Source organism: Sparus aurata, chromosome 2 (genome assembly GCF_900880675.1).
Source record: "Sparus aurata chromosome 2, fSpaAur1.1, whole genome shotgun sequence".
In the NCBI taxonomy this organism is placed as follows: domain Eukaryota; kingdom Metazoa; phylum Chordata; class Actinopteri; order Spariformes; family Sparidae; genus Sparus; species Sparus aurata.
Window position 1 is genome coordinate 11,251,289 of NC_044188.1, and position 106,597 is coordinate 11,357,885.

Here is a 106,597-nt window from a genome sequence, read left to right on the forward strand (position 1 = left end):
GCCTCTCAGAGGTTCGAGGGCTCGGCGGCTTCAGAGAGCGCGCTGGAGCAGGCTGCGAAGGAGGAGAGCGGGTAGAGACGCCCGCCTGCTGCCCCCTCCAGTCCGCTCTTTCAAGACTCATCAGCGTCTGCGTCGGAGGTACCTGTCAACTGTACAACATCTGGTGAAGCAGCTGTGTTTTTTTTTTTTTTATTTGTAGCCGCTGCTGGGAGGAAGAAGGGAGACCGACATACAGTACTACAGTATGTGAACAATGAAACAGTTTGCATGAGGCATTCAGAGGTGGCTTCAGGCTGCTGGTCTTGTCCTTCCTCATTAATGCGTTCTTTTTTTTTTTTTTTTCTTTATGGGAATCAAACTAATCACCTGTCGCCGTGTCTACTGTGTAAAATCATTCATGTGAAATTCTTGATTTTTTAAGCCTTCTGTTGGTTACACTCTAACGCTTTTTCTGGATAAATTGATTTCTAATCTCTTAACGCAATTAACGCAACTGAATATCATGAATTGTCAACAAAAAAATGTATCTTCAACATTCCACCTTAAATGAATGCATTCCTAACACTGTTGTAAGGTCAAGAAATCTGAGATAACTTTGCACTGCTATATCTTGCTGAACACATTTCTCTCTTTGTGTTTTCTCTCTGTTTGCACAACAAACAAAAAAAGAATTGGTGGAAAACTGGAATCTTTTTCCTTTTTTTGAGCGAGAGGACTTGAGTATTATCCCACACTTTTTTCCTTTTCTTTATTTTACCTGTAAATAAGACCAGCTAAAACCTTTAATCCTGTCCTCTGGTCCAGTGTGTGTGTGTGTGTGTGTGTGTGTGTGTGTGTGTACATTGATTATACAGTACACAGTGCCACAAAATGACCTTTCATGTTCATATGCTTTACCTCAGCATTCCAGTATTGTTAGGAAAGAGTGTTGTACTACGGTCTGATAGTATGGAGTCTTCTGTATCCTCTTTATTAGAGACTTGAAATTTGTGCCTACGTGTATCAAGCAAATGAGATCCTCCTGCCTCTAACATAATTTTAGTCTTTTAACCAGAGAAAAGTTACATTAGAACTATCTATCTTTTGCAAAATGTTAATCAATTCTTCCTTGTCCCCGAAAAGTTAAATAAATTGATGCCAAATGGATAAAAAAAAAAGGAAAACTCAGTCTTGTTGTGTTGGTTGTATTTGTAGAAGTGATTGTTTGTGGCGGACATGATAAACCTGAAAAGACAGGGTGGACAAAATAATGAAAACACCACATGAAAACACATAGCCATTTAACACAATGCGGCAGCTTTGTAGAGCAGCAACAATTTGTCATTTACTTTCCAACTATTAAATTATTTGCTATTTTAACTAGCGATTAATCAGTTTGAGTCATTTTTTAAACAGAATTCTCTGAATCTAGCTTCTTAAATGTGAATATGTTTTGGTTTCTTTACTCCTCTGACAGTAAAGTTAATATATTTGGGTTGTGGACAAAACAAGATGTTTGAAGATGTAATCTTTGGCTTTGGGAAACACTGATCAACATTGTAAAGAGCAAAAAACAAATTTATTATATATATATATAAACAAAATAATCAACAAGAGAAATTGAAAATGAAAATAATGGTTGCAACCCCTGAGGTTTGAACAAGTACTGTAGTCCCTATTTATTGAAATATTAATGAAATATATCTAGATCCTCAAGAGTATCAAAGGGCAAAAGGATCTTATTTCAGTATGCCAGAAAAAGTGTTATTTCTAAATACCTAGTATGTCAAATGTAGTGTTCCAAAAATACCAGCAGTTCTCCAGGGTGCGACTATTTTTGTTGCACATGCACCCCAGAATCTGTCAAGTGTGACTTAACATTTAACATTTTCATTGGTCGCACCATTGCACCTCTCATTCATGTGGTCAGATAAAAACAATATTTTGAACAAAACAAAAACCAGCAAATGTTTGCCTTTGAACAAATTTCATTTCTGTTCACAATCATTTGCAAAACGCGTTAAGAAATTAAACCTATGTGAAATAGAAAGCCGCACCAGTATAAACCATTAGTCTGCTCTTCTTTTTATTCTGACTCTCAATCCCCTCTGCAGCAGAAGACTCGTCACATCGAGTGAGCTGCAGAGAGCACAGACACATTACAGCCCATTAGGTACATTCCAGATCACATCACAATCCAAATGGCCATCCTCTGGACTTGCAGACTGTGACCTTGTGGACTTCGGTCGTACAAACTGTGACGTGTTCACTGTCATCACGTCAAATCTGTGAGGGCTGGATAGCGCAAGGCTAATATAAAGCTACTGATAGACGGGCCTGAAGAGCACAATAATGAAATGCATTTTATTACCTCTAGAGCAGGGCTGCCCACAGCTGGTACACGAGATGTTTCCAGTGAAAGAAAACAAATACTGATTAAAGGGATTATATGAATATGTGGTAAAAATGATCTTCAAATATGTAGAGTCCTTAATTATTACCAGTTATTTTTTTTATAATCTGAACACGTCTTTGAGCAGGATGTGAATCAATCATGGAAACTGCTTGAAAATATAAGGAGTTAAGGAGTATTAACTTGGCATTATTTGTTTTTAAGTCATAAACATAGGAGAGAAAATAATTAAGCTAAGATGTAAGAAATTGATTGCCAGATTTTGTTTTTACTTCTCTCAAGGCTTCCTCAAAGTACATTTAGCATCTGGACAAAACAACAGATGTTTGCTTCTGGACTGTGGTCCACTATTAAGATGGCTAATATGTCGATATTTCAGTATGGTGGTGTGGGAGAGTATTGGTTTTTAGTCTACACGATTCAATTAATGTTTAATAAAGTTACATCCATATTTCTATTCATTGTGGGTAATTAAATCAGTTAAGTCTTGTGAGGTCTGCACCCCAAGCGGACCTGTAGAAAATGAGCTTGAGGCTCCTTGTGGACCAGATGAGTTGTGGGTCCATGAGTTTTTGCACCTTAATTTCGCACTATGGTCTACGATGTATGTGTTATGACAAGTTTTATGTCCCAATTGTAGGCATGTGGCGTGCAACAGTACGTACTTTGTGAGGTCCGCTGTGCTATGATTGCTTCCTCCTGCATCAAACTTGTGCTTAGATGACTAATTATTTATTTAGTTCTATAACAAATCAAAGAGTTTTTTACTTTTTATCTTCCCAGTCACTCCCTCATCACAGGACAGCGGTGAACCTCGTTAAGAAAATATATAGATTGCAAAAATGTCATTTGTATCTGGAGAAATTCACATCAGGTGGCCGTTGCTCATTGTGAAGTATGCACTCTCTTGCTGCTACACACAAATTACAAATTGAATGATGGCATTAAAACTAGCTATCCTGAGGGCAAAGAGCAGCTCCCGTCAACATAACACATGCTTTTGTATCTCTGCAGTTTGAGGGTTTTGTATGGAGTGGCTGAAGTTGTCCTGTACCATTTAGAGGTGCAGATTAAAAACTGGAAGCGGGTCATGACTTATCAAAAATACATTTATTAATACTTAAGAACAAGAGAAGAACACTCCAGCACTGTAAATGAGGCTGCTGCTTCTTGATTTCACTGTGTCAACAAGCATCAGCTGGTCCACAGTCCTCACAAAGGCTCTTTATCCTCCAGACTGAGGACAAAGTCAAACTCCTCTGCAGAGAAAAAAGCACAACAACAACAACAACAAGCTTAACCCATTTGTGCCCAGATTTTTTCCAGATTTGTAAGGCATATCATTTTATCAGTTGAGTCCCTCTGAATCATGTTATGTATTTATTTTTTCCATTTTGTACTTAGTTTTGAAGAAAATAGCATTTTTATGACTGGCAACAATTGTTGCCAGTGGGCACACAGCTTGTCACTAGGTCACATGTCACGTAATAATTACATAGAAATAATAATAATAATAATAATAATAATATAGTAATAACAAAATAATAATATAGTCATAATGAATAATAACAAAAAGATGGAGGGGGGTGGGGGTTGTAAAACAAAAAATATATATATAAAACTGTACATGGATACCAATGGATATTACCATCCCAGGAAGGTAGCTAATGATCATGGTTCAAACCTTGGTTCCCCCTGTATAAAATTCAAAACAAACAATTTGAACTAGTTTCTTTATTTAAAATAACCTTTTTATCAGATATACATCTCAGCAGTGGCGTGTACAGACTTTTCAAAGAGCAGGGGCGAAAATACAGCGCGTTCTCGCCACTGAAGAGGGCACTTTGGCGTGCGTTTTGGCTCCCAAGAGGGCACTTTTGCCCGCATTCTTGCCACCCAAGAGGGCAGTTTATCATGTTTTAACCAGCCAAGGGGGCAGTTTATTGTGTTTTGCCAAGCAAGAGGACACTTTAGCATGCGTTTTGGCTCCCAAGAGGTCACTTTAGTGCTTGTTTTGGCTCCCAAGAGGACACTTTAGTGTGCGTATTGGCTCCCAAGAGGGCACTTTTGCCCGCATTCTTGCCACCCAAGAGGGCAGTTTATCATGTTTTAACCAGCCAAGGGGGCAGTTTATTGTGTTTTGCCAAGCAAGAGGACACTTTAGCATGCGTTTTGGCTCCCAAGAGGACACTTTAGCATGCGTTTTGGCTCCCAAGAGGTCACTTTAGTGCTTGTTTTGGCTCCCAAGAGGACACTTTAGTGTGCGTTTTTGCTCCCAAGAGGGCAGTTTAGCGCACATTTTTGCCACCTAAGAGGGCAGTTTATCATGTTTAAACCAGCCAAGGTGGCAGTTTAGTGTGTTTTGCCTAGCAAGAGGGCACTTTAGCATGCGTTTTGGCTCCCAAGAGGTCACTTTAGTGCTCGTTTTGGCTCCCAAGAGGGCACTTTAGCGTGCGTTTTGGCTCCCAAAAGGGCACTTTAGCACGCGTTTTTCAACAATTGGGCCACGAGGGGGTGGCGACCGCCTAAAAATCCTATAGACACATGCCTTGAATACCTGTGAATTTATTTAGCTAGGAAGAGTATTCCAAGAGGACTAAAATGAGCCGTTGTACATCATTCTTCAATTTGAAATAAGTTAATTATGAGCAATCCTACAGACAGTGTTTTCCTTTAGTTAGCGACAAGCTATGTGCCCACTGGCAACTTTTGTTGCCACTCACAGAAATAAGCCCATGAACAAAAAAATATTCATCCCAGGTAAAATTTTTTGGGGGAGGGTTACTCTAGAGACTTAAATGATTAAATAATTATAAACATGTTTGGGGGGAAAATCATAAGAAATTTATGAAAATTGCCTCTTTCCAGGAGGATTTGCATCACCCATGTCTTCAGTCAGAAGTAGCAGGAAGCAGATGATGTCATGTGATAGGAAGCACTTGGAAACAATTTTTTATAAAACAAAACTTTTGTCTAAGTTGTCTACTAGCATATAAGTGGAAAAAGTTGAATAAGTACCTTTGAGATTTTTTATTATGAGTAGAAAATGACAGTGATACACTTCCGCAACAATTGTTGCCAGTGGGGCAAAACGGGTTAATACTGAAAAGAGACTCAACAGACTCACAGAAACATGCTCCTCTGGCTGAACTCACCATCTGTTAACGGTTGCACGGACAGTCTGGCCCTTGTGAAAAGGGCCATGTCCTTCAGAGGCCCGCCTTTGGAGCGATGCTGCAGGTGGTACTTTTTCAGCTCGGACAGCGGAATAAAACGCTTCAGCATCCTCTGATACTGCACGTCCACCTGAGAGAGAAGAAAACATCAGCCTTCGTGCTTTAATGTCAGTAATTGTTCTTATGAATCTCTGAACTGGCTTACCATGCTCCACTTGGGGTTGTCTGGTTTACTGCTCGGATCGAAATGGACATCCTTCTTGTCGAACTGAGTGTGGTCCACGTACGCTTCCTTCACAATCTGGGGGGGAAAAAAGGGGGAAATTGAGCTGGATATCAGTCCTGTCTGCAGCTCTGTTGAAATCATTAGAAATCATTAGACAGACAGTGTTGGGCTTACTTTCATGACTCCTGCAACACCCGGTTCCTTGCAGTTGCTGTGGTAAAAGAAAGCCAACTGCCCTTCTTTCATCATTCTCATGAAGTTGCGCGCCTGGAGATGATAGATAATTCAGAGGAACATTCCCACAGAGAGAAGAGAATCTGCACAAGGCTGCTGACACAAAGCCTTCTCAGAGAGCAGTGCCACGCTGGTTGTCCTTGTTTTAGGCATTCTGATTAGGTGTGTGGCTCTACCTGATAATTGCGGACGCCGTCCCAGCAGTCCGTCTGATCAGGCAGAGCCTTCAGATCCTCGATCCCGAACTGCCAAACATGAACCACACGCGTCAGACAGATGAGCACAGCCCACTCACATTTTTCCATTTTTAACAACAGGCTTTGCTGATGAGGCGGCCGCTGATCTGTACCTTCATGTCGATGCCGTTCTCAAAGCGGCTCTCCGGCTCCGACTTCATCAGCCAGCGACTGTACTGTGGAGGATCCGCTGATTCCGAGCTCTCCTTAGTTGCCCCCTTCGCTTTCCTTTTACCGCCGGCTGTTACTTTTGCAGAAGAGACTGCGTCACCGTCGTCATCTTTGCCTGTGTTGTTGAGGGAACGATTCGTCACTCGTTACAGTGCAACACACCAGACAAGAGGTTTTACCGTGTGATTTAATTTGCTTACCTGAGTTAGCAGCCTTCTTACTCACTCTGACTCTTTTCATTGGTGGCATCTCTCACAGACTGTAAAGACACAAGACATTACAAACCTTGAGACGATATCGAATTGTCTCTTTATGTGCATTACATTATTGGGAGCAATACTACAAATTAATGAACAGGTCTAATTTTGTCAATGAAATGACATACAGGCTTTTCCTCAAGGATATGGAGAAACTGCACAGCTGGAAGAAGTAGACAAACCCCTGTGTCATCATATTAACTGTAATTTTTCTAACAAGCTTGCCTGCACGATTCTAAACAAAAAGAATTCAGCTTCTTTTGCATTTTAGCCCACACTGTCCCATGTGGCTATCATGATTTGTGGCATCTGAGAGTTTGTAGAACAAACTTAAACCGTCCAAACAGTGTGAGGCTGCAGCATAGTGTAGAGTAACTTCATCAAGGACACAGCCTCTGCTTTTAAAAGCACAATATAAGTAAAGATAATTGATTAATGTTTTTGTGGCACGATTTGTTAACAGTTACCTCACTAAATATCTGTCAAACACTGAAGATGACTCTCCACAATCAGGCAGGACACAAGCTCTCCGCTTTATTCGTATTTTGAAAAAAGTAGCCAACCCGACATAAATGAGCAGTCAGCTGTTTGGCTGACAGCTGGCACGTATGGAAGTCTCTGGACATACTTTGAGTCATGAGGTCTTTTTTTTGGATAAGACAAAAACAAGGGAAACTCGTGTTTGATGATCTTGGCTTTAAACAGTTTCTCAATTAATTTCCCCAGAAATGGTCTAATAACTTCCAATTACTTTTATTATCTGCATTTATAATCTGTGTTTTTATCTCAATAAAAAAACTGACAAATGTACTTATTGTAAATCGCTTCGGACAAAAGTGTCTGCTAAATGCCCCAAATTGTTACAACTCTATTTGACATGAAAAAAATATAAGGACAGAGTGTAAGCGCTGTAAACTTTCCTGTGGACAGAAATGAGAGACTATGTACAGTCATCTGTCAATTTATCAGTTGCTATTTTAAACTAACACAGTCAGCAGCCCTTCAATTAAACCTCACAATATGTGGTTAGAACGTGAAGTTTTTGGTTGGGGTGTTCATACGACTTTATGGTTATTTTGGAGGGCGTACTTTGTAATGGTGTGTTATTTTTTATTGAATATATAACATTTTAATCTTCACAAGAAGATGTGTTGCAGGACTGTTTGGGCACCTAATTATATAATACAACTATAAATATCTACTATATGTTAAAAGGGGCACTATGTAGTTTTGGACAAGAAATTATAATATTTACAATATAAATTAGGTAATAACTCAAACTCTGAGATGTCATTTTTTCTTAACTGATAAATAAGGAAAACAAGGTCCGCAGAACACTGTTTGATGCTAGAAAGGTGGCACATATACGTTTGTTTGTAAACGTAAAAAAAAGCCATCACTTGAAACTGGAGGAGCATGCCTCTTCCTGATCATCAGTCATGGATCACAGAGATTAGTTCAGAGCTTTAATGACTCTGCACAAATCTGGACAACACGTGGAAACTGAACGTGCCTTCACGTTAAAGTCAGACGAATTATAAAGCAGTTGTGGTCAGCAGATAACCTCTAAACACTTATAAATCATACCTGTCGGTGATCAGGGTTTCAGGTGGGCAGTCAGCCGTACAAACCCGCGGAAAATACCCACAACACGTGACGTCGACAAACGTATAGGTGCGCTTGCTATACTCACCAGCCGCTCCCGTTTGTCTTCTAACGGCTACTTCTCCGATGGTAACGTCACACTAGCCCCGCTTCAGAGAGTCCGGGATGATCCCACAGAAAAACTCAGGGGAGCTGCTCTTTAACTGTGGTGGGGGCGATTAACACGACGTACGTTTATCCAAAGAACCCCCCTAGTTTTCCCTGTAAACTCGAAAAACAATGGTTAAAAACACTTCCTATAGTGCATAAATCTCGATTGCGCCACATTGTAGTGAGCTCATTATTGCTCCCTGTGGTTGGAGGGCAGAAAACACCTTGTGTGTTTTTGTTTGTTTTTTTCATTTTAAATGAACGTTTTTGGAAGACAATCAAATGTACAAACCCATCAGACGTGTACTACATATAATGGAATAGAAAAATAAGACAATATAATGAATACTGACTGCAAATTTTCTCTGCTTGGGGTTTTAAAAAGATAATAATTTTAAAAAGGAAGAAGACATAAAAAAAGACAAAACAACACATCATTCCTCTTTAAAAATAGCTTTGCTTTCAGTTGTGTTACTCTTTTTAGTGTCAATAAGTTGTAATACATTCTTTAAATTCGCACAGGAAACCTATAAAGTGAGGGGGAATTGAGAGTGAGAGAACAAAAATAATTATTTTCGCCCAACTTTGATAAATAAAAAAATGCACTTTACATAAGTAGTAAAAAATAATTATTATTGTTCTCTGGTAAGGATTTTGATAAAGTATTCCTCGAAAAGTACACAGTAAAAGTACTTCATATTATGCATGTAAGTAGTCTAGGAAGTACTTAGTTCAGCAGTATATGAATCTTGGACTACTTAGACTACTTTTTTATTCCACATCAAAGTTGGAATTGATGCATTCAGGGGCGCTCTCAGACAATGGGAGATGGGATTAGTCAAACCTGGGGGGACTGTGTCAAGCAGGCGCCACCAACTGGACATTAGGGTCGATGCACTTTCCTTTGTTAGTGCAATTTAGGCCGCTCTCATGTCAGAGCCATGTGCCGGTCCCAACAAAAACATAATGTGATGAAATATTAGAAACATTTTCTTTTTTATGGCTGATCAGAATATGACGTCACCGACCTCCTCATGCAATTCGCAGGGATCGTGACTGACTCAGAATCAGAACTCCTTTATTGGTCCTGCAAACAGGGATATTGGTGTGTCCCAGCAGTCTAAGGACAGTTCATTTTAACAATAAACAATAATAATAGTACTAAATTAAAAGGTAAGAAATAGATTCCTATATACATAATATGTACAAGTGCCCCATCCCTTTCTGTGACATCACCCCTATGAAGTCATCATTCACATTTCATTTCATCCATTTTATGTTAAAAGTACAGAACTGAAATCAATAACACTTCAGCTGAGGTGTCCAATTGACTTGAATTCACCCAATTACAATATTAAAGTAATGTAACTTGATTACATTCCCTTATCTCGTATTGGAATAATAAAAAATAAAGACCAGAGAAATGAAATATCAATAAAAAAAAGCGACTTTTTCTTATCCTCTTGACAATTGTATATCTGAGTTGGTTCTATTGATTTTTATTTTATTTTTATTTTAGTCTCTTTTAACAAGACAGAATGCAGTAAAGGATCCCAGATCGGCACTTGAACCCAGAGCGAAGGCAAAACTCCATTGACAGGACGCCTGCTCTACAAACTGAGCTGAATAGCTTACAATGATGTGATCACTCTCTGGTTATATCAGTGTAAACCACGCAAAATAAATCCCGCCAACATATTATCTGACGAATGCAGATGGTGCGCTCCAAAAATGGGCTGTCTCGCTCATTTCCCGCATGAAATTAGTGCATTTCCCTCCAAAACTTTAGATGCCTAGATGAGTCACTGACAGATCTTCACTCTGATCCAAGTAGCTCTTCTCTGAAGACACGAACATGGTCAGTAAACTGTTCTGTACTAATCTGCTTTATGTGTACAGTTACCTGCTTAGTACAGGTGTATTCATGTCTATGTGGGAGGTGTACAGATCAGTTATTACTTAACGATCTCAGGTAATAAGCCCAGGTGATGTTCCTTCATATATCAGCGAGCTCCACATAGTACCTTCATGTTTTCTAAGCCCATTTTGTTCTACGTATGTGCGGGTTAAAAGGGAGCCAGCCTCCCTCTCATGTCGGTGAAATTTGTTTTTGCCTCAAATCTTTCTGAAATAACCCTAAATAAGAGAAGATGTCTCATTCAACTGTTAAGTGTTGAAGTAAATTCAGGTGGAACATAATCCTCTATAACTACATCTAATTAAATCTGTGATGGAAGTTGTGTTTTGCTCGGTGCACCAAACCTCCATTATGATTTTGCTCATTTTAGCTCTGCAGTGTTTATTAGCACAGTTCATTAAACATTGGTCACTTTCTCAAAACACGTCGGTAGTTTTGGTAAAATTGGCATGACACTTGTTTGAAATGTATGTTTTCTTTAGAACAACATGAAATCTGGTTAGCTTAGGTTTGCTGGTCAGTTTAAGTGAGTGGTTATGTTATGTTATGTTATGTTAGCTAGCTGACTTTAAAGTTGTTGGAGATGCACTGCATGGTTTGGAAAACACTAGCAGCGGCTCAGCTGCCATTATTATTAACGGGTAAGGACATATTAACCGGGTACTGACACTATAACGAGCTTATAAAGACCTCTGAGTCTTTTCATCTCTGTTTTTACAGACAGGTTTGCATGTTAGCTAAAGTGCGTGTCTGTTGGAGAGTGTTAGCAGAAGCCACTACAGTGTCACTGTTGGGACACTAGTCTCTCTCCCTATTTCCTGATTGTCTTTAACAAAAACTAATTAAAAAGGCAAAGAAATTTGCAAACAAGCACTGTACAAGTTACTTCAATGGGAAATAAAAGATGGAAGTAAAAGGAAGTATTTTAAATTCGTTTTACTAAGTGCTATTTTGTAGGCAACTGGACTTCAGAATCAGAATCAGAATCAGAATTCCTTTAATGTCCCGTAGACCGGGAAATTTGTATGTTGCAACAGCAGAATATTACAAGACAGAGAAATAGAAAAATAGACAAAAAAAAAATATTAAAAGTAAAGAGAAAATAGAATAGAATCGACAAATGTACATATTTACATGGATAGTGCAAAAATGCAAAAATAAAAATGCAAAAATAAGCAACAAGTTTTTATATACAGATTTTAAATAAAGGTAATAAATATGGGTGATGAAATGAGTTTGAACAGACTTATTGCACGGTGCAGAGTATGGGGTGAGGTCTATATGGAGCAGTGCAGGTTGTAAAGTCTGACAGCAGCAGGAAGGAAGGACCTGCGATACCTCTCCTTCACACACTTGGGGTGTATCAGTCTGTTGCTGAAGGAGCTGCCCAGTGCTGTGAGAGTGACCTGCAGGGGATGGGACTCCTGCACCAGCAGCGATGACAGCTTGTTCATCATCCTGCTCTCTCCCACCACCTGCACTGAGTCAAGAGGGCATCCCAGGATGGAGCTGGCCTTCTTGATAAGTTTATCAAGTCTCCTCCTGTCTGCTGCTGATTGTTTCAGTTCAACATGTTAAATGGGTTTTGATTACTAAGACGAAATATAAATGGTATGTCTGTTTAGAATGCCTGCATTTATTTGATCTCATTTATATATATTATATAAATAATATAATTATATTTTATTTAACCTGTATATCTACATTGTTCAGCCACAATATTAAAACAACTGCCAAGTGAAAGTGAGCATTGATCATCTTGTTACAATCAAATGTTCTGATGGGAAACTTTGAGTTCTGTCATTGCTGTGGAGCCTCTTTGACAAACACCACCCACCCAAACACCGTTCAGACCAACTACAGCCCCTCATGGCAAAGAACCCAAAGTGTCAAACTGGCCTCCTCATTCTCCAGATCCCAATCCAGTTGAGCATCTATGGGATGTGCCAGAACCAACTCCCATCCATGTTGGGGCCCCAATGGCTCATTCTTGGCTCAGACTGCATCCAGCGGAAGCTCAGTTGGATTGAGAACTGGGGAATCTGGAGGCCAGATTGACACCTTGAGCTCTTTCCCACATTCCTCGGGTCATTTCTGAGCAGTTTTTGCAGTGTTGCAGGCGCGTTGTCCTGCTGGAGGGTGTACTCGGTCTGCAGCTGTGTTTGGGTGACTGGTGTTTGTCAAAGAGACATCCACATGAGTGCTAGGACTCATGGTTTCACAGCAAAACATGGCATTGGAACACAATGATGAATGTTATTTATTTCACCTGTCACTGGTTCTAATGCTGTGGCTGTCAGTGTATACACATGTTAAATGCTTTTACAGATACACTCAAAACCTCCACAAATAAACACACAACTTCCACAAATATACACAAAATAACCATAAATACGCACAAAAACTCCAGAAATTCACAAAAAACTTCCATAAATATCCACATTTAACCACTGGTTAAATAAAGACCAGAGAAATGAAATATCAATAAAAAAAAGCGACTTTTTCTTATCCTCTTGACAATTGTATATCTGAGTTGGTTCTATTGATTTTTATTTTATTTTTATTTTAGTCTCTTTTAACAAGACAGAATGCAGTAAAGGATCCCAGATCGGCACTTGAACCCAGAGCGAAGGCAAAACTCCATTGACAGGACGCCTGCTCTACAAACTGAGCTGAATAGCTTACAATGATGTGATCACTCTCTGGTTATATCAGTGTAAACCACGCAAAATAAATCCCGCCAACATATTATCTGACGAATGCAGATGGTGCGCTCCAAAAATGGGCTGTCTCGCTCATTTCCCGCATGAAATTAGTGCATTTCCCTCCAAAACTTTAGATGCCTAGATGAGTCACTGACAGATCTTCACTCTGATCCAAGTAGCTCTTCTCTGAAGACACGAACATGGTCAGTAAACTGTTCTGTACTAATCTGCTTTATGTGTACAGTTACCTGCTTAGTACAGGTGTATTCATGTCTATGTGGGAGGTGTACAGATCAGTTATTACTTAACGATCTCAGGTAATAAGCCCAGGTGATGTTCCTTCATATATCAGCGAGCTCCACATAGTACCTTCATGTTTTCTAAGCCCATTTTGTTCTACGTATGTGCGGGTTAAAAGGGAGCCAGCCTCCCTCTCATGTCGGTGAAATTTGTTTTTGCCTCAAATCTTTCTGAAATAACCCTAAATAAGAGAAGATGTCTCATTCAACTGTTAAGTGTTGAAGTAAATTCAGGTGGAACATAATCCTCTATAACTACATCTAATTAAATCTGTGATGGAAGTTGTGTTTTGCTCGGTGCACCAAACCTCCATTATGATTTTGCTCATTTTAGCTCTGCAGTGTTTATTAGCACAGTTCATTAAACATTGGTCACTTTCTCAAAACACGTCGGTAGTTTTGGTAAAATTGGCATGACACTTGTTTGAAATGTATGTTTTCTTTAGAACAACATGAAATCTGGTTAGCTTAGGTTTGCTGGTCAGTTTAAGTGAGTGGTTATGTTATGTTATGTTATGTTAGCTAGCTGACTTTAAAGTTGTTGGAGATGCACTGCATGGTTTGGAAAACACTAGCAGCGGCTCAGCTGCCATTATTATTAACGGGTAAGGACATATTAACCGGGTACTGACACTATAACGAGCTTATAAAGACCTCTGAGTCTTTTCATCTCTGTTTTTACAGACAGGTTTGCATGTTAGCTAAAGTGCGTGTCTGTTGGAGAGTGTTAGCAGAAGCCACTACAGTGTCACTGTTGGGACACTAGTCTCTCTCCCTATTTCCTGATTGTCTTTAACAAAAACTAATTAAAAAGGCAAAGAAATTTGCAAACAAGCACTGTACAAGTTACTTCAATGGGAAATAAAAGATGGAAGTAAAAGGAGTATTTTAAATTCGTTTTACTAAGTGCTATTTTGTAGGCAACTGGACTTCAGAATCAGAATCAGAATCAGAATTCCTTTAATGTCCCGTAGACCGGGAAATTTGTATGTTGCAACAGCAGAATATTACAAGACAGAGAAATAGAAAAATAGACAAAAAAAAAATATTTAAAAGTAAAGAGAAAATAGAATAGAATCGACAAATGTACATATTTACATGGATAGTGCAAAAATGCAAAAATAAAAAATGCAAAAATAAGCAACAAGTTTTTATATACAGATTTTAAATAAAGGTAATAAATATGGGTGATGAAATGAGTTTGAACAGATTTATTGCACGGTGCAGAGTATGGGGTGAGGTCTATATGGAGCAGTGCAGGTTGTAAAGTCTGACAGCAGCAGGAAGGAAGGACCTGCGATACCTCTCCTTCACACACTTGGGGTGTATCAGTCTGTTGCTGAAGGAGCTGCCCAGTGCTGTGAGAGTGACCTGCAGGGGATGGGACTCCTGCACCAGCAGCGATGACAGCTTGTTCATCATCCTGCTCTCTCCCACCACCTGCACTGAGTCAAGAGGGCATCCCAGGATGGAGCTGGCCTTCTTGATAAGTTTATCAAGTCTCCTCCTGTCTGCTGCTGATTGTTTCAGTTCAACATGTTAAATGGGTTTTGATTACTAAGACGAAATATAAATGGTATGTCTGTTTAGAATGCCTGCATTTATTTGATCTCATTTATATATATTATATAAATAATATAATTATATTTTATTTAACCTGTATATCTACATTGTTCAGCCACAATATTAAAACAACTGCCAAGTGAAAGTGAGCATTGATCATCTTGTTACAATCAAATGTTCTGATGGGAAACTTTGAGTTCTGTCATTGCTGTGGAGCCTCTTTGACAAACACCACCCACCCAAACACCGTTCAGACCAACTACAGCCCCTCATGGCAAAGAACCCAAAGTGTCAAACTGGCCTCCTCATTCTCCAGATCCCAATCCAGTTGAGCATCTATGGGATGTGCCAGAACCAACTCCCATCCATGTTGGGGCCCCAATGGCTCATTCTTGGCTCAGACTGCATCCAGCGGAAGCTCAGTTGGATTGAGAACTGGGGAATCTGGAGGCCAGATTGACACCTTGAGCTCTTTCCCACATTCCTCGGGTCATTTCTGAGCAGTTTTTGCAGTGTTGCAGGCGCGTTGTCCTGCTGGAGGGTGTACTCGGTCTGCAGCTGTGTTTGGGTGACTGGTGTTTGTCAAAGAGACATCCACATGAGTGCTAGGACTCATGGTTTCACAGCAAAACATGGCATTGGAACACAATGATGAATGTTATTTATTTCACCTGTCACTGGTTCTAATGCTGTGGCTGTCAGTGTATACACATGTTAAATGCTTTTACAGATACACTCAAAACCTCCACAAATAAACACACAACTTCCACAAATATACACAAAATAACCATAAATACGCACAAAAACTCCAGAAATTCACAAAAAACTTCCATAAATATCCACAAAACCTCCACAATGACACACAAAACCTCTACAATGACACACAAAACCTCTACAATGACACAGAAAATCTCTACAAACCTCCACAAATTCAATAAAAACTTCCACAAATACACACAAAACCTCCACAAATACACAAAAACCTCCACAAATATACACAAAATCTCCAAATATGCACAAAATCTCAACAAATACACAAAATCTCCACAAATATACTCAAACTTACCACTGCTCTTCTTTCTCATCTTGCAGGTGATGGACGGTTCAAAGGCAAATCATCAGGACGAATAAGACGAGCCAAACATTGGATACGAGCCGCCGCAGGAGCCTGAAGGAAAAGTGTGAGTATCTTTCACCTGCACTTTACGAGGGGGATCAAACCTGGCTGATAAATCTGATGGTCAGTGTTCGTTTCTCCAGAACAAGAGCAGCCAGGAGCTGAAAGTGTGGGCAGAGGAACAGGCTGCTGAGGACGAGTTGGACAACGGTTTCCTGAACTGAATCCTGATTACCCGTAATCAAGTTTTGTGGACTGACATTGTGTATGTTTGGTGCACGGCCCAGGACAGGAAGGCTCTGCAGCGGGTGATTCATCCATCCACAGAGCATCAGTGAAAGTGGAGAGGTGAGGTGTCTGCTCAGAGCTCAAAGAATACTGAAAGAGACTAAAACCAGAAGTAACCGCTGACGTAGCTTCTGTCCTCAGGCTGTGAGACTCCTGAACATCCTCAACAAAATAGACTGCTTTGGTTTCTGTCCGTCTGTGATGTAGTGTTACGACCCCTGAGGTCGTATAAACATTTCTGTATGCGCTTGTCTCTCCTCCTTGCCTGAGTGTGTGTGTGGGATGGTTGCAGGTGTGTTTGTGACTGCAGGTGGTCCAGGGAGCTGATGGATTGCTGCCTTGATGCCAGGAGTTTAAGGATCAGCTCCTCCCAGTTCCTCTGTTGTCCCAGACTGTCAGCTTGGTTGATTGTGTACAAGATGTGTGTTTTGAATAAAACCATTTAAAAATGCTTTGTTGCTGGTGGTGCTTAGGTGACAGGAAGAGGGGAGTCTCATTTTCATGTTGGTCCAGGGTTTCCCCTTGGCCCTGGTTGTAACAGTAGCATTAAATGAGTCAAACGTATTTTATAAGCCTGGTGTTGTCAAATGTTTTCTATCAGATCAGTAGGAAATGTTGTGCACAACAGACTCACACTCTCGGCTGTATAGACTTCAAACACAAGAGCGCCACCAACCCTCAGAAGCTCCTGTGTTAAATTACAAACTTAATTTCAGGAGGAGAACAAACAGTAAAAGTTTTCATCATTTCCAATCCACATCAATGCATTCAGAATCTCCTGTCGCTCACAATGTAACATTTTGGCAATAAGTGTTTTTAAAACGAGCAGGAGGTATTTCCTTTAATTAAGCAAACTCACAAACATTATTTCATTCATCAAAGCAGAAACTCCTGTCAAATATTAATGTTCCCCATCTTTGTTTTTAATAAGTATTTTGTAGTTAATGAGTACGACTGAGGGTCGGTCTAATGTCCATGGACATGTTTGTTGGACATTTTGTCCCTCTCTCTCTCACAGACCAACTGCAAGTGTCATGGAAAATAGTAATAAAGCATTTAACTAATTGTACAACAAATGTCGGCATTAATAGATTATTTATTAGTCAAAAATAAACTAAATTACAAAGTCTAATATCGTTATTTAAGGATTTTGACAAAGTATTACTCGAAAAGTACACAGTAAAAGTACTTATATTATGCATGCAAGTATAGGAACTACTATGTTCAGTAGTGTATGAATCTTGGACTGCTTATGGAAAATGCGTTTTTTATTTAGTAATTCTCAGTAATGTTCAAGTTTTTTCAGAGATGAGTTTTTTCGGACAGTTTAATATTAATAGTAAGTTTGCTATTTATGTTCTAAAACCAAACGTTACTTTTTGTAAGTGTTTTTAGTGTGTATGTTCAGAACCTGGTGGCTTATGTTATGTTGGTAATTATCATTTTTGTGCTGATTTATACTTTAACCACTGGTGAGGTAGCTGTTACATTTCCTGACACCAGCTGTTTTATCTGCACTCTGCTGGAGTGACTTTCTTCATTCTGTATTTGTCACATCATGTCATCGTGTGTAACCACTTCATCCCTTTTTTGTTGCTAGAGCCAATCCCAGCTGTCTCTGGGCGAAGGCAGGGTTCACCCTGTACAAGTCGCCAGCTCATATAAGGTTTAAGTATCGGACAAAATGCACGCTGATATGGGTATATCTGTGATATATCTGTGGAATTTAGATGGTTAATAATTCCAAGGGGTCATGTAAGTTAAAATGACCCTGCTTGTAGTGTGTTGTGAGAAACATGGGAAAACTCTGCCTGAATCAACTCAGTCCACTACATACAATTTAAAGGTGTATTTACTCATTATTTTAATACAGATATAGAAAGACATTGTAGTAGGTAGAGAAGGAAGATAACTGGATAAAATGGAATTGTAGAATTAGGTGTACAGGTGTGTCGGGGCAGGGTGGTGCTCCCATTGGGCCATCCCCCCTGTTAAACATTAATATATTAAATATATCACCTACTGCTTAGGGCAATAAACAGGACAGAACACACTTCCTGCTAAATGATGGTTGATGAGAACGTGGTGTAATCTCCTTCAATGGCCACACGGGGCAGCAATGAGACCATTAAGCACTCAGCGTCGACTCAGCTCGAACTACATTTCCCAGCAGCACCAGCGGCTCGGTGACATAACTCAACACTGTGGAGGTAAACATGGCGGCGCTCGGACCTTTAGGAAGAATAGCCAGATTCGGTTCCAGCATCTGCAGGAACCATCGTTTAATTTACAACCGGAGCCCACAGAGACGAGGGATAGCTTCATGCATCGACCGTAAGTCACAGAAAACGTCAACAGTTAGCGTCAAGTTAATTTAACGGTATTTAACGGCCGTGTGTTATAACATCTGAACTGCACAGGTAATAACTTTGTCAAGCTAACAGAGAGGTGTTGACAATCAGCTTTAATCTCCCCAGCATTCAAACCAGCAGTGTTTTGACCTTAATTACAACCCTTTCACTGCTTTTCAAAAAAATTATTTAGATGTCCTAGCTTAGCTGTCATTGGCTAGTTTTGTTCCTCCTGCTCCTCCAGTCATGAGGCGGAGGCAGCCACACTCCCCTCCCTAACACCGCCCCTCCTCTCAGGCAGGTTGTCTGATGTAACTGGGAATTTTAGAAAGTCTGAGTGGGGTTATTTCATACCTTAATTATTTATTGTCTACAGTCTGGATGCTTTCCCTCAGCTTGCTTGTTTCCTGCTTCAAAGTATCTATCAGTTTTGGAAATACGTAAAGACATGTGTCACCTTCAGGATGTCTCATTGTGAACTGATTCATATTTGCAATCAGTCATTCATATCACACCTTCATCTGTGCCTGGTTGCATATCATTTAATCCGTGTGTGTGTGTTTTTCTTTTTGTCGACAGCTTCTCACGGGCTCACGGATGAACAGAAGGAATTTCAAAAAGTGGCCTTTGACTTCGCCACCAATGAAATGGCTCCACACATGGCAGAGTGGGACCAAAAGGTATGTTTGAGCAGATATTGTAAGTAAGACTTTGTCAAAACTGAAGACTAAGGTTTCATAATGTTTGGCCAGAATATCCCCCCTCTAAACGCAGTAATCCTTTCTAATAAAGCGTACCCGAGTAGGCAGATTCCCTGCTGAGGTGAATAAAGTCACACATCTTAAAGTGAAACTACAATTATGTGCATTTCTGCACCTTCACCATCCCTAAATGTGAAGTACCTGTCTGTCTTGGCGGATTTTCTTTCACAGTCCTAAACATTGTCAGGTCTGATGCACATAAGATTATGCTTTGTCTAACTTGCTTATAGTTTAACATCTTTTTCCCCTCCCTAGGAAATGTTTCCCGTAGAGACCATGCGAAAGGCAGCGGAGTTGGGGTTCGGTGGGATTTATGTTCAGCCTGACGTCGGAGGGTCGGGTCTCTCCCGGCTGGACACGTCGGTCATCTTTGAGGCTTTGTCCACTGGATGTGTCAGCACCACAGCTTACATCAGCATCCACAAGTACGAAACACTCACGTGGCAAAAATGGCATGTTCATTTGAATAAAACACGATGAAAAGATTAGTTATTAGGCTGTTTTTGTGAGTCAAGTGGATGGATTTTTTTTTTTAAAGAAAATTGAAAATCACTTTAGGTTGGCTGTTCAGGTTCGTTTAGAAAATCAGGCAGTGGCACAAGTAATTAAATTAGCCATCATTTTGTGAGGCTTTTAGAACACAATTAGTGACATCTTCAAAGTCCAACATTTTTGACAATTCATCATTACTTGAACTATTTTCATTGATTAATCTCCCAAGATCCTTTTGGTACCTTCCTTCTTTGATCTTGTTAAAATTGTGAACACCGACCACTTTAACGGGGTACTATAATGATAGCCATGACATATATTTTCTCAATTTCCAATTAATTTGCGTTATTCTTCTCTCTTTGCAGCATGTGTGCCTGGATGATCGACACCTTTGGTAATGCTGAGCAGAGAGAGAAGTTCTGTCCCATCCTCTGTTCGATGGAAAAGTTTGCTTCCTATTGTCTCACTGAACCAGGTCAGTCTTTCATTTGCAATACATTTTATTTTCTTTTACAGATAAATACATTTTTGTTGGTTATGTAAGCAATTTATCTTACACCCATGCTGTTGCTCTGTACATGTCTGGACTTAAGCTGAGGATCAACCGCATTGTTGACATGTGATCTTTGATTTCAATGTAGGCAGCGGGAGTGATGCTGCTTCCCTTCTGACCACTGCACAGCTGAAGGGCGACCATTACATCTTGAATGGTTCAAAGGTAAATTCACACCTGTCTCTACTCACTGTGTAACTGCTAAACGTCTCTTAAACAATGAGCCAGAAACATGTCTGATCTCTTCTTGGCTTTTAAGGCCTTCATCAGTGGAGGAGGAGACACCGACATCTATGTTGTCATGTGCAGAACTGGGGGAAAAGGCCCAAAAGGCATCTCCTGTTTGGTGGTGGAGAAAGAAACCCCAGGCCTCAGTTTTGGCAAGAAGGAAAAGAAGGTAGAGTCTCTCGCTGTTGGATTTATTCAACTTGCTGTGTAGGCAGTGTTTGCAGGTCACCACTAGATGGCAGAATCGAGCCACAGTCACTCAGCTGTTTCTCAATCTCTCCTCCAGGTGGGTTGGAACTCTCAGCCGACCAGGGCGGTGATATTTGAGGATTGTGCCGTTCCAGTGGCCAATCGGCTCGGTGCAGAAGGGCAAGGATTCGGTATCGCCATGAGGGGCCTGAATGGAGGCAGGATTAATATTGGTGAGGAGGAAAAACACTACTAAAGGAGTTACACCACTATTGTAAAACAGGCAATGACAGAGATATTTAATGTATTCTCACAGCTAGAGAGCTTATTTGGAATCACCCATTTTAATGGAAATTATGTGGTCAAAATACAGACTTTGTTTACATGTCAGTGAGCAGAATTATTAGAAAATTAAGTGAAGTGAACTTCATAAGCAGCAGCAAAAACAACCTCTTTCAATTCAGGACATTCAAAGGGTTTTGCTGCTACAGTCTTATTCAGTCTGGCCTGTTCAGAAGCTTATGATGCTAATATTAGGAAATTTAATTGCTGAATAATTGTCATTAGAGTCAGTTCAGCAGTGTGACTGTTTTCTCTTGTAGTGTGCTGCTTTTCTACTTCTGACTGACCGTTTGAACATTGGCTAATGTCAGTGATGAAATGTAACGAAGTACATTATTTTACTCAAGTACTGTACTAGTATTTTTAGGTATTTGTACTTGAGCATTTCCGCCTTCTGCTACTTTGTACATCCACTCTATTACATTCTGGGGGGAAATATTGGACTTTTAACTACCCTCCATTTACATGTACACGACTATAACCATAGATGCAGTTAATTTACAGATTGCATGCTGCACCAGAGCCAAAATTTAAATTGATTTATTTCATCTGTAACCGATTCAAATGTTTTATATATATATATATATGTATACTGATTTGAAAAAAAAAGAAAAATGAACCTTGCATACAGTATGTGTACATGCTTGAAAATATATGTATAATTTTACAGAATTACATTTAGTTTCAAATACTTTTACTTAAAATACTGTTGTATGAGTGACTTTCACTTTCACCAAAATAATATTTTAACATCATAATTTTACTTTTTCTAAAGTATGACTTCTGGGTAGTTTTTACAACGCTGGCTGTTATTAGTTACTTATTTTTAAGTCACATTTTTTATGTAAACGCTGCCGACAGCATCCTGTTCTCTGGGGGCGGCTCATGCCTGCGTACAACTAGCGAGGGATCATCTGTTGGTGCGAAAGCAGTTTGGAGAGACGCTCTCCAACAACCAGGTAGGTGGCTTTTTATTTTTAACAGTATTTTCATGCAAGGATCCAGGTATTTAAATGATGGTCCTGCCAGTGAAAAAGTTATCTTGAATTTCTTCTCACCCTGTCTTTGTTGTGTGAAGTTTCTTCAGTTCAAACTGGCAGAAATGGCCACCAGGTTGGTTGCATCTCGCCTTCTGGTGCGCGAGGCGGCGACGGCGCTGCAGGAGAACCGGTCTGATGCGGTTTCTCTCTGCTCCATGGCCAAGCTCTTTGTCACAGACGAGTGCTTTGATGTGAGTAATACTCAATAAAATAGTGTTACTGATTTTCAACAAAATGTTTTCAGTTTTTCACCAATGTTGCCTGTTTTTATTCAGATCTGCAACCAGGCTCTTCAGATGCACGGTGGCTACGGTTACCTCAAAGACTATGCAGTGCAGCAGTTTGTCCGGGACATCAGAGTACATCAGATCCTAGAGGGTGAGCTTAGATAACAGTGACCTTATTTTGTATATTTTTTTAATAACTGATTTGAATATGATTAATTTCCTTATATTCAAGAGGGTCGTCATGCTATGGCTTTGTTTTTTTGCTTTCCCTGAAGGCACAAACGAGGTGATGAGGATGATCATTTCCAGAAATCTGCTGACAGAGTCGTGATAAATCTTTTCCGCTGGATCTTCAATGACGTCAGTAGTGACCATTTTTTTATGGTCTTCATCTCTGGTTTGTTACTGTGTGACTGGGTTCCTTAAATGCCCTCTGCATCATAGGTCTTCTAAAGGTCATCATAGGATCTGGGGTATCCACGAAGAAAAAAAAACATTTTTTCTAGGATAATTTTGGGTCACTGGTTCACTGGTGGCAAGGCTTTAGGAAAGGCGATGTGATTCATCAGTCTGTTGTCAAACTCTCGTCAGAGCGAAATGTCTCAGTGACAAGTGCACACATTCACAAGAAAATGTGTTGTTAAAAAACGATTAACCCGACAAATATTGACTGAATTTCAGGCTACTCTTTGGGATAAATGCTAATAAAGAATGTCATAATGCTGACATTTGGTATTCAGCTCAAAGCACAGCTGAATGTAAGTATAATAAAAGTAGACAAAGCACATTTTATTTAAGTACAAAATGCAGCTGATGAGTGCTGACCATGTCTGTCAAAATCTAACAATGTTCACAAGCTATATGTCAGCCTTGAGTTGTATCTTAGCAACTGCACACAGGATCAAGAGTCTACAGCCGTATTAGCAACACTTAAAGGCTATGTGTAGGCACAATGGTGCATTGAGTGATATGGTTACATGCTGATGTTTAGCATCTTAGATCAGCTTGTTAGCATGTCAACATTTGCCCATTAGCACAAGCGCTAAATGACGAGTCAAAGGATCATCCAGTTATTACAATTTTAGAGGCATAAACCTGTGTATCAAATTTAAGGGCGACACAGCCAATAGTTGTCGAGATATTTCAGTCTGGACAAAAGTGTTGAACCAACTGATCTACCAACAATTTAATCCCTAGAGTCGTGCTGCTAGCATAGAACAAAACATCTTTTGATTTTGCCAACTACAAATCACAACATCTCTCTTGATTATGCCTCCAAAAGTTTTGTTTCCAGTGAAGCTGCTAGTGTGGACATAGATTTAGTTTTGTTTTTCTATGAAAAGCTGCTCTGTAAAACAGTTTCCATTTGTGAAAAGAGGTCTGGCTTATTTCTTCCACATTATTTTTAAATCATTTAACACTAGTGTTATTAAAACGGTATGGTCATTCTACTGTATATCACACATCTGTATCAACATCTGTCCTTGAAGTGGCCTTTTAGATCTAATTTATCCTCATGGTTACTGTATTGTACTGTATTGTTAACCTTTTGTGTGCATTACATAGTTGGTATAGTTTTGGGTTGAAAATGTCACTTTACTGATCACACTCCAAATAAAAGCATTTTTTTTTGCATTCTATGGTGAGCCATTATTTACGTTACATAGGAATTGTTCGCAGGAGAAATTAGTTTTAGAGCAGTCTCGCTAAAACCAAACACTTCCAGAACACTTTTATTGAAAAAAAATCAACAATCAAAAACTGCATTAAAAGTGCTACATGTAGCCCGTCAGCATGGACACATCACCGCCACATCGTCTGCAGTATGCTTACAGGAAAACAAACAAGACCATCAACGACCCAACTCAGCTGACGGCTTCATATGTTTGCAGTAATTATATCATACAAAAGCACCTGTGAACAAAATAGTCAAAAACCATCAACTTCCACAATGCTGTACTCACTATTTTAGTTACATTCCATCTACCATAACAGGCAATAAACTCAAAGTACGTTCTCTGAGCAGACGTCAGCGCCATGAAACCATACTGACGCTGCTCCAGTAGGTTAAATAAAAAAAAAAAACCCAAAAAACAAAACCCCTCACGTGAACACAAGTACATGTGGGTCAAACAAAGCGAGACAGTTGAAAGATAAAATACCTGAATTGTGACTTTGCTGGCTTTTTGCTCTGAACTAGTGCGTCGAGCCTGAGAGAAGTGACTGAACAGTGAACCTCACACAGCCGCCAGCAGTGAAATACAAATGAAATTATAAAAAATTGTTTATATCTGCTTTATTCATATATTATACAAACGCAGTGAAAACACTATTTTTGCAAGAACTGCAAAACTCTACGCAAACCGAACTGTTCATTATGATTTACAGTGTCCAAACACACTGCATTAAAGGGACAGTTCACCCCAAAAACAATAATGTACACATTTTTTCCTCTTACCTGTGGCGCTATTTATCCAACTGGATTATTTTGGCATGAGTCGCAGAGTTTTGGAGATATTTGCAGTAGAGATGTCTTCCTTCTCTGGAATATAATGGAGCTAGATGACGTTCAACAGCAATGACCCGATTACTAAAGATAATCCACAGACCTCGTTGTGAACAGTTTCATGTAGGAACAATTTTCTTTCTGCAAGGTTTCATCACACATAGACTTCACTTGGAGTTATTCTTAGGTCCCAATTTAGAATTTCTTACCTTTTTATCCATCCACTAATGTTACAACTCAGCTGAAGAGGACGTCATCAATCCTCTCGTCCATGTGTTGCAAAAAGTACCCAAAAGTCATAATTGAGTAAAATTCAAGCTATCGTGTTGAAATGTTATTTTGGTAGTGAAGCTATGAACGGATCTGACATTTGTAATGTTTTTGTAATCAGATTATCATTAATAATAATGATTAAAAATTGTGCTGTAAATTGTGAACTAACACTGGGGCTGATACCGTAGGAAGAAAATAGCTCTAACATGAAACTGCTTCCAACAAGGTCTGTTGATTTTCTTGAGTAAGTGGGTCATGATTTCTGGAGACAGACGTGGCTTATAGTGCTCAAAGCGTCAAAACAATGCATTTGCAAGAACTCGAGCCATCTAGTGCCATATTGTTCCATCATATTCAGGTGAAGGCAGACATCTGCACTGCATATTCAGAAAACTCTGCACAGCTTGCACCAAAACTCTCTAGATGGATAAATAGCACAAAAAGGGAAAACTATATCTTTGATTTTGGGGTGAACTATCCCTTTAACTCTCTTGAAATGATTGGCGTTATATGTATCCAGCTTAGAAATCTTAACACTATTAGATACCATTTTGTTCTTATTAGAGGCGTGTAAATAAAAATATATTTCTCTGTGGTGAGCCAGAACGCAGTGTACAAAAAGAAACTAACACTGAGTCAATTTAACAAACAGGAGGGAGAGCTTTTGTGCAAACGTAGCACAAAACCACCTGTGAGACGACATTTCCTCCCCTCACAGCCTCTCGAGTCTTTGTGGAGAAAGTGCTTTTTCCATTTTAAAGGCATACTTTCTCTCCATCCATCACCACTGTCCTCTTACTCCCCCGCTGAAGCTGCTACACCAGCGAGCCGGCTTGGCTTTGAGCAGGCACCATCACGGCCACAGCTCCCATGCGTGTCAGGGTGGAGGAGCTCATTTGTGGGGACACAGTGAGTGGAGGTGGCACCTGAGGCTGAGCGCCCGCAGTCCTGCTGGGGATGGCGATCACAGGGCTCCTCAGAACCTGTGGCGGACCCCCGTTTGTAGTGGGGGGACGTTTGAGTTTGCGCGACGGGGTGCCTCCCATGTTGTAACCAGGAAGTCCCTGCAGCGTGCTGGCTTCTCCCGGTCGCAGCTGGTAGGCATTGATGACCGAGCTGTCTGAAGCCGATGTGGGGGAGTAAGGGTAGCTGAAGTTCGGCTGGTGGGGGTCTCGGGGGCGAGGACTGGTGGCTATGGAGGACAGCGTGCCGTTCTTGGACACGATGTCTGAGCCGGTGTTACTCTTTGCCCATGACACTCGCTTCGGTGCCTGAGCGTCCTCCCTACGGCACAAAGACAGAAGCAGAGGAAACAAAAACTCATTCATGAAAATGATGACAAAAAAGAAAAGGGGGAAATCTTTGAATCTCTTGAATACAAGTTTTAGGCACCAGTGACTTTAGGAATAAGCATTTCATAATTATTCTTATCAGATCAATATAATTCTTTAATACAGAGGCACACACTGTCGGTTTGATTTATTAATAAAATGCGAGGAGACGACGTGCATGCTCATCCTACTTATTTGTGAGTTCAATGGATCAATGCTTCTGTCTGGCGGTGCCTTGAATAAATTCAACATGACTGCAGTGAGTCGAACCAGTTACTCTCTTTGTGTTCGCCTCAAAACACAAATTCAAGTAAAGTACAAGTACATCTAAAGTACATCTTTTTTCACAACTGCATACACATCACATGTGATAGCTGTCATAGTCTGGGTGCAGGTTATTACTTCAAAGCCTCTTCCAACACACATTTTACACTTTATAAGTTACACCTGAACAATCGAATGAAATTTGATACAACAGTTTTGCAATTAAATCTCCTTTAATTAAACCTGCACTGTGTCTTAAAGGAGTTCATTAAAATATGTACACTCAAAATTCAGTGGGTTTTCTAATATTCTGCTCCCTTCATGTATTTAAAAAGGAAAACAAAAACTTAGAAACACCTTTCAGTATAATGTAATCTAGTACAACACCACCTTTATAAAGAGAACTATTATGCTTTTTCCTTACTTTCCTTTCCTTCAGTGTTTAATATCAGTTATTGTGCATGTAAAAGGTCTTTAAAGTTAAAAAGGTAAATGTCCACACCAACTGAAGCGCCTCTCTCCCACAGAAAACTGCTCCTGAAACACCTCGTCAGTAGTCCCGCCTTTAATTCTGTGACTTTGTGACATCACACTACGTCACCATGTCCTCCATTTGCATAATTTATGTCTCGTGTCTACTTGGGCATGTCAGAACTGATTTAGCACAACTGCTCTGTTGCTGAAAGTAGTTATGGCTCAGGCATGTGTGAGCTGACCAATCAGAGCACACTGATTATTCAGGAGGCGGGGCCTTAAACAGACAGACTCCAAAACAGAGCGTTTCAGGCAGAGGGGGAATTCAGAGCTGCAGCATTGGACAGTATGAGGAAACTGATGTGTTTTTTGAGCATTAAAGCATGTAAACCTATTCTAGTAGTGACCCCAAATAGAATTGTAAATCAGCAGAATATGTCCCCTTTGAATACGACCTTTATAATTTCAACAACAGACTGAACATTACAAACATAAAGGCAGACGTCATGACAGGTGTACCTAATAAAGTGGCCACTGAATACAGAGCAAAAACTCACTTGATCTCGTTGGCTATCTCCTCCTCAGTGTCCCGTCTCCTCCTCAGTATGAATATGAGGAAGAGCACCATGGCCACCAGCCCCACTATGGACCCCAGTGTGGCTGCTGCGATTATGCCTGCGTTGGAAGCTGGGAAACAGATCGCACATCAGTATTTATACTTTATGAGAGTCAGAGCGGTGTTATCTAAAAAAAGCAGTGGAGTGAAAATACAGTTTCTATTGTGTACGTACAGGTGATGACCTCCAGGTTAATGGAGCAGCTGTCGGAGCCGGCCGTGTTGCTGGCTCGGCAGATGTACTTCCCTGACATGCTTTTAGTGAGGTTGCTCAGCCTGAGGGTGCCGTGTCGCTCATCTGCAGAACAACCACACAGTTACACTCACAACACAATCATATATTTATGTGACCTGGGCAACTAGCCTAGAAAACTATACAGGTCCATATTAAATTACTGTCCCATCACACATGAGGAGATTATACAGTCAAGTCATATTATAACGTCATGCAGGAAGGAACTGTATGGACATTTCTATCGGGGATTGAAGGAAGTTCCACCAGTATTTAAGCACTTCTACAGATATTTTTGAGTTCAGCCAGTTTTGTCAGATTTTACACTTGGAGTTGCATATTTCTGTACGCTGGTGTGTTTGTTAAAGGAAGCTTAAATTATGCACTCTGTAAAATACAGTGACACAGAAAGCGTCTCACTACGAACTGATTCCTGACTCCTGATGTTTTTGGAGGGAATTGTTTTCCTTTACAGGTATAAAGCTGTGTGCTGTATCACAGATTCATCCGTATCATGATATCGTGTTACTATGAGCAGCATATCATGGTGGTGTTGAATCATTATATACCGATTCCCACCCTTAATCCAGAATTTAATCCACAACTGGCCCGTGTCCAGTACAGTTTATGGATTCCACGGCACATGATTCTGCAGTCATGCTTCATAATGTTTGTCAGCAATTTTAGTTTTTTTATATTTCCACACGGCAAGGTCGAGACACAGCAACGTCTTCCGTGCATTAACACCCGGGCATCTCCATTCAACACAATCTGTTCCTCCTGGCACATCTGGCTTTCAAATGCTGTGTTGTTGCAAACATAGGCTGCAGAGAAATAAACAAGCTTCATGAGGGATTTATCACAACAAATCCCCTGAAATCCAATCGGAGACGTCATATCCCAGCATGTCTTCATCTGATGTGGTTTTGCTTTCGTGGGGATCGTAAGTAAAATGAAAGCGGGCGTGTTGGCGCCTGTTTTGTGGAATCACCCTCCTTAAGAGTCGTTTCCGATTGGGAGGGTGTCCTTGTAAGTCTCGGCGCGCACGTGCCGCTCTGTGCATCGAGTCGGTTTTCAAGAGAAAAGTAATGCAACCCAGGGACACATCCAAATCTTCCCAGATGAGAAGTTAAGGTTCGCTTTAGGTCAGCAAGCGACATATTAATGTAAGAGACCTGAAAATCCTTCACAATCATTGTGTCCAAGCAGCTGCCTTCATCCCAAAGTTGGGGGGAGCGTAGCCTGGACCAAGCTTTGTGTTCGCACCATCTGCTACTGCACCACCAGGAGGGAGGTTAAAGAAGGTACAGGTGCACACAAACCATTAAGCCTGGAACTACAGTAAATCCATAACTTTCTGTTATAATCAAGAAGTACTTGTCTCTGTCGGTCTGCTAATCATTTTTTTGTCTTGTGAACACATGTGATCACACAATTTAAAATATCTTAAAATCACTTATGATCTGTTAGTGAAACCAGCTGTTTTTACTCACATCTTTTAAGATTTTAACGTCATTAGTAACCTGTGAACCAGAATATTAAAATCATGCTCAACATATCAAAATAAAAGCAGGTGCCAAAAAAAAAAAGAAAAAGAAAAGAAAAGAAGCAGATGGGTGTGATATCCACCTGTCTCTCTGATTATTTAATCCCTGGGCTTTGAAAACCAGCTGTGAAGAACCAAACCCAATTGTGGCAGATTAGCAGAACATCAGCTGACTCTGAGCTTTGAGCTGGGAGGGATATCTGACGTTACAGTATAGGAGCCGCCTCGTACCAAGACAGGAGCATTACTCATATCACCCTGTCATCACTGCAAGGTCAATGAGCAGCGTTTGTCAAAGCTTTGACACATGACACGTGATTAATGTAAATCAGCAGCATTTTTATATGGAGCTTACGGTGTCGTTTTTCCTCCACACATGACATCATCCCAAGCTACAGGAGATTGTTTTTCATAATTCATGTATATGAAAAGAAACGCACACATTCACGTGTCAAGAGGATATTTTTTTAATAGCCCATCAATTACTGCAATTGACTCTTTATCATTAATTTCATTTTACAAGGGTAAAACAACATTTCTACTCAAATCTACATTGTAGTGGACGCAGTGCTTTAGGTAACACAAATAAACATGACTGTACAGGATCTATATATTCACTCACTACTCTATTCATCTATTCATTCATGCCACTGTTTCGTAATTTAGCTAAAACCACTTGTGGAGTAAGGCTGCAAATAATGATTAAACCTTGGCTATACCAAAAAAGATGATATCAAAAGGTTAGATCAACTTGTTTTGGCAGACAAATTGTCAAAAACGTAAATAGTTTTTAGTTTACAATGTTATAAAAACAGATTAAAGGAGCAAATTCTTAAATTTGAGAAGCTGGATCAAAAAACATGCATAACCTAAAATGAAAGCATAACCTGTAAAGCTGGACAGTATAGCCATTTGATGTTAATTAGTTATTTCTGAGCTGGTACCCATTAGGCTTTACTAGCTAATTTAGCTCGGATAATTGGGCTAAAACCTGTTAAATCCTCTGCTTTTGTATACATTTGAAAGAAAAAAAAGATTATACATATTTTTTATCTTTTTTAATGAGTTTGGCTAGTTAGGGAGCTATCTTTGGACAGAGCGAAGCTAGCTGTTTCGGCCCACTAACTGGCGAGCTAACCGGTTCCTCACATATAGCCATGCTAGTTCATGGCTCCATTTTATATTTACTGCAGTGGACATACATGAAAGTGGTTATCCTTCTAAATTTGATAACTCACAGAAAGGAATACATATAATTTTAAAGAAAGATACCTTTGAATTATTTTCTGTCGACTGACTAAGATCCTAATCGTACCTGTATGCTACTATGGAGGCGTATAAGTAAACACCAGTCATGGCCTCAGCAGCCTACAGACTAACACAGCTTTAAAGACTTTTAGTAGAACATGCTTACTGAGGGTCTAAATAGGCTTAGACTGTCACACACAATGAACAGATGAATGAACGCAATGGGATGACAACTAAATGTAACACAGCATAAATACTACAAAGATTTAAAGATCAAATTCAACCCGTTTTTTTTAGGACATGAAAATATCACATATATTCCAATGTTAAACAGCTGGTCATTATCCAGTATGATTACAGTGATTCTTTCACTGTCCACATTTTTTTTTCCCAAATGTGAACTTTTCAGATTGAGTGGGATTACCACCTGGTTGGACGCTTTACGCTATAAGCCTTTATTTTAATTTTTTGTCTTTTTCCCGATGGTAATCATCTCTAAAACATAATCCTATAATCATTCTGACAAATTGGGTTGATTTTTTTTTTTTTCCTTTAAAGCTTTTGCACAGCTTACGGCTCTAATACTAAGGAGTGACTCCAGAAACTAGGGTGGGATGGAGGACGTTAAAGGGAAAAATATATGAGTGAAAACCTCTTACCCATGAAGCCAAGGACAAGCATGGGCTGAGGGCAAGATCTCCATTCTGGGGTTTTTTTTTTTTTTGAAAAAAAAAAAAAAATAAAAGATGGCAGAGAGAGTGTGAACATGAATGAGGAGATGCAGACTGATGGAGGGGGATGGGCGGGGGGTGTGAGGGAGTGAGATGCGCCGCACTCTCAGTCCCAAATCCAACTTATGCCTCTTAGAGGGGTTGATCAAGTAATGACATGGGGCTTGTTAGATTAGGTAGCAAGTCGACAGGAAATGAGGAGTGCTGAGAGAGGATCAGCAGAGAGAGAGAAAACAGACAGAGAGAGAGAGAGATTGCTGAAAGAGATAAGCAGTGACGGCAGAGTAAAGTTCATGTGTCACAGAGAGCGAGAACATACATTAGCGCAGTGGGATGTAAAGTGTGGTTTGCGCGTACGCATGTGATGTAGGATGAGTGTGCGTACTGCGCAGCGACACCCCGGGTCAGCCCACAATCAGAGGGAGTAGTTTTCATTTCATGAATCTGAGGACTTTTCTGCTCTAAAGAGATGAGGGCCAAAGATCGAATCAGCCTAAGTCCCGCTGATCAGAAACATATGGTGTTTGGTGATGGTGCCGCACAGACTGAAAACAAATATCTACTCAGTAATGCAACAATAGCAGCACACTGCATGTGCATTTTTTTTTTTTTTTTTTTTAATCTCTCTGCTTTGAGACGAGTGTGGTGTGGTTTGAGTCATCTCAATCAGTAAAGAGGATTTCACACTTGTTAGCTTGTTGCTGCATGTTGTGGGGATGACCCAGCATCTTTCTCTGAGTTGCATCTGGAGCATCTATCAGTTAAGTAAAGCCCATACAGGCTTGTGTGTGATACTGTGTGTGACCTGACGACATGGGCAGCGCCTAATCTCCACTCGAGGTGTTAGAGTCAACCGGAGGGCGCGTGACATCTAGACCTGCACATTACCAGGATTACAGATCATTTCATCTTGCAGGTTCACTTCAGTTGCATATAAATCTTAACAGGGAAATCAGGCAGGCGGATGTTGACCGTACTTAAGGCAAACATTTCTCTCATCTCTTCAATTCCAAAACTAATAATATTAAACAAAATTAATGTTCTTCAACCCAAAGTAAGTACATTAATTCAAAAATTGCCATAAAGTCTTGTTTCTATCTTGATAGACCCCTGATATGTTATGATGGATTAATGTTCGATTAATATCCTTGTTTAGGAGGATATCAAACAAAAATATAGACAAAAAAAAAAAAGAGACATGCAAGGAAGATGAAACTATCTTTTTCAGTTGAGTAGTTTCTGCACGCTTCCTCTCAGGCTGCCCAACACCTCGAGAGCCTTCACCAATAAGAGAAGTCAACCTGTATTTAGCCTGAAGGGCGAAACCCCGGGACATCAATCTGGACGGCGCTCCATCAATGCTGTCTGCTCATTATGCTTAATTGCTGTGAGTGTGCAGTAATGAGGAGACTCAGAGGAGCCTGTTAACAAGCGGTCAACTGTTTCCTCCGACAGCAAATATTAAGAAAAGATGTTAGCCTGTAAGATTTGTTAACCGTGTAGCTAGTATTGGAATTTACACCCTCCCTTGTTGAAATACTCACTCTGCATTGGGGAGAAGAAGACCTCAGACAGGGGAGCAGCCTTGGTCCATTTGTACTGAGGGATGGGTTTCCCGTGTCTGGACTTGCAGCTCAGAGTCACGTTGCCCTTCACTACTGGGTTCCCTGTCATGGTGCATATTGGTGGAGAGGGAGGGACTGCAGAGACAGACAGACCGTTAACACATGTCAGATAAGAATACATGGTCAGTGACCTTCTGTTGAACTTGTACGTCAGGCCTTAATCCACTGAAAACAAAGTGGAGATTTCACCGGACAGTGGTCATATTACATACTAATAAGAAAAATATCTCACTCCCTGCGGTTTCCATCTGCTGCTGGAGGATGATATGTGACCTCTGAGCTCAGCCAATCCTTCAGCAGCAGATGAGTCCTCGCTCACACATGATTTTTTACCCGACCGATCTGATCCGAACCTGATACGAAACGTGTTCACAGCTGCAAAAAATATTCAAATCCGGGGAAAAGATACGAGACGGTCCTGATTACATCTAACCTTTGAAGTTCCTCGGCTGCCACGGTTCATTACCTTTGACATTAAGGCGTATGTCTCCGGAAATGGCGGGAGCTCCAGAGATGATGACAATGCAGACGTAGAGTCCGGAGTCAGACTCCTGGGTGTTGTTGATGTAGATGGAGAGGTTGGCTGAGGGCATGGCCACGCTAAAGCCCACTCTTTTGGTGAACTCGTTCTGGCCGTACCCGATCTGACCTGAGCTGTAGTTTATCACCTGAGCAGAGAAAACACATTCATAGAAACACTGGATTTAACTTAAAAAAACACACAATTAGGTCATTTTTGAGTCATATTCAACATATATTTAAAATAAGGCACTAAAGAGACTTTTCTCTCTGCTCTAGTTGAATTTTTTTTCTTTAATTTGTACTCACTGCAGCCGTGTAAAGATGTGCAGATTAACCATATAACAGAAAATCACCGCCCTTCATCAAGATTATCCTGTCATGTACAGATGGTGGATGTTGAATTTTAGGCTGATTTCCTGTCTGAGTTAAGCTCGCAGGCATCGACACTGAAACTGTTTAGATTATATTAATCATGTAAAGACCCTACACATTCACACACACGGTCCAGTTCAGTTCGTGCTACACACAGGAGGTGCAGCAAAAAAGTGGAGATGAAATGTCATTAGCGGCGTCCTTTCGCTAATGACGTCCGTCCGTCCCTTCCTTCCGCTATGCGTTACACATCAGCACCGGTGTCGGAAATAATCCTAATCTCTCCAGATCATCCTCTTCACCTCACATGTATCACTAGATGGGTTCCTCAGGACATGACAGTGTCATGGAATATACTGAAATAGTAAATACGCTCACTTAATCCAGCATAGATTCAGAGGTGAGGGAGGTCATGTATATCAAAAGAAATTGCCGTTCTTTTTAAAGGACCAGTTCGCCAAAAAATGAAAATTCAGTCATCTCATTCCTCTCATGCAGATGGAACGTCAGGGGGAAGTTTTGTAGTCGACTTAACATTTCTGGAGCTTTACAGCAAAACAGTGTTACAGAATTCTTATAAACAACTGAAGTAGATGGAGACTTGTTTTTAAAAACAATTTTTCAGATCAGTTTGAGATCCCAAGGCTTCCGCCGACTTTGAGCTCTTCTTTTTCATGATTTAAAACAAGTCCCCATCTACTTCAGTTGTCAAGGAAAACACTGTAACGTTGTTTTGCTGTGAAGCTCCAGAAATGTTTTATGGATTATGAAACTTCACCCAATTTTCAGCATGTAGGTGAGGAGATAATTGATGAATTTGTGTCTTTTGGGTCCATTTTTCTTTTAAAGAATTTATATTGTTCTGAAAAGTTCACTTGAAAAGGTCTTCTGTATCCTGTCGGTATGCAGTCAGCAGCTTTTTTAATTATTCTCTTTTCTGTCAATTATATCTTCAATTACTCTATCAATAAAATGAAGGAAAAATGCTGTTCACATATTCTTGAAACCAAACATAACATCTACAAAAGACTTGTCTTGTCTCAACCATCAGTTTAAACTCAAAAATATATTAAAATAAAATAACAAAAAGCAGTGAAAAGCAGCAAATATCCTCATTGGAAATAGAGCTGCGCAGTATATTGTTTGTGTATCGCCATCGCGATGTATGCGTGTGCAATAGTCACATCGCAGAGCCTGCGATGTAGGACGCAAATGAATTTATCTAATTTCAAAGGAACCTGATACACACTGTGCATGCAGACTCTGCATGCACAGCGATCCACCAATCACATTAGTTCTTATTCAGTGTGCCGAAGCAGACCAGCCCCTGCACATGGAGTGAGTCGCTGGTAACAACATTGAAAAATGAGCAACAACAAGAGAAAACTGCGAAAACGAAGACTTAGTGCCAAAAAGAAAAGCAACGTCAGTTATCTGGAGTTATTTCGGCTACAAGAAGGATGATGTTGACCAAACAGATGTTCTGTGCCACAAGAGAGGTAACACAACTAATTTGCATTTACTTCGGTACCACACAGCATAGTCCTGCACGGGTCTTTGCAATCCCGCACCCGCCCGCATCCGCCATACTTAAAACTTCATCCGACCCGTTTTCTGACAGTCGCACAAATTACATTCCGCACCCGAGCTGACACGCCATAAATTGATACCAACGCCCGACCTGCACCCGAAGGACGGACGCAAGTTTTTAAAATGAAAGTAAGCTAGCGTGGGGAATGGGAGTTCTGGGAGGGCGCAAGCACGCATGAATGAGCTCATATGATTATCATTTTGAAATGCAGGTATATTTTTGTAGATGTGTCGCTAATAATCTCCAGGCGTCCGACCCTGTCGTCTAAAACTAAAAGCAGATTTCAGTCGTTAAATAACCTATTTATCACTCATTGTTAGTTACTTAATCTAATTATGAAGCTAGAATGTTCCATTTTAAGATGGAGAGCTCAAAAGGTTAAAAGTTTTGTTTATTGTCATTCAATTCACGAATGATAGAACGAAACATGTACTCAGGTCCCAGCACAATAAAAGCAAACAATGAAAGATAACAATGAGAATCTCTCTAAACACAGACAAGAAGCCATACTCATAACATTGACAATAAGAGGTGAGATCAGTGCAGGTTAATTATCCACAAGATAGCAGCAGTGCAGCATAACATAAAGTGCTATTCAGGTCAGCTGATGAAAATTCCTGTATTTTTTCACATCGCAATATATATCGCAGGGTTAAAAAAATCGCAATGTAAGTTTTTTCCAATATTGCGCAGCCCTAATTGGAAAGACTATTTTTTTGCATTTTTGCTTGAAAAACGACTTAAACCATGCATTATTTCAGCTCTGCTATTGATTTGTAGGTATAACACTTTGACTACAGTCATAGGAGGATCAGTAAACACAGTGTAACTGATTTTAATCTCTATAAACAGGCTCTCCTTCTTCTAGTGCACCAGAGGTCAGAGCAGCTGTACAGCAGCTCGACGAACATTTATGTTGTGACTTTCTCACCGGCTTGGTTCCATTTCCAAAGAACTGCCAGGTGACAGAGTTTTTGGAAATGTCTGCGGTGGGGCTGTACCAGGCCTGTAACACCGCCATTTGGCCCTTCACCACCTCCATCTCTCCTCTGGGGATCTCCACCGCCTGGGTGTCACCTGGAACAACAACACAGAGCGAAACAAACAGTTAATCACAACTTCAGTGAGGGAGAAGAAGCTGTTTGTGTGATTGGGTGAAATAAATTCTTTGTAGTGTTTTCATCCTGTGTCACGTTTGTGTTGATCTGTATTTCAATTTTTTTTTGCAGGACTGCCACTTCTGATTATTTTAACCTTTAATTATTCTGTTGATTATTTTCTCAATTAATCCTTTGGTCCATAGAATGTCAGAAAATAGTGAAACATGTGACATCTTCAAACATCTTGTCTGGTTCCGACAACAGTCCAAAACCAAGACATATTCAGTTAACAGTGATATAAAACAGAAAGAAGCAGCAATTCCTCAGCGTTTGAGGAGCTGAAACGAGGGAAAGTTTGGTCACTGTGCTTGAATGGTAAACTTTTTTTTTTCCTGTTAATCAAATAATCACTTGATCGATTTATTAACTGTTTTCATGCATTTTATTCTGTGAATATTTAGACAAATGTGTTATGCGTATGTTTTTTCAGATTAAAGTCAAATTATATACACTCTATCGCCAAAAGTATTGACTCACCCATCCAAATAATTGAAATCAGGTATTCCAATCACTTCCATGGCCACATGTGTATAAAAGCAAGCACCTGGGCATGCAGACTGTTTCTACAAACATTTGTGAAAGAATGGGTCGCTCTCAGGAGCTCAGTGAAATCCAGCATGGTACTGTGATAGGATGCCATCTGTGCAACAAGTCCAGTAGTGAAATATCCTCGCTCCTAAATATTCCACAGTCAACTGTCAGTGGTATCATAACAAAGTGGAAGTGATTGGGAATGACAGCAACACAGCCACGAAGTGGTAGGCCACGTAAAATGACGGAGTGGGGTCAGCGGATGCTGAGGCGCATAGTGCACAGAGGTCGCCAACTTTCTGCAGAGTCAATCACTACAGACCTCCAAACTTCATGTGGCCTTCAGATTAGCTCAAGAACAGTGAGTAGAGAGCTTCATGGAATGGGATTCTATGGTTGAGCAGCTGCATCCAAGCCATATATCAGCAAGTGAAATGCAAAGCGTCAGATGCAGTGGTGTCAAGCACGCCTCTTCTCCATCTGGCAATCTGATGGACGAGTCTGGGTTTGGCGGTTGCCAGGAGAACGGTACTTGTCTGACTGCACTGTGCCAAGTGTAAAGTTTGGTGGAGGGGGGATTATGTTGTGGGGTTGTTTTTCAGGAGCTGGGCTTGGCCCCTTAGTTCCAGTGAAAGGAACTCTGAATGCTTCAGCATACCAAGAGATGTTGGACAATTCCATGCTCCCAACTTTGTGGGAACAGTTTGGGGATGCCCCTTCCTGTTCCGACATGACCAGTGCACAAAGCAAGGTCCATATGGATGAGAGAGCTTGGTGTGGATGAACTTGACTGGCCTGCACAGAGTCCTGACCTCAACCCGATAGAACACCTTTGGGATGAATTAGAGCGGAGACTGAGAGCCAGGCCTTCCTGTCCAACATCAGTGTGTGACCTCATAAATGAGCTGAAGCTGTTATAGCTGCAAAGGGTGGACCAACATCATATTAAACCCTACGGATTAAGAATGGGATGTCACTTAAGTTCATATGCGAGTCAAGGTAGGTGAGCGAATACTTTTGGCAATATAGTGTATATTTAACCCTTATCAAAAGCAACATTATTTAGAAATTGCCATTTTGTTCAATTTGGCAAAATTGACATTTTGCGAAACACTCTTATACTCTTGTTGGCCAACAGTTTAATGAGAAGACCACGCTCATGTCTGTCCAATAAATATATATCCAGAAGCCAGTTAGCATAGCTTAGCATAAAGACTGGAAACAGGGGGAAACAGCTAGCCTGGCTCAGTTAAAGTCATAGCGCGACCGTCACTGGTTTGTAACAATATTTGAAAGTTTAGCGAATTTGATATATTAGCCAACAATAACAGATAGTGATTGATGTGGAGTTGAAGAGTAATTATTAAAAAAAATATCTAAAGCAACATTATGTAGAAATTGGCATTTTGTGCAATTTGGCACCCCCCAGAGTTTCTGAGTGCAACACCAATGTTATAAATAAAATCCCAGGTCTGTAACAGTTTGTCAGACATAATGTAGGTGCTGACTACAAACCTCATGACATCAACACAATGTTATGTGTTAAAAACTGTTAAAGAAAACATGTGTCTAATGCTGTGATCCGACCCTCTCACTGAAGTTACATAGCGCAGAAGCAAATAACTACAACATAAATACACTACAAAACCTAATCAACATGAATCCCATGGAGGATGACCGTGCTGTCAATATACATGTCTGTCATTTAGATGGAACATAAAAAGTAGAAACACAGTAGAAATATACTGGACGCTTTGAGTTGGGTAAGAATGACCCAGAAAACATTTCCAGTGGATTCCGTCATCCAGTTAGATTCCAATACTGTGATATCAGCCGATTTAATCTGTTGTGCTCCTTGATAATCACCAACGACCTCAGGAGGCAGTCAATCCTAAACACCGTCTTCGTGTGTGTGTGTGTGTGTGTGTGTGTGTGTGTGTGTGTGTGTGTGTGCGTATGTGTGTGTGTGTGTGTTGTTCTTTTGGCTTCTATACATTCAGCAGCCTGAACTGAGGGAAGTCAAATGTGTAGAGACACGTGCTTCTGTTGCTATACTGTAAACTGAAGAGGGTTAAAATAAACTCTGCTGCATATGAACTAAAATGAATGATCACATTATAAAGTAGGTTACACAGCTGAAACAAACAGCGCTGGTTTTAGATGTGTATTCATGCAATTTATAGATAATGCAGTGGGCTTTTGAATGACTCATTCAGCTGTATCTGTAGGAAAATTGTCTAAAACCATTGTTTTTAATAATGTGCATGTCTCATGAACTTCCATATGTAGTCCTGTACTTGATAATGATCCTATGACAACTTTTTACTAAGATTCACACACATTCCCTGACAGACGGAGCATGAATAAAGAGACATATTTCGGTTGAAAAGCCACGAAAAAGTATGACGATTCAGTTTACAGAAAAGCTTCTTTCTCAATCAAAGCTGGACACAAGAAAGCAAAAACCAAACATATGAACTCATGGTTATGTCCATCTTTGAGCAAATCTCAACACGAGTAAGGTGCACGGATTACGAAGAGATAACCTGCATTATCAGGGATTCAAGGATTTTGTTGTTCTACAGACACAAATATCAACGATGTACAAAGGAAACAGCTGATGATATTTTCCTATATGGAAATGAACAAGAAGAGTAAGGATTGAATGGTAGAAGACGAGATATTAAAGGAAAACACTGTAGGATGAACAACTCACAGGGTGCCCAGTCACCCGAACCGGACAGCTGAAGCTGGATCAACTGATCCGAGCAGTCGGTGTCCACTCGTGTCTCCAGCTTGAAGTTTGGTTAAAAAATACTCACAAGGAAAAAAGTCTTCTAGCCACTAAATCCCTCAAACTGTGAAAAGTGCCTCTCATAAACTCAGATGGATAGACAGCGTGGATAGAGAGCGTTACGATCCGTAGACCGGGCAGCTGCAATCTCCACATCTGTTCAGCCGGGCACGCCTTCTCCTTGTTCTGACTGACAGCATGTAGCAGCAGGAGAATTAGTTGATTGGTGGTGGTGGTGGGGCCGGGTGGGTGGGTGTATACAGATGAGGAGGAGGAAAGTGTGTGTATGTATGTGTGTGTGTGTGTGTGTGTGTGTGTGTGTGTGTGTGTGTGTGTGTGTGTGTGTGTGTCAGTGTGTGTTTGTGAGATAGAGATTTGAGAAGGCAGAAAGCACAAGAGAAATAGAGACAGAATTAGTTTTGGGGAATTTTAGCTTTTGCAGCCGTGCTTCCTTATTCCTCTCGGGACAATGTGACCCCAACGCTGAGGCTCTCCTGTGCCTTAATTTCTGAATCTCTGAATCTGGTAAGTCCTGCTGACTAATCCCCAAACAATCCCGGGTTCAATCCTCTCACCTCACGTGAGGGCTCAGCTGGACATGGATATGATACAACACATGGTCACTTTACCCACCAACGCTGCCATCCACAACATCACCGACATCGACATCAACGCACGCTTAGCAGACCGCTTCACTTAACATTTGATCGTTAATGTCATGCGATCTCTGCTGAGGCTGTTCCGGGATTCTACATGTCATGGGTTTAAAATGTTTAACATGCGAGATGCCCGAGGGAACATTTGAAGGCACAAAACTAGAAAAGGAGCACGAAGACCTTGACTTGACAAGAAAACATTTCCAAGTATGATGCTTCGATTCTTTGAAGAAGATCTCTCCACACCCACATGTGTAAAAAGTGGAACTCATGTCACAACACTGCCAATTGCTCTGATGCAAAAAAACGGCTACTAAATATATTTCTTGTAGAGGGATCCCACATTGCAAGCAGTGTCTGAAAGTGATGCTGCTTTCTTCCAAAACAAGAAGCGCATAGAATTGAACCGATCTTCAGGGGATAACCCCGAAAAATCAGGGCTACCCCTGCTCCACAGCAGTGCCAGGACTGTGCAGTGACAAGATGGTGAGCTTTTCGTTTTTTTTAGGATTGTGAATCATCAGATTCTGGACCCGGGATAGCCCTGTGAAACTTCAACTATCTAGCATTTTGGCTTTTTGTCGGTCATTTTGTACCATCAGGTTTATACAAAAAATGCAACAGAAAATGCACACGAGCAGGTCGGTGACTTAACATAAGTCCAAACCTAAACAATACAAACTCCAAAAGTCAAAAGGCAAGCGAACAAAATGGCAGGCGGCCAAAAACACAAGAATTTGGCAGGGGCAGAGTACAAACCCAAAAAGCAGTGGAAGAACACAGGAGACACAGGGCTCACCTGGGGAAGTGGAAACAGGAACTTAGGTGCTTGACAATAACAGTTTATGTGACTAAGAGTAAGAGAGAAACTCTGGGTTGAACCGACAGGGAACAATTAACAAATGAACCACAGGTGAGCAGGAGAAAAGCACAAAGGGAGGAAGTGAAAAGCAATACATGACACATGAGGGGAGAACTTCAAAATAAAACAGGAAATGACAAAACTCAAACCAAATGGAAGGGTTAGGGTGGGAATCTTCACTGGCCACATGATTCGATTACGACTCAGCTGTCAACCATTCCAAAGCAGAATGATTCTTGATGCATCTCAATTATTGTTTTAAATTGTTTTAAATCACTTGCTGCTGATATCTGCCACCCCTCCTACATTACGGTGGCCAAATGTCTGCCCACAATTCAAAGCCAGCGATGGTGCGACATACCTTTACAACTTTACGACTAGCCAGAAAGACAACAATCAACGTCTGCATCGATACAGAATCTTCCCATCGGCATCACACTTCTAGTATCAAGTCAGTATTGGTATTATTTCATGACAGTCTTCTTGAATTTTCACAGCGATCCATCCCACAGTTGTCGAGACGTTTGACTCTGGACGACAAACATTGACCTCATGGCGGTACGGGGAAAGTCAGAGGTTCACCACAGTCAATAGGCTTGATCCTCTCCAAAGCAATCCATCGGATGGTTTGTTGAGATATTTCAGTAGAATCATCTCCACCACGTGAAAAGCCGTCATGTGTATTATGTGACATGAATGCAAAAACCTTCCCCCGTCTAATCTCTAGGCATCTCTTCATATCCAGTTTTTGCAGCAAAGCCTTCTACTAGACATTTTAATATCTTTATCATCACATCAGCCTGTTTCTGATTCGTAGCATACAGCTCGGACCACACAGAGGAATTCTGGGATTTTTTTTCTGAATTCGAAGCATAGTTTTCCCCTCACAAATCCCGTTAGTGCTCCAATTTCATTTCCATCAGCTATTGCCTCTGCCGTTGCACCGGCCGATGGAGCGACGTGTCTGCGGTGTAACAATTATATAACCGCATTGAGTAAAAGGTCTTGCCGGGGATGAGGCTGTCATTGTGTCTACACGGAGTACGCTGGAAATCTCTCTCCTCGGATAATGCAATGAAGTACGATGCATGCTGATTAATATACGTTGTGGAGACACAATCAGAGAGGATCAGGTTTTCTGTAGGTTGATGAGACTATGCTGCCGCTCCTTCTTCACAGTAATACTGAATGACAGCACATGATGAAGCAGGATAATGCCCCCTGGTCTCCTCACTCCAGACTATTCTTGTGCTTCTTTGAGCAGGTTTATCCTCAGAACTGTGTCATTCAATTGTTTATTAAATGAAGGAAAATCTTCACTAATCCGTGGCTGTCTCCATCTGGGACGTGTGTGTTTGACCGCAGACGCAGACAGACAGTTTCGAGATGTGGATATTGGAATGAAGTCAGCTTAAACCCTTCAAAACTGGAGGAAAGAAGCTGCCAATAAAGGGGACGCAGATATGACACTATGCAGCCTCAGTAAACTGTGTCCTAATTACGCTTCGCCAACGGCCATCAATTCAGCCACGCTTTGTATCTGCTAATTGGATTCCTCTCTTTAAAATAAACAATGTTTTTTTCTTCTTTTTTTTCCCTGTGGGGCATCCCGGCTTTGAGATATTGGTGAAGTCTCAGCAGCAAACAGCAGTCCAGACGGCACAGAACGATCAGAGAAGAGTCAACCCCGTCAGGCGTGTGCCGGGGCACAATTAAGAGATCAGATGTGAGTTGTGCTGCAGTACTGCCGGTCGTCCACAGGGGGCAGCACATTCACATGATACAGGAGTTCATTTGATTACATACAGAAACAACTGTGGGAATCATCACCTCACCACAAATCAGTTGGATCTCTGAATAAATCAAGTGTAAACTGAAGCAGTAAGCTCTATTAGAAGCAGATCGAGCGGGTGTATCCAAAAATAAACAGCTGTCTCGTTTATTGCTGAAATATTTGTAATTTGCATGTCTAACAAGGCGTCCCAACCCAATTCTGCCGTGCGTCGCTGCGATCAAATGAAGGATAAAAAAGTCGGTCCCTCTCTCAAAGCCCTGAGGGAGCCACGTAGGCCCTGTGTGAAGATAAACTGATCCTCTTTAACCAGCCCCACTCTATCTGCCCGAGTAATCTCTGCTTCCACCCATGTCTTTCTCTCATGAGAGTCCCTCTCTGGAGCTAAAGCTTTAGCTGAGGCTCAGATTTACTCTCCATTTACACCTCTCCACCCCTCCCTTCTTCTACGTCCATACGACAGGGTGGGCTCCGGCCTGCTGCCTTAAAAATCAACTGATAATCTGAAGCGGAAAGCAGCGACAAAACGGGTCGAGAGGTCCTGACAGCAGGTTAGAATAGAGGGTGGGATGTACTTTTTATTTTCCAAAAGATGCTTTCTGAAGTTAAAAATAATATTTCATGGTTGTCATACCTCTTTATACCTTTGTTTCAGACTATTTTAACGCGTCATTTTCAGTCACCTGCCATGAAATTCACATGGTACACTTTATAAAAATGTTACCCAAATTGGAGCAGCAGCTGATACTTCCATTTTCCTCATGCAAGTATGAATCTGTTGTAGAACTGCAGTGATTAGTTGTCAACTATTGACTTAACCACCAGCTACTCCGATAATCCATGAATCGGTTTAAGTAAATTCTTCAAAAACAGGCAAAATTCTCTTGTTTCAGCCTCTTAAATGTGAATATTTGCTGGTTCTTTTTCTCCTCCATGACAGTAAACTGAATGTCGGACAAAACAAGACATTAGAAGACGTATTCTTTGGATTTGTGTCATTGTTTGGTCTGAAAAAATGTCAGAAAATTGTGAAAAAATGTTCATTAGTGTTTCCCAGTTTCCTGTAGCCAAATGTCACCTCATCAGATTGTTCATTTTCTAACACAAACTTCTGTAAAAAGCCCCAAAAAAGGGTTATTTGCACCCATCTAAACTAAGAGAAGGGTCAAATTAATATATTTGTGAGAGAGTTTGAATCAATTATCAACACTTTTGTTAATCAATCATCTCTCCTGAGAATAACTTGGCCAGTACTGAACGAAATGACATCCCAAATGTCTCTTTAGGCATCGACGTTTGCCGCTTGACGTCCCCACGAAGAAGCATCAACTTGACACAACAGGGAATGAAGAGCGAGGAGAGAGGCGGAGGTAGACTCAGAGCCTACAGGTGGATGCTGGAGAAGAGGTGGGACTGTTGAAATGCTTAAAAGAAATCAGTCGATGAAGATCTTTCTCTTCTGATTAAAATGTCTTCCCGAAAACTACACAGTGCTCCTTTAATCTGCTGATCATTTCACGATTGATCATTTAGTTTGTAAAATGTAAGTTGTGAAAAATGCTCATCACAATATCCCAGAGGGCCAAAGCGACGTCTTCAGATGGCTTCTTTTGTCCAACCGACCGTCCAAAACCCCCCAAACTTCTCATTTACTCATAAATAACAAAGAAAAGCAGCTCAATAATACATTTAAGAAGCTGGATGTTTGACAGTTTTGCATTAAAAAATGACTGAAACAATTAATATTTTATCAAAATAGTTGGCGATTAATTATCGATCGACTTATCGCTGGAGCTCTAATGGTCACCCTGACATTATATTTTATAAAGATATAATAATTTTTTCTGACATTAGCAGAGGCGCTCTATATTTCAGGTGTGTCTCCTCCACCCTGACTTTGCAACATTTCCAGCCATATCCAGTTTCGACCTGAGATACAACATCAAGATAAACTGGATGGTCTGTCAAACCTATGCTGCATCGCTCATTGAAGAAGATCAGTTTCCCGTTCAGTAACACAGCCGACGTGCAGGAAAACAGTGCTCGTCTGATCTCTGCAGCATGTTTTGTCTGCGCCGAGCCGAGATCTGTGTCAGAGCAGCGAAAGAAAAACAGAGTCTCAAAATGACCCCGTGCGAGAACAGACAACACAATGATAAATTATTTAAGGGACAGATTTCTCTTTCCTCATTATAATCGTTCGTTAGCCGAGCTTGGTGAGGAAACCTGTGTGACCTTGACTTTTTTACCTCTGCGAACGGATTTAACAAGTGAAGAGCTGATGTTACAGATCCAGCTGATGTCAAACGAGGATAGAAAAACGAACAAAGATTACGTCTGAGCCAAAGACAAAAAAAGAAAACGGGGTTATTTGCTGACTTTTTTGACAGACAGGACGGGGAAGGAATGTAGGACAACAAAATAGCCTTGTTGGTGTAAAACTGCCTATTGGACTGACCCCACAGGCTTCAAACAGATGGTGCTTCAATAATAAATATTTGGGGAAGGCTCCTTTAAATTGGATTACATTAGTGTAATCTCTGCAGCTATTTTAAACCATTTTGAGTGTGCTATCTCATCACAGTAGCTTTAATCCCTCTTAACTTTTTGATTGTGTTTAAATTGATTCTCCTCGCACACATGGCTCCAGACTCCCACAGCCTCCCGCTGGTTCTCACTGCAGACTCACATGCGCACATCACATGCACATGTAAGGTCGGCCAATGGAAGCAAACGTACACACCAAATCGGACCTAAATATTATTTATGGTTTTACAGTATCACCTTGGGGTCGCTGACACAGATGTAACCAGCCCACTCCTGACAGGACTAGTTCACTGGAGGATTTTCGTCCTCACTGATTTATGTACAAGAACTTAGTTCAGGACTGCAAAAACCTTTTTGGAGGTGGGTCGGTGAGGAGTAAAAGCGTAAAATGGATAAAAGTGATTTAGAGCAGCAGCCACAAGTTCACAAGCTTCTAAATCTGTCTTCATGACATACATGTTAAGCAACCCTGAGTTTCCTGGGGAAGCGATTATTGGTGATATTTCTGGTGCTTGGCAGAACGAGCGCGAGTTTATAAAAAGCATCATAATAGCTGATGCACCAGCAGCAATGTCAAGGGTTTAGAGGGGTTAGGTAAGTAGGCTAAGCAATAATAACAGCGTTAGTATATCCACTGGATGAAGTCGCAATCGCTCCGGCTAAGTGACAGCACGCACCAGAAGATGCGCACATAATTCATGCAACACGTCACAGGGGGCCAGGAGTGAGGAGGACACTAACATTAGTTGTTTTCTTAATTCAGTGTAAACACTTTAAGGGGCTCTATGTAACAATTTGGGGCATTTTAAATGTATTCATCGTTTTTCAGTGGATTGTAACGTGAGGTGAAAGATGAGACCATCTCCCTCTCCCTCAACTGCCACACAGGAGGTGACAGAGCATCTTTGAATAAATGTTCACAAGAGACATTTGTTACTTATTTGTATCAGTTACTTAAATACGTATTATTGCATTAATGCTTAATTATGTAGTCACCGATGTTAATAGCAGAGTTAGATAAATCATTTAAGCATCGTCCAAACGCAGCCAAACCTATTTAATTAGACATATGAAACCCCAAATATTGTCTCAGAACAGACGAGCTGCACTCATTATTCTTTTTTTTTTTACCATTTGGGGGCAGCGCAGCAAGCTATAAACATAAAAGTGACCTTTTATCAGCTTATAAAGTTTATATGTTCAGTTAAGTTGTTACAATCCTAAATCCAAAAAAAGTCAGGATGCATAAATGAAAATTAAATTGCATTCCTTTTTTGGACCTGTTTTCATTTGAATACATTACAAAGACAAGATATTTAATGTTCAAATCATAAAATGTTTTGTTGTTTCCTTCCTGTAAATATACACAGCAACATGCGAAATAGGAAAAACCACAGCGTTGTTCTAGCAAACAGTTGTTAATGACAAACATCCAGCAGACACGCAGCAACAATAACATTCATTTAGAGGCTTGTTTGTGACAACCAATGTCTCAAAATCTCTTTTAGCTCGATTTGTTGGTCTGGAACAACTCTTTGGGGAAATATCTGACTTTTCACATTGGCTACATGCTCCACTATATTCACTATTTAGTAGTATATAGTATTTAGTAGCACAGAGTAGTAGTGGATGTATCAGAACACAAAACTATGTGAATAAGAGCTGTTAGAGTGACACAAAACACTAAATAATAGGCTCTGTAAAGCGAGAAAAGCTGTTTGAAAGCTGGATAATCATTCTCTCTTATACAGCTGGTTGTGATCCACTGCTAATATAAAAATACTGATCATAGCCTCTTGAAAGACAGACAAAAAACCTGTTGTACTTGTCGTGCACGAGGGTCAGACTGGTACGGACCCATGCAGGAAGAATCATAATTGTATAAATACAATGCAGAAACACTTTATTACCCCACCGACGATTCATTTCCTCACTGCCTCGGATGCTGCGGCCGTGTTATTACATCGTTTCTAGCAGGATTTCATTCGAACGTTCAATCATTGTTAAAAAAAAGAGGCTCCCCTGTAATTACTCACTGCTCAAACTATTGATTACCTTAATTTCCTGAACATTAAATCATCAGCAACACGATTACTATCAACACTACTGTGTGTTTTGTGTGAGCACACCGCAGCTGAACAACCCTGTGAACCTCCGCACGCGCCTGCCCGCTCGTCCTCCCACTCTCCTTTCACTGTTTACTTACATGCATGATTATGCAGTTAAAGCACCAGAGGCATGCATGCCTTACATGTCTCCTTATAGCTCTGACATCCAACACGTTTAGCCACAATGCCCTCTGAACTAAAAGAGTCGGGCGAAAGGGGAAACAGAGAAATGGGTTCCTATAGTTGGCGAGGGAGGGCAGGAGGGAGGGAGGGAGGGAGCAGGCTGAAGCTTTGATCACATGCAAATACCTCACTCACAGGGGATATAGGTGTTTACGTGGGAAAACAAAGGCGCTCATTGTAGATTCGTGGATAAGTTAGGGGAAAGGTTTACATTTGTGCGGGAGCGAAGGGGAATTCATTGAATTCAACTCTATAGAAGAACAGGTGCAGCAACAACAAGATACTGGTGTGTTTTCTTGTGCCCGTTGGTGACTTTGACTCTGCCTTCTTGGATGCCAGCGGCCTTTTCAGCCCAGCTGTCCATCACAAGTTCCCACAGTGCCCCACTGGATAACTCTTGGGTCCTGGTGGCAGGGAATGAAAGGCAGGCTCAGAGCTAATATGGGTCTGCAACCACAACAGATCCCAAAACCACCCTGCCGCCCCTCACACCGTCCCAGGTCTTTGAAGAAGATATTTATAAACCATTAGTGTGGCAGCGGGGCGAGGGGTTGGCTGTTTTATCTCCCAGATCTGTCATGTGTTACCAGGCACGAGGCGAGCTGTGCTGACAGAGTGACAGAGCGAGAGGGGGCTGATAGGGCTGCTGCTGCACAAGTTCGTGGTCGAATGCGGCGGCCTCGCCACTTCACCGCCCGTGGGACGCGGGGAGGGCCTAATGCAGTGAGACTGTAATTAAGAAGTTGAGTGATCTGATTTCAGATTTCCTCCGAGCCTCTCATCAGGGAGGAATTACAGGCTTATAATCCGCATGCAACATCAGATATTTCAGTGCCACCCAAGTTCATCATGGGAGAGGTGTAGGGTACGAATAATTTCAACGCAACATCTGGAGAGACACTTCCCTCTCTCTCTCTCTCTTTTCTCTCTCTCGCTCTCTCTTATGTGTTTGTAAGTTTAACGAGAAGACCATGCTCATGTCTGTCCAATGAATTTCAAAGCCAGAGGCCAGCTAGCATAGCTTAGCATAAAGACTGGAAACAGGGGGAAACAGCTAGCCTGGCTCAGTCAAAGTCAAAGCCTGACCGAAACTGGATTGGAGTGAAATTGATACATTTGGTATCAAACAGTAACAGATGATGGTTGATTTGGGCCTGTATATTAATTTCCTGAAATAATTATCTAAAGCAACATTGTGTAGAAATTGGCATTTTGTGCGATTTGACGCCCCCCCAACAGTTTCTGAGTGCAACTACACTGTGGTGTACAAATACAGATCCCAGGTCTGTACCAGTTTGTCAGACGTCAAGGAGGTGGTGACTACAAACTAAACTCATGACGTCACAACAATGTTAAGTGTTGAAACTTGTGTGTTGAAGTAGAAATCTTTGTGAAGCTGTGATCCGACCCTCTCACTGAAGTTACACAGTGCAGAAACGAGTGAGAGACACTCCATTCACCCTGATACAAGACACTGAACAGTCAACATGAGGTGGCGGTGATATTTTAAAGGTGAAAAAGTTACATAATGTTGCTTCAAAGACTTCCTTTGCTGCAATTTCTACCAGTTTAGATTCACACCAATACCAATTACAGCTGCAATTAGTCATTGTTTCGTGTAATCTGATGATTATTTTCAAGACTAACTGAATAATCATTAAGTCTATAAACTGACCTAAAAAAAAACAGTCTCTAAGTGACATCTTCAAATTATTTCTCTTCCAAAACCCAAAGATTTATCATTTACTGTGATAAATGACATAGAAAAGCAGCAAATCTCACATTTCAGAAGCTGGAACCAGAAAATGTTTGTCGATTTGGCACTTTCATACAGCTTAAACAAACAAGACATTACATGTTAATTAGTGAGCTTTAGAGGGGCTGCAGGGCTGATTTTGTTACCACTGACTGGACAGAGTCAGAGTGGCTGTTTGAGTCTCTAACCTTCTCCAGGCTGCAGCTTTACATTCACCCGAGAGAGCTGTGTCAATCCTCTGCTCTGACTCTTCTCAGAAAGTGAATAAGCCGGGCCATTAACAGGAAAAGAGCAGGACTGACTTCAACTCTCACCGGGCACTCTGAGGTTAAGTCTCGGATCCATGTGTGAAATCAAAGCAGGGAGAGTATCATCAGTTCCCACAGCCAGAGCTGCTCCTAAACCGCAGGAATAGATTTTATAAAGTGGATTCCAATCCATAGAGCTGACTGTGAGGCCACTGATCAATATGACCCAGCAGGGGGTCTCTTTATGGATTGGGCCGTCTGTTTGTGGAAAACACACAATGAAATGAAAAACCTACGTGATATTTTGCCAAGTTAAGAAAATGTTATGGGGGCAGCACAACGATCTGTGAACACAACATTTCACCGCTCATACAGTTAAATTATAATTCCAGCAGTTTAACAGATTAAAGTGTGTTTACAGGCTTTACAAATATACTACTGTTTATTTGTTAAGCCTTTTTTTGGCTTCAGAGGAAGCTGCATGTAATGTGATACATCGCCTTGCAATACATGTCGCACAGTAACTAAAGCTGTATTGTGGGTAATGTAGGCATCAAAAGGATTTACACTTCGAGCAGATACAGAGCAAGATTAGCTTTCATTTGAAGTTGTTTTTCTGGTCACCTGAGAAATATTAGTCTGTGACTCTTTCTCTTTTTAGCTCTGATTTGATTTGGGAAAACATCTGACTCTTTGGCTGCTAACAGCTGCTAAATGCTAAATGTGCCCTATAACCAAAACAATAAGTTAAAAGACACTGAAGATGAGTAATTTAATCCACTGTTAATTGAAAGATGTCGATGTGTGCAGCTTTTTTAAAGACCAAGAAGGAAACTTTGAGGTGATTTAAATAACAATACATTCTATAGTGATCATGTATATGTTTGCATCACTCAACTGACTTTATTCAAAAGTAAATCCAAATCCCAAACAGTGTTGATAAGTAAAAAACACATCAACCTGAAAACTATCCACTGAAAAAACATCAAATTCAGCAGCTGCAGAAAGGTTGGAAAATATCCATTCAAATAAAACATGATCCAAATCTGTTATATAACAGTCAACTACTATTTTATGCAAGATCATGTCATAGTTTTACAATCAAAGTCACTGATATAGAGTACACCAGGTTTTATTTAAACTTCAGTGAGGTACATGTTCACCACACCTTACATCTCGACCTCTATCTTTACCTTAAGCACAGAAATGAGGTGATTAATTATTAACCTCACCTGGTGCCCAATCCATTACATAGCCTAAATCAATATTTATGAATCCTAATTCAAATCCTAATTATAGCATGCCTATGACACACATATGTAGGACATGACACAACTGCACATACCCACATAGAGCAGTATGAACACACACACGTAGGCAAAGAGTGAGAAAAGATTTCTGGATATATGTTGACTACCTTTGTAATGTATTGTTAGAAATGCTTTGAACGGCTCCAAATGAAAGCGATACAATCTTCGTATGCAGGAGGGTGGTGGGCTCAGATGGTCAGTAACACATCTGATACACGCAGACGAACCTCCATGACCCTCTCATCCACCCACATGTCCACCTACAGCACAGCTGAGGGGCCAGGAAAGGCTAAAAAGATGAGCGTGGCAGCTTAGAGCCTACAGAGACCAGAAGGAATGAGTTAGCCCAGCATGTCTCCCACCTGAGCCCGGTTCACCTCCTGCTGCTCTGCTCCTGCGCTTCAAATGGTCAGTCCAGCTCGAGGAAGCTAAATCAGATCCCAGAACACTACACAGAGGTTGTAGTGGCCATTTTGCCACGTCGAGGGTTCATTTAATGTTTGGCTATAATGGTTTGAAAAGAGCAATCAATTCATTTTTGCAGTTCAACAGCAACACTGAATTACTTTATGGGCTCTTTGTTTGACGATGGCTTTGACACCTGGCGCAATCTATTCATGCTACATCTTTCCATTCAGGTCATTATTAACATGTGAGGTAAAGGTAGGTAGGTAGGTTGTTGCTCCGTCCCTATCTTAGCAGTAAAGTTGGAGGATGAAGTGTGGTGTTGTCTTAAATGAGTGATGGCTCTGCAACATGATTTATTTTTTAGGTGGTCAGACTGTCGATGTGTGCTCGGTGGAAATAAGCTGTAACTGATGCACAGACTTCAGGCAGCTTTCTGGCAGCATATTGAGTTTGGTGACCGTCCTTCAACCACAGGCCATGAATTTAAGCCCCCCGTGTCGGCAAACATCCTTCAACACGACACTGAATCTTTACCAGCCGCGGGGCTGTTCGCCTGTTACTGACCCAGCACTTAGACCCTGCATGCTGCAAGGAAGAGAATTTCCCTACAGGGATCAATAAAGTGTCACATTAGCGCCATAATGCACAGCAGGGAAGGAAAAGCAGGAGCGAAATTACCTGTACAAATCACCGCGCCACATTAATCACGCCAGTGATTTGCGAGCGAGCCAAACAGACGACTACAACCCACTTCACTCAGCAGTAAAACGTCACACATGATCACTGCCGGCTGCTGCGGAGGAAATAACTGCTGCTGAACGCTGCGCGGCTGATGGACTTATCAACTGAACACTTTCTGTGGTGGAACTGAAGAAAACCTGCATGTTGTTTGTGATTTTTAGGTTTAGGTTATCAAGAGGAGGATATTAAGAGGAATGCAGTTTTTGAGGTCGACCATAACTGCATAAATGTTCCTCTTGTGGCATCGCGTGAGGTTTCCGACACCCGAAGTCTAAAATGATCCCTGCAAAAAAACCTGTTTTATTTAATGATGTAGCCGTAGTTTTAACCACGGTGTGTTCAGGGGTCAGTTTATCTCCCAGTTTAATAATGACCCTCACTCTGGATCTCACTCTAATCCACAGACCACACTTTCATCAGGTGCCATCGAGAGCTATTTTTCCACCAGAGAGAAAAACAATAGTTTTAAAAACATCCACACAGTGCGGTCTGTGGTTTATCCAATGCAAGCGTGCACATGTTGTTTTTTGTTGATTTTCAGACGCAGCGTTTAAAAATGTTCAAAATCCTCCAGCTCCTCGACCGAAAGCAAAAAACCTAAACTATCTGCATGATCAGATATCACAAAGGTCACATCAGACAGACGACACAAAACATGTGGGTTGAAACATGTTTTCGACCGTGTAGGAATACAACATGAAGCTGGTGATGGTGGACCGGGCCGAGATGTAACTTTGGTTAATAATCACCCTCTGTCATGTAATCCATAATCCTTTTAGTACATTGTTATGTTTTCACTACAAAGTGGGATTTTACTCAGTGGAACATGAATGTCTACTGCTAGACTCCATGTTCTCATGTGACAGGAAACTGATTGGTTTAAAACTGTGTTTCAAACCAAAAAAAGCTATGTCACCGTGGACTTCAGGACATTGCAATTGTTTTTGTTTCATTATTTTCCGACCAAACCTGGTGGCAAACGTTACCAGCCTGTGGGATCATCTCACACCTCATCGTCTTTGCCCTGCTGGACTCTTCTGTAGCGATGTCACCACCTTGACTGGTCTCAAATATTATTTAATTTTGGGGTTAAAATGTTATCCAAGCTGACAGGAAATACCCGACTCAACATTAGTTAGGGATATGGGTGCATAGATGAGGGTAAATGGATATGTGGTAAAAGTCAAATGAAGTGTGTCGCATTATTTTAGGGGACCAAATTCACAAAAGGCAAAATATAAATTCAGATATGTCACAGAATAAACATATCCCAATATCTCTTACCAATGTTAAGTAGTGTTTGTGCAAAATAAAGGCAAACGTGAAAAAGAATTGAACCTTTCTTTTTAAATTGGCAACAGACTGAAGAGCAGATTGCTCTCACAGAACGATCAGCAGCGAGTGAGCGAGTGTCGGGCTGAGCGATTAAGTTTGAAAGAGCCGGAAAAAAGAGCTTTTCTTTGTTTACAGCCGCTGATAGATTCCCAATAAATACCAAACGCGCTCGTAAACACACAATCGAGAGAAACGGTCGCAACGTGCTGAACCGCATAATTCAGCTGCTGAACCTAAAAGCTGTGTCGCTTCTCGTTGTCCTGAAAATGAACTAAAATGATGCCCAGCACACACATGAACACACACACACGCAGGCTACATGCATCCTCCACAATTAAGAGCTGCAGTAATTTAGGAGATGTGTGAGGTCTGTGATCAACGTGGATTAAATCAAAGTGTAAAAAGGATTCGATGGCTCCCACACCCTGACATGATAGATTAAGCCAAAGAGGCTTTTAAGGCCTCTCGAGGGTCCGCTGCTGCCCGTGGATGCATTATAAACTGCGCCTCTGTGTTGGGATTAGATGGAGAACAGTTGCTCCCCTGAGACTTGACCATGTGCCGTCTTCTGTGTAATGGTCAAAGACAAATGAAAGAGATTTATTCGCTCTAATCCTCTTGAGCTACTTTACTTTTCACTACGATAAGTTGATGGATAAGAAGACGGTGTCTTAATGACAACACACCTGCCAAGAGGCATTTACTTACTCGGAGGTAAACAAGTGGGGCGAAGAGGGTGATATCAGCTCAATTCTTCCGTCTGGATCGCAGTCATCTGAATAATAACGAATAAAATGAGCGGAAAATGTAACGCTCGTCACAACGCCCGGAGCCCTGAGCGACGTCTTCATCTTTCTGTGCAAAACCCCCCCAAGATATCATCAAAATAAATAAGATGGAATATGTTTGGTATTTCTTTACTTGTTTGAAAAGTGATATTAACAATTCAACAATCAACTCTTCACCCTCTGGAGTCTTGCTCCTCATGCTCAAAATAACTTTATTTGTATACCACGTGAGGATGCTCTTATTTTTTTTGTGTGAAGACAAGTAAACATTTTATTTTGAAAAAAACTTACAATACAATTACTTCTCAGTAATTCACAGATGTTTTATAATGAAAAATGCACAAAAATGTTAAACATGTGAAAACTGTATTATGGTTTAATTTCTTACATTTTACTCCTTTAATAACATTTAGTATGATTATCACTAAAGATTTGTCCATTTTGTGTTCCCAGTAGCTTTATACTTTCTTAAATTCAGACTTGACATCTGAGTTTTTTGCTAAAAAACAAAGATCCATGTTGGTTCTGACAGTTTAAAGGTCCAATCCGCAAGATAGTTGATTGTGTCTCATTCCCAACTGACTCCTGACTTACCAACCCAAAATGCCGCCATAGAAAAACAAAAGGTGTGCTTCTGCTAAAATTGACCAAAACTGAACCACATACAGTTGAAACACTTTTACTAATTGACTAATCATTTTCACAAAATCGTTCAAATTCAACTTTACAAAGCAGAGAAAAAGACAGCAAGAGAGGGGAGAGGAAGGAGCTGGAATCACTGACGGCCACTAAAACTAATTCTCAGCCTGGCCAATTATCAGTGCAGACAATTTAGCATTTTTGTGATTATCAGCAGGTTTTTGGTGTTTATTAGTGTCTGCCAGTTAAATAACTTTGGCTTGTACTTACTTGATACTTTGGCTCTGTGGTCTCACTCAATGTCCGACCCACAACACTATCTGACTGGTTACATGTCACAAGTAGAAGCCAACATTAAATCTGCAAAGTGACTTGTGACTAAAGCTGTCGAATAAATGTAGCCGAGTGGAAGAATTAAGCAGAAGAAAAAGGGAAACTACTCAAGTAAAGTACCTCAAAATTCTTCATAAGTACATTTCATCACTTGCTATTCAAAATTTTGACACAAACATTTTTTTTTTTTACAGCAAATGTCTATTAATCTCTAGTTTAGACACATTGAACATTGGAGTTGTGTGTTTATTTGTCCAAGCAAGGTATCAAAAGGGTATTAATAAAGGTAAATGTCACTTTTCCAGGCACCAAACACAATAATTAATTAAATAGGTGATGACTTTTAATTTGAAATGCACTTCACCTTTCACATTAAAAGTCATCATGAGTCAAACAAATATCATGCATGTGGCATTGACTGCTGTATATTTTTTTTGGGGGGGGGGGGGGGTGTTTTCTGGTTATAAATCTTGATATATATAAATATATGAAAACAATTCTCATGTCTCAGACAAATCACCGGAAGCTCGTTGACGGCAGTGTTTCTGTGGCGCTCCACGTGTCTCATGCTGCACAATACGCATCAAAGTGCCTCGTGTAAATCTGCTCTGGTTCTGTTGAGATCTGAGAGGACAGTTGGCAGCAAAGGGGTTAAGCCTTTAATTCTGCCACATTTCAACAGAGCATCGATTAGTCTGGTTGGATGGACGGAGGCCACTGATGGAGGAGAAAGTTGTGGAGGAGGAGGAGGAGGAGGGTATGGATGGAGACGTAAACGGAGTGTTTGTGTGAACATAAAATAAAACATTAATTTTAGTGTGTGTGTGTGTCTGTGTGTCTGTGTGTGTTAACGAGCTGTGAGGATAAATGTCAACACTTGTGTGTGTTTCCTGCACCGGCCATAAAAGCCAGGTGCAGGACTGAGCGGCCCTCGTTGCCCTTTAACCCCAGCGGCCTCACACCAAACTCTCCACTCGAGACCCCCTTTCCCCGCGGCCGTGTCCATCTGCAGCAGCCTCCTAGATAAACCACCACTGTGTCTTGGGCCAGGTCACTAAGCCGCCTCTCTACGCTGTAATCTTGTTATCGGCCCAAGCTGGCTTTAGCAGGGAGGGAGATGAGATAGACAAAAGTCCTACACAACAAGACATCATAACATGACCACTGTGCTTTGACGCGGGAGACAATCGCATTAAAGAAGAGAGATGGACCTGTTTGTGAGCGCAGTTAAGGATTTTTATGAGATAATCTACATTGTATGAAATTACAGTATTGTATCAACACATTCATGGGTGATTGATTGTTGTTCTTTGACATGAAAACAGTGTCTACAGGTACATTAAGTCTATAATCAGCTGAAGCTGTGGCTTTATAACCACTGAAAATACCTCTGTTGCACATTTTATTCCACTTTTGTATGTAATTTCTGCTTTTGACACACATCAAATGACAAAAAAATTGATAAAAAGAGCAGTAATTGCAATCAGTGTTCTAAAAACAAAAACACTAACAAATCATGAAACAAATGTATCATTTCAGATTTTTTAGATGAAGGGGAAACTCATGAATGTTAGGAGACTCCATTCACTATCAACAACCACTAGTTTAGGAAGGAAAAAGTAGATCTAAAAAAGGTCCCAGTAGTTTGTTCTTCATCTAGTCCTTGAAAACTGTGACACTGATCCAACCTCAGACTCGTCTTCATCTTCTTTTTGGTGCAACAACTCTTTCATTCTCGACTCGATAATGTTTTTCTGACCACAAACACTGTGGTGTCCATCTGGATTTGAAGAGTAAAGCATTTGAAACACCATCCTGGTTGAAAGTGGCTTTCTAACCTTTGTTTAAAAGCCATTTCGAGGAAAACAGTCTTCTAGGAAGAGAAGTGACCTCCTCAGGGCACAAACCATTGTCTGGTCCTTCAGCTAAACCAATTAGATCTAAGTGTTGGTAAACTGCTGTGCACCCCTTACCTCAGCTCACCCCACCCTCTCAAAAGAAGTATAAATATACCTGTAACTGGATGGAGGGATACACTTTTACCCACAAAAAGACAGATATAGTGGAAATTAACTCCTGATAGTCGTGTGTCACTATACATTTAGATGAAATCATGTTTTAAATCCAGTAGACTGGGATTTTTATAAGGCTCTGGGGGAAAATTGTAATGTCTCATAGATACCAGCCACCTAAATACACCTGGTTGTCCTTCAGAAGCATTATTCCCAGAGAAATTAATGGAAATGTCACAAAAAGACCCCATGTTGTGATGTTAAATAAGTAAGAAAGAATTCCTGTCCTCTCATCTGGATCTGTACCAAAAGTTAATGAGGTCTATTCTGGGCCGAGAACCATCCTCCATCCTCCATCCAAGTTTCATGGAGATCTGTTTGGTAGTTTTTGTGTAATCCTGCAGAAAACCTCTGTATTACCTCTTTGACAGAGGTGATATAAGAAACTCTGAGAAGTTTGGCGGACATGTTTGTGCGTGTGTCTTTTCCAGCCGTCATGACGATGATGATGCATCTGTCTCACCTCGACACTGAACGTCTCATGTCAACCAGCACTTTTAGGAAAACATGAAAAACTTAAGCAAGATAATATACATTTAGTGTGAACTGCTTGAATAACAATACGGCTGACCAGCCGGTGTGATCAACAGCCTTTGTGATTGGCCACCATGCTGAAACATCAGGTGGTGTTTCTCCAAAAATTGATTGTTTCTTTTGTTTTTTTAAGAGAACTTTCACAAGTTTGGTCTGAATGAGGACAAAAAATTAGCCCAAAAAAACTAGTGAGCTGACAACATGCAGTGCAAGGTTAAAGCCACTGAAGTGAATTAACCTGCGGTGACTTCTTGACCTCGGTACTTACAGTACGACATTCACTGGCTTCTTGATGCCTCGATGTCTGTTACACTTTATATTTGACTTGTGTAATATCTGAACACAGATACTGGCACTTCAGAGCAGGATGTCAACGTCCAACACGTATAGTATGGTTCAAAAGGATAATTCATGATAAATGTGGGTATTTCCCTTTTATGATGCACTGTGCGTTTCGCAATGTTTCTCAGCTCATTTGAACATCCCCTAACTCTGAACATACATCTTTCCAACTCATACAACACTCAGTAATTCACAGCAACTCATGCTCGTCTGTCTCTTACTTGACTTGTCATCTGCGTTTCAACATTCAAAGCGTCCTCTGTTCTCGCAGGGGAAGCTGCATGTCCTCTATAATTTCTGTGGCCGCCGCAGTTCCGCTAATTTTCTCATTTTAAATCAGGGAGGACGTACAAGTGCACTGATTAGAAAATCTAAATGCAGGACTGTCGTCTCCACTCCAGGACTTTACTGAAGACTCCAGCAGGATGTCCGTCCACACTTTGTTCTTTCTTTTGGGCAATTAGTCAGTTTCAGTGCGGCGGAGAGGAGATGAATAATGAAACGCTGTCTTTAAACGCTACAAACCAGCAGATGTTTTAGTCTGAATCATTGATTAATCACAAACTGCGTGTGACTCGCTACAATATGAAAATAGAGCAGTAGTGATTTCAAGGGCTATTAAAATTATAAAGAGCTATTTTTCGCCTCCAGATTGAATAATAACACGTCTCCATGATAAAGTTATTTGCAGCCACTGACGATTACATTTCATTGTTTCAAGCTCGTAAAGGCAGCTGTTAATCTCTGGTCATTACTGTGACTTTAAAGTTCTTTTGAAAACCAGGGTGTAAAAAAAATTTTTCTCTTATCTTTTCTAGTCTCCATGGCTTCTTTTTAATTAACCGTAGGAACTAAAACAACCATGTCACTTGTGTTTACAAAACAATTTTGGGATTTTGTCATCGTCAAAAAGGGTTCAAAATCTGTCTTAAATTTCACACCGTGACGTCAAAAAGCTAAATACAGTAAACAAAGCGAGCCACAAAAAGGACATGAGTCTAAAACAGAAACTCAAAACAAGACTGAGAGAACAGAGGAACATTTAAGAAGAGATGATCCTCCACAGGTGAAACTCAGGTGTTACAGCAGCCGACAGAGTTTGCACAGAAAAACTGAGAACTGATTAAAAGTGTATGAAACAAATAACATGACAATACCTACCGGAGCTGGGACTGGGAGAAGTGTCGAGAGTCTCTAAAACGTGCTACTAGGTGATGGAGTTGGTCACTCAGATGGCAAACCTGGATACTGATGACAGCCCAGAACCTTTAGTCTCTCATCCCGAACACTAAACCGAGGCGAGCTCGGAGTGCAGCATGCAATGAGTCAGAGCTGACAGAGTCCAGTTTCTGACCAGTTCGTACAGTAACAACTGATGAAACCACAGGCAAGAGGGCTCAATTTCACGACTCGGAGACAAAATCTTAACCCAAGAAATAATCTCTGGGGATGGTTCCTGTCAGACATCAGTTCAGTTTTACAAATTACTCTTTTAACGGTCGCTGATTTTCTCTGAACCTACATCAGCGATCGAAAACACCGTCACAAGCTCCGAGATAATATCCTGCTGGTTTGAATTTTTACTAATTTTACAGGAATTTTTCAAGGTAGGAGACTTTCGTTTAGACAGAAATCGAATGGTCACCTTCACAGATGCTTCCGCTCTCTCCCAGTACTTTGAAACATGTTGTCGTTTCATGCTTCTCACATTTCATCTTCAAGGAAAACGTCTTCACACATCTCGACTGTAGAGTATAGACAGCTTAATCTTTTTCTCCTGTATCTCAACCAGCTTCAGAATAAACTCTACATTTTTTTTTTTAGTGATAGATTTTGATACCTGAGAAAGTTTATGACCTCAGCTTCCCATCTGAAATGGAGCACATTTGATGTTGGGGGCTTTGCAGGTAAAGGTGCCATGGTTACCGTGCTTATCAGGTCTGAGCAGGTTTCTGAGAAGCAGCTGTGTGTCGCCAGATCAATTTCGAGGACCAACCAACCTCTGGGCTGGAAATAGAAATGAGCAAATTCCCCCTTCCTGAAAAAAAAAAAAACCCATATAAGGGAAGACTTCTCCTAATATACAGTGTGTAGCTTAATGCATGACTGCCTGCTGCCACTTCGCTGACAGAGATACAGAAGAGCGACTCACAAAGCAGCTCCTGTTTTTGGCTACAGGTGAGGTTTATTTAATTTCATATGATTTTATTATAAAAAAAAAAAGAAGGTATTTTTCAGCACTCACATGAGTATTTCACAGTGGATAGGAAACTGATGATTTAAAACAGCTTTACCACCCAGTTACTGTGTAAGCAAACGGTCTGTTGATACAGTTTCCAATGATTTATTTGGACTTTTATTCAAACATGGTGCCAGGGAAAAGGTTCAGCGGAGGTAAAATGGAGCCGTGTTTGTTAAAACATCATGACATGTTTACGTTCGGCACGATTCACGTCTGTTGATCACTCACGGTTACCAAACCAGCCGCAGTGCATGATGTATAATGCGAGGAGACATAAATCAGACATGATGAAGATGATGAATTTACACATGGATCATTAATGACAGGAGGGGAAGCATATTACGTTTCTCTCTCTGAGGAGTGTTGTGGTCAAGACCAAGACTGAGACATCACCAAGACAAGCGCAAGTCCCACAAAGCATGATAAGCAGGCTCTGGTCTGATCCACGTTGTCTCAAAAACACCCACAGAGGAAAAATAAAGATTCCTCTTCATTCCCTTTTTATTGCCACATATATTACATGTCTGTAGGTATGAGTGCACCATCAGAAATATCTTGATGAAATAACTAAAAATCAACATGCAGCGAACACTCCTTTTCCATGTTTCAGTCTAACACACTACAAGTTTTTGTGCAAGCATTCAGTTTCTGGATGACTCTTGTCTCACAGACATCATCTTTAGTCAGTACAGAAGGTAACAAACAATAACTCAATGCAGTGATACCCCTGCAGGTGTGGTCTCCACTTGCCTTGAAATAAATAAAGTCTGAGACAAAACCCTGACCTCTACAAAATGTGATCTCGGGACCGAGACCAATCCTGAGTACTACAACAGTCAGTGTGGGCCAGCAGACCTCGAATGTAATTCTACCCATAAACAGCCAAAACTCCATCATCTATATAGAAGTAAATTTCATCTTTGCAATGCTGACTATGTTAAACCTGTGCAATACTTCTAAACAGTACAGTTTCTCTTCTACCCAATATATTTTTTTCCCATGGAATACAAAAGGGATGGATCCAGTATTTGTGTTATTCTTTCTTTAACATTGAAAGAGGGCGCTTGATGACGTTTTCATTAATTTCTCAGCTAATAATTCATGGGAGTTAATGAAGTAAAATCCTGCCATTAGTTCAAAATTAGGCCTGTCAAGTTTGATATTGGATTAGGGTTGACTGAATTAATGGGGATCCTTACGTTTCTTATTATCTATTCATTTTTTTAATATATATATATATATATATAATTTCTCTATACTGTGAAATATCTATTCTGGACTGAGCCTAATACAACCCAATTTCCCCCTCGGGCCACAATTAAGTATTTCTGAATCTGATTCTGTTGGCAGAGCGAAGACTGCTGCACCAAAAACTTTAAATGCGCAGAAACACAAACAGCCCACGAGTGAAAAACAGATAATAACTGGGGCAGAAATTTCACGAGACCGGACAGAAATTTAAAAAAGGTTCACGTGATAATTAACTACAATATGTTCTCCCGACAAAAGATATTTATCTTAATCAAACAGCTTAAATCTTGATGCTTTATTGTGAAAATCACTGAGGCCCTGAGATTGGGAGGACAGCCTGGGCAAAATAATATTTCTGGGAAACGGCAGTGGGATGAATAACTGACTCCATTTCACTCAACTTTTACATAATCTGTAAACTGCTGTTTCATGTAGAAAAACACTGTTTGATGCAAAATGCAAATCCTCCTTTTATTTGATCCAAATGGTGTTTTTTTTTTCTCGTTTGAACTCTTGCACTGCAGCCTCTGTTTGATTTGAACGTTTTGATCATATTTTCTGTGTGAAAATGTTGGTGACACAGAAACACTGCGTGGTACAGTTTATGTTCCTCACTAACAGGGAATACTACAAATGTTGTTATGTGGATCTCACCTGTAGGAGACTACAGGTCTTGCAAGAAAAGGCTGGCAGCGGCGATGATGCCGAGGAGAAACGTCTCTTATCAAACCTCCCCGGTCATACTAATGACATCTGGAGAGGCTTACCGACAGGAGCGTCACTTGCTAAGGTCATTACTCCGCCTGGCTTCAATTCTCGGTTATCCCAAAGAGCCAATTATTCCAGGGTTTGACAGATCGCCCAGATTATAAAACACTGTTTGGTCCTGTATTCCGCTTGCTAGGTTGTTTCTATTTTAGGCGTCAACACCCCCGAGGTATTAATTCTAATGGCAATCGCCTCGCCACCACCAGAGGGACCAAAGAGAGTGAAAATTTGATCCACAAACTAAATTGATGTTACAGCTGCTATAAACACTTGAGGGCAAGAAAACGAAGCAAACGGGACTTATGGAAACGACAAAGGCCACCGCTGGAGGATTCAATGTAACATACATGGTGAGCAGGTCAGGTGAAGCACAGAACACTCCTGCCCTTGAAAATGCAATCTAATTTTTTTATGCAAGTAATCAATCAAAATGTATTGTGTATTGTTATTTTGCGTAGCTTCTTGGTCATCTCCAAGGTCGTGCTTTCACTGGGTTCTGTACAGTTCAACAAGCAAAGAAACAATCAATTCTCGGACTGAACACAGGAAGAGAAATCAAGTTCCACCTATTTACTGTCAAACCTCACTACTCTGTGACAGATGCAGAAGGGGATTATGATCGCCGATATCACTGATGTGCTAAGTAGCAATGATGTTCTCAGCTGTTGTTAACCCCCTAACGTCATAGGCAGTGTGCTTTCTATTGATCCTCTGTAAAAAGCTACATGAACGTTGCGTCAATTTTGTCTTCTTAAGTTTCCTGAAGAAAAACAGCCATGTCTGAGCTGTCTTCACGAGGGTGCTGATGTGTGAAGTTCAGATCAATAAAGTCAAACCTAAACGTCACTGCAATTCCTCTCATTGCTGTTTTAACTTGCTGGTGGTGCTAGAGAAAACAAATCAAGGGATAACCCATCATCAAAATAAAATTAAAATTAAAACCAAAATGGGACTTAGTAGAGCGCATACCTCCGCCAAAGCCCAACAGTCCCTTTTTGAAATAAATACACTCTTTTCATCAGGATCAATGAGAAACTGTTTAAAGGAGTCATCACCCGGAAAACGCAATTTCTCTCGTTAAATCATGCATATTGTTGTTGGACCTCTGTTGAAACTTGCCTGAAAAGCTGGAGTTTGAAAGTGGCTTATTTTTTTCGCTTTGGCTCTTTTTCCGAACAGGAATAGCGCACAATAGTGCGCGTTCCTAAAGCACGAGATTTTGACTCTGCTCCTGTGGTGACGTTACCACAGGAGGCTACTTGCATATTAAGCTTAACATCACAAGCCGTCCTCAGCCAGACTTTCTGAGTGAGCACGCCGAATCTGCTTATTTCTCTGTCATTTTCACGCCATACATTGTCACCGCCAGCATTAAAACTCAGGTCTTACATGTAAAACACAAGTGTGAAAAGTAAGAAGGAAAAAAAAATAATTTACCATTCAGAGACATCCTGCTGTAAACGTGTCTCTTCCACCGTCTCTGCCTCTTCACTCTCCCGTTCGGTTTCCGACTCTGGCTCGTACATAAATGCCTGAATTACGTAAGGTTCGTCATTTAGTGTGTGCGCCATGACAGGGGGCTGTTTATGTTTTGGAGTCTGTGTGCATGCAGGCTCGCCCACCATTCTGTTTCTGTCCTTCCTGCGGCCAATCAACGCGCACCTCATTATATATTAATACAATGCACATCCGGACCGGTCAAAACCTCGCGCATAATCTCGCGTGAGAAAGTCGCGGTATGAAAAAGGGTCAGAACAAGCTCAATGTTTGATTTTTTTTTTTTTTTTTTTTTTCTAATAAGTTTTAAGAATTGATCCAAAGCGATCCAAGAGGGACTGGATATGTAAAAAACCAGGTGATGACTCCTTTAAATTGGATCAATATCTACAAGATTTTAGCAATTTTTGTTTGAGATGTCTGCTGTTTTTCGTTTCTGTGCGGTTTGTGTTTCTGCACATTTAATTTGTTTTCTGCGGCGCGCTTCCCTCCGCCTGCAGAATCTGAATCAAAAAACACTTTATTGATCCCAGAGGGGGGAACTGGGTTACATATATATTGGATTAGAGTTGCTCCTTCCAGAATAGAAATATCACAGTTATGATAAATTACAGAATAAATATAAAAGAGAGAATAGAGAAATTTGAGTGTAGGAATGAAAACAAGAAATAGAACTGCACTGATTAGAGCGCATACCTCCATAAAGGCCCAACAGTCCCCTTTAATCAAATCAAGCCTATTCCTGTATCACGCTACATTTCAAATCATAATTTAAGATCGTCAGATCTAGGATCTGCATCAACTTGCCTTGCCATGTATAATTTCCTGACAAATTAATGAAAATGTCGAAAAAACGTCCCATCCCGCAACGGAGAAGAAGGTGAGAAAAAACATTTCTGCATCCATCCATTTATCTTGATCTGCACCAAAAGTTTATGGGATCTGTTCTGGGTCGAGACCCATCCCCCATCCGAGTGTCATGGAAATCTGGTGAGTAGTTTTTGAGTATTCATGGTCACAAACCAACAACATAAAAGGGACAAAAAAATAACCTCCATGGCTCCATCTGCAACAAAACAGATTCCATCTAATTCTCCACTTGCACAATGCAGCGTGACGTATATTCCCTTTACAAACTTCCGGTGCCGACTCTCACAGTTAATCCTCATAGAACAAGTAATCTCTGTACTTTTTCATCTGTAATTTATTTATAATTCACTTATCCAGCAATGAGGTCAGAGCTTCACAGCTTGCTTTCACTTTAATTTCTGGCAGCTCTATCAAGCACCCAGAGTAAAAAAAACACAAGCCATAGTGACCAAATGTTAGCGTGTCGCTAGCAAACGTTGCTAACAGTTATCTATCTATCTGAAGGATCTAAAATGTTGGAAACATAATGTGAAAAAATTAACGGTAAACTATTAACAATAGATACAAATCAAAATGTGAAAAAGTGAAGTATTGGTTAGCACCAGTAACAAAAGGACTAGCAGTTCTTAAAGCAGAAAAACGACACACTTCATTGTGTACATCGAGAGTAGATGTCCAGCTATTTAACATGGATGATGTCCTCATGGACTGGATTCATCCTATTTGGAATAAGCCTGTATGACATTTCATAGCAATCCATCCTGTAGATATTTCAGTCAGAACCAAAGCAGTGGAACGACCAACAGAGCCGTCTGTAGACTTGCTGCAAGCAGAGATAAAAATGTGATAAGATTCTTGATATTATATATTTAGAGTGCCTTTAGGACGCCTCTCGCTGAGCTCAATAAAATAACTATACTGTATAAACCTCAGTGACTCAAAACCACTCATAGACAGAACCCCTTAAAACTCCAAGGTCACAAAACATTAAGGAAAGTCGTCAGTGAGAGGGAATAGAAAGGCAAGCTTTCCTTGAAGAGTGCATTACATGAGAGCGAGTAACATTACAGAGGCAGAGCGTAATGCAGTTTTAATCTGGAAGGACGAAAAACTGCTGCCTTGCATGCTTGACTTGCTTCGCCACCACAGGATTGACCTGAGAGACCGTCTTTAGCCTCACATAGCCACGCCCGGAGGCTGCAAGGCCAGGTTACACCTCGGACCAGATGACAGCGTTAATCTGGCTGCAGCAACCCTCCCCTCCATCTGGCGAGACAGTAGAGGCAACAGGAGAAAGGAGCAGGGATGCCTCTCGCTCCTCAATGATTACTAATCTCTCATGTGCGGCTCAGACAAAACAATCCTGCTTGCAAAGACACCAATTCTGTCCTTTCACACATAAAAAAAAAATCACCACTTCCACGGGGCTATCACCGAGCATTTTCAAACTAACCTATCACCAGTAGAGCGTCGAGGAAAACTCATCCAACCCTATGACACCACAGAAAAAAAAAAAATCCCATCTCCTATTTCTTTTCTATAAGAGCCAGACAGGACTATAATCTTCTACCGTCTTAGTGCAAAACTCATCTGCAGCCAGCAGACAGCCCAGTTCCAACCTGCACTAAAAAGTCGTAAGAATAAAAAGGTGTGTTTTTTTTTTCTTTACAGACCAGCAATTTTCACGCATTTTACCTTTGAAAATCAATCTTCCTCTTTGGATAAAAGCATTTTAAAGTGCTGATGAAACCCTTTTTTTTCAAAGTCATATTGTCCTCCTGCAATTACCTTTCTGACGATGTTTTCCCGAGTAATTGTGATGAATTGCGGAGCGGCTTTCTCGAGCCATGAGCAGCAGCATTAATAGGATTTCTTTGTCTCAGATCTCAAGATAAATGCCTCTTGGCAAATCAAATGTAGATGCAGACGACGGTTAGTGGCCTTGCGTGATGTGTGTGTGTGTGTGTTTGTGTGTGTGTGTTTTCATGCCGGGTCTCTGAAGTTCACACACTGGTTTCTACCAAGACCAAGGGTCTCATTTAATGACCTCATTAGTTTGTGCCATTTTCCCAGGGTGCACCTGGTCTAAATCGCCATGACCCTCGCCTACGCCTGGGGTGTAAATGACACACTCCTCTGAGATGCATCATTTATGGGCTTCGATCAGCAGGGAAACCTGGTTAGTGCCAGAGCAACGCACCTCATTTGGATGCGTCTCCCTTCGCAGATCTTCTATGACTCAGATGCTTTAAAGGTTCCGTTAGCTGAGGTAACACTAAAGAGCAAGACGACTATATGGCATAATTGGCAGAGTGGGAAGACTGGAAAGTGTCCCGATAGTCTCACCTCAGTGGTGGACAAACCCGAATTGGTCACCAGCGGCCACATCATTAGTCACAATGAGGATGGAGAGGTGACGGGTGAAACACCTGTCAGTCTACAGCCATCGCAGCTTTCTTACACGCTCAGTCAGCCTGCGATTCATTATGAGTCACTGCACAGAATATTTCTTAAGCTTAATTCTTATTTTGGTCAACATTGACAGAAAGAAATGTCTTTTTAACAGAGAACTTCCTTACCTCCCTTCAGTAAATGTCTTATGTGTGTATCAAAATGTTATTTTGTGTTATAGAGAGGTGGAGTCCAGCCCCTTCCAGGTAAGGTGAAAATGGATCTGGTCATCTTAATTATAACTGCAGTTATCCAAACAGAGAGTTAGTGAATCTCGTGAGCAAGCCAGCTCAACAAAGTTTCCGTTCTGGGTTTTGGTGATCATTAAAAGAGACGACTTCAGCGTAGTCTTTAGAACTGCCTACTTTCACAGTCTTACATTTCATTAGTTGTACAACAAACTGTGACTTTCTCACAGTGAAAAAAGTTACACATGCATAATTCATTGCACAAATCAAACACGATCAGAACATTTTTAGTCTCTCTATCGTACATGTTTTTCCTGAAATAAGGTCCCACGGTGGTTCGTGACTTTGCCTCTACAGATAAAATGTGAGAGAGGAGTACTTAAATTGACCCTCTTGTCCTGTTTTGCCGCACCGAGCTTTGGTACTGTGACAGAACAGATAAACGCACATCACAATCCCCACAGCGGCTGGCCTGACAGGGGTTTTATTCCGACGTGAGACCTGAGTGAGATGAACTGCACGAGCCACAACCTGGCTGAGAGTGAGTTTGGGCTTTTAGGGAGGGGCGACAGCTCCTTGCTCTAAAGGGGGGCAGTGAAGCTATAACACAAGACAGGACGAGTTTCGCTGTGAGAATTGTTCTACACTATAATCGCGTGGAATTAATGCTGTTTATAAATTGATGATACAGGAATTGTTTTTTTAATTGTCAAGTGTGTAGGATTTAGTGACCAGCTGAACACACCTCAACAACAAATGGTTTGTCCATTCTGTAGAAACATGGCGGTACAACATGGGGGACTCTTCGGAGGACGAGCTGCTCCCTCTGGAGATATCACGCGAAAACTCAAGCTAGTTCCAGGTGATTATTCCTTAATGAAAACATTATAATAACCCGGAATCCCAAACGCTGGACCTTGTAGTTCGACTCAAAGCGAGCAGCGGGAGTTACTGAGTTGAAATGCCGACTGTCATTTAAGTAAGTTGTGGTTGCAACCAACGTAGCGTCACGTTAACTAATGATTTATGGTGAATGAATCCACCCATTGAAACACAACCTCTGAGGGTAAATGTTACACTTAGATACGGTACAATGGTGTATATGATGCTGACTCAGCCTGAGTGTCTCTTACGTACTGTACAGCATTTTCACGTCCCGTCACATTATCTTGTATTTGACAAGAGAAGCTTGTTTCTTTTGGCGTCTGCTGTCTGTTACGGCTGCGTGAGAATGTTAATATCACAGCAGATAAGGAGAACATATCCTCTAGGGGGTTTGCATAATATCAACACTGTGTGCAATTATTCTTTCTTTGACAGACATCATTAAAGTTTCCCTCTGGTCCTGTTCACAGTATCAGCCCCCACCTGTCTACTTTAACAGAGGCAGATACAGTAAATGCATTTTACCTTTTATAAACACTTTTGCTGTGAGGGGGAAACATGCCATATGAATAAATAAAAGAGATTTATATTAAGCAGTTAAAGGTCAATTTTAAAAAGGTCACTTATACACCATCTTATCATGTATGACAAGCAGCAGCTCTCTTCAGCTACTTTCAATAATTCAAGTACAGTGTGGGGTCTGGAATAGTAAAATACATGTGAGTATACTGCAGACACATACTGGTTTTGTTTTTTTAGCTTCTTAAACACAAACCTTTACATGAGCTCTGGAGTTACTGAATGTTAAAAGGGGTGGGAGTTGCTTTTGTAAGGGACTGGTCCCTAGTAGCAATATACCTGAAAGTAGAATGGTTAAAAGGTTTAAGTATGGGGGCATCAAATATAACTGAATATGTGTGTAAAAGGCCATAACTTGTAGACTTTACTGGCTGAGATTACTGTTACTGCTAGTATTATTTGTGATTGTTTAACAGTATTTCCATGTGTCTGTTCTATGTTTGTAGCTTTCATTATGTCTTGTCTTAACTGTAAATAAAATGAAACGGGAGAGTGAGCAAACAAAGCGTTTCACTGTCCAATTGGTTCAGCTTTACGGAATGTATGGCCTGGTATTAAACAAAATGCTCAGGGCTATCATAATGTGGTGAATTGGGTTTTAAAATTTCTGCTTTACTGCATCGAGACACCAATTTTCCCCACGATTTTGGAGTGCCGGTAGAAACTGGGACAAAGCCTCAACATGCCTCTTCTTTAGCTGTAGCTCTCTCCTCTTCTTCTAAAGCATTTCCAACTAGTGTTACGTTATAATGCGTCAGAGATAAACTGCCTAGCTCTACCTGGGCGTGACAGCAGCACTAGTGAACTACTGCAGCTTGCAGGCCTTTGCCTTTGATAAAGATCTATAAAGATGATGACGAGATGCCTGGGACATGCCAGGTGTTACTGTCACATGCATGTTCTCTGAGTGCCTGTTCTTCCAGGTTTCCTCACTCAAACACATGCAGGTTAGGTTAATTGGCGACTCCAAATTGCCCATTCAGGTGTGAAGGATTGTCTCTGCGTGTGAGCCCCACGAAGAACTGGCGACCTATTAAGGCTGTACCACGATTGGCTCCAGTCTCCCCCCTGACCCTCTGAGAGATGAGCAGGAAGAGCTAATAGATGGATGGATGTGGAGGGGAGACTCATTAGGTGACAGGTGCTTGCTTCTCTATCTATATTCGTACTGTGAACATATACATAATGCATGCTGCACTGACACAAGGTTGTAAAAATCATCTTTACTTTGTGTTTGAAACTATAAAATATCTGCATTTAATAGAAATCGAAAGAAAAACTGACTTAAATCAGTTTGGTTTTTTTTATCAAAGGCTGAATAGACACCGGCATTATCACAATATACTGCTACGTGTCCAGTCAATGAATCCATTAACAGAAAAAAACAATCCTATTGTATGTGATTGTACCTTTTTCTTTCAGTCATGATGCATTTTATTTTATTTTTTGTAACTTCACTGTTTTGAAGTTTAAAATGCCAAAATCTCATGACGACCAAACTTAAATCTGAGGTATGCAAACTCTGTGTAGGCCTCACATCTCACAAGCCTTTAACATTTGCTGGAACTCCTTTTCCAATGCACCCTCGCTGAAATGTTTCCCAGATAATTAAACTCATTGATTGGACTATCATTGATGAAGGTATCCTCTGTGATTGGTTACACTGGGCTTCTTACAGAGCTGATAATCCTCCCGCCCTGTTAAACAACTTAGTTTCCTTTCAGTTTAAACAAAGACCATGAACACATGACGACGATGCGAGCTAGTGATGGTTACATGACGCCTCTTGGTTTACAGTCAGAGTTTAAGTCACTTCCAAATTATTCGTGACGACGACTGTTAAGAGTTTGCTGTGGACAGCGGATCATGATGCCGTACAGTATCGAAACATCAAAGTGATCCATTCAGCGAGAAAGATGCTGATTAGATTCTGTGAACATAATGGGAAACACAGCGAGCCGTATTTTTCTGTTTGATGTTGAAGTAACATGGAGACCTTTTTTTATGATGTGCATCAGCTGAAATGTAATTATATCACCTTTACGGCGGCGAAGGAAACACAAGCTGCAGACTGCGACGAGGATGAGAAAACAAGCGCGAGGATGGCATGCATAATATAAACAGGAAATAGTTTTTTGCTGTAACAGAGACAGACTGTCCCTGTCACTTAAGAGTTTGATATAACTGAGTGTAAAAATCTGTACTGTGTCAACACGTCCATCAACCTTCACTCACCACATTCAGAGTTTTGTCAGAGTCACATTAGCTCACCGAGGCTGCACGCACAGCTCCAATCAACACCTGTCAGCCTCCACTACAGAAGCTGTCGCCGGATGGTGTGCCGAGCTGAACATGTGGCAGTTGTTGTCTGTGCAGGAGCATAAAAAATCAAGAGCAGCCGTCTTTATTTTGCGGCAAGCGCGAGCCAATTAATTTGACCTAGATTTACATGAGACGATCCTTTAGGTGGGATTGTCTCCGTCTGCCTCTGATCAGTGTGTGCACCTCTGCAGGGGTCTTCTGTGCGTTTCGCAGCTCGCACACAGCGGACTGCGGTCAATTAGGCCCCCGTGTTAAACCTCCCACACTGCGACAGCCTAACAAATGTAAGTGTTCGACCAAACTGGTGGCAATTCACCGGTTTGAGTCAGAGAAGATAAATGGAGCTCAGTGAAGTGAGTCAGAGGATGTACAGCATCAGGATGTTTTCTCAGCAGCAGACTGCAGGAAGAACGACAGCTAATGTGTTCGCTTCTAATGTTTTTCAGCTTATTAGCCCGCAGGAGGAGAGAAAACTGACGCACTTTCGCTGAGAAGAGAGTATTTAGGTTTATGAAACTTGACTAACTTGACGATGTTGTGTGATTCTACAGCCTGAAGCAGAATACATTTTTGTCCTGTGCTGTAATGGACTTCAACTGGAACAAAGAAACACGGAACACCTACACCTGCCTTTCATAACAAAACCAAGACATAAAGTTTTAAGATAATAACCTTTGGAAACCGTGACATTGATGAAATGATGAGGTTCTTTGGTCAACAAATAATCAATAAACAATTTTGTGAAAAACTAATATCTGCATGAGTCATGAGTTATAACTCTTGATTAGTGAAACAATTTCTTCTATCAATTATTGGCACAATAATGGAAAATATTAGGGGTGTCACGATTCTCCAAATCCTCAAATCGATTCAATTTTCGATTCTAAGGTCACGGTTCGATTCGATTCTTACATTTATTTTTTTTAAAGCACAAGCTGCTATGCTATTTTTATACTAGACTTTTATGCAATATATAATATCTGACCTTTGTTCGCAATGCACCACACTACATTTATTATAAACATTTATTAACAACATAATGTAACAATAACTTACACTCACTGGCCACTTTATTAGGTACACCTGTCCAACTGCTCGTTAACTTAAATTTCTAATCAGCCAATCACATGGCAGCAACTCAATGCATTTAGGCATGTAGACATGGTCAAGACGATCTGCGGCAGTGCAAACCGAGCATCAGAATGGGGAAGAAAGGTGATTTAAGTGACTTTGAACGTGGCATGGTTGTTGGTGCCAGACGGGCTGGTCTGAGTATTTCAGAAACTGCTGATCTACTGGGATTTTCACGCACAACCATCTCTAGGGTTTAAAGAGAATGGTCCGAAAAAGAGAAAATATCCAGTGAGCGGCAGTTCTGTGGGCGCAAATTCCTTGTTGATGCCAGAGGTCAGAGGAGAATGGCCAGACTGGTTCGAGCTGATAGAAAGGCAACAGTAACTCAAATAACCACTCGTTACAACCGAGGTATGCAGAAGAGCATCTCTGAACGCACGACACGTCGAACCTTGAGGCGGATGGGCTACAGCAGCAGAAGACCACACCGGGTGCCACTCCTGTCAGCTAAGAACAGGAAACTGAGGCTACAATTCGCACAGGCTCACCAAAATTGGACAATAGAAGATTGGAAAAACGTTGCCTGGTCTGATGAGTCTCGATTTCTGCTGCGACATTCGGATGGTAGGGTCAGAATTTGGCGTCAACAACATGAAAGCATGGATCCATCCTGCCATGTATCAACGGTTCAGGCTGGTGGTGGTGGTGTAATGGTGTGGGGGATATTTTCTTGGCACACTTTGGGCCCATTAGTACCAACTGAGCATCGTGTCAACGCCACAGCCTACCTGAGTATTGTTGTTGACCATGTCCATCCCTTTATGACCACAGTGTACCAATCTTGTGATGGCTGCTTCCAGCAGGATAACGCGCCATGTCATAAAGCGCGAATCATCTCAGACTGGTTTCTTGAGCATGACAATGAGTTCACTGTACTCAAATGGCCTCCACAGTCACCAGATCTCAATCCAATAGAGCACCTTTGGGATGTGGTGGAACGGGAGATTCGCATCATGGATGTGCAGCCGACAAATCTGCAGCAACTGCGTGATGCTATCATGTCAATATGGACCGAACTCTCTGAGGAATGTTTCCAGTACCTTGTTGAATCTATGCCACGAAGGATTAAAGCAGTTCTGAAGGCAAAAGGGGGTCCAACCCGGTACTAGCAAGGTGTACCTAATAAAGTGGCCGGTGAGTGTATATCTTCAGTCAATTAGAAACTTAAACAGAATAACCTGCCATCTAGTTTCTGCAGAGCTTGCAAACTGTGGCTTTTTTGTCAACATAACTCACTGGAAATCCAAAATATTTCCACACCTGCGACTTCAGTGAAAGAGGAAGGGGTTCAAGTTCTGTCGATGGGTCTCCATTGTTGTAAGAGTGGCGGAGCCCCTTTCAGGAATAGGGCGGTGCGTGAGGTGCGTGCGTAAGGTGCGTAAGGTGTGAGTGGGCGAGCGAGAGTGAGGGAGCGTGCGTACGTGCGGACAGTGAATGAATGGGAGAGGAAGGAAAAGCGAAAGCAGTAGCAGTAGTAGTGACAGCAGTAAAGTGTACAATACAGTCTGCAGTTTGGCTGTGAATAAAGGTGACGGCTCCTCCAGTTACAGCAAAGCTCCCTGGTATTATTTCCCGACCAGCTTAACACGTGAAAGGGGGTTCACCGACAGTAAACACAAACTTCGGCCCTGGAGGAAAATCATCTCCCCTGTGCTTCCCGACCACGGTCCGGGAGCCGAACAGGAATTGTGTAACACCATGCTTTCGTTTGGCTGGTTGTAGCTAATAGCTGCTGGCTTAGCTAGTAGCTAAGTTAGAGGAGGTTGACTCGCAGCACTTCAACACTTACCGTGTGTGTTTTTTTCCGCTTGGCAAGCCAACCAGACGTGACATGGGGGTGTGGCAGCATCGACAATCCCATTTTTTTAATTCGAAGTTTGAGATTTTGACTTAATTTCGGTGACGCCCTTAGCAAATATACATACATTACCAACAAATCCGATAATAAAAGAGCCAAATTGCATTTTTTGACTTAACAAGTGCAGGGTCTACACACAGCAGGTGGTCTTATGCACCTTTACAGTTGTTTTGTGAGCAGCCAATAAACACAAATAAGAACAACAAACACGTCGCACTCATAACGCCGAACTGCTGCCCCTTTGTAGACACAGAGCAGCAGCAACCACACATGTGTCGTCACTGGTATGACCGTAACACAAAAAAACCTTTCTTGCACTCAGGCGTGCATGAAAAAGCATGTTGGTTTGCATCATCTGTTATATTATCGGTATCGGCCATGAGAGTCAGGTAATTATTGGTTATCGTATTGACTGAAAAAAATCCATATGGTGCATCCCCAATATGGACTTTTTTCAGCCGATAGTGGCCAATAATAACCTGCGCTTGTTAAGTCAGCGAAAGCAATTTGGCTTCACATTATCAGCTCCGTTTAATGGCCAAAACTCACTGATACAGAAAAATGGTCAATTATATAAATCATTTCCCAATATTTGTCCATCGTGCATCTCTAAAATATATCTCTTCTTCATAAGTTTCCTCAGCTGCCGACGCTGTTGCATTGATGTTAATAAGAAGCATCTTGCTTTTCGAAATGTTGTCTCTTGATTAAAACGATTAATTCCTCTACAGTTCACTGAGATTGAGACAGGAAGTGACAACAACACAACTGGAACAGATGTAAACGTGAAGGCAGCACATCAGCGTTCATAATGAGGGAAGCTGACGTAACCTTATGAAGGGCTGCGGATCTTCCATCTAAACCTTCCTCTGGATCTGAAATATCATTAAGTAATCAGACATTTAAACTTCTTCTCTCCAGACTCGGAAGATGAACAGCATTTTACAGCAAGTGAACGAACACAGCTTCTGAATGATTGAAAGAAATAGAATATTACTCTGAATATAATGACTGAGTTGCTGATGAAGGGCGCCAGATGTGTCAGGAACATCTGGAAAACACAACACTTACAACTACTTCCCTAATTCACTCCCTTCAAAAACTTCTGTATTTACCCTTCTATTACACAAACACATATTGCTATCTTCAAGTAGAAACTCACTGGCAGCTTTGACTTTGACTTGTACTCCTCCACATCCTGTATCTTCCAGATCTCTGGATGCCTAAGACTCTTTATTGCCAAACTCTGTTAGATGCGGAGGCCAGCCAAAGGGAAGGTTTGCACTGATAGTTAATTCTCATGCAGCACCCTGCCGGGAATGCTGTTTGTTTCAATCCTGGACCCTGACCGACTAATTTTCTTGTTTAGTTAATCATGCGATACATAATCAGAATTACCCTAAGCTCTGTGAGTTATTCTGTGAAAAGGGATATAGCTGGTTGGCAGACATCAGCTTGCACCAGAGCCAAGATGGTTCCTTACAAATCAGCCGTCAGTGAAGACAATCAGCTGAGGACATGACGATATTTTAATAGCTGAGGCCACAGAGAGAGGCATTTTCACAAGGGGGGGGGGGCTGACAGCGGCATGATAACCTAACTCTATATCCAGCCAGCTGCGAGCCAAGTCACCTTTTCACTGTCCCCCGGCCAGTGTGACCTACTGCTGTCAGTGATAATAAACCTTTCAAAAAATGTTCAGCATGTGTCTCAGATCATCAAAAACCAAATGATCCTCTGGGCAGCAAAGTATGACCAGATTTATTTTAGCATTTAATAGCCAATTAGCTACGGATCCTCTCATGTAACGCCAATGAGCAGCTCTGTTTCATCAATACCAGCTGGAGCGACTTTGCTACTTTTGGACAGACAGTTTAGTGCTGCAGTTTCTTGATTTACCAATTATGACATTTCACAGATTGGGGTTTGGTCTGTTTTGATGGGCTTAGCTGCTGTCAGATATGTGAATAGAGATCCATCATGAAAAGAAATCCAATCGATCATCAGAAGAGGAAGCGGACGAAGCTGCTTGACAGTGAGCCACAAACTGAAGTCAATCATCTGTCTAGTGTCATCAAGCAGTTACACCAAATCAAAGAAAGACAGATATGTCACGCCACAGTGGCTTCCATACAGAACCCCATAAGGAAAACACATATTTTAAGCCAGGTGTCCTTTGACAGAGCAAATACGCTTTCTAAGGGCTTCAGCACTCCAAGATGGATTCAATGTCCTAATTTTGTGTTTTTCCAGTGTTGTATATCAGTGAAACTGAGTGTGAACCACACAATGCTGGGATTGGGAAATAAATCCATCATGCAAACTAAGAAATCCATTCAATCATGAGAACAGGAGGCAGCTGAAGTTGCTCTTCAGTTAGCTGCAAACTGAATTCATTCATTCGTTTCGTGTCATTTAGCATGTACTCCAAATCGGTGAAAGGCAGCTATAAAGTCACGCCAGAGTGGCTTCCATGCAGATCCCATGAGAAGATCACAGATTTTCTATGGAATTATAGCATTCAAAAGTGAGTTAAAGATGGATTCAATGTCCCATTTTTTGTCTCTTTTCCAGTTCTGCTCCTCAGTGAAACAATGCAATGGAAAAGAAAACCCATCATGCAAATTAGGGATTTGATCATCAGAACAGGAAGTGGCTGAAGTTGCTCATCAGTGAGCTGCAAACTGAAATCTTTCTCTCATTTCACATCATTTAGCAGTTGCACCAAATCACAGAACGGCAGATATAACGTCACGCCACAGTGGTTACCATGCAGATGTCTATTATAAAAACACAGATTTTTAAGCCAGCTACGACTTTCTAAAGGATTTAAACCATCAAAAGTAAGTTAAAGATGGATTTAGTGTCCCATTTTTGTCTCTTATACAGTGCTGCTCCTCAGTGAAACTGTGTGTGAACCAAACAATGCTGAAACGGACAAGAAATCCATCATGCAAATTAAAGCTGCAAGCAGCGTTGAACGGGCCCTCGCAGTCCACGCGCGTCGGGGCCTGCTGCCGTCGATGCATGCTGCCGTCGGGGCTTGCTCAAGCAACACCTTCCGCTGACGAAGTTGTTGCTTTATAATTCGGTGGCCTGCTATTGTCGGTGTGAATAATGTACGCTGAAGTCAGAAAAATTGTGTGAACTGCTGCATAATTCCCCGGACAAAGACTGAGTCGATGGTCTGAAATTTTTTTTCCTCCGGTGAGGGAGGAGGGAGGAGCGAGACAACCGCATGAGTGATGATGATTGGCTCCCTAACATTGAGTGAGAATTCTTAAGCCAATCAGTGGCAATGTTCGGTTTACACACAAGCCACACACGCACACAGCAGCCTCACACACTCAAACTAGCAGAAGGGAACTGTGGCAATGGCGAGTCCGGAGGGAAAGTTGATGTTTTCAAAGTGGAAGTACAGACACTGTTTTAATCTCATTTGTCCACGTCCATTGTAAGCAACTCTGATCTAATGAAGCATCTCTAAAAGGCACACGCTTCTACAAAACTAACACTGGACAAAACTCTGTACTGACGCTGTTGATGATGATAGCAGGCCAGGTGTGGCTAACGTGTGCTTTAAAAACTGAATACATGCCCAATAGTTTGAGGTCTTCTGACTCTTTAAAAGTTAGAATGGTGTGTCTAGCTCAAAGTATGAGGGATAAGGAGAGGTTGAAGGTCGATGAGTTTTGAAGAGGACTTGAAGATTTCCCCATTTACTTTCCATTCAAAATGATTAGACTGCGACCAGAGCGCCATCTATGGGCCGATTTGCACCAAATTTTACACAGACCATCAATAGGCGATACCACACAATTATGAACATTTATGTGATAATCGGATAGTATTTTGTAAAAATATGCAAGATTGACTGTTTTCAACACAATATGCAGGAATTTGTCATTTTATATTTCAGGCATTTTAAGGCCTATCAAAATTCTTTTGATAACTTTTTGTCAGGAGGGTCCACAGATGCTTCACGCAAAGTTTGGTGCAAATCACTCAAATTACCTATGAGGAGTTCGAAAAAGTAGGTTTTTCATTTGTCGCGATTTTGCAAATGGAAAGTTAGCGCGAAAGTGGGCGTGGCCTACACCAAACAATTCAGCTGAATGCAGGGAACACATAGGGATGAGGTTTAATAATATGCAACATATTAAGTGGGAGTTATGAGCCAAAAACGCTTTTGCATAGAAAATAGCGCCACCTGGTGGTCATTTTCGGTGAGTGAGTCACAGGGGCCATTCTATAGCACCTCTATGAATTTCATTTCCATAAGTGTTATGGTGTGGGCACAGGGCCAATTATACAATTAAAGTGACGCCAGAGCGCCACCTAGTGGCGGATCGGTAAACCCTTTGTCAGATGTCCTCAGGAGGGCACTGACAATAAATGTACCAAGTTTCGTCTTATTCCGATGCACCGTTGTGGAGATATAAAATACATCAATTTAAAGAGCGCCACCTTGTGGTCATCGCCTAAAATTTTGCACAGGGCCTCAGGGGCTCATGGGGAAGTAGTATCCTGAGTTTCATGTCATTAGACCACACCAATGTGGAGATATGCAACACTTCCTGTTTGTAACCAAATCTGCAGGAAGTTGTTATTTAATAACTTGAGTATTGTGTGGTCTATCAAAATTCCTTTAATAACTTTTTGTCAGGAGGGTCCACAGATGCTGTGTGCCAAGTTTCGTGCAAATCGGTGAAATCGCCTGGGAGGAGTTCGAAAAAGTAGGTTTTCGACATTTTGCGACGTAGCGAAAAAAAACGGTAGGCGGAAATGGGCGTGGCCTATACCACGAGATTCAGCACAATCCACTGAACGCGTCGATGTAAGGTTTTGAATGTGCGACAAAGTTTATGGGAGTTATTAGCCAAAACGCGCTTTCCTTAATAACAGCGCCACCTAGTGGTGGAAATTCAGGACGACAATAGATTATAAAATTTTTCGCCAGGTGTGACTTATATTCCAAGTTTGGTGAGTTTTGGGGTATGTTCAGGCAGTGAAAAATGCGATCATTTTGGACAAAGGAAAAAAAAAAGAAGAAGAAGAAGAAGAAGAATTAAAGCTGCAAGCAGCGTTGAACGGGCCCTCGCAGTCCACGCGCGTCGGGGCCTGCTGCCGTCGATGCATGCTGCCGTCGGGGCTTGCTCAAGCAACACCTTCCGCTGACGAAGTTGTTGCTTTATAATTCGGTGGCCTGCTATTGTCGGTGTGAATAATGTACGCTGAAGTCAGAAAAATTGTGTGAACTGCTGCATAATTCCCCGGACAAAGACTGAGTCGATGGTCTGAAATTTTTTTTCCTCCGGTGAGGGAGGAGGGAGGAGCGAGACAACCGCATGAGTGATGATGATTGGCTCCCTAACATTGAGTGAGAATTCTTAAGCCAATCAGTGGCAATGTTCGGTTTACACACAAGCCACACACGCACACAGCAGCCTCACACACTCAAACTAGCAGAAGGGGAACTGTGGCAATGGCGAGTCCGGAGGGAAAGTTGATGTTTTCAAAGTGGAAGTACAGACACTGTTTTAATCTCATTTGTCCACGTCCATTGTAAGCAACTCTGATCTAATGAAGCATCTCTAAAAGGCACACGCTTCTACAAAACTAACACTGGACAAAACTCTGTACTGACAGCTGTTGATGATGATAGCAGGCCAGGTGTGGCTAACGTGTGCTTTAAAAACTGAATACATGCCCAATAGTTTGAGGTCTTCTGACTCTTTAAAAGTTAGAATGGTGTGTCTAGCTCAAAGTATGAGGGATAAGGAGAGGTTGAAGGTCGATGAGTTTTGAAGAGGACTTGAAGATTTCCCCATTTACTTTCCATTCAAAATGATTAGACTGCGACCAGAGCGCCATCTATGGGCCGATTTGCACCAAATTTTACACAGACCATCAATAGGCGATACCACACAATTATGAACATTTATGTGATAATCGGATAGTATTTTGTAAAAATATGCAAGATTGACTGTTTTCAACACAATATGCAGGAATTTGTCATTTTATATTTCAGGCATTTTAAGGCCTATCAAAATTCTTTTGATAACTTTTTGTCAGGAGGGTCCACAGATGCTTCACGCAAAGTTTGGTGCAAATCACTCAAATTACCTATGAGGAGTTCGAAAAAGTAGGTTTTTCATTTGTCGCGATTTTGCAAATGGAAAGTTAGCGCGAAAGTGGGCGTGGCCTACACCAAACAATTCAGCTGAATGCAGGGAACACATAGGGATGAGGTTTAATAATATGCAACATATTAAGTGGGAGTTATGAGCCAAAAACGCTTTTGCATAGAAAATAGCGCCACCTGGTGGTCATTTTCGGTGAGTGAGTCACAGGGGCCATTCTATAGCACCTCTATGAATTTCATTTCCATAAGTGTTATGGTGTGGGCACAGGGCCAATTATACAATTAAAGTGACGCCAGAGCGCCACCTAGTGGCGGATCGGTAAACCCTTTGTCAGATGTCCTCAGGAGGGCACTGACAATAAATGTACCAAGTTTCGTCTTATTCCGATGCACCGTTGTGGAGATATAAAATACATCAATTTAAAGAGCGCCACCTTGTGGTCATCGCCTAAAATTTTGCACAGGGCCTCAGGGGCTCATGGGGAAGTAGTATCCTGAGTTTCATGTCATTAGACCACACCAATGTGGAGATATGCAACACTTCCTGTTTGTAACCAAATCTGCAGGAAGTTGTTATTTAATAACTTGAGTATTGTGTGGTCTATCAAAATTCCTTTAATAACTTTTTGTCAGGAGGGTCCACAGATGCTGTGTGCCAAGTTTCGTGCAAATCGGTGAAATCGCCTGGGAGGAGTTCGAAAAAGTAGGTTTTCGACATTTTGCGACGTAGCGAAAAAAAACGGTAGGCGGAAATGGGCGTGGCCTATACCACGAGATTCAGCACAATCCACTGAACGCGTCGATGTAAGGTTTTTGAATGTGCGACAAAGTTTATGGGAGTTATTAGCCAAAACGCGCTTTCCTTAATAACAGCGCCACCTAGTGGTGGAAATTCAGGACGACAATAGATTATAAAATTTTTCGCCAGGTGTGACTTATATTCCAAGTTTGGTGAGTTTTGGGGTATGTTCAGGCAGTGAAAAATGCGATCATTTTGGACAAAGGAAAAAAAAAAGAAGAAGAAGAAGAAGAAGAAGAATAATCATTACGATTACAATAGGGACCTCGCAGGTTCCCTGCTCGGGCCCTAATTAAAGCTGCAAGCAGCGTTGAACGGGCCCTCGCAGTCCACGCGCGTCGGGGCGTGCTGCCGTCGATGCATGCTGCCGTCGGGGTTTGCTGCCGTCGGGGCTTGCTGCCGTCGATGCATGCTGCCGTGGGGGCTTGCTGCCGTCGGGGCATGCTCGAGCAACACCTTCCGCTGAGGAAGTCGTTGCTTCATAATTCGATGGACTGCTATTGCCGGTCTGAAATGATGTACGCTGAAGTCAGAAAAACTGTGTGAACTACTGCATGATTGCCCGGACAAAGACTGAGTCGATGCCAGGTCAGAGAAGAACTGATTAACTGATGGGATGTGAGATGTCACCTGCTGCATGATGAAATCTGAAGAAGAGGATGAAATTGCAGCTCAAGGGGGGGTTTCACGAGTACAGTGTTCGACCCTATAGACGGCTAAACAGCATGATAGCTTTATATACTGACTGTTAACCACAGTACATATTTCGACCTTTAAACTGTAATGAGCATGGTCACAATCCCAAGAAACAGACTGAGTTGAAAAATCGGCATTAAAAACGAAATATTCATCATTAAGTCCTCACAATCCAAATGTAGCTGCAGTGCAAGCAAAGTGCAGCTAACTACTACTGAGACACAGGCTATGTGTAAACTGCAATAGTGATCAAATTATCCATAACTACAAGCAGAAACCACGTACATTTCCTCAAGAATGCACACATCATTAGGGAAACCCACAGAAAGTCCATGCAGCTCCATACGGTCCGCTCACTGACTGGTCTGCTGCATTTTAGTGTGACTGAGCATGTCCTGACTCTTTGCCCCAGTAGAGGGTGCTGTTGGACCTTTACTTGTAGAGCTTTCTTACAGTTTCTGTGACTGAGCATGTCCTGACTCTTTGCACCAGCAGAGGGCGCTGTTGGACCTTTACCTGTAGAGCTTTCTTACAGTTTCTGTGGCTGCACATATGCTGGAGCAGCAGCAGAGGCAAAGTAGGAAATGTCCACACAAGAATGAATGGGAAAACGCCTCCCAAACTCCATTATTACTATAAAGATATGTATTATGATTATATCTATATATCACATAAAATGTCAAAACAAATCTCCAAACATTTATCATTAGTAATATTATCTTTTTAACACTTACAGATCAAGTAAAATGAATACTGTTACAAACATTGTATTGACATGTAGTGGTCAGATGAAAACAACAGCACTGCACATTAAACTTCCAATGTTATATGGTTCTTAAGGTTTCATGAAACTGAAAAGAATACAGGAGAAAAGGTGGGTTGTTTTGCTCCGCTGCCTTAGAAGCAGAACAATGTTGACAATTAGTAGTAACATATTAAACCTGTGAAGAAACTGTTCAGGTGTTTTCAGTTGTACTTTTTATACATACATTTAGCACTTTTCTTCTTGAAAGATGCAAATTTCTCAGTGACTTTGTGGTTTAAGTTGTGGATGTCTTTGATACGTTTCTTCTCCATACAGAGCATGGCAACTGCATTAAGAAGATATTATCTTCCTGAGGAAGGTCTTGATTCTCTTCAGTGTTGAGAAGCACCGCTCAGATTCAGCTGTAGTCATAGAAGTTGTGATGAGGATGTTTAGCAGAGCCACAGTCTCTGAAAAGGTTTCCTGACGATTGCACTCTGTGACCAGCTGGTACAGAGCCACAGCTCCACTACGGTTTTTGAACTCATCATTGCTGTAGATGTGAGACAGTTCAGTTTTCAGCTTGTTCTTGATAAGGAGTGGGTAAGCCTCCATGGTGGTGTTCAGCACTGTTTCAGGGAACTGACTTTTGTACTGTTTGAATTTGTCTCCATGCAGCAGTGTCACAAACCACAAACAGCCAAAAGTGCAAGTCCTACATCTGAAATAAGACCATCAGCTGAAAGCCAACGAGATTTCCTACGTTTCCCTGTATATATTGTCTATGTGATGTAAAAGACGTGGGATCCAAATCAAGCTGAAGAGAACTTTTTCTCCAGTTCTTCCATCTGCTCTCCACTGTATGTCACGCACTCTAGCTCACCCAATACACACCCATTATAAAATCAGAAGACGGCCTAAAAATCCTTAAAACTAAAACTGTGATGATTTGAAAACCGTGAAAGATTTTCAAAAACTGATTACATGCCCAATAGTTTGAGGTCTTCTGACTCTCTTAAAGTTGGAATGGAGTGTCTATGAGGGACAAGAAAAGGATGAAGGTCAATGAGTTTTGAAGAGGACTTGAAGATCCCATTGACACTGATTAGACTGCGACCAGAGCGCCATCTATTGGCCGATATGCACCAAATTTTACACAAAGCCTCATCATGCCATACCACACAATGAAGAGTATTTATGTGATAATCAGACAGTATTTTGTAAAGATATGCAAGATTGTCTGTTTTCAACACAATATGCAGGAATTTGTCATTTTATTTTTCGGGCAGTTTATGGACTATCAAAATTCTTTTGATAACTTTTTGTCAGGAGGGTCTACAGATGCTACATGCAAAGTTTGGTGCAAATTGGTCAAATTCTCTAGGAGGAGTTCGAAAAAGTACATTTTTTCATTTGTCGCGATTTTGCGAATGGAAAGTTACTGCAAAAGTGGGCGTGGCCTACACCAAACAATTCAGCTAAATTCAGGGAATACACAAATATGAGGATTAATAATGTGCAACATATTAAGTGGGAGTTATGAGCCAAAAACGCTTTTGCATTGAAAATAGCGCCACCTGGTGGTCATTTTCGGTGAGTGAGTCACAGGGGCCATTCTATAGCACCTCTATGAATTTCATTTCCATAAGTGTTATGATGTGGGCACAGGGCCAATTATGCAATTAAAGTGACGCCAGAGCGCCACCTAGTGGTGGATCGGTAAACCCTTTGTCAGATGTCCTCAGGAGGGCACTGACAATAACTGTACCAAGTTTCGTCTTATTCCGATGAACCGTTGTGGAGATATAAAATACATCAATTTAAAGAGCGCCACCTTGTGGTCATCGCCTGAAGTTTTGCACAGGGCCTCAGGGGCTCATGGGGAAGTAGTATCCTGAGTTTCATGTCATTAGACCACTCCAATGTGGAGATATGCAACACTTCCTGTTTGTAACCAAATCTGCAGGAAGTTGTTATTTAATAACTTGAGTATCGTGTGGTCTATCAAAATTCCTTTAATAACTTTTTGTCAGGAGGGTCCACAGATGCTGTGTGCCAAGTTTCGTGCAAATCGGTGAAATCGCCTGGGAGGAGTTCGAAAAAGTAGGTTTTCGACATTTTGCGATGTAGCGAAAAAAAACGGGAGGCGGAAATGGGCGTGGCCTATACCACGAGATTCAGCAGAATTCACTGAACGCGTGGATGTATGACTTTTGAACGTGCGACAAAGTATATGGGACTTATTAGCCAAAACGCGTTTCCCTTAATAACAGCGCCACCTAGTGGTGGAAATTCAGGACGACAAGAGATTATAAAATTTTTCGCCAGGTGTGACTTATATTCCAAGTTTGGTGAGTTTTGGGGTATGTTCAGGCAGTGAAAAATGCGATCATTTTGGACAAAGGAAAAAAAAAAGAAGAATAATAATAATTAAAGCTGCAAGCAGCGTTGAACGGGCCCTCGCAGTCCACGCGCGTCGGGGCGTGCTGCCGTCGATGCATGCTGCCTTCGGGGCTTGCTGCCGTCGGGGCTTGCTGCCGTCGATGCATGCTGCCGTCGGGGCATGCTCGAGCAACACCTTCCGCTGAGGAAGTCGTTGCTTCATAATTCGATGGACTGCTATTGCCGGTCTGAAATGATGTACGCTAAAGTCAGAAAAACTGTGTGTACTGCTGCATGATTCCCCGGACAAAGACTGAGTCGATGCCAGGTCAGAGAAGAACTGATTAACTGATGGGATGTGAGATGTCACCTGCTGCATGATGAAATCTGAAGAGGATGAAATTGCAGCTCAAGGGGGGGTTTCACGAGTACAGTGTTCGACCCTATAGACGGCTAAACAGCATGATAGCTTTATATACTGACTGTTAACCACAGTACATATTTCGAGCTTTAAACTGTAATGAGCATGGTCACAATCCCAAGAAACAGACTGAGTCTTTGCACCAGTAGAGGGAGCTGTTGGACCTTTACCTGTAGAGCTTTCTTACAGTTTCTGTGGCTGCACATATGCTGGAGCAGCAGCAGAGGCAAAGTAGGAAATGTCCACACAAAAATGAATGGGAAAACGCCTCCCAAACTCCATTATTACTATAAAGATATGTATTATGATTATATCTATATATCACATACAATGTCAAAACAAATCTCCAAACATTTATCATTGGTAATATTATCTTTTTAACACTTACAGATCAAGTAAAATGAATACTGTTACAAACATTGTATTGACATGTATATGAAACCTGTGAAGAAACTGCTCAGGTGTTTTCAGTTGTACTTTTTATACATACATTTAGCACTTGTCTTCTTGAAAGATGCAAATTTCTCAGTGACTTTGTGGTTTAAGTTGTGGATGTCTTTGATAAGTTTCTTCTCCATACAGAGCATGGCAACTGCATTAAGAAGATATTATCTTCCTGAGGAAGGTCTTGATTCTCTTCAGTGTTGAGAAGCACCGCTCAGATTCAGCTGTAGTCATAGAAGTTGTGATGAGGATGTTTAGCAGAGCCAGAGTCTCTGAAAAGATTAATTTACACACCCATTATAAAATCCGAAGACGGCCTAAAAATCCTTAAAACTAAAACTGTGATGATTTGAAAACCATAAAAGATTTTCAAAAACTGATTACATGCCCAATAGTTTGAGGGCTTCTGACTCTTTTAAAGTTGGAATGGAGTGGCCAGCTCAAAGTATGAGGGACAAGAAAAGGATGAAGGTCAATGAGTTTTGAAGAGGACTTGAAGATCCCATTGACACTGATTAGACTGCGACCAGAGCGCCATCTATTGGCCGATTTGCACCAAATTTTACACAAAGCCTCATCATGCCATACCACACAATGAAGACCATTTATGTGATAATCAGACAGCATTTTGTAAAGATATGCAAGATTGTCTGTTTTCAACACAATATGCAGGAATTTGTCATTTTATATTTCGGGCAGTTCATGGACTATCAAAATTCTTTTGATAACTTTTTGTCAGGAGGGTCTACAGATGCTACATGCAAAGTTTGGTGCAAATTGGTCAAATTCTCTAGGAGGAGTTCGAAAAAGTACGTTTTTCATTTGTCGCGATTTTGCAAACGGAAAGTTACTGCAAAAGTGGGCGTGGCCTACACCAAATAATTCATCTGAATGGAGGGAACACATCGGCATGAGGTTTAATAATATGCAACATATTAAGTGGGAGTTATGAGCCAAAAATGCTTTTAAATTGAAAATAGCGCCACCTGGTGGTCATTTTCGGTGTGTGAGTCACAGGGGCCATTCTATAGCACCTCTATGAATTTCATTTCCATAAGTGTTATGGTGTGGGCACAGGGCCAATTATACAATTAAAGTGACGCCAGAGCGCCACCTAGTGGTGGATCGGTAAACCCTTTGTCAGATGTCCTCAGGAGGGCACTGACAATAAATGTACCAAGTTTCGTCTTATTCCGATGCACCGTTGTGGAGATATAAAATACATCAATTTAAAGAGCGCCACCTTGTGGTCATCGCCTAAAATTTTGCACAGGGCCTCAGGGGCTCATGGGGAAGTAGTATCCTGAGTTTCATGTCATTAGACCACACCAATGTGGAGATATGCAACACTTCCTGTTTGTAACCAAATCTGCAGGAAGTTGTTATTTAATAACTTCAAAATTATTTATCTTAATTAGAATCCTTTAATAACTTTTTGTCAGGAGGGTCCAGAGATGCTGTGTGCTAAGTTTCGTGCAAATCGGTGAAATCGCCTGGGAGGAGTTCGAAAAAGTAGGTTTTCGACATTTTGCGACGTAGCGAAAAAAAACGGTAGGCGGAAATGGGCGTGGCCTATACCACGAGATTCAGCACAATCCACTGAACGTGTCGATGTAAGGTTTTTGAATGTGCGACAAAGTATATGGGAGTTATTAGCCAAAACACGCTTTCCTTAATAACAGCGCCACCTAGTGGTGGAAATTCAGGACGACAATAGATTATAAAATTTTTCGCCAGGTGTGACTTATATTCCAAGTTTGGTGAGTTTTGGGGTATGTTCAGGCAGTGAAAAATGCGATCATTTTGGACAAAGGAAAAAAAAAAGAAGAAGAAGAAGAATAATAATCATTACAATTTCAATAGGGACCTCGCAGGTTCCCTGCTCGGGCCCTAATAATCATTACGATTACAATAGGGACCTCGCAGGTTCCCTGCTCGGGCCCTAATAATCATTACGATTACAATAGGGACCTCGCAGGTTCCCTGCTCGGGCCCTAATTAGGAATTCGATCATCAGAACAGGAAGCGGCTGAAGTTGCTCGTCAGTGAGCTGCAAACCAAATTCATTCATTGCATTACATTAAGCAGTTACACCGGTTCAAAGAACTGCGGATATGATGTCACGCCAAAGTGGCTTCTGTGCAGAATCCCACAGATTTTAAGACAGGTGTCCTTGAAGACAACGTACACACTTTCTAAGGGATTACAGCAACCAGAAGTAGGTTAAAGATGGATAGGATGTCCCATTTTTTCTTTTCCAGTGCTGCTCCTCAGTGAACCAAACAATCCTGAAATGTGTAAAAAAAAATCCATCATGCAAATAAAGGAATCCATTCAATCATTAGAATAGGAGGCAGCTGAAGTTGCTTGTCGGTGAGCCACAAACTGAATTAATTTCACGTTGTTCATCAGTTACACCAAATCAAGGGAAAGCGTCATGCCAAAGTGGTTTCTATGCAGACTTCCATAAGGAAAACACATATTTAGGGCCCGAGCAGGTCTCGACCTGTGATTGTTTTTATAGTGACGACTTTTTTGTCCAAATGACCGCATTTTGCACTGCCTGAACATAACCCAAAACTCACCAAACTTGGAAGTCACACCTGCTTAAATTTTTTTTAGAATCTATTGTCGTCATCAGTTTTCACCACTAGGTGGCGCTATGATCAATGAAAGTGCGTTTTGGCTCATAACTCCCACATACTTTGTTGCACATTCAAAAACCTTATATCCACGCATTCACCGAATTCTGGTTAAAATCATGATATTGAAATTGAAGTATTTTATATCTTCACATCAGTAGGTCGGATTAACACCAAACTTAGTACAATTATTGCCAATGCCCTCCTGACGATACCTGACGAAAGGTGTTACCAGGGGACTCTGTAGCGCCCCCTGGAATATTAAAAATCCAAGCCCCGCCTCCTATATGCACATACATGAATGACAATGGGTATGTACAGTGCTCAGCGTAAATGAGTACACCCCCTTTGAAAAGTACCATTTTAAACCATATCTCAATGAACACAGAAACAATTTCCAAAATGTTGAATATATATATTTTTAATATAACATCTGTTAAACTTATAACATGAAACTAAGGTCAATAACATAACTTAGATTACACATTTTTCAGTTTTACTCAAATATGGGCGATGCAAAAATGAGTACACCCCACAACAAAAACTACTAAATCTAGTACTTTGTATGGCCTCCATGATTTTTAATGACAGCACCAAGTCTTCTAGGCATGGAATGAACAAGTTGGAAACATTTTGCTACATCAATCTTTTTCCATTCTTCAAGAATGATCTCTTTTAGAGACTGGAGGCTGGATGGAGAGTGATGCTCAACTTGTCTCTTCAGAATTCCCCATAGGTGTTCAATTGGGTTCAGATCAGGAGACATACTTGGCCACTGAATCACTTTCACCCTGTTCTTCTTCAGAAATCCAACAGTGGCCTTAGATGTGTGTTTAGGATCATTGTCGTGTTGGAAAAGTGCACAACGACCAAGGGCATGGAGTGATGGTAGCATCTTTTCTTTCAGTATAGAGCAATACATCTGTGAATTCATGATGCCATCAATGAAACGCAGCTCCCCGACACCAGCAGCACTCATGCAACCCCACAGAAGGACACTGCCACCACCATGTTTCACTGTAGGCACCATGCATTTTTCTTTGTATTCCTCACCTTTGCAACGCCATACAGTTTTGAAGCCATCAGTTCCAAAAACATTTATCTTGGTCTCATCACTCCAAAGTATAGAGTCCCAGTAGTCTTCATCTTTGTCAGCACGGGCCCTGGCAAACTCCAGGCGGGCTTTTTTGTGCCTGGGCTTTAGGAGAGGCTTCCGTCGGGGACAGCCCCCATGCATGCCATTCCTCTGCAGTGTACGCCGTATTGTGTCACGGGAAATAGTCACCCCAGTTTGGCTTTCTACTTCCTTGGATAACTGCAGTGAACTTGCATGCCGATTTTCTTCGACCCTTCTCATCAGAAGACGCTCCTGTCGAGGTGTTAACTTCCGTGGACGACCTGGACGTCTCTGTGAGATGGTTGCAGTTCCATCTTTTTAAAATTTTTGTATCACTTTTGCTACAGTATTCTGACTGATAAGTAAAGCTTTGCTGATCTTCTTGTAGCCTTTACCTTCGCGGTGTAAAGAAATGATTTTCTTTCTCAGGTCTTGAGACATTTCTCTTCCATGTGGTGCCATTGCTAACAACATGAAATGGGAAGGGGTTTTCTACACCCTTTTATAGTCAACTGTCTGCTGGACACCTGTGTAATGAATAATTAGACTCACCTGTGGTTTATTATTGTTAAATTAGACATTTGTAGTCTAAAATTTAGCCTTGCTCCAGAGACTTTCAGTGGGGTGTACTCATTTTTGCATCACCCTGATTTGAGTAAAACTGAAAATGTTGTTCTCTAAGTTATATCATTAACCTATATTTCATATTATAAGATAAACAGATGTTATATAAAACTTAGTCTTGTCAACATTTTGGAAATAGTTTTTGTGTTCATTGAGATATTGTTTAAAATGGTACTTTTCGAAGGGGGTGTACTCATTTATGCTGAGCACTGTATATGCATCATGACCAGACGCACAAAAAACATCGGGGTACCAAACCGTCACTCCAACAGGAAGTCGGCCATTGTAATTTCAAAGTTCCCATTTCACCCCCATTTTCATCCATTTCCATGCCTCGTACTTTAACCAACTCCTCCTACAGATTGAACACCACAGACTTCCAATTCACTCAGTATCATCCTCAGACCTTCAAGATGAAAACTTATCAAAAGCTTTCGCCTACGTCAAACATGGTGGGTGTCATGGTGCGATCCATTCTCATGCTTCGCCATAAAGCATCAAGTCCTCATAACTTCAACATACAATTTCCCATGTACACCAAATTCATGACACATGTATACGATGTCAGCCTGAATACCTCCATGCATCAATACTGTGTCATATCTATAGCGCCACCTACTGGACATAGGAATTCAGACAAACATCATCCTATCTACATGACATTCATAGGTTTTTTCTCCACATCATACACTACAAGATGACAACTAAAGGGTGAGCACACCCTGCAACAGCACCACCGGCCAATGCGCATGGACTTCAAATCAATAATTAACTCACCACAAATTACTTGGAGGGATTTTTCACCTGTAGTCCATGGAGTTCTTCTGACTTCACTGTACGTTATCAAATACAGTCTGGTGCAGGCATCAAATTATAAATGAACAACTTCCTCATTCCTATCTGGGCCAAACTTCACATGTTTGATAAGAGTCCAGCCCTGAACACATAGCCCAATATACAGACATAGTCACAGTGCCATGTTGGACACAGGAAATGACATTCAACCCCAAGTTAACAGATGCATACGCAATAATCGGGCAATGGGGCCAGGTACACGGCGCGCCCCAACAGCAGCATGCCCCAACGTGCGTGGACTGCAAGGGCCCGTTCATCGCTGCTTGCAGCTTTAATTATTATTATTATTAAAGTACGCTCATTGAACGCAATAAACTTAACTTTGCATTGACATATTAGCCTTCAGTTTCTGACAATGTTAGCATGCTGGAATTAATAAATGTGTTTAATATACAGCGCTGCCTAAGTTCAGCTTCAAAGAGCAAGCATAGCTCTAAGAGTTTTTTCTCAGTTAGTTTTCATTACTCAATGAATGTTATGTTCCTCTTGATCAGGATATTTCACAGACCATGCTGACAGTGTGCAAAAAAAAATGAAATACCACTTCAGGGGCAAAATGTGTTCCCACCTCAAGAAAGACAATATCCTACATTTTACATACATTACCTTACAACTACTACATACTACAGAATAAAGCCATTTGAACAAGGAATTAATTTTTTCCTTCCAATTTCTATTTTTTAATTAAAAAAAATGTGTGGGAACCGGAGCACCCGGGGAAAACCCACAGAGGCATGGGAAGGGTGTTTTAAACCCCACACAGACAGCACACATATATGTAGCTCGTCTGAAAGACACAGTATGGGGAGCATTTCTGATTAGCTCCTCGTACTATGTCTGCAAGAGTGTGCTGCTGTTTGGAGGTGACATAGTGCCCCCCCCCCCCCCCATGCCGGACCACAGGTGACATGTGGTATCTACTGGCTGTCCACAGTAGAGATGTTCTTAGTGTTGATGTTTGACGGCGAGTGTGACAGCTTGAGTTGTTGAAGCCATTTTACTTCTTCCACTTCTGTGGTTTCCTCAATCCCAGAAAGTGACGGGCTCTTTTCCAGGAAGACTTCTTTGGTTTGCCTGGGTGAGTCTCCTCGGAGACTTGAGTCACGTCAACAAGTTCGGGGGCCGAGGCAGTAGCGATGGACTCCTGCTCACACGGCTTCTCAAAGGGGACTTCAGCTTCCTTCAATGCCTTAAGCTCTGTGGAGAGCTCAAGGTTGAGAGAGATCTGAACAGTAAGCTGAGTTTTCAGCTCCTCCAGTTGTCTCTCATAAAGTTCATCCCTCTCCAAGCTGTTTTGCTGGAGATTGTTGATTTCCTCGGTCATCCTGTGACGAAGGTCATCCTGCTCAGCCTTCAAGTTGGTAATCACCTGCAAGTCTCTGGACACTGTGTCTGCGTTAGCCTTGACTTCTTTCTCAAGTTCCCGCTGCTCACAGTTATGACTTCAGATACATACCCTTGGCTGATCCTGTCCAGTTTGTCTTGAAGAAGGTTGTTCTTCTGCTGCTCCACCTGGAGCTCAGCAGTAAACTTCTGCATCCTGGCTGGATGTTTGTGTAATTTCCAGCTCCTTGTGTTGTAGGGCCCTATGAAATCCGTTTTATTTTTTCCCAAATTCCGTTTTATTTTTTCCCAAATTCCGTTTTAATTTTTGGGAATTCCGTTTTTTTACCTTTTACTCTTATTATACTAGCAAAAACTGTGTGTTTTTAATGTAAATGACTAAAATGTACATAAATTAAATAGAAATTACCTTAAATTAATTGAGGTGACAAACATATTTCCTCAATACTGTACCGTACAGTGCAGTTAAGTGCATCAAAAACATTTTGACTTAATCATGTCTTCATACATTAGTATATTTTGTGTTTTTATGGGTTTAATTTGGGTTTCATTGAATAAAAACCTGGTCAGCTCTCAGGCAGATCCAGAAAATGTTCGCATACCAAAATTGTTCTGAAAATTTAAGTTGCAAATATTTTTAAAAATTAGCAAAGATAACCAGCTAAATGAGAAATTATACTCGTGACATTATGTCAATAACATACTAACCAGCTAGCAGTGAAAACACCAGCCCTCCCCTGTCCTCTGAGCTCCCAGCCCAGGCAGAGTCAGCTAAGAGGGCTGTGGCTAACGGGGCTAGCTAGCTAACAGCAGCTACAGTTAGCAGCAGGTAACAGTCACTCTGGTGATATGTCGATAATATGAATCGGACAGGTGGCTAACTCTCTCGCATTACACCTTCAATTTTGATTTCTCAGGTCTGCTTCTTTGCAAAACAACTGTTCACATGACACATACAAGTCGTTCGGGAACTGCTCGGCTCAGTACTGAGGGGTTAATGTAAAGTTTCAGAGTTTTTTCGCCGACGAAGACGGAGCTGTGGGCAGCCGCTTCGCCATGCTTACATTGTTTTGACGGGGGAGCTCAGTCTGTGGGGAGGGGGGCGGCGACAACTTGTTGTGCCACCGAGATTTGCTTCCCTCCGTGCATTTATCCCTAGACATACGTTCCTCTTCCACACGAAAACAGCATGTCAGTGAAATTATGGCAAATTCCGCGATATTCCGCGTTAAAAACTAGATTCCGTTTTAATTGGCCAATTCCGCGATTCCGTCCGCGATTCCGTGATCGCGGAAATCATAGGGCCCTAGTGTTGTTGTTGAAGGATCTTTCTTTGCTGGGCTTCCTTCTGAAGCTCGTGTTGGAGAGTCTCAACCTGATGTCTGACTTCAATGACATCAGTCTCATACCTAAGATAAGAATAGATAAGATAAAATGAGATTAGTTTAAGGATAAACGTACTTCACAGTAACTGTCTTATTATGTGTATGTGTGCAATATATAATAATTACCTGAGTCTGATGTCATTGTAGGAGACACTGATCTGATCCAGTCCTTTCTGAAGAAGATTGTTCTTGTCCTTCTCGGCCTGCAGGTCAGCTTGATACTTCTCCTCGTTGATTAAATGGGCAACCTTCTTCTCTGGTGGTCTCTTTCCCCCTGTTGATATACATTTCCTTCAGGGTTTTCTGCCTCCTCAGCTGCTCTCTGGTGTCTTCGAGCTCTTGGATAAGTCTCTCCCGAGACATGTCTGTGGGCCGCTCACTAGAGTACTCCATTTCGTTCCGCTGGTATATTCTGTCTCAGAAAAATACTGTTGTTGTCTCTGATAAACAGATATCGTCACGTTGTTCCTCACTTTTCTTTCTCACGTTAACACGGCTGTGTCTGCGCTTGATGAAAAATCGGACTCAAGAAATGTTCTCCTGTTAACCTCCCTTTATATAGGCCCAGAATGGAATCTATTTGGCTTTGATTGTTTTGCTTTGATTTCACTCACACACACAAACTTTATATATATATATATAAAATGTTACAACACCAGATAAAGGCCTTTTAAAACAACAATACATGTCACATTGCAGATATACCTACTAAACTGTAATCATGTTTCCTAAATTTTCAAAGACACAAATCTTGTTGACAATACTTATATCAATCATGCTAAATGCAACAAGTTGCAAGATAACACACATCCTTACAGCTGACTCTCATGGTGAGTGGTTGTGTGTGTGACTTTGTGGCTCTTTTCTAGCTCCTCATAATCAAAAGAAGTGTCATTTCACTCATTCAGACCACGTCCAGGAAACACATGCACATGCAAACATCTACATGCGCTTCCTCCAACAGTGCCACAGCCCAACGTACGTGGGCGGCGACGGCCTGATCATCGCTGCTTGCTGCTTTAATTTAACTTGACTTTGACTTTCTAAGGGATTTTCAACCTTCAAATGTAAGTTGAAGATGGAATAAATGTCCCATTCATGTCTTTTCCAGTGCTGCCCCATTGTGAAATTGTATGTGAAACAATGCTGAAAATGTGACAAGAAATCCATCATGCATGTCAGGAATTCGATCATCAAAACAAAAAGCAGCTAAAGTTGCTCATTGGTGAGTTGCAAACTGAATCAATTCATTTGTTTAATTAGCAGGGACACCAAAAATAAAAAAAGGCAGATATAAGGTCACATTACAGCAGTTACTCTGCAGAAGCCAATAAGAAAAACACAGATTTAAAGCCAACTTCAACTTTCCAAGGAATTACAGCATTCAAAAGTGAGTTAAAGATGGATACACTGCCCCCATTTTTGTCTCTTTTCCAGTGCCGCTCTTCAGTGAAACTTTGTGTGAACCAAACAAATCCTGACATAAAAGACGCACGCCGTAACAATCTCTGATTTCCACACAGGAGGAAAGCCAACATCTGGTAAGAAATGGTGCAGCAGCACAGTTGACAGCAACAAGATTGGCCGAGCCAGTAGAAGGAGAGGCTTGAGGGCTTCTTTGAGTCGAGCCTGAATGATGCCGAAATGTGAGCTGATAAGAAACAAGCAAATTATGGCGATTTAACAAATCTTGTCAATTTTTTTCAGGTTTGTGTTTGTGACTGTGTGGTGTGAGAGCATCCAGCTGGAAATAACTCTCAGTTTTGGCTCCAAATAAGATGATTAATGGAGGGATATTGTTAACTAAAAGCAGCACGAAACATATCAATCGTAATGTTTCTTTTAGCCAAACATTTGGAGTTATTTTGCTCGGTCAACCATTGCATCCATCCTCAACAACGTGCGTGCAAGCCATACCAGCGTGTCCATCAAGTGACAGCTGTGATTTCTTGTCCAGAATCTTTAAAATGACGTCTCCCCGCTCTTCCAGGTAGTCTTGTGTGCTTCGTACGTTATTTTTACCCTCACTCACAAGGGACAATAACCATCAAAGAGAAGTCAAAATAAAAAGGAACAACATTCGACTTCCTTGAATTTTCAGAGCTCACTCAACCGTGCGACAACATTATGCCCTCTTAAGACGGAGAGTACTCCGCTGTGTGCTTTAAAAGGGGACCTCTGGTAGAGAAACCACGAACACCAGCAGCCACAGCAATAAAAATTACATGTTTCATGGATTGTCAGCTGCGCCTGTTCCTGCATTTGGATTCAAAAATGGGCTTGAGGAGGGAAGAAAGGAGGGAGGTGGGGTTTTGTACAGATTGACATCATTGACAATCAGTGCTTATTTAATATGTTTTATCGTACTTTACTGGCTTAAATCGCATAATTAACCTTTAACGCTCAACATCAGCTTGCTTTTTATGGATTAAGTTGCATAAAAAGAGAAGTTTTGTTGTGTCTTTATTCACCAATAAACTCAAATGTGGAGTTTGATGACAGGAAAAACCCTAGAAATTACATGAAAAGCACATTTTACGAGATGAACCTCGTCGGAGTTGTTTTTCTGTGGACTCTGGGGTGTCATCCTACCTCTGACAGCAGCTTTACTCCCCGTCGAGTGAATTAATTGGCTTACCTTGAAGGATCCACATTAACATCAGCGTGGCTCGGAGTCTTGTCTTTATCTCCATGGCGCAACATCCAGCGCAGAGGGGAGCTTCCTTCAAAGTTGAGCCCGAGCCTCTCTCCTCGCTCCTCGGCCACTGCCTCCTAATTGTCTCCAGGTAACAATTAACAGAAAGCAGCGAGGAGACGTCCGCACACGAAGCCGCCTCTCCTCTTCCCATCCCGCCTACAAGCTGCGGCTGACATGGCGGGGTCGCACCGGAGGCTCCGCTCGCCTTCACGTTGTTAAAAAAAAAGAAGAAGAAAGAAACCAACAGGAGGACAGGAAGCGTGCAGGTTCTTCTGTCTCTTCTCTCTTCCTTTATTTATGTTGAAGACACTTCTGCTGTCCGGCTGCACTTCAAGCATGTGTCGCTCCTCTCCTCTCCTCTCGCCGTGCACCAGAGGACTGAGGGAGCTTATTCACCTGCCTGCTGCTCTGTGACGCCCCCTGCCAACGAAACACACACTGCACCCCCGCACTGAACACACATACACACACACACACACACACAGACACCGTAGCCTCTGTCAGGCTGCTGCACAGGTGAGTGGATTTAAAGGTAGTGTCTGTAGTTTAATCGGAAGAGACTGATTTTTATGCCCTTATAAACTGAGTAAACAAAGTGACCTTAAAGGACAATACAGCTTCATGCTGTTTTACTTTGTTTATATAAGGCGGACCCCGCCACCTTTTTAGCTTAAGACCTAATTTTCCTTAATTATTAGTTATGGGGAAAAAAATATATTTCTGAGTTTGTAATTTTTCAACTTATTGCTACTGTAAATATCATAATTCTGACCTTTAAGCTGTGACCTATGATATTGAGACATACTGAGACTAATTCACCTATTATGACTTCTACTAGACAATGTGTTTTTTTGGTTTTGTAAGGTTCAACGACTCTACATGAAGAATATTTATACAAGTTTTACCTTTACCTTTCACCAAGACTTTGAGACTGTGCTGCCATGTTTATCCTCTGAGTTGTTGACCTCTGGCATCTCTTATTCTCATTCATTTCTCCTAGACAACTATGAGATCTATGTGAGACCAAAGTGAGGCTGTGGCTGATTTCTCCTGTTTCTCAATTGTTTCTCCTGAGAAACAGGTGCAGAAAATCTCAACTTGGGTTCCCTGTAAGTTTCAAAGGAGATCTCATCAAGCTCTCAATTAAGTTTCAGAATGTCTCCCCATTGCTGGAAAGGAGCAAGGTTTGAGCGGTAAAGTCTCAAGTCTCACCTATTGCTCCTAAGGAATTTAAGGGAGAAACAAATGAGAAATGTTTGCGACCAAAAAAGACTACAACGAGACTGAAATGAGAACTCTCACTGAGCTCCTTTACGGCTCCATAGCCATAAAGGAGCAAGCTTTGAGCAGTAAAATGTTCCTCTGGGTTATTGTTATTATTATCTTACTTATTTATTTGTCTATCCTTTATATATAGCTATTTAAATGTGATTTCAGATGATCAGTCATATAGTCACAAGTGATCTGGTGTTTTACTGTTTGTGTTTTCATTGCTGTCTGTATCTTCTTGTAGATGTGTATTGTTGAGTTTGTCCTGTCTTTTTATTGTATTTGTTGGATAATTTGATGCATTTTTCAACAGACTTGAAATACTTGGCAATGCATGTTTGATCCCTCATTCAAATGTAGTTGGTTATTTCTGATTATGGTTACAGCAGCTTACAGGTTTTATGTTATATTGGTGTAATTAAAACAGCATATTCCAATATTCATCTGTCAGGACAAATTATTTTATACAATTACAATCAAGCTTCTTCTAGTCTAAAATCCTTGTATTTTCTTTTTCATGAAGGGTCGGTGTAACTGATGATAGTAACATTTGTGTGACACCTTAAACCGTGATATTATCCGAGATTGTTTTGTGATCGTCTCTAAGAATTTTAGTACTGTTTTGTGTTTCCATTGTCCCCTCGTGTTGAGTCAGTTTGTTTGAGTCTCATACTTGTGTGTGCACACTGTTCTCTGAGGGCATTGCAGATATTATTTGTATCATGTTCGCCCTTTGCGTTGATATTACTACTAAAACTGATGGAGGAAAAATAATGATTTTTACTGACAAGAAATAACAAACCAGCATATAAAGAAATAACACAAGACAATAACAAGTTAAACTGTTACACACGATACGTTTCCTCTTTTAAACTAACAATAGAATTAAATACTTGTATTGTAGAGTGTAACAGCTGTAGAAAAATGACACAATCCACATATAGATTCCATATAAACTTTTGCTCTCACTATGGTATTTGTTCTGCCACTGGGCTCGATTTTTCTCGCAAAAATGAAGGACGTAAAATGAACAAAAGAAGCATGTCTGCCATTGCGCAACAAAGACAAGAAGAGGCATTGTTTTCTACAGTCACTATCCCCAGGTAATAATGAAACAGCTGGAATAAACTCTGCACTGTAAAAGAATAGAAGAGAACTCCATTGATGGAGGAGACAAAGAAGGCGAGGAGGGAAAGTGATAGAAATGAAGTTAAACACTAGTGAATGGACGGGCATTCACTAAATGTTGTGTCAGAGTCTGTTCCCTCGTTGGTTCATGTTTCTTCTAACCTTAAAACCGGCATTCTTTCTACTAGATCAGTAAGTAAAATAACCTGCCCGCATATTAAACAACCAGGTGACTCACTTTGCCTTTTCATTGCACTGAGATCAGGGTTTCTAGGTCAAATTGGCATTCTTTCTGTAGTGGTTTTCTTTTTTGCTTTGGAAAATAGCCAGGATGCTAACGGTAGCCATGTTGCGCTTATCTGGCTGTTACGCTACAAAATGCTCCACTATGTTGTCGCTGAGGTTGTGTGTCTCCTGTTTGGTGCTGAGCAGGTCCTGTACCATGCTGTGCACTGCCGCTGAGAGACAAGACTGAACTAAAACTATAAAGTTGCAGGCCGGAAAACCAAAACAATGAGCTGAAAACACTACAATGCTCCACAGACCAGATGGGAACTGCAGAGTCGTGAGATAATCCTCTGTGGGTTTTGTCATCTTTCATGCACATTTGTCATTTTAACTATTGTTTTCTGATTTCAACAGCTTTATGTCCATTGCTACATTAAAAACAAGTAAAAAGGGTAAAATGATATTGATTTCCTGTTAAAGGGGACAAATTTGTCTTTTCTGTGTCACATCGTATTACATCTGGAAACATTAAAAATAATGAAAAACTCCCTCAGTCCAACTCTTAAATACACTTAGCCAGGTATAAATGTAATGTCAAATCCATTATAATGCATTAGCTGTTATATTACAAAGTGTAATTCAGGGCAGAGTCGATGTCACCGGTAAAAGTCTCACAGGAGCACATTGTGCAGCCACTTACACGAGAGAACAGGAGCTGCTGCAGGATTTTACATTGTAATGTAAGTCTGAGTCCCCGCTCAGCTCACAATAAATGGGTCGTCAGGTGAAATATTTATGCAGGTGGGTCGATGTGTTGTATTTTTAATGTCATATAATGGATTTATTACATGATATTAAGACTCACATGTTTCCTGAGAGCATCACGCCTCAAGTTCCCAATTAAAACGCGGATGAGGACGCCAGACTCCGGTCACGACACACGAGGACAGACGAGAGGATCCTGTGTTGGTTTGTTTTTCTGATCTGCTTTGATATAGCTTCCTTCTGACAGGCAGTTATAATCCTGACTTATTAATGTCACTCTCATATTGTGGAACCTGCTGTCCCCTGTCCGCTCCGATTGTTGTCAGATTGTAGGGTTAAACCTGGTTCAGTTTATGCTGAGAGGAAACACGAGTCAGACTAATGAGCATGAAACATTTTATGAATTATTCTGAGCTTGCCAGGGTGTGTAGGGACAAACTGTGCATTTAACACTTTATATTAGAGTGAAATTATTTAGTGTATTGAGTGAGGACAATAGTAATATACTTAAAGGTGCCAGTACATACAAGGGAAGAAGACACGACCTTAAAGAACAATAACTTGGTGATTTAGAGTAAATTACACTGAGGTGTAGGTATTTTTGTAATAACAGAGTACCCTAATTAATAATTTTGGAGTACAGTCATGTGATTACTGGGTAACAAGGCAGAGAAATTGGGATAAGATGTTATTTAAGGGTGATAAAGTAAAAGATAAAGTGTTCCTATTATTTTGAATTCGGCTAAAAAGCACCTCTCTGAAACATCACAGAGTTCATGATTTTCTACCCAATAAACTGTCAATTAAACTCTTAGAAAATGACTTAATGGAAGCAACATGCAATCTTAGGTAAGTAGGTGATGTTTTAAGTATTAAAATGATATTTATAACTGAAGATTTGTGTCCGTTGGAAGTACTTCAATTTCTCTGAGCTTCAGGAAGATTAACACAAGTCCAGCTCGAAACAAACGAAAAAATAACATAAATGTTTATTTTTGTAAATATCCTGTAGACTCAAATATGAACATGCATTTCACCGATTTTTGAAAATTGAGAAATGTGACTGTTTTTAACTAATTTGGATGTTTTTGGAGGAGTTTTTGTGTTTAGAAACAAAAGCAACAGATGTGTTTCAAGAGAAGCTAATCTCTCATCAACATGGTTTCAGTATACGTGTTATCCTCTGGTTCTCCAGCTTGAACTCTGTGTATTTCCCACCACAACATCGCCTTCACGTCTAAATTTCGCGTGCAAGTGTGTGTGAAAAATGTCTAAATCTTGGAAAACTTGTACATTAGAAACTGGATGTCACTGCTATGTGTGAATAATTGATTGCTTAAGTGTGAGAGAGGCGCTAACATGAATCTGCACAGCTTGCATGTTCAGGGGCCGCCTCGACTCTGTTCCCCTCCGACGAGCTACATTTCCAGCAGGTCAGGTAGAATCTGGGAAGGAATTCAGCAGAAATGTTACTGACTGCTCCACCACCTGTGCTCTAATGCAGGGGCTGAAAAATGATTTACGACCGCAGAAAAGACACTGAGGTGACAGAATCTAATCTGCACTGGTTGGCATTTTGGTTGGAGGCATGTTTTCGGTATCTCTCTGATTTGTGTCACTTTCTGCAGTTATCTATATGATAAAAAAATACTCCCTGCAGTCTCCCTGAATGCATCTATTGTTGAAGCTGGCCAGGATGCTGTTATCTCGCTGTCAGATGCTGGAGGATGAAGCTTAGCCTTGACGGTCTACTCCTTGATAGCATGACTGGACTTCTTTGTACAGACCATTTCCTCCGTGCTGTACTCTGTTCCACTGTACTTTACAGTGTCTGAAAAACAACCAAAATGATGGATTACGGCTGTACAGCAAAAGTGCAAAGAGTTCAGATTTGTTGATTGTCTTTTGTGCCACCTAGTGGTCCACACCTGCAGCACCGGCGTCTCCCAGCCCCCTTTTTAATCATCAACCTCTACTACCTGCTTCTTTTTGCAGTGTGTCGGCTGCAGATAAGAAACTGCGAACAGGTCAGCAGTCCCTCCTCAAGCTAATAAAGTCTGACAGACAATCAGTCACACTCATGTTTGTGTACCTGTTGGCAGCTTCACTCCTGACCTGCTCGTCTTTGGACAGAGGGAGGAAACACCCAGAGGAAATCCACGTGAGAGCACGATGTCAAATGTAATGTCCTCATAGAAAAAGGTGTTTTTCTTGACAGGTTCTGACCACTGACGCAACGTATTTCTGGTTTAAAAGGATAAAAAGATCCTAATGTGGGAAAAGTCAAGTTTTTTACCAACCTTAATCTTAATTAAAAAATCATCTTTATTGTTGTCAGAGTCAATTTCTCTTGCATTTGAAAATATAATTTTGTCTTTGTACAGTTTAGGTTACGTAGGTTTGAAGGATAACACGGTTAAGTCTGTCTCTCTATACATCCTGTCCTTTCCACCCTGCCTAAAATGAGAAGTAACATTCACAGTCTTACTCTCAGCGGAGGATCATAATCTTAAAAATCAAGTCCATTAACATTTTATGAACCTACACCTTTATGGAAAATTGCGGGGCTGAAGTTAGAATTGCTGATATTAATTCAAACCGGACAGGCCTCGTGTAGAAGTTAAACTTTTTACAACACCCTGAGGTGATTGGATCCCTTATCTTGCTGAAAACTTCTGTAATGTGACACTATCATATCCATTTTTGCGGCTTGTTAACATTTAAAACTTTGCTGGAGTCTCTAATGGCATCAGTTTTGAAACCAAAATAACTCAGAAAAATACTGAAGAGGTCAAAACTTCTGCAGCACTTATAGTATAAAGAAATCCTTTTATTCAACAATATAGCAATACAGTCTTTGCTAAACACGTTTTGGGGGAGTTTTGACCTCCTCAGACTTCTCCGTACACCTTGGAAGTATATGAATTTAAAAGCTCAAGAGTATGTAAGTCAACAAAATAAATTAAAGTATAACAGTAAAAGCAGTTGACATATCTTGCAGCCAAGATGGGCTTTGTCTTTGTTACATTATTATCTTATAGATGATGCAGGAACATAATTTGCCTGCTGTAGATATAATTGAATATTGTATCTGGCTGCAATAATGTTAATTTTAATCATCTTTAATGCTGTTGGTGGTTTAGTTTCCTGTCTATCAATGTGTTTTGTACATACATGTTTTTTATATATTGTATTTTCTATGAAATCTTTGACTGCAGAGTAACTACAGCAGTGTTGCTCAAACTTTTCAAGGCCAAGGACCACATTACCAGTAAACAAAAACTGACTGTAACATTATATATTACAAATTATAGCCTAATTAGATGACAGTCTGGCAAAACAGCCTCTTCTACTCTCTCATCATTGTCTCTGTTGTCGTCTTAATGGGAAGAACGGAGACATCAGTGTCGTAATGTCTGGCTCCAAACTGGAGAATTTTACTCTCACATAGCGGTCGGCGGTTTGTACATTCCTGAAGTCTGAAAACACAGCAGAACAGCCAATTTATATAATAATGTTTGAAGTAACATACAAGTTGATTTAATATTAAAGCGTGATCCGTGGTCCACGAGGAAGGCTGAACTACGTTAGCCACCTCGTAAACATCGGAGTTGAAGTATAAAGTAGCATGAAATTCTACAGTCTACTAAATGTGCTTTCTAACTGTCCACCACAGCAAACAGTTAAAATGTTCCATGTTAGCGGTTCTGTGAGGCGGTACTTTGGCACAGTGGTATCTGAAGCTACATGCTTACGTAAGCATGCTCATATGCTCAAAATGCTAACAAGCAAATGTGAGAAGGCACAATGTTCACTTCAACATGTTTGCATGGGAGCTAACACTTTCTAATTTGTGCTGAACAAAACACACAGCTGAGGTTGATAGTTCGGCAGGTATTTGGTCATTAACCAAAGAATTGGACTCAGCAAAATTGGTTTGTTGCACCAGTCGGCTTCATTAGAGGAACAACTGGCAGCTAGAGATGGCAGCTGAAACTACCAGCGAGAAAAGCGACCATTTGTTTAAAAAACAACAATAGAGGCTCCTCCAGAGGTTAGCATAGATGCTGCTAGCACCGGTTATAACAAAACTAGAGACTACGGTTCAGTGCAGCACTTATTGTTGTTCTGAGTGGTTGAAGTAAGTCTGTTGAACAGAATCGTCGTCCAATCGACTGCCTGAAAGTGCCATCCTTTATCCAAAAGTTTCTGTCTGACAAACCACCTGGTACGTCTGGTTATCTCTTTCCAGAGACCATACAAGTATTTTCTGTCATGGTATCAGGTTATTTTCTTTCTTCCAGACCACACCTGCCAACTGTATGACAGTGTGGATGGAAGCAGTGATCGACCGCGACGATAGGTCAGCTAACTAAGCTAGCTAGGAGCTAGGCGGGCGATGCCATCTATGTTCATCTCCTATGCTGAGTAGCTGTGAGTAGTTGGTGGGTACGGTGAACTATCTCGTTAAACATATACCTTTTATACTCGTATACCTACAGAGCAGGAAATGTGTCTTCTGAGATATTCATTGTGATACTGAGGGGTAGAAATCGGAGTTCAAGAGTGCAATTAATGTTTCTTGAACACTTCATGCTCCACATTAACACAAATACCTTTAACACCCAGCGGTAAGTGCTCTCTGAACCTGTGCAAATCAAATTTCCATGCAATGTTGTTTGTCTTATCTATTATGCTCTTTGCACATCATCACCTTAATTTGGATTTCCCTCATCACATCAGATTTTGGCATCACATCTTGTTTTTGTTTTTTTTGTACATCTTCGTGCAGCCTTGTCCTAGTTTAAACCTGCTGAAAGAGACGCTGGTTTCTCATCGACACGTCTTCTTCTCACCGCCACGCTGCCGTAATAACAGTGGTTTTGAAGGTTGTGAAAGACCGGGAAAGTTGACATTTTAGAATCCCACCTACATTAAATCTCAGCAATCGTGGACCACTTCAGTGACCTCTTCAAACAAAAAAGATGTCCTGCGGTGAATCGAGCAGCCGGGCCTGACACTTTGAATTTATTCTGCATGTGAAAACGTTGACACCTACACACATGGAAACATCTGAGGCATGAAAGCAGCACGACTATCGGCCAACTTATGAGCCATCGAGACATTTGAATGAGATATACTTGCATTTTTTTGGGATTGAAAGCAAATAAAAGCATGAATAATTTCCCTCCCCTGTGAAGTAACTGTTATTGAATTCTTTTAAAATGAAGTCCTCTTTTCCTGTGGAAAGATTGATGTCTGTTGCTGCCAAGAGTTTGAAGAATCCTCCCTGTGAAATCGGAGCTATTAGTTTACCGTGGACATTGACTGCTCCCTTCCTACATTTCCATTAAAAATGTAGGAGTCACACTGACACTCTCATATTGTGCAGCGGGGACACGCAGCAGCAGCAGTGACAGTCGGGCCGGTGAATAATCTCAGAGGCAGTTTGTGCGCGAGGCTGGATGTCTGCCACATGTTTGGCGATATGAGCCCTCTGTGTAACGGGCCCGCTGCCATTTATCACTCTTTATCGTCGTTAAAGGGGAGATTAGATTTGGATGAGCATAAGGAATATGAAGATGACCTTGTCTGAGCTCCACATACGCATGAGAGGTTTTTTTTTCCTCTTCAGGGAGAGAGAATGCAACAGCACATTGTGTCTACTCCTCTCCGCGAGTTTGAATCTGCATTTTTTTTACATTAATTCTCTTCAGACTTAAACATCAATCCTTGCAGGCTCCTGTAACGTGCGAGATCATCAGCTGTAAATCTGCACCAGTCCTTGTTCTGCTTCCCTTCCAAAGGCTGGAAACTGTAGTGATTCTGATTTAATCTTGCTTGCCAATTTGCCTCACGCAAGCACTGCATCTGT

General features: G+C 41.1%; 4 protein-coding genes and 1 long non-coding RNA gene across 8 annotated transcripts in view; 2 read left to right on the forward strand and 3 right to left on the reverse strand.

The window, feature by feature from the left end:
* The window catches only part of vps26b (VPS26, retromer complex component B), a 6,506-nt gene extending 5,339 nt beyond the window's left edge, over positions 1-1,167 (forward strand). The window contains exon 6 of the mRNA XM_030406030.1: positions 1-1,167. This exon is cut by the window's left edge and continues 63 nt beyond it. Within this exon, the coding sequence (XP_030261890.1) occupies positions 1-75 (75 nt within the window). The 3' untranslated portion in view covers positions 76-1,167.
* A 2,316-nt stretch (positions 1,168-3,483) lies between these two features.
* On the reverse strand, positions 3,484-8,586 carry thyn1 (thymocyte nuclear protein 1). Of its 2 annotated transcripts, none has more exons than XM_030441253.1 (8): positions 8,386-8,586; positions 6,636-6,694; positions 6,378-6,550; positions 6,205-6,273; positions 5,969-6,061; positions 5,774-5,869; positions 5,548-5,698; positions 3,484-3,651 (listed from the first exon to the last, which is right to left on the reverse strand). In XM_030441253.1, exons 2-8 carry the CDS (start codon positions 6,682-6,684, stop codon positions 3,605-3,607), a joined length of 678 nt encoding a protein of 225 aa, XP_030297113.1. In that variant the 5' UTR covers positions 6,685-6,694; positions 8,386-8,586; the 3' UTR covers positions 3,484-3,604. The 2 variants fall into 2 exon arrangements, with proteins under 2 accessions (XP_030297113.1, XP_030297104.1); XM_030441244.1 differs by having other exon boundaries at positions 8,280-8,396.
* Positions 8,587-18,504: 9,918 nt separating this feature from the next.
* On the forward strand, positions 18,505-24,158 carry acad8 (acyl-CoA dehydrogenase family, member 8). Its single transcript, XM_030403779.1, has 11 exons — positions 18,505-18,671; positions 19,268-19,368; positions 19,705-19,874; positions 20,307-20,416; positions 20,583-20,659; positions 20,754-20,891; positions 21,009-21,144; positions 22,115-22,212; positions 22,332-22,484; positions 22,569-22,671; positions 22,796-24,158. The coding sequence occupies exons 1-11, from the start codon at positions 18,554-18,556 to the stop codon at positions 22,849-22,851; spliced, it is 1,260 nt and encodes a 419-aa protein (XP_030259639.1). The 5' UTR covers positions 18,505-18,553; the 3' UTR covers positions 22,852-24,158.
* A 65-nt stretch (positions 24,159-24,223) lies between these two features.
* Positions 24,224-97,776, reverse strand: esamb (endothelial cell adhesion molecule b). Of its 3 annotated transcripts, none has more exons than XM_030403752.1 (8): positions 97,273-97,776; positions 36,783-36,928; positions 33,833-34,034; positions 33,286-33,441; positions 31,670-31,714; positions 28,160-28,282; positions 27,926-28,055; positions 24,224-26,583 (listed from the first exon to the last, which is right to left on the reverse strand). In XM_030403752.1, exons 1-8 carry the CDS (start codon positions 97,481-97,483, stop codon positions 26,115-26,117), a joined length of 1,482 nt encoding a protein of 493 aa, XP_030259612.1. In that variant the 5' UTR covers positions 97,484-97,776; the 3' UTR covers positions 24,224-26,114. The 3 variants fall into 3 exon arrangements, with proteins under 3 accessions (XP_030259612.1, XP_030259628.1, XP_030259621.1); XM_030403768.1 differs by lacking the exon at positions 97,273-97,776 and adding an exon at positions 40,259-40,475; XM_030403761.1 differs by lacking the exon at positions 31,670-31,714 and having other exon boundaries at positions 97,273-97,772.
* LOC115573134 (uncharacterized) lies at positions 94,476-94,824 on the reverse strand. The gene is made up of 2 exons (XR_003982225.1): positions 94,761-94,824; positions 94,476-94,658 (listed from the first exon to the last, which is right to left on the reverse strand). It is a non-coding gene; the product is annotated as an uncharacterized LOC115573134 (long non-coding RNA).
* Positions 97,777-106,597: the final 8,821 nt, after the last annotated feature.

Coding starts and splice junctions, on each gene's coding strand:
- thyn1 (XM_030441253.1), bottom strand. CDS start 6,684: ATGCCACCAATGAAAAGAGTCAGAGTGAGTAAGAAGGCTGCTAACTCA. Junction 6,062..6,204: donor ACGGCGTCCGCAATTATCAG/GTAGAGCCACAC, acceptor TATCATCTCCAG/GCGCGCAACTTCATGAGAAT. Junction 3,652..5,547: donor CGTGCAACCGTTAACAGATG/GTGAGTTCAGCC, acceptor TTTTCTCTGCAG/AGGAGTTTGACTTTGTCCTC.
- acad8 (XM_030403779.1), top strand. CDS start 18,554: ATGGCGGCGCTCGGACCTTTAGGAAGAATAGCCAGATTCGGTTCCAGC. Junction 19,875..20,306: donor GCTTACATCAGCATCCACAA/GTACGAAACACT, acceptor CTCTCTTTGCAG/CATGTGTGCCTGGATGATCG. Junction 22,485..22,568: donor TCACAGACGAGTGCTTTGAT/GTGAGTAATACT, acceptor GTTTTTATTCAG/ATCTGCAACCAGGCTCTTCA.
- esamb (XM_030403752.1), bottom strand. CDS start 97,483: ATGGGAAGAGGAGAGGCGGCTTCGTGTGCGGACGTCTCCTCGCTGCTT. Junction 34,035..36,782: donor TTGGAAATGGAACCAAGCCG/GTGAGAAAGTCA, acceptor TTCTCTGCTCAG/GTGATAAACTACAGCTCAGG. Junction 28,056..28,159: donor TAACCTGGAGGTCATCACCT/GTACGTACACAA, acceptor TCTGTTTCCCAG/CTTCCAACGCAGGCATAATC.